General features: G+C 40.6%; 18 protein-coding genes and 1 long non-coding RNA gene across 29 annotated transcripts in view; 13 read left to right on the plus strand and 6 right to left on the minus strand.

The window, feature by feature from the left end:
• Positions 1–3,474, plus strand: part of LOC104435030 (tyrosine-protein phosphatase DSP1) — a 3,793-nt gene extending 319 nt beyond the window's left edge. Inside the window, 5 exon segments of the mRNA XM_039299542.1 lie at positions 1–52; positions 201–294; positions 2,464–2,521; positions 2,620–2,663; positions 2,768–3,474. The exon segment at positions 1–52 is cut by the window's left edge and continues 121 nt beyond it. Coding sequence (XP_039155476.1) covers positions 1–52; positions 201–294; positions 2,464–2,521; positions 2,620–2,663; positions 2,768–2,968 — 449 coding nt within the window. The 3' untranslated portion in view covers positions 2,969–3,474.
• Positions 3,475–5,359: 1,885 nt separating this feature from the next.
• Positions 5,360–7,936, minus strand: LOC104435040 (glucan endo-1,3-beta-glucosidase 12). 2 transcript variants are annotated; one of them, XM_010047875.3, is made up of 4 exons: positions 7,729–7,936; positions 7,126–7,547; positions 6,099–7,008; positions 5,360–5,651 (listed from the first exon to the last, which is right to left on the minus strand). In XM_010047875.3, exons 1-4 carry the CDS (start codon positions 7,784–7,786, stop codon positions 5,617–5,619), a joined length of 1,425 nt encoding a protein of 474 aa, XP_010046177.2. In that variant the 5' UTR covers positions 7,787–7,936; the 3' UTR covers positions 5,360–5,616. The 2 variants fall into 2 exon arrangements, with proteins under 2 accessions (XP_010046177.2, XP_010046172.2); XM_010047870.3 differs by having other exon boundaries at positions 7,126–7,556.
• A 1,628-nt stretch (positions 7,937–9,564) lies between these two features.
• On the minus strand, positions 9,565–14,357 carry LOC104435075 (uncharacterized transporter jhp_1155). Its single transcript, XM_039312897.1, has 11 exons — positions 14,168–14,357; positions 14,025–14,130; positions 13,640–13,793; positions 12,983–13,157; positions 12,439–12,554; positions 12,260–12,319; positions 11,578–11,725; positions 11,110–11,176; positions 10,593–10,664; positions 10,373–10,438; positions 9,565–9,981 (listed from the first exon to the last, which is right to left on the minus strand). The coding sequence occupies exons 1-11, from the start codon at positions 14,239–14,241 to the stop codon at positions 9,847–9,849; spliced, it is 1,173 nt and encodes a 390-aa protein (XP_039168831.1). The 5' UTR covers positions 14,242–14,357; the 3' UTR covers positions 9,565–9,846.
• An 80-nt stretch (positions 14,358–14,437) lies between these two features.
• LOC104435058 (glycine-rich RNA-binding protein 4, mitochondrial) lies at positions 14,438–17,571 on the plus strand. Its single transcript, XM_039312894.1, has 6 exons — positions 14,438–14,736; positions 15,308–15,488; positions 15,588–15,656; positions 16,292–16,398; positions 16,524–16,646; positions 17,073–17,571. Exons 2-5 carry the CDS (start codon positions 15,353–15,355, stop codon positions 16,635–16,637), a joined length of 426 nt encoding a protein of 141 aa, XP_039168828.1. The 5' UTR covers positions 14,438–14,736; positions 15,308–15,352; the 3' UTR covers positions 16,638–16,646; positions 17,073–17,571.
• A 936-nt stretch (positions 17,572–18,507) lies between these two features.
• On the plus strand, positions 18,508–21,576 carry LOC104435092 (plant UBX domain-containing protein 4). The gene is given in 5 exon segments (XM_010047910.3): positions 18,508–18,906; positions 18,908–19,236; positions 20,224–20,500; positions 20,810–20,905; positions 20,994–21,576. Coding segments are annotated over 5 exon segments (1,302 nt in total). The 5' UTR covers positions 18,508–18,690; the 3' UTR covers positions 21,378–21,576.
• Positions 21,577–21,760: 184 nt separating this feature from the next.
• LOC104435116 (chromatin remodeling protein EBS) lies at positions 21,761–27,925 on the plus strand. Of its 5 annotated transcripts, none has more exons than XM_039312926.1 (6): positions 21,761–21,932; positions 22,007–22,098; positions 23,484–23,826; positions 24,288–24,356; positions 25,626–25,764; positions 26,635–27,128. In XM_039312926.1, exons 3-6 carry the CDS (start codon positions 23,501–23,503, stop codon positions 26,659–26,661), a joined length of 561 nt encoding a protein of 186 aa, XP_039168860.1. In that variant the 5' UTR covers positions 21,761–21,932; positions 22,007–22,098; positions 23,484–23,500; the 3' UTR covers positions 26,662–27,128. The 5 variants fall into 5 exon arrangements, 4 of the variants coding, with proteins under 4 accessions (XP_039168860.1, XP_018728427.1, XP_010046236.1 ...); XR_005551350.1 differs by lacking the exons at positions 21,761–21,932; positions 22,007–22,098 and adding exons at positions 22,742–23,089; positions 27,657–27,925 and having other exon boundaries at positions 26,635–26,757; XM_010047934.3 differs by lacking the exons at positions 21,761–21,932; positions 22,007–22,098 and adding exons at positions 22,742–23,089; positions 27,657–27,925 and having other exon boundaries at positions 26,635–26,704.
• A 620-nt stretch (positions 27,926–28,545) lies between these two features.
• LOC104435103 lies at positions 28,546–35,827 on the plus strand. The gene is made up of 18 exons (XM_010047917.3): positions 28,546–28,826; positions 29,219–29,336; positions 29,432–29,619; positions 29,730–29,837; positions 30,318–30,382; positions 30,981–31,086; positions 31,270–31,353; positions 31,690–31,836; positions 31,919–32,047; positions 32,742–32,809; positions 33,477–33,510; positions 33,596–33,680; positions 33,988–34,055; positions 34,139–34,252; positions 34,371–34,406; positions 34,507–34,593; positions 35,227–35,318; positions 35,504–35,827. The coding sequence occupies exons 1-18, from the start codon at positions 28,680–28,682 to the stop codon at positions 35,598–35,600; spliced, it is 1,773 nt and encodes a 590-aa protein (XP_010046219.2). The 5' UTR covers positions 28,546–28,679; the 3' UTR covers positions 35,601–35,827.
• A 649-nt stretch (positions 35,828–36,476) lies between these two features.
• Positions 36,477–39,406, minus strand: LOC104435133. Its single transcript, XM_010047945.3, is given in 5 exon segments — positions 36,477–36,835; positions 36,934–37,020; positions 37,292–37,383; positions 37,920–38,041; positions 38,850–39,406. Coding segments are annotated over 5 exon segments (798 nt in total). The 5' UTR covers positions 39,239–39,406; the 3' UTR covers positions 36,477–36,727.
• Positions 39,407–44,921: 5,515 nt separating this feature from the next.
• On the minus strand, positions 44,922–45,462 carry LOC108957623. The gene is made up of 2 exons (XR_001984528.2): positions 45,362–45,462; positions 44,922–45,281 (listed from the first exon to the last, which is right to left on the minus strand). It is a non-coding gene; the product is annotated as an uncharacterized LOC108957623 (long non-coding RNA).
• A 15,454-nt stretch (positions 45,463–60,916) lies between these two features.
• LOC104435189 (chitin elicitor receptor kinase 1) lies at positions 60,917–87,362 on the plus strand. Of its 3 annotated transcripts, none has more exons than XM_039312947.1 (13): positions 60,917–61,858; positions 62,640–62,673; positions 62,772–62,779; positions 62,890–63,048; positions 63,609–63,802; positions 64,109–64,198; positions 64,571–64,664; positions 64,757–64,908; positions 64,980–65,071; positions 65,573–65,711; positions 65,995–66,093; positions 66,180–66,379; positions 87,267–87,362. In XM_039312947.1, exons 1-12 carry the CDS (start codon positions 61,237–61,239, stop codon positions 66,342–66,344), a joined length of 1,848 nt encoding a protein of 615 aa, XP_039168881.1. In that variant the 5' UTR covers positions 60,917–61,236; the 3' UTR covers positions 66,345–66,379; positions 87,267–87,362. The 3 variants fall into 3 exon arrangements, with proteins under 3 accessions (XP_039168881.1, XP_039168883.1, XP_039168885.1); XM_039312949.1 differs by lacking the exon at positions 87,267–87,362 and adding an exon at positions 76,542–76,984; XM_039312951.1 differs by lacking the exon at positions 87,267–87,362 and adding an exon at positions 76,542–76,984 and having other exon boundaries at positions 62,772–62,776; positions 62,890–63,051.
• On the plus strand, positions 71,085–76,754 carry LOC104435173 (lysM domain receptor-like kinase 3). Of its 2 annotated transcripts, none has more exons than XM_010047979.3 (12): positions 71,085–71,964; positions 72,740–72,773; positions 72,872–72,876; positions 72,987–73,148; positions 73,711–73,913; positions 74,263–74,352; positions 74,674–74,767; positions 74,860–75,011; positions 75,083–75,174; positions 75,709–75,847; positions 76,150–76,248; positions 76,342–76,754. In XM_010047979.3, exons 1-12 carry the CDS (start codon positions 71,346–71,348, stop codon positions 76,504–76,506), a joined length of 1,854 nt encoding a protein of 617 aa, XP_010046281.2. In that variant the 5' UTR covers positions 71,085–71,345; the 3' UTR covers positions 76,507–76,754. The 2 variants fall into 2 exon arrangements, with proteins under 2 accessions (XP_010046281.2, XP_010046284.2); XM_010047982.3 differs by having other exon boundaries at positions 72,990–73,148.
• LOC104435165 (chitin elicitor receptor kinase 1) lies at positions 81,936–87,343 on the plus strand. The gene is made up of 12 exons (XM_010047971.3): positions 81,936–82,724; positions 83,488–83,521; positions 83,619–83,629; positions 83,751–83,912; positions 84,451–84,635; positions 84,983–85,072; positions 85,445–85,538; positions 85,607–85,758; positions 85,830–85,918; positions 86,443–86,581; positions 86,882–86,980; positions 87,072–87,343. The coding sequence occupies exons 1-12, from the start codon at positions 82,103–82,105 to the stop codon at positions 87,231–87,233; spliced, it is 1,839 nt and encodes a 612-aa protein (XP_010046273.2). The 5' UTR covers positions 81,936–82,102; the 3' UTR covers positions 87,234–87,343.
• Positions 87,363–94,539: 7,177 nt separating the features above from the next.
• On the plus strand, positions 94,540–100,239 carry LOC104435150 (lysM domain receptor-like kinase 3). Of its 2 annotated transcripts, none has more exons than XM_010047961.3 (12): positions 94,540–95,464; positions 96,228–96,261; positions 96,360–96,364; positions 96,485–96,646; positions 97,162–97,346; positions 97,694–97,783; positions 98,158–98,251; positions 98,343–98,494; positions 98,566–98,657; positions 99,181–99,319; positions 99,621–99,719; positions 99,813–100,239. In XM_010047961.3, exons 1-12 carry the CDS (start codon positions 94,843–94,845, stop codon positions 99,975–99,977), a joined length of 1,839 nt encoding a protein of 612 aa, XP_010046263.2. In that variant the 5' UTR covers positions 94,540–94,842; the 3' UTR covers positions 99,978–100,239. The 2 variants fall into 2 exon arrangements, with proteins under 2 accessions (XP_010046263.2, XP_010046268.2); XM_010047966.3 differs by having other exon boundaries at positions 96,488–96,646.
• Positions 100,240–103,496: 3,257 nt separating this feature from the next.
• LOC104435200 (hypothetical protein) lies at positions 103,497–108,547 on the plus strand. Its single transcript, XM_010047997.3, has 3 exons — positions 103,497–103,859; positions 106,228–107,526; positions 107,931–108,547. The coding sequence occupies exons 1-3, from the start codon at positions 103,677–103,679 to the stop codon at positions 108,156–108,158; spliced, it is 1,710 nt and encodes a 569-aa protein (XP_010046299.2). The 5' UTR covers positions 103,497–103,676; the 3' UTR covers positions 108,159–108,547.
• A 578-nt stretch (positions 108,548–109,125) lies between these two features.
• Positions 109,126–113,793, plus strand: LOC104435210 (condensin complex subunit 2). The gene is made up of 13 exons (XM_010048003.3): positions 109,126–109,523; positions 109,633–109,734; positions 110,063–110,180; positions 110,379–110,452; positions 110,546–110,606; positions 110,695–110,892; positions 111,005–111,291; positions 111,400–111,544; positions 111,627–111,883; positions 111,969–111,999; positions 112,080–112,216; positions 112,341–112,451; positions 113,291–113,793. Exons 1-13 carry the CDS (start codon positions 109,254–109,256, stop codon positions 113,510–113,512), a joined length of 2,013 nt encoding a protein of 670 aa, XP_010046305.2. The 5' UTR covers positions 109,126–109,253; the 3' UTR covers positions 113,513–113,793.
• Positions 113,794–114,275: 482 nt separating this feature from the next.
• LOC104435219 (hypothetical protein) lies at positions 114,276–118,308 on the minus strand. The gene is made up of 3 exons (XM_010048013.3): positions 117,718–118,308; positions 116,242–116,265; positions 114,276–115,117 (listed from the first exon to the last, which is right to left on the minus strand). The coding sequence occupies exons 1-3, from the start codon at positions 117,953–117,955 to the stop codon at positions 114,771–114,773; spliced, it is 609 nt and encodes a 202-aa protein (XP_010046315.2). The 5' UTR covers positions 117,956–118,308; the 3' UTR covers positions 114,276–114,770.
• A 933-nt stretch (positions 118,309–119,241) lies between these two features.
• Positions 119,242–123,799, minus strand: LOC120286524 (cell differentiation protein rcd1-like). Its single transcript, XM_039298799.1, has 9 exons — positions 123,623–123,799; positions 122,187–122,258; positions 121,978–122,067; positions 121,773–121,815; positions 121,187–121,293; positions 120,935–121,030; positions 119,884–120,074; positions 119,691–119,760; positions 119,242–119,379 (listed from the first exon to the last, which is right to left on the minus strand). The coding sequence occupies exons 1-9, from the start codon at positions 123,797–123,799 to the stop codon at positions 119,242–119,244; spliced, it is 984 nt and encodes a 327-aa protein (XP_039154733.1).
• A 4,232-nt stretch (positions 123,800–128,031) lies between these two features.
• Positions 128,032–133,226, plus strand: LOC104435229 (aspartic proteinase A1). 2 transcript variants are annotated; one of them, XM_010048019.3, is made up of 14 exons: positions 128,032–128,186; positions 128,880–129,258; positions 129,374–129,434; positions 129,689–129,783; positions 129,867–129,979; positions 130,233–130,401; positions 130,514–130,553; positions 130,646–130,710; positions 131,629–131,742; positions 131,844–131,908; positions 132,051–132,207; positions 132,292–132,411; positions 132,571–132,659; positions 132,898–133,226. In XM_010048019.3, the coding sequence occupies exons 2-14, from the start codon at positions 128,887–128,889 to the stop codon at positions 132,980–132,982; spliced, it is 1,545 nt and encodes a 514-aa protein (XP_010046321.2). In that variant the 5' UTR covers positions 128,032–128,186; positions 128,880–128,886; the 3' UTR covers positions 132,983–133,226. The 2 variants fall into 2 exon arrangements, with proteins under 2 accessions (XP_010046321.2, XP_010046325.2); XM_010048023.3 differs by lacking the exon at positions 128,032–128,186 and adding an exon at positions 128,246–128,318.
• A 3,568-nt stretch (positions 133,227–136,794) lies between these two features.
• LOC104435245 (mitogen-activated protein kinase kinase kinase 18) overlaps positions 136,795–137,130 on the plus strand; it is a 1,537-nt gene continuing 1,201 nt past the window's right edge. The window contains exon 1 of the mRNA XM_010048031.3: positions 136,795–137,130. This exon is cut by the window's right edge and continues 1,201 nt beyond it. Coding sequence (XP_010046333.2) covers positions 136,949–137,130 — 182 coding nt within the window. The 5' untranslated portion in view covers positions 136,795–136,948.

Below are 137,130 nucleotides of genomic sequence, written 5' to 3' on the forward strand. Positions count from 1 at the left end.
CCGACTGCGCCAACTTCGCCTTCCTCCAAACCCTAGGCCTCCGCTCCATCATGTGAGGGCGCCCCACGCGCGATTTTTTATTTTCCTTTTTGGCTTTGTTTTTCCATCCATTTCCGTCCGTTTACGTGACGTGCGTGCTGAATTTCGCCTTCCGTTTGTTTTGTCTTGCGGTCGGATCGGTTCGGCGGCGGACGGAGCAGTTGCCTGTGCCCGGAGCCGTATCCGGAGGCGAACATGGAGTTCCTCAAGTCCAGCGGGATCAAGCTTTTCCAATTCGGAATCGAGGGATATAAGGTGAATATTCTGTTCCTCGGGATTGAGCTCTTTCCGCTACTTTTGACGTCGCTGTACGCTTTTTTTTTTCCCTCATTTCTTTATTCTTCACCTCCCCGTCTTCTTTTCTTTGGGCACCGATTTTTCTCGTCCCTACTTTTAGTAAATGGGCATTCGTGGGGGAGCTTGGCTCCATCGGTAACCGGTCGATAAGCTACCTTCGACGAGTGATGTGATTATTTTTTAGCCATCGTACGAGTGGGTCGTTAGGTTTTTTTCCTCTTCTTCTTTTTTTTTTTTGAATTCGCATCTTCTCGACTTTATGGCCGTCTAATTTGGGCTTGCACCGGTCGTGTTTGCTCGGTGGCTTGAGTGGAAAGGGGGGCCCTTCATATTCCGATTATCCGGAAAGTAGGACAAATGGAGGATGGCAGCCACTGGGGCATTGAATTGCATTAACGATTGATGTACCGAATTGGTATCTTGTTAGTTGAATGGGCATCATGGGCATCGTTTTGATTGGGTTCCTCTATGTATATATTCAGAGAGGGGAGATAAGACCTAATTCTGGGAACATCCCAGAAGAGAGTGCTCATGAGTGTCACATGCATTCATTGTTTTTTTTTTTCAAGATAAGGAATCCGAAAAAGTTGGCCGATAATTTGATCCAACGACAGTGGCAGTGCTGTAATATCGTGTCAGTAGCCTGAGTCTTTTTTGAGACGATGAAGTCGGAGAGAATTGTCAGTAGATATCCTTGTTCAATATATGTGTTTAATCTGGCTGTTTGGTAGGGTTTAATTTTGCTGATGTTCTACTTGATTTTTGGGTGTCGCATGCATTGTAAAACTGATTTAGTTTCGATATCATGTGATGAGCACTTGGCGTATATTTGTCCCGTGCACCGGAAAGAAAAGGCAAAACCATGAAATCAGCGAAATTTATGGTAAAATTGTTTCGGAAATGATGATAATGACAACTGAATATTGTCCTTTAGAAATTTTCATGAAGGGACTACTCATTACTCGGTTGGTCCGCACCTTACTAGCTTTGACAAGTTGCATCTTTCGATAAGTTTCTAGATGACTTTTCTACTCATCCCGTGGATGCATTTTCTTCAGTATTTTTGCTTTCTCCTCCATAAAACGTTGGAGAGCCTCTTCCATTCATTTTTTTTTCTCTGGTCATTGGGCGTCATCTTTTGACATTCTGAAATTGAAACGTTTCTCCTTATTTAACTTTAAGTTTTCCAATCAAGTAACCCCAAGCAACTAAAGTCGAGAGCTCAGATTTTGAATACACTTTGGAATCTACAGTTTGGTTGTAAAGATTTGAATTTTCTTTGATGATAGTGATCCTTGCTCAATGAGCGATCTAATTGAGGGCCTTCCTCTTTCTGCTATTGCTATTTTCATGACACACGCGTGCACACACACACAGTTTACAAAACTAACTCAGAGAACACATAAACTTGTCCGTTGCCTATTTTTCTTAAATTTTCCATCGCTGTGGTATGTTGATTTGTGACGATTTCCAAGTGAAAGATACTAATACCGAATTTGCAATCCTAAGATGTTGACTCGAGTATGATGAGTGAAAGAATACAGATTACTAGATTTGCATCTAGAACATAGCATTTTGTGAGGACAAGTTGGCTACTTTTTTCAGCCTTCTTAGGACAAAATATGAAAATACAAGCTATGCATGAAATTAGACTATAGAAATTTCTGGCTGGTAGACTTTTCCTTATGGCTAAACAAAAATTGTAGAGATACATGTTCCTGGGAAAAAAAATTGGAATAAAGTCTTCATGTTTTACTAGGTTTAGAACCTCTCTCAATAAATTACAAGCAAATAAATCAACTAACCCCAACTTTGTTGCTATTGGTTTCTGTTGGTTGACAATACTAAGCAATTGGATTAAAAGATGAGAACTCCTCAGGCTTGTTTATATAATTTATTTTCTCTGGATTTATTTTCATATGTAGGCACTAACGACAGTGGTCCATTTGAGTGGTTCTGTCCAAGTAATTTATCTTTTCTGTGTTGCCTTTAGGGTTAAATATGTGCATTTCGTTATTGTTTAGTGGTTCATATCTTAATTTTTTGCAGACCTTATTTTATAACTAGCTACATTAGAGACTAGAGTAATTCCATATTCAAAAGCGATCATCTTGGTTGTGCTTTCAGGAACCCTTTGTATATATCCCGGAGGAGACAATTCGTGAGGCATTGAAGGTTCTACTTGGTACGACAATGATTCACTCTCATCCTATATTTACCTGGATGCAGTAATCAAATTTGGTTTGAGGGTCTTAATGTTTGTTCTTGCCATTTTTAATGCAGATGTAAGGAATCATCCTGTTCTAATTCACTGTAAGAGAGGAAAGGTATGTTGCTTCATCTATATAAGCTATTAGCTAATGCTGCAGTTTAAACCAAGCTTTGCTTAAAAATGGGTTTTGACTTTTGGGGTTTTCCCTCCTATGCGCAGCACCGTACGGGCTGTCTGGTGGGCTGCTTGAGGAAATTGCAGAGGTGGTGTCTTTCATCCATATTCGACGAGTATCAGCGCTTTGCAGCAGCGAAAGCAAGAGTTTCAGATCAAAGGTTCATGGAGTTATTTGATATTTCTAGCTTGAAGAATGCACCATTGACATTTTCATTCTCAAAGAGGATCTCCTCGCAGTCTTAAGCAGACATTTTGCTTTCCAGTGGTGGAGGCAGTTCGATCGTCTTGCTTTAAAATTAGTAGGAAAGGGTTGATGAGTTTCCTGACTGCTTTGCCGCGGCTAAGGAATAGTGCTTATTTGTTTTTCCTCTCGTGCAGCAATTAATAAGAAGGACACAGACTTCTATGGGGGCTCTTCAGATTCGTTCAACGGGTCCTCTAGTTCATTTAATTAGCAAGAAGAATAAGGTGCCAATTCGCATAAAACGTGTGTATGAATCAACGGCCAAAATAACTGTATCTGCTAACTGTAATCAGCTGTTTTTCGCCCATTGTTATATTAGAGGCCTGGCAGCTGGGGAGGGCAGCACTTTTTAGTGTTAGGATTTTGGTCAAATGAATTTTGCGGATTGTAAAGTTAATGGGATCTTACATGTCTAGCGCAATCTGAGGGGAATATCCTTTTGCGAATGTAATTCTCTCAAGTGCTCTAGCACTATGTTGAAATGGCAATTCGTTTCCATACTGCAGTCCTCTGGAATTTGGCTTTACATGTTTTCCGCGTGATACGCCCTGTCAACGCCATCAGACTAGATATTGAGTAGATGTTGAAGTGATTGAATACTGAGAGAGCAAACTACTGCTCTACCGTGAATTTCCGCCGCACTACACTGATTTGATTTCCACCACTTTAGCATGAAGGTTGGTTCCATGAACTTGATTTCGATACGTTCACATACTGATTTAAGGGGGAGCGATAGAGGGGACAGATTTACTTCGGCGCTTGAAATGCGAAAGAGAAGAACGATCAGTGAATCTCGAGCTCGTCGATGATTAGGATTATTTTCGAGACGTCGCTCCAACTGTCCGGAGAATGTATCTTTTCACTTCACCTAAAAAGCATAAAACCGGGTGAATCTCTTGCCCCTGGAGGGATCAATAATGAAGGGTAGGTTAACGACTCGCAAGCTGCTTAGGCCCAGAAATCAGCAATGAGCTAACGCAAGCTTAGGCTGTCAAAGCATTTGGCCAAAAGGGCTTTGATGTCCAAAGGGCCTCGCAATGACCATCGGACAATCCACTGCATGCCCTCTGCCACTGTACATAATTATTGTCGGATCGTGAGCCATTCTCAAAACGCGCCCCCCCCTTCTCTCTCTTTTTTTATACTTCTCTTTTTGTAATGTAATACGAGCACAGGATATGATGCTACGGGTCCAGATACGCAGGGGGCGGGGGCGGCGCACGGAACGAGTGGGAAGGCATGCATTTCTTTCTTTTTTGCTAATAGGGTCAAAAAGGATGCGGACGAGAGTCTCTCTCTCTCTCTCTCTCTCTCTCTCTCTGTTTTTTTTTTTTTTTTTTTTTTGGGTCTGGCACAAGAGTCTTGCAGAGTAATGATTTAGCAAAGACTCCCCCCAGTTCACCATGTGATGCGAGAGTATAATGGCAGTAAGAGGCCAATTAAGGGAGGCAGGACGAATCTCTCTCTGTCTCTCTCTCTATCTGTGGATCCATGGTGGAGGACCACCTCTTCACGTCTCTCTCCCAGCCTAGGGCAGCGTGCGTGCGTGAGCAGTGTCGCCTGCTCTTTCATTTCATCTTTTCTGGCCGACCCCTATATTTTTCGACCCTTCATTAATGTTAAGGGGTCATTCCCGTTTCATACCAACTTGCATCCCGGTGGTGGTCGGCGACGACAAGCTCGTTTTGCTGGGATCGATGATGTGAGTACATCGTCTACTGCCGGATCGAGTGACACATAATTTTCCACTCGAGATTGATTAAAAATTTGAGGGTCATTGTTAAACTTAAGGCTCAAATTAGTTCACATTGCATATAAATGCAGTGTGAGCAAAAGTGTGGAAAGGAGAAAGGAGAAGGGCGGGAAGGCACATGGGCCACAACATGGACGCAACTTTCCTCCTCGTGTTCAGCATATATAAACAAAAGGACGAAAGAAAAGGACGGAGAACACCCGTGGTTACTGAGCGGTCGTCCTGTCGCGGCTGCTGCCATTGCCAGCCCGAGTGTGTAGCGTCCCCGCCCTACCTAATTCTGTGACCTTCACATGAGCCCCCTACCTAATTCTGTGACCTTCACATGAGCCGCAGAAGCAATATCACTCGGTCATTATCAAACTTATTGTAATCTTATTGTGTACCACATTCACTGTGTCATAAAAGGGCTGGACCAGATTCCACATTGACATTTATTTAAAGCGAAAGTCTGCTTCCTTCATTTTTCGACCCCTTATGCGATATCTTCTTCTTCTGTAGTCGGGTATTGGGTATTCGGGTCACGGCCCTACCACGATAAAACGAATCGAATGTGGGCACAAACGGGTCATGAATCAGAAGCCGGAAAGGGTCAGGAAGAACGTGCACCCAAGCAGGAGGAGCAGTGAAAGCAATGTAGAAGAGGGGAAAAACATAAGTGTCATATCTCTCAAATATGGACAACGCTTGCTACAAGTAGTGGAAGAAGATTAGCTTTTCTCATGACCCCCCTACGACAACTCTGGAATTAGATACAATCAGCAACAGGGACCCCCAACCCCCCAAAAAAATGTAGAATTCTACATTTAAAACCCACCCGCCCAAATGCTAAAAATAATAATTTTAATCCCTAATTTCCCCCAGTCTCGTCATCATCGTCCATCATATCACCTTTCAGTATCCCGTTGGGAAGTCGCATTTTCCATACTCTGCACAGGGAAAAAAAAGGAGAAAAGAACAGTGGGGGGCATCATCATTAGTAACTCATCTCATCAAGTATGAAAAAACGGGTTTAGCTAAATAAATAAATAAATTACGTTATGATGTACAGTTAATTAAAAATTGCAAGTTAGTGGAGAAACTGGAAAAGCACGGAGCAAGCATGGAAGTCAAAGACCGGTCAAAAGTCAGATCAGTGGTAGGAAAAGGACAAGGGAACGATTAATTTTCCCAGCTACCACCACCAATTCACGTGGCTGCTCCCTCCGCGGGACCCATTTTTTTGACCTTTGTTACTCGTATGACCTGGACTCCACCTTCGGATTTTTCACACCACCATGATGTTCTCTCAATCATTATCGACCTCACGGAGGAGGTCCGGATACGGTGCAAAAATACGTATACGGTGGGGTTCAGAGGGGGGGAGGAATACGTACTGGGAGGCTGGGATACGATGGAGGCGGCCCCGCCGAAGTCGCAGGTCCAGAAGGCCCGCCCCTTCATCTGGTAGTAGCTGTTGAAGGCGTACGACGCGTGCGCCTCCAGGGTGTTCGGGTCGTAGCACGTGGATCCCCGCTGGATCGGGCGGCAGTCCGCCCCGCCCTCCCCGCACGCGAAGTCCAGCGCCGCCTGCAGCTTCTCCTTCCCGGCCTCGCCTTTGGCCACGCACCAGGTGTTCGCCGACGAGCTCTTCGACACTCCGCCGCGCCCGCCCTTCACCGGCGCCGCGACTCCCCTCTGCCCGCCGCCGGCCGGCGCCGACTTCCCGGTGTCGTGGTAGTTCTTGAGACCCTCCACCGTCAAGGGTACGTCGTAGACCTTGTCCTGGTTCGGGTAGAAGAGGCCGTAGTTCTGCTCCGACGAGGGGCCGGGCTTCTTGTTCTCGTTGAAGAGCGCGAAGAGGTAGACGGTGAGGTCGGCCTGCCGCCTCAGAGGGGTGCCGCCGCCGGTGAGGATCCGGCGGACGAGGTTGCCGTTGTAGGCGGCGGCATTGTCCTTGCTGGCGCCGACCTCGTTCTCGTCGCCCTTGGAGGGCCAGCCCGTCTCGGTGACGACCATCTTGATGTCGTCGTACTTGAGGGCCGACATGGCGGCGAAGACGGCGTCGATCTGGGCGTCGAAGAGGCTGAAGTAGCGGAGCCCGTTGCCGGCGTCGACGACGCCCGGGTTCTCCCGGAAGAGGGCGTAGTCCAGGGAGATGACGTCGGAGTTGGACTCGTAGGCGAAGAAGGGGTAGGCGTTAACCATGAGGTAGGAACCGGTCTGGCGGAGGAACTCGAGCATGGGCTTGAACACCGGTTCGATGAGCTCGGGCCGGAACGAACCAGCCGACGAAGGGTACGAGGCCTACAAAACAGATAAAAATGGGTGTCGAATCGTCGACTCTCCTTACACTAACAGAAGAAAGAACGCGGAACATGATTGAAAATGTCTTGATACGACACGAATGGACAGCCTGCGTACCTGCAAGGCGCTGAGGGCGATGGGCGAGGAGATCTTGATGGCGTTGTGGAGGTTGTGCTTGACGAGGGCGGTGTGGATGTTCTTCATGGCGGGGACGAGGAACCTGGTGGTGTTGTGGGTGTCGACGAAGACCTCGTTGCCGACGGCGATGGCCTCGATCTGGGTGGTCGGGTAGTCGGCGACGTTTTGCTGGACCCAGTCGAGGGAGAAGGACAGGCTGCGGGCCGCGGCGAAGAGTTTCTCGTTGGGGAGGTCGACGGTGAGCCGGATCCCCGTGCCGGCGAAGGCGTGGAGGACGGCGGGGTCGGCGTCGTAGATCTTCACCTTCTGGACGCCCTGCGACTTGAGGAGCTGCACCACCTTGGTGGCCGGCGGCAGGTTGTCGGCCACCCGCCCGTAGTTCACTCCGATGGAACCGCCGTCTGTCCACACTAAACGACGACACCCATTACGAGAGAGAAAAGCAGAGGAAAAAGGACGCGACATTCTGCCCCTTGCGAGCCGGAAATCTTTCGACATGAGCTGCATTTGAAAGTTTCCAGAAAAAAAAAAAGGGAAAGAAAACATGGCGAACGAGGAAAGAAGAGAGCTTCCAAAACTTACCAGCAAGAGAGAGAACAGAGAGAAGTAAGAAGAAGAAGGCAAGAGGAAGATGCTCCATAATAATGCCGGTGGTGGTTCTCCTCCGGAGAAACAGAGGAAGAGAAGCTTAGAGTGGAGGAGCGAAACGCCTCTCCTCTCCTCTGTTCTCTTCTTCTCGTCTGCAACTGCGGGCGAGGGGGCGGCAGTGAGTGGAGTGAGTGGAGTGAGCGAGTGAGTGATAAAGAGGTGAAGGGGAGTGCCGTTGAGAGGCCATCGTGGGGACAAAACTCGTGGGCCCACGTCACTCTCTCTCTCTCTCACGTGTCCCCACGCACGTACTGTTCACGGAAACTCGACCGTTGGATTGGATGCTGGGCCAGATTTGCGCACCCCCCTTGGATCCCCGCTTCGCTCATTGCAAGCGCATCGCAGCGTCGCCCCCACCCGAGTATTTTATCTTTATTTCTTTTTTTGCTGCGAAAGGGTATTTGAGCGATGACGGTAAGAAAAAAAGAAGTGCGCCTTTACTTGCCCTTTCTCTGTTATCCATACCTATACTTTGACACTAGAGAGATATTCGAAGAGCGATCTCTCGCTTTTTGCCACGACTTTTTATCCGCAATGTACAGATTCCTTGTTGTTTAGACTCGATGAGCTTAGTATAAAAGAGATTTTATTTTATTTATCGACCTTATCGACGTGACCGTATGAGAGATGCTAAATCATGCGCAGGTAACCCGCATTGAGATTTCCCGGTGAAATTAGATGCCGAAGTAGCGATGAGCTTGCCGACCTTTTAGTTCCACGGCATTGCCGACGCCTTGAAATCAAGGCTTGGAATAGATATAGATCCGTTGCGTGGAATGTGAAATTTTCCGTGGAAATGCCCGCCGGAATTGATGCCGAGCACTTACTCTTTTTGTCCTGCCGCAAACAGGAAAAAGAGAAACCTCGAGACATTCTGATGCCATCTCGTCCGTAATTTGCACACGTTCCACCCTAGTCGCTGATTGAACTGGTGATTATGCTTCTTGGTGGCATATAACTCGAAAGTACAATGAATTTAGGCTCTTGGATCCATTCTACCACGAGCCTTGTGATGCCATGATTATTGATCTGTACAGCATTTCACCACCCGATCTCTCGCTCCGAATTTCGAACGTTAACCAGCAGTACGGCACCGACAGATCCTTGTCCTGATCCGGGGAGGGGGAAAACAAGGGCTGTCGCCGTTTGCTGGAAGATGGTTCAGGAGCTCGGCTTCGCCCTCGGAGAAAACGACGGTGCAAGGTACGAGAGGTAGACCTCGGTTTGATCGCAGAATTGATGATCTCTGCAACATGGAGAAGAGACGAGCGGGGGAGATCCTATCGCCCGGACCGTCTGGTCCTCTGTTTTGTCCTATCGTCCTTGTTTCAAGGATTTTCATTTGCCTATGGCCGACAAAACAATTCCCAAATAACAGCGCGGCCCTCGTAAATCTAAAGACGCATTCCTCGAGAAATATGTTATTCTCGTGCACGAGAGCCCATACACACCCGCAAAGGGCCGAGAGTCTTAATGGGACACATTGAGTTTGTCTACATGCCACTCGGTACAGTTGTACGTATGCCGACATCACATATGCACAGGGCCGAGAGTCTTAATGGGACACATTGAGTTTGTCTACATGCCACTCGGTACAGTTGTACGTATGCCGACATCACATATGCACGGTGCAGTGCAAGAAAATACTGCGAATCATCAAGAAGAGCAAAATACGAGGCCACGGAACTTTAAACTCTAGTCAACGCGTTGCGAAGTGAAAGTTTACTCCAGAACCCCCCCATTCATCATCCTTTGTTTTTCCAAGAAGACTTTCAGAGTAATGATCTGTAAGCAGTTGCTCCAAAGAGTGAGCGTGTATATTTCTTTTCATGACCTTCTCTAGTTACAAAAAGTCGACGGCCTCTTGCCATCAAAATACTGTTGAGTTTGCAAATGCCAAGAGTTAAAAACCAGTTAGGGGCAATAATAGACCCGGTTCATTTCTGTGCAACATTTTTCCGACAGCTACAAAGAATGAGTGCACCTGGTGGCGACTGGCGAATGTTTGCTTGTGAAATGGAACTAAAAGAATGCCTTTGCTATCGTTTCACCTTAGGTAGTCTCTTTATCGGGTCCATTGTACATGGTGCTGCACGCTGAAATTAGGATGAGAAAACACCCAACAAGCCGCCCAAAAGATGGAGATAGCCTTCGTGCGCCAATTCCCCATAACTGTGATAGCGCAACCTAATAAGAAATGGAAGTAAGGACGTGGATAAGTTATTGATGTATGATCATAGCATGTTAAACGACAGAAATGATAGTAAAGGATTGTGAGTAAGTCATTGTCATTGATGCAAAAACTTCAATCCAAAATCAACATATCCTTCATCAATAATGAAGTAAGAAAAACTGATCAAAACCAGCTGAAATCATAGTGGATACACTGAGGGAAACACATCAAGCATTGTTGAAATTACTTGTGCAATTGGGTATAAGATGCATATGCTCCTCTAATCGGAATACTATGACTAATTAGAACCCTGCAGCTAGTAATAGAAGAAATAAAAATTTAATGTGGCCTATATACGCTCAGCCATTGACAAGGACAGAGCAATAATTGAAGCAAAAAGAGTACCTCAATGAACTGGATGTTTGAAACTTTGCTAGTCTTTTCAAGCTGAAGAGCACGCGCCAACAGCAGCTGCAATTCAACACCGGAGTCAAGACCCCAGAAAAATGCTATAGCAAGTCAGGAGACCCGACAGAGAGAGAGGTTTAGGGGAGGACTATTTAGTGACTGTAATCAAAGCTTGGTAACAGTGGAGATAAATAAGCACAACAAATGCTAGGATCACCTCTGCCAGAAAGGCCAGCACTCCAAATACCGCCATCAGGAAAACTGTGTAAACGCTAGGCAGCACAAAATCCTGCATCATAAAGATAGAAATAAATGTGAAATTGCAGTGGCTGAGGCAAGTGTAAACTGATGTCGATAGTGGCATGTGTAAACTGATGTCCACATCAGCATGAGGAAATAATCTGATGTACTTGGTCAGTACATAAAATAATAAAAATGCAGATTTTGGTATGGGCACACGTCTGATACAAGCTCGTGCCCTGTGCTGGATTGTACAGTATCTAGCCATCCAACCAACATATTCAACAAGTAAATAGCCTGAGTCCATATAAAAACACTTGAAGACATATAGGTATCAAAGATTAAGGTCAATATTTCCTGATCCTAAACAAAAACTTACAGAATTAGGTCAAATCTATAGTAAGTTTTACACACATAGCCAAAAGCCTGCTATTTTAACCTGAGTGATCCAAGAATTTTCTTCAAAGGAAACACACCAAGTTCCATGAACCTACCTCAAAGGAAAATGCACAGATTCCAGCAGCAGGGCTAGCCAGCAAGGCAAATGAAAACACAGTCGCCCTGAAAAGTAGATGCAACAGAAGCAATAAGTCATATACACAATTTCCAGAGAAGTAAGACTATCTTCATCATGATATTTTCAAGGTTACACTTATCCACTTCCACAAAAGAGTAAGGAGCCAATTTACATCACGATCTGAGAGGACTAAAATATATCATACTGAATGCAATAATTTTCCCAAGGTTTCTTTAGCATGAGAGAGAGAGGAAAGACTTTTGTATCATTGTATTAGATATGTTTTAATGCATTTCAAGATTCAACCTATGATCAATTTTATTTTATTTCAAAAAAAAAAAAAAAAAAAAAACTGCATCTATGATCCAGTTCATTCATGGAAAGGCCTGCAAATGACAGATTATGTCGATCTATAGTATAAGCATGCTCGTGTAAAAAATTGTACATAGGTTGATCTGTTTCTTTGGCTCCTGCTCGAATAAGACAATAGCTGATTCCACCAGTTATTGCTGAAAATAAGCCACCTAGCACTGCCAATATATGGTGACTTCCCTTAGCATAAGCTTGTACTTTGCCCGCTTTATTTAACCCCCCTGGAAAAATCAATAATCAGTTTGAAGTAAGTTAACTTTCTAATCTTTCAGATACAGGTGGTTCTTACAGGGTAAAATACTAACAAAAAAATTTCACGTTTAATTGATATAAAAATAACCCAACTGCCATACCCTGTACAACAGGCTCATTCCCAGGTTAGAGCATAAACTTTTTCACTAGAAGGAAAATCTACAATAATTGTTCAAAGAACTGAACCATGACACCATTGATGCTCATGCCATACTCTCTAGCTCACAAACTTATAAGCTCACACTCTTCTCCAAACACAAATAATCAGGGAAACTGAGAGGAACCAGTTAAAAAGAAGATGAATCAATGGAGCAATCAAGCCTAAAATTGCAGATGCTTTTCTTTTGTTTTCCTTTTTTGGTTTGGCATGCCTGTATTATCATGAAATCAGGACATATTAGCGCAACTGAAATCAAATGAGGCGTGCTCCATGTCATTAACATTCTTAAAGCAATTGACATCCGGCATCTACTTTAAAAGGTTCTGCAAACTCACTTGTATACCTTGTGTGATAAGCATCTGCTGGAAGATAAAAAGCACACCAAAGTAACTGCAAGCAAGACCTAAGACAAGATAAGATCAAGAAAAGCAGTCATGCACTAGTTGATAATATATAGCAGATATGGCTATATAAGAAGAGATTTTCATAGTGAATAAAATTCCAACTAAAAAACGGACACACCTCCTATATCCCCAATTCTCAACTTCTCCCGCAATATGACTCTTGCTGCTATTGAAGCCATAATTGGAGTTGTGAAGCTCAAAACAATGGCCTGAGACAAAGGTAATCTTTGAATGCTGAAATGAAAAAGAAGGAAGGTTCAACTCAATTTAGAATGAATGGTACTTGAAATTCTTCAACACAATACAAGCATGGAAATGTAGGAAAGAGGATAGCCAGAATATTTGAAATTAAATATGCAAGTGAAGAAATTAAGCGTCAGCTGATTTGAAATGTCATATCATGTCTATGATAGAGGCCAGCTTTTGAGACAGCAGCCCATCATGCATATCTAATGGATGCACAACTGAGAAAATAGAGGTGAGTCCTATCGACGTTGCTGATGATTCCAACATGTACCAATGGGGATGCATTGTTCTTTCAAGTACAAGAAGATACTCGAGATGGACTTAGAAAAGAGAACATGAGCACCTCTAAAGCAAAAAGGCACATAAGCATGAGGATAAGACAAATTAAGGAACAAAGCAGATCTAACGTCACTTACCAATAGATAAAACTCATTAGTGAGAGATATCCAAGTACAGCTCTTGAAAATAAAAGCTTTCTAGCAGGTTTGGGCTCAAATAATGGCTGTCCACCCTTCCTTAACCACAGATATGATGATATCAAAATTAGTGTACATCGAGCAAATGCGGTCTCAAACAATGGAATCGACTGAGCTGTCACAACAGAAATAAAGGGAAAAAATCAGTCTGCATCCAAAACAAATGACATCTCAATTCTCATCTGAAAAGAATTATATCAAATGGAGGTTGAAAAGTTTAAGAATGATGATCAAAGACACTGTATTATGATGCCCTGGATTTGATAAGATAAAGGACAAAATCATTCAAGAAGTAATCAATAGAACAAATATAGAGCAAATAGTTCCAATCTGAGTTACCAAGTTCTCACTATCCTATAAGGGTTAGAAGGCAGTACATTAAGTAAATGGGGAAGTAGCTTTTTTTCTGAGCTACACATGATGTAAGGCTCTTCTCCATGGTTTGCTAAGGCAATACATTAGGCAACTGTGATTCTTTGGTAATGTTATATATACAAAATTCCAGCAGCTACATTTGGACTAAGACGTACTTATATACAGTGAGTTTCAAAACAATTAGGCACCGAGACTCGACACTGGTGAAGAGCAAATACTAACCAGCGAAAGCATCAGAAACAGCTTCCATCAAGAAGTAGATCATCGACGAGGCGGCCATGCATAGCAGACCAGAGTATCTGGATCCACTCCACACCCACAGAGCACACTGAACCGCAGGAGACACCTCGGCATCGTGTGATCTGATTACTTGCTCCTGCTAACGCATACAAAAATGATCAAAGGTTACTTCTCTAATCGCGGCTTCATCTGCAAAATCGCAATTACGAAGAAAGGAGAGACGCAACACGCAACAGAAACTCAAACAACACTATCAATGAAACATTCACGAGCGTCGACAACAGAAACCGAACGCCGATGAACGCACACGCTCAACCGGCCATCCGATTACACTACGTCGGAGCTGAATCGCGGTCGAATTCGTTACCCTAGGGTTTCGTCGGGGATAGGAGACGGCGAATATGTTGATCTTAGGCTTCTCGGACTGATTCAACAGAGGCGTTATCTCCGGCGCGTCATCACCATTGACATCGGCGGCGGCGGCGGCGGCGGCGGCGGGGCGGGGCGGCTTCGGGCGGCGAAGAAGCGACGCTCACGATCAGCTCCACCGCGCGATCTCCTTCGTTCGCCTCCGCCGATGCCATTCGCGCATCGAAGCTCTCCTCCTCAGCAATGGATCGCGAGCGGAGGCGATTTGAGCGACGGTAGGTCAATGGTCATTCGTCGTTACCGTTCCAATTTTGGCTATTGGCGCATTCTTTTTTTTTTTCTCTTTTCTTTTTCCAGAAGCTATCCATAGAGAGCGACGCGAGAACGGTCAAAAATGAGCGAATCGGTGCTTACTGGACCGGGTTGACCGGTCGAACCGGGAGACGAGCACCGACTGTCGGCTCGGTGTCCAGAAGAGGGCCCCCCTCGGGCTTCCACTTCGCCTCTCTCGTCTCTCCACCTTCGCGCCTCTCCGCTCGGCCGACCAACCACCGCGCCGCCGCCGCCTCCTCCTTCTCCGCCGCCTGCGGCTCCGGCTACGGCGAGGACGCCACCCCGCACGCGGCCAATCGGAACGGACGCCGCTCCAGTTCACAGCTGAGGAACCTCTGGGAGAGATTTGGGGGGACCTTGGCTTTCATCGCGGCAAGGTAGGCAGGCCGTCTCAGGAAGATAGACTGGTTGAGCGAATTTGTTCACTACCTAGTTAGTTTCTTCACTCGGTAGCCAGGAGCGAAAGCCGACGTTAGAGAAACTGAACCGTCGGGTTCGGTTTTTGCTCGAGCACGAAGGATGAGCAATTCGTCGTGTTCGTCATCCGAACGGAAAGAAGTCCTTCAATGAGAATCTCATGATGTCGTTCAGTTGCTTCTCCGGTCAGACTGAATTTAGTGATCTAGAACATCGAAATGCTGCAGCTTGCGTGATTGATTTTGAGAAAATCGAATTGTCTTTTCCGTCGTTGGTGGTGTTACGTGAGATTGAGGAACATAGGGCATCTTAATCAAATACTAAAATTCCTATTGCATTTGAATGATGATAATGTCTTTGTGTTTTTCTGCACAGTGTGGGATTAGATCCCTGTGATGTTGTCCTAGATTATATATGACTCACACTTGACAAACTTCTATTGAATGTCCTGCTTCTGCATGCTGAAATTCTTCAACTTTTAAGGAGCAATAGGTTTGTTGCCCTCATTTGTGCATACCTCTTGAAGTATAGAGAGAAGAGAGTGAATTCTGGTTCCTTTTGGTACCAGTGCTCGGTATGGACAGGGGTTTGATGTTCCTGGTGCGAAGAGCTTTGACGGTTCGAAACCCGAACCAGACCTTTAGCTTGCGCTGCTTTTGTTCTCCCCCTATGTCCCTTTCCCCTCCCTCCAATGGTAAACTCTTTGTTGGTGGTGCGTTCTGTTCTCTCACCTTCAGTCAATTATCATATGAGATTATGTTGTCACGTGAAACACTTGGATGTCTAATTTTTATCGATCTTGGTGTGATAGGACTGTCGTGGTCGGTTGATGAGAAGTCCTTGCAAGATGCTTTCTCTTCGTTTGGGGAGGTCACTGAAGGTAAAGCAATCTCCAAAAGCCTAATATTGATGCAAATTCTGTACTGGTTTGCTAATTTATGTTCTAGATCATCCAAGCGTCTCCTGTGAACAAAGTGAGACTCTGACTGTGAATGAAAATTGTTTTAATTTCCCATTTGGTCAATAGAAGTGGACAAAAGGAACAATGCAAGTGTGGACTGCCGACTGGCAAACTATTGATCTATTTGATAGGCCCACTTAAGGATCTTCTCAGTAACTAGATCTGATATTTTTGGAGATGGCTATACTCCACACCTATGTTCTGTGGGTTTGTATGCAGTCATGTGTCGCACATGATGGCAGCAAAAAAAGCTATATAATTGCCGCTCATTTGTATTCGTCAAATTTGCAGTATTGTTTAATTCTGCAACTTCTTGTGTTGATTCTTTTAAAGTTATTTTCTTCTAAAACTTCATCTATTAAAACATCGTCACTCAAAGGAAGACATTTACCAACACGAGTACCAGTCATGTCTCTCCTTTCTCATGGTTAGTGATAATTAACGTGCTCAGGATTAGATCATAGAAAGACGATGGGGAAACATGTCTTACTTTCTGACAGCATACAACTGTGTCTGAAGCTTTCTTTTGCTAACTGCCTCGAATTTTGTTTCAGTTAAGATTTTGTACGACAAAGACAGTGGCAGATCAAGAGGCTTTGGTTTTGTTTGTTTTACAAACCAAGCTGATGCTACATGCGCAAAAGATGCCATGGATGGGAAGGTGAATAACTATGAGATTTCCTTATTTCAATTTTTTTTTTTTGGGGCATTGTATTAAGTTCAAGTTCTGCTCATGTTTCTCAAAATTCGAGAACTACATTCCAACTATGGCACTTTTGATTGTAGGCATTGCTAGGCCGGCCCTTAAGGATAAGCTATGCTCTTGAAAAGGTTCGTGGTGCTCCAGTTGTCGTCCCTCGCCTCTCAAGTAATGGTGATGCCACCAGTCTGAAGCGGTGATCTTTTCTGGTATTTTCTTTGTCTTAGCATTTACTAACTACGAAAGGAGTAGCTAAGACACCTAAATTGTCCGTGATAGCCCCATATCCTTTCAGTGCTCTGTATCATTGAATTCACCTTGCGAAAGAAAAGGGCTTTCTTGCTTGTACCTAATATTAATAGGAATTAGAACTCACAGATAGCTTATCAATATGGAATTTGTTAATGCAATTAACGCCATTCTAGGCTGAAAGATCAATGTGAGGTCTGAGCCTCTTTGTTTTTCAGTCGAAATCCACCCTTTGCTGCTTATAGCATTCTGACTCATATGAAGAGTGGCAAGTAGTTCTGCTCTCATATGCAGAAAAAGATGTGTAATTAGCACTATTAACTACCAGTGGTAGTAGTGGTGATCTTTTTGATAGCTTTACCTTTCGACCCTTCTACTCCACGCAGCTTGAGATCAAGACTGGTCTTGGCCAAGGAAGTGGATCAACTTGCCCGGTGAAAAGGGAAATGGCTGTAATCCATATTTATGAAGCTTGATCTTGCTGGAGGGTCAAATACTGATGAAGCTTGGTTTTCAATTACCTGGAGGATCTATTAGTGAGATCTAATCATCAGCTATTTTGGTAACTGTGCCAATTCGCCTTTTTACCTCGCGGTAATTATGGTGATAGGCTGTGGAGGGCCATGAGTCATGCTAGTCGCTGGAAGCCATAAGCATGCCTTAGTGGGTACTCATTGATAACCTGTGCTGGTGGGGATTGATGCTCTCATTGAGAAACTTGATTATTGTTCGATGAACGATTGGCCCCTACTGCTTATGAGGCTGCAAGTGTTATTCTCTCTTTCTAGTCTTCCATCTGTTCGCCGTGATATTTTCTTTATTGCTGTAGGAATGCTTGATCAGCTACGTTCTAAAATTTGTTCATGCTACTCTTTTGTTCTCCAACTCGTTTATTTCTTCAACTTTATTTTCTTGAGATGGCGGTAAAAGACGATCAGTTGAAGGGGTGAATCAAGAACTTTAGCAGTCTACACTTACCAAGGTCATGTTTGCACCGCTTTAGCCTTCAGGGAACGTTAGACCGGGGCATGTGGATCGGTCAATCTACACTGTCGGATCGTTGAAATGGATCTACGAATGATAAGCGTTGTAGAACAGCTAAAAGTACTACACCGCATTTTACTTGAGATATTTGGTATGTATGACGGAATGGTATCTCAACTATCATTCCCCGTAGTGGTAAAAAAAAATGATGTGGGAATTCAAAAAGGAATAGAGTGAAATATCGAATAAATCTCTTGAAAATAAGTATGGTGGTGATGAAAATTAAAACACGCTTGTAAGGGTGACCAAAAATATTTTTAAAAAAAAAATATATATATACACACGCACACATATTGCACTTCTAAGAATGATTATATAAGTCAACATTGGAGATGAATGTGACGAGCAAGCGGGTGGATGTTACAAATACATTAAGATTAGACCCTTATGGGCCCGAGGCCTAATGGGCCGGATCAGGAATGGGTGGGCTTGGTCTAATCCCTTCACACTTGTTGGCGGGCTCGGGGAATTTGTTTGGACCCTCGGTCTGCCCACCATCTTCAATCCTAGCAAGTATTACTTTTGAAAAGATAACTTTGGAACCTCACAATTTTCCATCTCTTACGCTATTTATTTATCATGCTCACATTGCTTTATACACTTTTTCAGGGTCTAACCCATTTGAACTTTCTGCCCATGTTTCTTTTTTTGAAAAAATCCACATGTGGCCCATGTAGGCAGGCCTCGACAAGCCCATACATCCATGTGGGCCAGGCCCGCCGCCCGTCGAGGTCCATCAATCGAGCGAATTCAATCCCGAGAGAGGAGGGCATCTTCGACGGAATTGCCGATCTACTCCAACGAAGCGGTGCCGTAGCGGCAAAGACAGGAGGGCATATGGATCCCCAGCGGTCACTCCATCGATATTCGAATCGCAGCAGGTGACCGAGAACGAACGAAGCAGCACGAAAGCGAAGCGGCTCCATCGGAAGAGCCTTCCCCCAACACCACCGATCGCCCATGGACAACGAGCCCATGGAATCGGCGGCGCTCAAGGGCGGCGGCGAGGACAACTCCGCCGCCGCCGCCACCGCCACCGCTGCCACCATCGACTCCTTCCGCGAGATCACCTCCGCCACCCGCGAGGAGGCCGTCTTCTTCCTCGAGAGCCACAATTGGGACCTCGACGCCGCCGTCTCGACGTTCCTCGACAGCAACGCCCTCGCTGACGCCGACGCCGCCGCCCCCGCTCCCCGTCCCGGACCCCGCCCCGGCTTCCCCCAACTCGCCCTCCCGGTCGCCCTCGGCGTCGCCGGCGCAGTCCCCGTCGCTGTCGTACTCCCCGTCGCGGTCCCCGTCGAGGTCCCGATCGGCCTCGCCGGCCAGGCCCCCTTACGAGCTCCGCTCGCGCCGGGCCGCCGAGGCGAAGAAGAAGCCGGACAAGCCGTCCGGCAGCAGGGGGGCGCGCGGCGTCCGCACGCTTGCGGATCTGAACCGGCCGGTCGATCACGACTCTGACAGCGACTCCGATGAACCGCGGGAGTACTATACTGGCGGCGAAAAAAGGTCTCTCTTTTATCTGTCTCTGACATTCGCTTTACTTAGACACACTATCAGCTATGCTGGCGGCGGCGGCGGCGGCGGCGGCTTGCATCTGTTTCAATAATTTATGCGTGGAATCGAGGTACACGAAATAAGTGACCCGCGAGTAGTTGCCCCGTCTCTCTGGAATTGAGAAGTTGAGGTTGTTTGTTTCTTTGATAATTGCGATTTAGGCATAATTGAAGATCGATCTAAAGCTGTCGTTGTTTGATCTGTTAGTGAGTGGTGAGTTGCTAGAGTGGAACTTCCGTTCAATTTTTCCTAATCTGGAACTAGCAGCAAAAGCTAAATTCATGCTCAGCCAATGGCTTCCAGCATCTCTCCATGGAATCCTTTGGAAGATAAACACTTGAGCTTTCTCATAAGATTCTTGTGATGAGGGTCTGCATTCGCTTATTCAACTTACCTCGTATTTTAGCCTTTCAAATTATACCGGTGTAGTTGGTAGAGTAGAAGTAAGCTGGACGTTTTGTCAGCACCAGGTGATTTTAATCATTCTTGTAACTGTTCCTTGAGCAGCGGTAGGGAGGATATTAGCCGGAGAGAAGAATCCTGCCTGTTCTTCTGGTATTGTGTGCCAGAGCGAGTGTTATGTGGTTTTGATGAATTAAGTCTAAGACCAAACTTAAGTAGGTGATTTTGCAATAAGCAGACAACCTCTTGGTGTGGTGTAGCATTGGAAGGCTTTTGAAAATGAAACCATGAACTTTTTTTTTCACCGAACTAATGTGTGGGTGATTTTACGATGACTGGAAAACCTCCACCATTTCCATCTTCCTCCTTGAAAACTCAAAGGGAAGAAGAAATAATAGAACATCTGTCCTGTATTCAGTGCTGAAATTTTCACTGGGCAATGACAGTATTCATGCGATGTTCCTACTAGTATTGTCATATTAGATTTTGTTTGATTAGTGATTTAGTGCTTTCAAATTTTATGTTCTTCTGGAGCAGCGGAATGCTTGTCCAAGATCCCACCAAGGGGAATGATGTGGATTCAATTTTTAGTCAAGCGAGACAAAGGGGCGTGGAAAGACCTGCTGATAACCAGTCATCAAGATCAAGAAGCTTTACTGGACGAGGGAGGTTGCTTTCTGGGGATGTCGTCTCATCTACTCCTGAGCACCCTGAAGTGGTCACTCACACGATTACGTTTTGGCAGAATGGATTTACTGTTGATGATGGTCCTCTGAGGAGGTTGGATGATCCTGAAAATGCTCAATTCTTGGAGGTATGTCTCGTGATTACTGCAAGGCTTTTTCTTGTGGCTATTGACATCCATCTCTGTTACGTAAAAGGTATGTATTAGGCCTGTTGTTTGTGTTTAAGTTCAAGAAATTTGAGGTTCTTACTGCTCAGGCAAGATTGTCTGATCCATTTCTATAGCTATTTAAGTTCTCAGCTCTGTTTATATTGAGTCATGGCATAACCAGAAAATGGATGATATCACAATTCATAAGAATGGCTCAAAATATATGGTTGCTATTTTCAATAGTTGGCTAGTTTGTCGCATTACTGATTTTGTTAATGTTACATGCAGAGCATCAAGAATTCAGAGTGTCCTCAAGAAATTGCTCCAGCTGATCGGAGGACCGCAGTGCATGTTGATCTTGTGAGGCGCGAAGAACCCCACGCCGTAAGTCCTCTTTCCCTTCCCAAATTGCCTCTGCTAGTCCTGTCACTGCAGCAATGAGATTATGTGGTATCTGTTCTCTTCCCTGCAGGAACCAAAGAAGCGCCAACTTCCATTCCGTGGAACGGGAAGAACTCTAGGCAGCACAAGTAGCTCTCCTGCTGCCTCTGAACCTGCTGCTGCTGCCTCTTCCCTTAATACTTCGCCAGCTCCATTCATGGGTCTAGTGGTGGATGATTCGTCACCGTCCACTTCAATTCAACTTAGGTTAGCCGATGGGACGCGCATGGTGTCCCGCTTCAACTATAGCCATACGATCCAGGATATTCGTGCTTTCATCGATGCGTCCAGGCCTGGCGGGGAAAGAAACTACCAGTTGCAGACTATGGGGTTCCCTCCCAAGCAACTCAATGATCTGGATCAGACAATAGAGCAAGCTGGAATAGCCAATTCGGTGGTTATCCAAAAGTTCTAAATGGCTTCTTGGGAGAAGTTGAAAACGCTACTCTCAGATTAAATTAAGCTCCATTGCATGTTTATTATTTACAAAACTTGCCCTTGAATGAGATCCAAACGACCCTAAGGAGCCATATTCTTGCTGCTAAGCAAGAGTTTTGCTTGTTAAGTGTGGATGTCAATCTTATTGAATTCCTCAGTTAAAACCCATTATATTCTGCATTGGTGCCACTGAATCATGTTATTATGCACATGCACAGGTACTCCTTGATTAACTGTGGCTGATCTGGAAAGGAAATGCTATCGAATCGATCTGCATAAAGAGCTGCCGTCTTGTTCGCGTGACAGATGATGATCTTGTAATCTTGATTTGATGCTTGTAGGGACATCATGAACCCTTGATGCAGGACAAAGAGGGTGTTTATCTTTTGCATATCATGAACTTGAGGCGATGTCTTCTCTGTGCATGGAGCTCCCTGGTCTTGGTGGTTGCATCGTTCTGAATGCTGGAAATGTACTGATTCCAAGGGGTGGTCAACGTCATTGTTTCATCCTTCACCTAACGACGATTCCGGTAGGAATTCTAGCTCTTTATATCATATGCCAAAGCACCAACATCATGATCGTGCTGAGTTGTGGACGAAGCAGAGATGATGGCCCAACCTATCATTCATATCTACAAGTGTGAGCTGAAGCGTACGAACGGACCAAACTTTTGTTGTGATCCTCATGAAAGCCAGGTATAAACCATCCCAGTGGGTCCGAACGTCGACGCATTAGTGCAAGTCTTCCACACGAAGTCGTACGACCTATTATAGCTTCTAGGTGCGGTCTATTTTACACACGAAATCAAGAGCGATAAGTACATACGAAATCCAGAGCGCGATGAATCAAAGCGGCGCTCTGTGAGCTTGATTCGACGTCTAGAGATTTGTCACGAGAGAGAAGAAAAGAAGAATCAGAAGGGTGGGTAATTCCGCAATCACAGCAGTAGACAAGGTTTGAATTTGCGCTAAAAAATGACTGAAGTCAACGTCGCTCCCGCTCCTTCGACAGTTCATTTTTTTCTTCTTTTGTTACGCGATTTAATAATCGAAATACCGATTAAGTCGGAAAAAAAAAAAACAACTTTCCTCCCCTCTCGTGTGTTTGCGCAATTAATATGTTTTCAAGAATTAAAAAAAAAAACTATTTATATCAAATAGGCCTTCAGTAAAGCCAAACCCAATTTCTCCCCCGGAGAGAAGATCAAAAAGATTAAAAAAAAAAAAAGGAAAAAGAGACGGGGCGCGGGGGACAAAAGGCGCTTGTGGGATTTATTACAGCGGATGACGTGGCGAGTCCTGAGTGACCAGCTTCAATCATCCTCGCACCCCGACATCGCGACACGAGAACCCGCTCCTCCCTCCTCTCTCTCTCTCTCTCTGCGCTGAAACGCCATCATCGCTTCTCCGCTTTAGGGCTTCCCCGAATCGCCCTGCCGAGCTTCCACCCCTCCCCCAAAAACCCTGCGCTCGCTCTCCGAGGAACGACCTCCGGTCGCGCGCCGGTTCGACTCGCCCCGTTCCCTCCGTCGATCGGCATTCTCAGGCCCCGGCGGCGCCGCGAATCCCGAGCTCCGCGAGCAAGCGCCGCGCGAAGCTCACACTCCTCGACCGATGGCGAAGACCAAGCCGGGAAGGAAGGACCTCGACTCCTACACCATCAAGGGCACCAACAAAGTCGTCCGAAGTAACCCTCCCTCTCCTCTCCGATTCCACCCCCTCTCCCCCCTCTCTCCCTCGCGACCCGCAGTTTCCTCTCTTCTCTCCTCGCGGCGTCGCGTCGCCTCGCCTCGACTCGCCTGTCGCCTCCGTCGATATAGATTCTCGCATTCGAGCGCAGTGCTCTGGAGTGTTCTCGTTACTAAAATTGCGCGCGCGCGTTGATGAAGTCGCTGGTGGTCTTCCGTTCTTTGTTTTTTGTTTTTTGCTTTTTTCTTGAGTGGGCGCATTTCGCTTGCGCGAGCGACATTGTCTCGAAGTTTCGAGGGTTTGAGCTGAATTTTTTTTCCCTTCAGTGCTCGGATGATTGGATATTTTCTTGGGAAGTTTGACGCGAGAATTCCTTTCTATTTGTGTTGCAGCCGGAGACTGCGTGCTCATGCGCTCGCCGGAGGCCGGCAAGCCGCCGTACGTGGCGCGCGTGGAGAAGATTGAGGCCGACCACCGCAACAACGTCAAGGTCCACGTCCGGTGGTACTACCGGCCGGAGGAGTCGATCGGCGGGCGCAGGCAGTTCCACGGGGTGAAGGAACTGTTCCTGTCGGATCACTTCGACGTGCAGAGCGCCCACACTATCGAAGGGAAGTGCACGGTGCACACTTTCAAGAACTACACCAAGCTCGAGAATGTTGGGGCGGAGGATTACTTCTGCCGGTTCGAATACAAGGCTGCCACTGGGGCTTTCACTCCGGACCGAGTAGCCGTGTGAGCTCCAGATTTTTTTGTCACTGGTCATTCATTTAAGTAATCTCATTTGGCTTGGCCATAGGAAATAGTATCGATCATAGAGGGTTGGCATCGTTTAGTGGATATTGATGGGCCTTCTAGTGTTACTGCAGATGCACATGTTTGCCTAATTCAAATTTTAGTTCCTGTTTGCTATTTGTTTGCCTTTTGACATGGATGTTGAGTTCTTTAAGGTCAAGTGGCAACTTGCATATCTGTTTTTCTTACCAATTTCTCTGTTTTCATTTTGGCGATTGGTTCTATATATTTTTCTAGTACGGGCCACTGAGTGTTCCTAGAGCTCTCTCATTTTGGAATTTGAATCGGTTTCTTGATACTGGTAGAAAGAGAAAGGTCTTTCATGGTTAAGTTTCTGTTTAATGTCTTCCTTTTCGCTTTTGGTATTTGACAGGCATTGATTTTGGGTTTGTATTTTGAAGGTATTGCAAGTGCGAGATGCCATATAACCCAGATGATCTCATGGTACAATGCGAAGGTTGCAAGGACTGGTAATAGATATAAGGCTGTTAGTTCAGTTTCTCTTAATGTAACCTCATACATTTGGTAGTGCATGCTTGCTTAATGTCGCTGTCAAGCAAATGCTTATGTCCGAGTGATTCAAGCAGGCAGCCCATTTGAGTGGCCTATGCTGTATCCATGTGCATAAGTTCTCTTTTAAGTTATGTTTATTTATTTGTTATATGTTTGATTTCCTTTTAACCTGTTTCTGCTTTAATTGTTGTGATACATCAATTTGGAGCATCACCTCTTCATAAGCTTCCGTCATCATTTGGATGTGCAATAGCTGTTGGGTGCCAGGTCTTTAGCATTGTTGCAGATGATGCCCATGCCTAAGCTAACTTTCTATATTCTGCACTTGTTGGAATTTAAATGAGCCTAGTCTTCTCTGTTGCTGAAAGCAAGGACTAACTATTCAGGTGTCTCTATTTGCTCTTATTTTCCATTGAGTGCACTTTTCTGAAGCTTGATCCTGCTATAGATGGTTGTATCTGCTTCAATGATTACTAAACTCTTGATAAGGTTTGACATCCATTGATGAACTTACAGCTAGGATGATTTTGTGGAAAATAAATGGTAAATAATTCAAGCACATTATATATCCTCCCAAAGGTGCATATGCATAAATAGTGAATGTCCAAGTGGCTACTTTTTCTCTTTTGAATTGAACCACTGTAAAAAATCTTCTTTGTTAAGTTCACCTGCAGCTCTCTGGTTACTTGGTCATTGCATTCTTTCTTTGAAGATTATACTTTGGAGCTTTAACACAGGTTGATTCCTTTCAGGATGCCCCTTCAACTAACATCTATAGGTGTTATGTCAAAAATCTAAAATCACAAGGATGTGGTTACAATTTGCTTTTTCCTTTCACACAAAAGGATGTCATATAAAGTTACTCGTCTCCATTGTGACTTGAACAATGTGGCATGCGGACCTTTTGATGTCTCTACCAAGCACTTCCTTATCATATGAAGACCATCATAAATTACAGAGGGAATTTGTAATTGTTGTTACTTTGTTTGCTTTGTTAAATGGTAGCATAGAGGCAAACCTTTGTCGCCACAGAGCAATTTCTTGTTGTATGAGGGACATGTCGGCCAATGGTTGCATTTTACTGGCCTTTCACGGCAGTTGGTTCTGCATGCATCTGTGTTAATTACCAAAGCTTGCGAAGCTGAATTTCCTGCTCTGTGATGTGGTCATTTCTTCAGTTTGTTTCTGTATTGAGCATTTTAATTGTCGGTGATTGAATGTCGTAGGTTCCATCCTTCTTGTATGGGTATGACAATTGAAGAAGCAAAGAAGTTAGAATACTTTTTATGTACCGACTGTTCTGCCGAAGATGATGCGAAAAGATCCATAAATCAGTTTCCTGTATCACCTTCAACTGAGACAAAGGTGAAAATGTGCCTTCCTTTCTCTCTGGTTTTAGTTTCAATGTGCGTTTGTGGGGTTCATGCTGCCATGCATCATTATTAAACGCAAATCATGCGGAAAGTTGCAACTTTTTGTAATCTTCTAATGCAGAGACAGTTGATTTTCTTTTTCATCATCATCAGCATCAGCATCTTCTTCTTCTTCTTTGTCTTCTTCTTTCTACTCTGTGATTCCACTGCTGGCTGGAGGACAGTGTCTAATTCTGAATTCAAAGTGGAATAAAGTGTGTGTGAAGGGAGAGCAGTGGACTATGAAATTTGTCTTCCATTTCTCGCAGTAAAGACAGAATAGATTCAGTTTCACAGGTGACCATCCACATTAATAAGCTGCCTGAGAATATTGGTTATGAAGGAAGCCTGAGGTTCATGTTGTGGGTTTGCCTTCTATGATCTCCCAGGGAACCATTCCACAGGCCATAATGCTCACTTTCTGTAAATGGCCTGGGTTTTCCCACTATTCAGCGCCCTTCCCCCCCCCCCCAAAAAAAAAAAACACCTCGCCGCTACACACTTTTTATCCTAATTCAATGTGGGGCAGATGAGTGCATCTGGTTTAGGTTCATTTTGTTGTAACTGAATTGGAAGTGTTGTAAATCACTAATACTTTTGTCACCGAAAAGCAAAATTATGAGTATATGTGTGTGGCTACAATGTGTTACACTAGGGCACCACAGACTCATCCTGTTGTCAAATAGCAGCGAAACTTTCATTCATCATGAGGTTCAAGTGGACTAACTCTGATGTGCTTAGATTAAATTCTAGTGTTTGTGTTGTGGCTTTGTCACATTTTCTAAAGCATTTCCTCTTAATGTCCTCATGCATTGTCTTTTAGGTGGAGACGAAGCGTCGGAAGAGGTGACTTGTAGACTATGATGCAGAGAGGGCTGGTGCTTATTTTCCTGGTATCAGCTCTGGTGTTGTTACCCTGTTCTTGAACTGTACAGCAAAAAACACTGTGAGCATCCATTAGGGATATTTAATTTTTCTTTTTCTTTCTATGGTAGACTAGAGTGAGTAGAGGACACTATCTTTTGCGTTGCCACATGCATTCAATCTGCTTGGAAAAAAGTGCATGGCCCACGCTTCAGCACTACGAGCGAGGGAACTCAGACTAAACTCATGCCATACGTCGCTTTATTGGGACAGACACAGTGAAATCATTCAGTCTTTTTTCCATAGTTTTTGCATGTGGTTGAATTGAGTGACTGCCAGCGGATTTTTCACTTCTTTTTCCTCAAATTGTTGGTTTCGCTTGTGTTTTTGTTCATCTCTTTGTATCATGTGCAAACGTGTTGAATTTTTGGTGAATACCAAGTTGCAGGCTCATTCTTGTTGCTTTTTGTTATGCCTGTAAATTATGAGCTCAAATTAGCAGCAACTGGGTAGGATAGAGTTATTATAGGGTACATATAGAGAGAACGAGAATAAGGAGAGTGGAAAGGAGTATGTGAAGACATGGATACAGAAGAAACAAGAGGGAGGAGGAATTTAAGGGGGGAATGTTGTATTGATTCTTCACAATCTGAGTGCTTCCTTGGTATGTTGGCATATAAAGGTCCTTGCACAATGATTCGTTAAAAACAGAAAATGCTTGAAATAACCATAATTCAGAAAGCTACAATTGCCAGTTTGGTCTTTTAGCTCTGAATACGTAGGTAAGTTGTCTTGATACCTTAACCTGCACATGATACAGCTTCCTCCACACCTTTAGCGACTCCTGCCGAGGAGCGAATTCAAAGAAATGAACCCAAAGTGCACGGCAGCCTGCAAGTCATTTTCTTGTTTCTGTTTCCTTTGGTTTTCAGCTGATTGAAATTAATCATTCATGGGATGCTCTCTTTGACCCATTTTTAGGGCAAAGTCCGATGCAACCGGAGAACAAAAGGGCACATTGATATTTCTACTCCGAAATGCCTAAACTAGGCACCAAGAGCAGTGGTCTTGCTTCTGCCTTGCTTGTCTTTCCGCTGATTCTAACAATTATGAAGGGATGCGATTCAGATGTTCCGGATGTCCCGTGGACACGGGAGGTTTGTTTGCGGTTCTTCATTTTTCATGTCCTTCCAGGAAAGGCGACTTGAAACTTTTATAGAAGATTGTCAGAACAAGTTATACTTTCGAATTCCATCGAGATTTGACCCAAAAAAAAATTAAAAAAAAAAAAATTGTCGAGTGCTCGGACAAAGTATATCAAATCAAACGGATCCAATCGGCGGGACATGTTGATTTGTTTCGGAGGGATTATGTTGCCTTTTTGAGTCGCACGACTTCAGTTGTAGCTGTTTCTGTTTTGTGAGCTCTAGGGATATACGAAAGTAGACTTCCCCTCTATCGCAGTCCTTGCAATTCGATCGCGTGACCTGAACGTAAACAGTCGGAGCCTCGACCTTTCTACCACTGGGTCGAACGCGTAGCTGGGTGATCCGATTTTCGACCAAAGACCTTCAGGGAGAGTTGGAAAAATTGCCTCATCTACCTAACGAAATCGACCTTAATTAACTGGCTAAGAAAAACATCATACTAAATTCAATACTTCGGTTGAAACATGTCTTTTCTCGTCCGGGATTCCGGTTTGGTCTCCTTCTAGCCCCAGCGGTCCAATACGAAACCGAGACTCTCGACCGGATCGATTCCGGTCCCCCGACAGGACCGAACCGGCCCGGCCCGGCCCGGCCCGTCCTGGAGATATCCGACAGCGGGAAATGAACGAGTGAAGGTGGAGGCAAGGGCCGTTTTGGGCCTTTTGGCGGTGAACGTGTCGAGATGTGGGACGCATGTGACCCATCGACTCTCCGCGATCCTTTGCAGCTTCGAGAAATGGCGACGGCGTGAGAGACGAAACGAGCGAGCGAGCGAGCGAGATTGGAGGAACCAACAATGGCGGCGGCGGTGTTGGCCGAGTTCGGGCTCCTGAGCGGGTGCCACCGTCGCCTCAAAGCGAGCCCGTTGCTCCGGAACGAGACGAAGAAGAGGGCGGGAAGAGTCCAGTGCCTGCAGGCTCAGACGGTCCGCTCCAGAACTCAGGTTCGCGCACATTTTTCTCAGATATCTTTTTGGCGTTGGTTTATAAGATTCCAGTCACTTAAATTCTTGGAAAGTGGGAGTTTTTGGAATCTGGGTTGGAATTTGCTTTCGTCTAAGCAGTGGAAAATGCTGTTTACTGAAGAAGGCTGTGAGCAAGCGAGCAAAACTGTCGCTGTACCAGTGTCCTAAAATGAACTCCTCTAGTCAGCCATGTTCTTCAGGATGAGTCATTGTAGACATTGTGGTGCTGGGGATGAGAAGTTTTCAGTTCAACCACCGGTATTGAGTCCTGAGGAAAATATTGACTAAGTCGGCTAGGAAATATGGTAACTTGATGGTTTGAATTGCATCTCATGCTGATTAATTTGATTGCTACGGTTTCAACTGTGCAGAGGATAATGGAGGGCATCGCAGTGAGCGGGGAGGTCGGCGGTGCAGGCGGAGCATACTCTTATAATGCTTTAAAGAGGTTGGACCAAGTTTGGTCCAGTATCTGTTCTGATGAGACAGGTGGATTTTGCACTGCTGCTGCTTTCGACAACGATAGAGTATTTACAGTACATTGATCACATAGCGACCCTGCACCTGTTTTGCGTGTATTGCAGACAAGCAAGAGCCACAACAGGTGGTTTCAACAATACCTGGTCTCTTCAGCAAGTCTAATCTGGCTGGGAGAGCAGTAGACACATTTGATGTAATAGTTTGTGGAGGCACTTTGGGTATTTTCCTAGCCACGGCCTTGAGTTGCAAAGGCCTTAAAGTTGCAGTTGTGGAAAGGAATATTCTGAAAGGGGTATGCTTTTACTATATATTCATTACGGTTCAAATGACATGGGAAACTCTCGATTAGTTTTCTAAGGAACTATTTGATGCAGTTTCTTTTACTTTCTTTTTCATTATCAGAGAGAACAAGAGTGGAATATCTCAAAGAAGGAGCTCCTGGAGCTTGTTAAAGTTGGTATTCTTGAAGAAGATGACATAGACCAAGCTATAGCTGCAAAATTTAATCCTGTGAGTCTTAGACCTGCTACATGAGTACTATATCTACTCCCCCTCACTAATAAGGAAGTATGGCATGCACTGAGGGCTGAATTTGTCCAAAATCTGATCCGGGATAAACAATGGCAGTGGACAATTTGTAGTCCCCTAGTTGTTTGAGTTATGTTCATAGATGGGCATCATTGTTGGCACCAAACAAAACATTCTATGTTTATGTCCAAATAGTTTAATAGAGAAGGAATTTACTTAGTACTGTAGGTTTCAAGCATAATTGTGTGTCCATGGAATAATTGGCTGCTTCCAACTAGAGAGGGAAAGTATGGCTGAAGGACATGCTGACGTGTGATATCTCAAGAATGTTGTCCAGATCATATTTTAGTGTTAGATAACTTCCTGCCATGGTTGTAAATTAATGCATTTCCTATCCCTATTGTTCCTTCGTCTGATGAACCAACTAATTATAATTTTCATTGCATGTCTTGAGCTTCTCAGAATAGATGTGGATTCGAGGGAAAAGATGATATCTGGGTTGAAGATATTCTAAATCTTGGTATTTTGTGAGTTATCATTTGCTTTTCTTTGTTGAGTCTGTTTGAAAATTTTCTGAAATTTATCAATAACATCGCATGTTTTTTGTTGTATATAGTTTTACTCCAGAGTACATTTGTCCATGCCACGCTATTTCTTTAATATATCATTGAATTTTTAAAGTATCATCATGGACCTCACTATACACATGTCTCAACAGCCCCTGTATATAAGATGTCTGCTTGGTTCTTGAGAATGAAGTTAAGGTTCTCATATTCCCATATGCATCATAGAACAAATTTTGCAGGGATGAAAGGTCCTGGGTGGGCCATCTCAGTAATTTACACAACTTTATGGAATCTTCAGTTGTATTTTATAGGAAGTGCACATATGATGTTTCAGAACAGCCTCTCAGAATGATATTGTATTTTAGCAGTAGAGACTAGGATATATTTGTACATAACTTTATAGACGACATTGATCATGTCTTAGTTATTATATCTGATGTACTTGTGCTGTCCATTATTTTTGTGAAGCTCTCACTTCAACAAACTTTACTTTTATAGCTAGTGATACTTCTGCCAGCTGTTCTTTTCTTCATATTTTGCCACTTCATTGTCTCCACAGGCCTGTAAAGCTAATAGAAACTGTGAAGAAACGTTTTGAAGCACTTGGTGGAGTCATCTTCGAGGGTTGCAGTGTGTCCAAGTTCTCTGTATATGATGATGCAGTGGTGAGTATTTGTGTATTTAACTTGGGGTTTAATTAAGTCTTGCTTGCTCTGCTGTAACTCTCAAATTCAAGCTTCAGCATATCCCTACTAGATAAAATATCATTATCATAATTTGCTTTGCTTGGCAATGTCTGATTCCTTGTCTTTCATGGAACTTCTTACTTTTTAGTGCTTGTAATGCAGGTTCTGCAAACAACTGATGAAATCATTTTGCCATCACGTCTGATAATTGATGCAATGGGTAATTTCTCTCCCATATTGAAACAGGTACAGTTTCCTGTACACACATTTAAATTTTACATCATTGATAAGGGAAATGCTCTTCCAATTCAGTATAGCAAAGGCATAGAGCAATGCGAAATTCTTTTAAATGACAGTGCATTTATTTACAGTGGTGCTGATAGGGCTTAACTTCATCTTGGTTGACTCCTGTATGAGTGAACTGACAAGCTAACCTGAGAAAGAAATTTCTGAACGAAGTCATCTTCTTCTTCTTTTCCAAATTCTAACAATTAAAAATTAATCTTCACGATTAAACATCTCATATGATGTAGCTTCCTTTCAAGCATGCATTATGTGGTCTTAAACTTCCTTTTTTTACAGATAAGAAGGGAACGAAAGCCAGATGGTGTTTGCCTTGTTGTTGGATCTTGTGCTCGTGGTTTTAGGAACAACTCCACTAGTGATGTCATATACAGTAGCTCATCAGTGAAGCGAATTGGAGACTCAAAAGTACATCTTTTCTGGGAGGTGGGTTGAGTATATTACTAATAGAAACATATCTGAAGATAATTCCAAATTGTGTATTTAGCTTTCTCTAACCATCAAACAGGCATTTCCCTCTGGCTCAGGTCCCAAGGATCGTACCACTTATATGTTCACTTACGTCAATCCTCAGCCGGGTTGCCCAGCACTGGAAGAATTACTGGAAGAGTACTGGGATTTAATGCCCAAATATCAGGTTGATATTTGTCTTCCTACCGAGTAGCTTGTTTTGTTCAATGTCTTTGCGCTAATTCTGTATTCAATAGTTTTGTGCCTATTCTATGGTCACTATCTTATGTCAAATTATTTTTACACAGTGATTTGTGCAAATTTGACTGACTGAACTTTTGTCTGGCTCTTTCTCTAATTGCCATTATGTACCCTCTATTTATTATCTTTGAATTTCTTGCATAACTTGATTTCTCCTCATCAATCTGTCCTTGCGCGTGCACGCACGCACGCACGCGGTGAGAGAGAGAGATAGAGAGGGGGGGAGGGAGGGATTTGTTTTGATCTTGGTATTGGTGGAAGTAATTGTTCTTTTCAACTTATTAGATTTTTTCTAATGAAAGTTAAAGAAAGCTTTGTCAATCATCGATGATACTGTAGGAAACCCACAGATAGATTGCTTGTGCAAAATCCTCTTTTAATTGCATCTCATCGATTGGTCTAATTCTTGTACCAGATCTATCCAATGACATGAGTTTGTTTTCCAATCTCTCAGACGGTCCACACAATGCATTGCTTTGAGTTATGACAGATTTATTATCTCACTTATGTGCTACTTGAGCTTGACATGTGTCCTGCTTGATAATTCATCTGCAAGATGACTGATATTGCCAGCAGCCTAAGTAGAGAGACAAATGATTCCTCTCTGGTATTGTTTGCAGAAAGTCTCTTTGGATGACCTAGAAATATTGCGAGTTATTTATGGCATTTTCCCTACTTACCGTGGAAGGTAATGGTGGCACTTTTTAAGTAGAGCTTTTCTTCTAAATCGGAATTACTGAGTTTTTAAAGCAGTATCAATGCTGGTAAAATTGTGACTGGTGCTTTGCCATGAAGTCTCCAAAGCTTGAGAAGTTAGTATATCTGCTTTTTGGTCATGGAGGATGTGCCTAACAAAATCAAATGATTTTCTCGTCATGTTATTGGTGTTTAAATGGGTTGAAGTGCATTTACTAGCATTGTGAATTAAAACTAAGGTGGTTAGAGTTTCGGAATGTTTTTATGTAGAGAGGTCTTGTGTAATTTTGATTGAAGTGTATTGAGTAAAGATGTAGTTAGTTGGTTACTTCTCTCTTCCTCTCTCTTGTGGTCCTACAATGTTCACAAAATGAATGATCAAATTCTCCTAGATTTTCACATGCACGATTATTTGGCGGGTTGCATGTATAAGCAGGCTCTTTGGGAGCTTTGTATTTCTTTATGTATGAGTCAGTCGCTCATTACACTAAAGCCTTTTGCTAGAGTAACAAGCGAACTTGAGATTTGATGCTGACTCCAATTTCAGATTTATTTGTTTACTTTTTTATTGAAAAAGAAGTTTGCATTAAGTTCAAAGTGTTCTATGTGTTGATCTCACTCCTTTTTGTTCTCCTGAAATGGGATGATTAACCCGACAGTCCATTGCCAGCTTCTTTCAATCGCATCTTACAGGTCATTTGGATTATCAGATTAAAAATCTTCTCTTCTTTTGTTTACATGGAAAGCAAGTATCATGACAGTATCAGCTTGTCTGCAGTTTGGTGATGCTAGCGGCATACAATCACCAGTTTCATTTGGAGGCTTTGGAAGCTTGACTAGGCACCTTGGCAGATTGTCAGATGGTAGAGTTACAATAACATATTTTTCTCCTCCTCACTTCCAGTTCATAATATTAATAGCACTGGGGTCTTTTTGCTGGAAAACTTTTATGATATAACTTGCATCTTAGTAGCACAAGACTCTTTCTTGATTACTGATGGTGGGTGGAATAAGTTGATACTCAATAGCATCATATTCTCTTTCCTCTGCAGCGTAAACAACAGATGAAAACAAAATTAATTGCTCAAATACTATTAAGGAAAGAACATGATACAGATGACCTAACGATAACAACATGTTGAATATTGTTTCTTTTGGGGCTTGTTTAAGGAATATACGAAGCAATCAGTGGCAACTTCCTCAGCTCATATGAGTTGTCCCTGTTGAACCCATACATGGTAAGCAACTTGCTGTTCTTTTCAGCTACATGGTTATTACATCCTCTTGGAGATTATCTAAGGAAAAGATTTTTGTAGCACAGCCCAACCTCAGTGCTTCATGGTTGTTTCAAAGAGCTATGTCAGCTAAGCAACAGACGAATATTTCTCCGGAATTTATTAATGAGCTTCTTTACGTCAATTTCCAGAGTATGCAGGTATGCTTTAATTACTATGGTTCAAAGTGCAAGAGTATTCTTTCTGGCTGGACCTGTTGTCATGTTATGTCCTCCTGTGATTTTGTTGTGTATGAATAATCTTTTCTTTCTTTTACAGAGATTGGGAGATCCAGTGCTGAGACCATTCCTTCAGGTTTTTGTTTTTCTCCTAGCTTGTTTCTTTTGCCCATATTGCATCAGTTTATGTTTGCAAGCTACAGCTTACTAATATTTTGATATGCTCTAAATGACAGGATGTTGTACAATTTTGGCCTCTTGCCAAGACTTTAGGTCTTGTCATGGTAACTGAGCCACTTATAATTCCATCTATATTTCATCAGGTAATTAGTTCCAAGTTCCTTTAATCTTACCCTCTCTTATGGAGTAGTTCTTGAAGTCAGTACTTTTTGAACTTCACGCAAGCAGCAACAGGCAATTCAACCTCTCAAATGTATTATCATGATTGGCCATCTCGTGTAAGGTGTTGAGCTTATAGAATTTATCTAATCATGAATGAAAGGTTAGGCTGATAATGCATTTTCTTTCATATTGCTTTCCCATCATAAGCATCAAATATTGCAAATATCGTATGAAAAAAGATTATTGGAAGTGGGAATAAAGTAATCATACAGTTTGTAGTAGGCCATAATGCTTTTCCATGAGATAGTCTACCCAGGAGATAATTGACATCTTATTGTTGCAATACCCGCAACTCAGTTCTGCTGCTTCATTTATGGACATGTTGTATGCACATCAGGCATAGACAGTTGACAAGTGGCTTAGTGATGATTTTAGGCTTAGTGATGACAAGTGGCTAAGTGATGAATTTAGGGGAAACCAAATAGTTTCTGCTTCGTCATTTTGTTTGTTTTCATGGTTCAATCTAATTAAAATCCTGTCTTTTGGTAGAAAATGAGCTTTAAACATCGAGCAGTTCAGCTGATATTGGTAGAAATGCATTGACTCGCTGTCAGGTTGGAGTTCCCGAGCTTCTTGACTGGTTTGGACACTTCTCCATGCTGGGTCATTACACGTTCCTCTCTACATTTGTTGACCCTGCAATTAGGTAGGTCGCTTCTACCCAGACCGTGGTTAAGTTCCTCTTCAGAATGAACACAAAGCTAGAATTGGTTACCTGGCAAAAAATGTCTCTTGCCTTGTATGTCTATTATCTAGAAGCGTAGAAACGGCAGAACTTGCATTTTGTTTCATATTTTACATTTTGAGTTAACTAGTTTTGCAATTGTGAAGGCCTTTGATCGATACTTTTCCTGCTAAGATGAAGTACGAGTGGAAGCGGTATTTAGAGGCTTGGAGATACGGATCTGGTTTAGACTATGAACTGTGAGGACGGATAGCCGCAAGACAAGAGCTTGGTTAAATGGGTCGCTGAATATGCTGAATATAGTGCTGTAAAGAAACTTGGTGGCACTTTAATAATGTATCTTTCGCTCTGTAATTGCCCATTTTTAGTTGAATAATTGTTGGAAATGGAGAATGATCAAACAAGCAGCATATCCCATCTAAAACAAGCAGGAGGATTACCCTGCTACCATTCAACTCCATTATTTTCCACCATTTGTGCATAGTTCAACTGCACATCCACTTTTCCATTCAACTCCATTTTTTTCCACCATTTGTGCATAGATCAACCGCACATCCACTTTTCCACTGGCCGTGGAGAGCTCCATTGATTTTTGTCCAAAGGTGAAGAGTTCGAAAGCCAGTGAAAGCACTTGGTGTCTTAAGTGTAATGCCGAGGTGATTGGTCCTCCGCTAGTATTACTCCAGGTTTCTTGGCCGGCTGTACGAGGTTCCTGGGTCATCAAAAATATAAAAAAAAAAAAAAAAAAAAAACTGCATATCCACTTTTGTCCAAGTTAGTGGCTATAGATGGTGGTCACTCGCTAAAAGTCGCGATTGCTTGTTTACTTCGGGATAGTTGTTTAACATCATAGAAACTGTTAATGACCACATATATCTAAATAACCAGATATATATATATATATATATATATATATATATCTTATAACAATTCAATTAGAATTGGACTAAAGGCAAGTCAAACGAGCAAGCAGACAAAACTATTCAGATCCTTACAAAAAATATTCAGAAATAGAAACCTTAATCGCCTCCTAGTAATCTTGCCGTAGCAAATTTCTTGAAAATAAAACTGGTAAAGAGCTTCACCTGATAATGGATCGGCCATCTGTGTAAGTAATTAATACAAGTAAAAATTCACTGGAATTAACAAATGCATGACAATACTTAACGAAGTGTCATGCATACTCAGCAGCCATTTTATTATCCATACAGCACACTATTCAATACGAGGATCCAGTCGTATCTCAAACAATATGACAAAAATATCGGAACAAAATGAAAATCTGCACGATTTTTTTTATTCACCAGAGATGATGATCTCTGCTAGCAGCTTTTCTTATTTGCTATACAAGCAATCACACACTATGCAAGTCAATTTGAAGTCCTTCTCCCAAACGTTTTTGACAGCTCCTTCATCATCGGCTTTTGCTTTATGTCGTCCTCCCTTTCTATATGCCATTTTCTTGACATGTTCTCAGCCTACAACAGAACCAACAACAGCTTTCCAAGCATGTAAGAGACACAAGAACAGAACAAAATGGAGAACAGAACATCTATAGATTTCTGGTTAGGCATACCCAGGTCCTTAAAGGAGCCACTTGCTCTCTCACCGTCATATATGTTGGCTGAGCAAAGTCTCTCACCTTAGCATAAATATCTTCACCCTTTCAAGACATGGACCACAGGAATTAACAAAAATTAGATCCACGGCATAATTTCAGAAAAGAAAGTATGAAAATTATTAAACTAACAAGTAATCGGCATGTGAAAACCAATAGTACCATATTTGAGATTTTTTTCTCTTTGTTTCCATAACAATGTATCAAGAGTTCAAAGACAGCAAATAATTAATTTATCTGTCTTTACATCTATTAGAATTTTCAGAATGAACTTCATTTTCTAAAGGGGGAAATATGAAGACAGAAGAAGACGTACATTTTGAACCTGTAACTTGGAGGCTACTAGTCCAAATATTATGGATGCACCACCAAAGACAACGACAGTGGCTGCAGCAAATGCCTTCCCAACTACAAGGACAGGGAGACAGATGTAGTGTAAGAGCCAAGAAAAATTTCAGAACCCAAAACGAAGAAGTCATGCCATATATAATCTAGAGCTCAATTATAAAGCTCAGACTAATTTGGCACTAAACTCAACGCTTGAAAGAGTATTTTAATACAACTTACTCGACCATGCTGATCAAACGATGAAGTTTATCTTGAGAATGAACACTTTAACAGAATCCATATGTCCAAAGACAAATTGAAAATCTTCTATTTTGCTTATGTTAGCTGCACAAGTGGCAGACTGGAAGTGTGTGAAATCACTTTCACATAGACATTAGAGACATCTTTCCTTTCAAAAGTGCTACTTTAGCTTAGTTTGGCTAATGATTCTTCGGTAGAGTGGCTAAGTCAATATGTAAAGCATCCCAAAGTCAGCTTTTATAACTTCCTATCAACATCATAGAAACATCCACCATATTTAAGGTCAGGTAAAAGGGAAAATTGGATGCAAACACATTATTTCTCAGTGTGAGAGATCTAGGAAGCAATGGACCCACCATTTGCGAGGCCATCAGCTGCAGCCTTCAACTTTTCAGGGTTAGCATGTGTATATCTATCTTGTCACAACTCATTGGCTGTTGATGCTAAAACCGAGCTCCCTGCAGGAGGCAACTTCCACCTACAATCATTTAAATACCAACCTGTCAGCAACACATCATTGCAAAACTTTTCGCCACTGCCAACTGTGATGGACGAGTTTCTACTTCCTCACTTATTTTCATGCAGTGTTAATGCCACACCAATTCCTATCAAGGTTTGACATACACAACCGCCAATTCCTATCAATCCTCCAAGAGCTACAACCAACAATACCAATCCCCCAATGAAACATACAAGGGCAGACACAAGTACATTTGAGATAATCAAGCACGAGCAGCGGAAAATTAGCAGCCTTTCTGTGCCAATAACAACAATGGACAAGCTTCTACCACATTTTCATTTTAACCTTCTAAAGCACCAATTCGCGCTAAACTTTAGCAGTGGGTGTCTCCGACCAAACTGTGTGAATCAATGCCTCCATTGCAATGAACAGTCACGTTACAACTTCAGACAAAACGTCCAAATTTTTCTTTTTAACATGTAGAACACGAGGACATTCTGCCCCTCATCCATATTCAATGCATAAATCCATTAATTTGGCTTAAAAAGAAAAATTTTCAACGGAAAAAATTTCAACGGATTAACGCAGGTAAAAAAAAAAAAAAAAAAAAAAAAAAGTTCCCATGGATATCATCTCATTTAGCCATTTCCACTACCGGAATCTTCCGAAACTACTCTTAATTTCACACTTCACTCTGAATTAAGCTTAATCCAGAGGGGAAAAAAGAAGAGCAATGCAACGCACACCAACTCTTCCACCAAAATACATCATTCCATTTCCCAAAACATGCAAATCACCGAGGCAAGCCAAGAGAAAAGCAACGAACCTGTTTGGACCGAATGTGACCTGGGGCATAGCCAGGTGAGCCCTGAGAGGGTTCAGCGCGTCGGACGAAACGGCCGAGCCGGACTCGGGGTCCCACTGGAGAGCCCATTTCGAGGCCTTGGAGAGAGAGGACGAGGAGGAGGAGGAGGAAGAAGAAGGCTCGGAGCGCTGCGAGTACATCCTGGAGGGCAGCGAGTGCCTCAGGACCTCGGGCAACACGTCGGCCTCTGCCTCCCGCGAGATCGGATTGCCGCCGCTGGCGGCGGCGGCGGCGGCGTTGGTCTTGTTCGAGGGCTGGACTTTCCGGGCGAGGCGGTCGACGGCGTGCTTGGACTCCTCGAAGAAGTAGGCTCCCTCCTTCCCGGCCAATCTTGCCGCCAGAAAGCTCATCGCTTTTCGATGCTCTGCGCGCGTTGATGATGATGATGACGAGGATGATGATGAATTTTTGAGGTCGGGCCGTGTTTGTATACGAATGCAGCTGGGCTAGGCTTGCGCCATTTTCTTGCGCCACAAGAAGAGATTGCAGCTTAATCTCTCTCTCTCTCTCTCTCTCTCATTTCTTAATTCTTACAGGTTCCAAACACGGAAGGAGACATCCCTTTTTTTTTAATTATTGAATTAAAACCACCAAAATCCTCAAACTGTAAATTTATCGTAAACTAACTTTTTTTTTATTATCAAAAACTCCCAACCTAATGATCACCTATCATAAATTTACTATCATTAGTTTCTTTCAAATTTTTATAATTAAATTATTGAGTTGAATAATACGTGACAATATATAGGTGTACAAGTTTTGAGTTTTATCGTTTGTTTATCACATATATACTAATTTAAGGTTTTTCAATCCAATTTAATTGAAATTAATGAAGCGTAAATTTAACGTGAATACATTGGTTTGGAGTTTTTGATGGTATATATAATAGGTTAATTAAATTTCAATGATAAAAGTGCCTAGAACATTGTAAAAGAGGCAACAGCGTGTAATAATAATTCACAATGAATTGGGAAAATTCCAAAAAAGGCCCAAAATCCCTCTTTCTCTTAAATAATGGCCCAAAGTAGATCTTATTTTAAATAAAGGCATGAAGTGGCCTTAATTGTTTCAAATAAAAGTTTAAAGTAGCTATAATTGTTTCAAATAAGAGTTTGACTTGCCAATTGCCAGTTATCGGTTGCCGGCTGACTAAATTTTCCTACTAGTCAAGGGCATTTTTGTCCAATTTTTCCTTTTTTTTTTTTTTTTTCTTTTCTAGCATCTGTTGACGAGGGCTCGGCAACTCTTGATGGCTGCTAGGAAGGGCCAGTGAGGACTTGCGAGCACTTGTCGACAGCAGGCAAGGGCTGACTTCCCAAATGGCCACGAGAGGTGGCCTCCCCTGAGGCGAAGGTCGCTTCACCCAAGCGAGGCTGTCCCTCATCGACAGCCAACATCGATGGCCCCCATGACCCTTGCCCAGCCCTTTACGGGCATTGTTGATGGCCGACCAGCCACAACAAAGAGGAAGAAAAATAACCAAAAAAAAAAAGAAAGATGGTAAATGACAAATATATCCTTGATCGCCGAAAAATCAGGTTTTTATTTGAAATAGGCATAAATACTTGAAATCCTTATTTGAAATAAGATTCACCTCATGCCCTTATTTAAGAAAGTGATGCCATTTTAGACTATTTTTTGAAACAAAGTCCATTTCGGGCTCTTATTTGAAAAACTAAGGACACTTCGAACCATCTTTTAGAATTTTCCTCAATAAATTTGAACCATATTTATAAAACAAATTCAAGTGAGTTTTTATTGTCAAAAGGGCGCACACCACATAGGAAGGTCAAGGCCAAGCGAGCACGACACCTATTAGAGAGAGGGTGTTCCAGGCTTGCCTAATGATGCGAACTCCTCGAAACTTGTGCTCTAAAGGCACATATGATAATAATTCTATTTCTGTTCCATAACTATTTTTGTAATCCAGACTTGTTTATGAAACAAAAATCCATTTGATAAAATTATTTCATTTTTCTATTTCTAAAATAGATTTTTACGCTAGAATTAAGTTTAAAACATAAATCAAAAGTGAAAATTTTTACTTCTCTATTTCTAAAACATAAGTGAGAAATAAAAACTTTTTTTTATTATTCGTTCCCACTATTAGCTAGTCACCCATCACCACTGCCAACCATCATCTGCCGTCCACTGGCCACCACCGTCCACTGGCTACCGCCACCGGTCACAATTGTCATTTGCTGCCAATTGCCATCTGCTACCATTCAAGAGAGAAATTTTGTGTCATTTTCAAACGAAAATCTATTATGAGAATAGAAATATTGTCTCGTTATCAAACACATTTTTTGTTTAGAAACTCATCCAAAAGCAAGAATAGAAAATTTATTTCTCTTCTAGAAATCAATTTCTAGCGAGAATGTTATCATTTGGGCCCTAAGTCAAATTTATGCACATTGCCCCTCTCCTTACGCAAGTTTATTTTTCAAGGAAACACCATAAGAAATTGGATGAAATATCTGGTGAGGAACTTTGCCTGGATTATTTTTTGTCACTCTTTCCATAGTTTTTAATGATTTAATTTTTGTGGAAAGCAAAAAGAAATAAGTATGATAAAAAGAGAATCGTTTTAGATGGTCCCCGTGACTTCGATTGCGACTAAATTCTTGGACGAAATGATCAAAGAATTCCTAAAAACACATCTCTCCTATAGATATCCATATAGAGATCCATTGACTTTACATTTCATTTATAGTAGGAGTGCCATAACTTTGGTATGGCATTTAATTGAGTGCCATGATTTTTTATTTTTTTTGCTCACTTGAGTGACACTTATTTGAAAAATTAATTACTTAAGTGCCATCGTCAATTTGCCTCATTGGAAAATTTGATGTGGATGCCGGTCGTTCTACATAACTTTCCCGACATTGATGTGAACAATTCTTTAATATTTTAAATTATTTTATTATTATTTTGAATTCTTATTTTCCTTATTTTCCTTTTTTATTAGGGCTAGTGAGGGTCATCATGACCCTCACCGACCGTGAAACCCTCAACCTCAGCCATGAATGAAGGCCCTTCCCAGCTCTAAGCAACCATGGGCAATGCCGCCTTGCCCAAATCTGGCAAGGGCCTTCGCGATCGAGGGAGAGGCAACCCTTGTCTAGATTGGGTGAGGGTTTCATAGTTGGTGAGGGTCGTTAGTGACCCTGGCTAGCCCTAAAAAAAAAGCAAAAGAAAAATAAAATTCAAAAATTCAAAAAAATTAGAAGTATCCACGTAGGATGTTTTGTTGGAATTGGCACTCAAATTATTGATTTTATTCTAATGTGGTACTTAAGTGAGCAAAAAAAAAGTTATAGCATTCAAGGAATACCGTACGAAAGTTATGGCATTTATACTCTTCTTCTCCCACCTTGATTCCAATCTATTTAAAAATTGTTATAATTTATTTATCCATATATTCACACATATATAAGAGCTACATTTGGAGGAAGCTGCCATATTCTACTAAATAGATATCTATGTTATCTGTATCTAAGTCTTAAAAAGAAAAAAAAAAAAAAAAGATAAGATATGCACTAGTCAAATATAAAAAATATTGTCTAAATATATGATACATTTACAAGTTAAGTTGGAGGCCCTAATAAACAAATAAGAAAAAAAAAGGCTTAATTGGGCCTTACATCTTTCATTATTAGGTTGATATCATGGCAAACCCCAAACTAGTACACATGTGACAAATTTACCAAAAACTAATTTTTTAACCACCAAAAACGCTAAACTGGTACACATTTGACAAATTTACCTCAAACTGATACACTTGTAATAAATTTACCATCTGTTAGTTTTCGTTAAATTTTATTGTCAAATTATTAAGTTAAATGACACGCGACAGTTAACTGATATACCAATTTAGAATTTTACTCTCCATTTATCATAATTTATAATTTCTGTGATTTTTTTTATGGTATTAATCCACTTTAGCATGAGGTATATTTGTTATAAATGTATCAGTTTGGGACTTTTGGCAGTCGAATAAATTAGTTTGGGTAAATTTGTCATAAATATACAAATTCATGGCTTTTTATGGTCAATCGGGATCAATTTGCCACGGGTTTACCAGTTTGGAGTTTTTCATAACAAAAAAAAAAAAAGCTTATGATAAATTTGTCACATGTGTATCGGTTTGGGGTTTTTCAGGGTATTAACCCTTCATTATTTTAAGTGGTTATTCTATTCTAGGTAACAAAGGACTTGCTATTCTTTTTAACTCTTGGGTTCAAGAATGCTCATTCTGGATTGCATATATTCTGGGGCATGTTAAAAAAAAAAAAGATAAGATCTGCACTAGTCAAATATAAAAAATCTTGTGTGAATATATGATACATTTACAAGTTAAGTTGGAGGCCTAGTAAACAAATAAGAAAAAAAAGGCTTAATTGGGCCTCACATCTTTCATTATTTTAAGTGCTTATTCTATTCTAGGTAGCAAAGGACTTGCTATTCTTTTTAACTCTTGGGTTCGAGAATTCTCATTCCGGACCGCATATATTTCGGGGCATGTTAAAAAAAAATAGATAAGATCTGCACTAGTCAAATATAAAAAATCTTAATTACCGGGATTCGCTTTAGTGGCCACCCTTCAAACATGGAAGGATGATGGTGAGGGGTTCAAATCCCCACTTTCTTAGGGAGAGATGGGGTGGAGACGCGTAAGTTTTAGGAGTGGGTTTCGATTCCCACGCCTTGCAAGAAGCAAGGCAAAAAGAAATGAGAGTGAGTGTGAGAGTGAATAGTGTGAGTATATATAATATATATATATATATATATATATATATATATATATATATATAATATAAAAAATCTTGTCTGAATATATAATACATTTACAAGTTAAGTTGGAGGCCCTAATAAACAAATAAGAAAAAGAGGCTTAATTGGGCCTCACATCTTTCATTATTTTAAGTGGTTATTCTATTCTAAGTAACAAAGGACTTGCTATTCTTTTTAACTCTTGGGTTCGAGAATTCTCATTCTGGACCACATATATTCTGGGGCATGTTAGTCTTCTTTTTTGTTTAATGCATCCGCCAATCTCTTGGTTGCGGTGTTTTGCACAGTTCTATGGAGCTTTCACGTACGTCATTTGTATAGTTGAGGATTTTATGGATATCAATCAGCCTCTTCAAATGCAAGTGAAGATATTAGCTACTCATACAAGGAGAAAGCAATCTCGTTTCACCATGAAAAGGAGAAGATGACTTCTGGTTAGAGGTTTATCTAGTCGAATAATTGAATGGAAAAATAAGGCATTAAAAGCAGTCTATTCCAAAAGGAAAATGAAGAAGAATTTGGGTCTTTGTCAGGTTCACACCATCAAAAAAAAAAAAAAAAAAAATTCCACAATCACCTATGGATGAGTGATATATGTGTTTGAACTCAATTGTGTAATCAAATTAAGTTGTTGTGTATACCAGCAACAAACCTAAAAAAAGTTCAGAGAATTGTTGTTCACGCCCGGTGTAAAAGGATCTGAGAATGAAGGTTGCAACAACAAGGACAACGGGTCCTCGTAGTTTCATGCTATTTTATCTCCTAAATTGATTTAGATAAAAGAAAACAAAAGAATTAATGCCATTTTCGAGAAAAGAGAGAAAGGGAAACGAACGGAAATCGAAATACTAAATAAGTTTCGCCGGAGGTAGAAAAAAGAATTTCTCAAGAATTTCTCTTCAACTTTCCATTGATCTCCCTTTCTCTAATTTTTCCAAATGGAGCGCGAGAGAACATCAATTCCTCATGACAAAACACGAAGGGAACTGATACAAGAGCACAAACTGAAAATTGGATTGTCTGTGGAAACCTACGTAAACCCAATTACCAACATGCAATCTGACTCAACGTGATGAAACATGATCGGATCTAATCTTGTCTTTCCTTGTCGCTCGTTTTTACATATGAACATGCCATAAAAAACGCATCTTACACTGGAGCTCTTTTCACCATAAGCATTGCTTCAGCACAGCTGCATACACCCCTGCTCGTTCCAAACTACTTTACCAAGATACGAAGCCTTAAAAAATTTCAGAATAAGCATATCAGTAATCTTATACACATCCAGTATGGAGACGGTAACCGGAAGTAATAATCATCCAGGATAACATTTCAACAAAAAAATGAAGAGAAAAAGAAAAAAGGGTTTCTCCTCCAAAACCGTCTGTAACAGCTGGTTTTCACTCAAAGCAATCTCTTGTTGTGGAGTGGGTTCGATCCAGTCGGAACCCTTCGCTTCTCGGCCGTTGTGAAGTCTCCGGCTTGGCCTTCGTCGACTGGAGCGGCAACCACACCTGCCGTGTTCATGCTGGGTTCAAAAGGTTGCTCTTTCGACAGCGATGGCGATGATGAAGAAACGGACAAGCTCCTTCCGGCGGCCTGAGTCATTCTGGGAGCGATAAGGAAGAGCAGACAGAGAAGGAGGAGGAGGAGGAGAGGACAGAGGCGAAAGCGATTACTCATATCTGCAGAGAATGTTTTTGACAGCAACAGAAGATCCCTTTCTTCTTGGTTTTGAGGTATATGTGAATTTATATGCGAAGACATCGCTCGGTCCCTGTCATTGACTTGCCTATGTGCCCCGCAAGACTTTCATCATATTTCGGGCCTAATTCCAAATAAAATAAAAATAAAAAAATGCACCAATTTTAAGCGGAGCGACAACACTTAAATCTCAAATCTAACCTTCTTAGAATCATTAATTGTCCTCAGCTATTAATACAAATGGCTTGCTAGCTGGATTTAAAGCACTATTCTTTGAGCCACAACTTGGAGAATAACAGCAAAGCTGTTCATCACCTTCTACATTTCACCAGCAAATAAAAAAGGTCTCCAAATTGAATCTCTCACTTAGTTGTTATGTTGTAATTTGAAGTTGTAGATTGCCGCCCATCGAGAGATGCCATGGACAAGATCCGCCAAGCTCACGACTAGAACTTTTTATATTTTCAAATTTTGAAACAAGGTTGATCTCAAATAGAGAGTTAAGAAGTCAAATTTGGAATACAGGTAAAAGTTTATGACTTTTTACAAAATAAAAAAAGCCAGGGCCATAATTGTTACTCGACCTAAAATTTATACTTTTTTTGGGGATTAGCCCTCATATTACGGGAACTTTTGGAGTATTTATATATTTAATCTTTATAATGATTAAAAAAAACGGAGACTATCTTAGATAGGTGAACACTAAATCAATGGAAATACCCTAACGACCTCGTATACCAAGTAAGGCATGAGCAAAATTCCCGGTTTAGAATACTTATTTTATCTTAATATGTATAAGTCTATTTGACTTATATATAATGTCACACGGAGATATTTCTATCGTATTGAGCATCCACCCGACCAATGCATTAAGCATATTGACCTCACTTTATTCTCATCACGGAGGATCAAAATGGGTCAGAACTCACAAAAAAGCAAAGGAGAGATCATTCTAACACGTTCGAAATGCAATTCCACCCGCTCACTTTAGCAACGAAGGGTTTTTGCCGCCGGTCGAGACTCTCAAATTCCATGGCACATGATTTACCCACGGCATATACATAGCCGGCGAATCCGAACAATAGCATTGGACGTCAGGTAGATTGCTAATCGCGCATAACCCGACATACAAGCTGTCCAGAAATCACAACTAATCAAAATAGAACAATATCCACCCCCACCCCCTAAAATAACATAATAATCAGAAGAGATGCCGACCGTCTCGCTTCATGAACCTAATGGAAAACCGTCGTACATTGCCGTCCATGATGAAAAGGATGGGGAGAGGTGGCTGACCATTGGAATTGGGATTGGTGTAACACTGCATTATCTTAGTGATGGATCTGTGGCTCGTAAAAACGACGGTGCGTTTGGTGGGGGGACGCGTCACTTTTTCTATTGGGGGACGGTGCTGTGCGAGGGTCGCGACCGTGGACTTTGGGATTGGACAGGTCGTGTGGAGAGGCTCGATGCTTGACACGGATTAATGCAGTTTACCGACAAAATTTTGTGAAAGAGTTGATTTCGTAAACCAACCATTGGAAGTCAAAAAATAAACGCCGACGCACTCGATCTTTTCTTGTAGAAGAGGAGGGCAAGGGCATGATTATATTGACCTTATTTATTAAGAGATTAATACCACCAAAAAAATCCAAATTAGTGTACTTGTGATAAATTTACTATAAAAAAAAATTTTAACCATCAAAAACCTTAAATCGATATATCTGTAACATATTTACTCTCAATTAAATTAATACCACAAAAAATCATAAACAAATATATCTATGACAAGCAAAGGGTAAAACCTTAAATTGATACATCCACCAACTACATTGTGTCATCCAATTCAACAATCCGATAATAAAATTTAACAAAAATTAACATAGGGTAAATATATCATAAATGTGTCAATTTGGGGTTTTTGTGATCAAAAATTAAATTAAGATAAATTTATTATAGATGTATCAATTTAGATTTTTTCGTAGTATTAACCTAATTTATTATCGCATACAACATTTTGCCGTGCATTTGCCCTCTTCGAAGAAAGGTATATTATATGTAGTCAAATGGGGTCATGTGTCGACAATCGGAAGTAATATTCATGCGGCGCCGCATGTGTTGGTATGATCTCAAGGCGGCGTAGATATATTCACCACAGTCAAAATCTGTCTTTTTCACTTCTCACGTTGATTAAAATCGATCTTTGGTATCTCCAGCGTTAGTCAAAAGTTATGCGTTTTGTAGAAGACAATTGTGTGCAGGCAAGCCAATACCGAGACAGAACGCAACCGTCCAGTCATCGACAAAATCAATGATGTTTATGTATTATTTGTGGTTTAGCTGTTCCTTTCAAGATAAGGGAATTTATTCAAGCACTTGATTATCGCGGCACTAGAAAGGTGCGGCCTCAGGCCAATTCGTGAAGTGGACTTACTTTTCTCCTTCGAGGTTCTCTTTTGAGTAAAAAAATTAGGAGAACCGTGCTTTATTAAATTAATTCAAGTTACATCAAAGTGGATTTCCATGAGACATTTGCGATCTAGTGGGACTGTTTCTGTACAGTGATGGATTAGGTCCACAATTCATTTGTACAGTGATGACGGGCGATGTCTTAGACTCTTAGAGATTACAGTACACGCAAACACCCCATTGTGTTTAGTACGATCTTGCAAAGAAACCATTCCGTCGTCGACTATTTAGATCAAAACCCTTGGTATTGTCTCACATAAAAGAAAAAGTAATTCATGTCAATATGGAAATGAAAAGAGTTTATGCTAGGGAGAAAACCTTATTCCTATATTCAATGTATCTGAAAGGATATAATTAAGCACAAATTAGGGAGGGGAAGCGATTATCATTCGAAGATAAGACTCCCGCTTTACTTGATACGCTAGTATAGACAACAAAATCCAACTACGTTTCAAAAAGCTTGGCCAAATGGGAAGTGACATAAGGTTTGAATAGAGGCTTTGAATGGGTCAAAAATCAAGAACCGATGACCAAGGAACCCTTGGATCCGCGATGTCAAACTCATGAAAAAGCTGGGAAATCATATGGTTTGACAAAGGGAAGATCCGGAAGAATCAAAAGCAAGAGATTACACCCCCAAGAAAAAAAAATTAAAAAGCAAAGAGAGAGAGAGAGCAAATTAAATAGAACAATTGTTAGAGATATAGATATATTTAGGAAATATATTCCAATTCATCCTGATTTGATTCTTTTGATGTAATTGAAATTTCGTTACCTTAGATAGTTAAGCTCTTAAGTTTTTATATAGGCTTATGTATTCTTCATTAGAGATATTACATTTTTCTATCAATACATTTCTCAACTTGGTATCAGAGCCTCATTTCCTGAGGCAACCGAGGTGCGCCCATCGAGTCTGTTACAAGGTGGCCACCACGACACTAGTGGCACTAGCCGCGTCTATACTGATTATTCATCAAGACCGAAACTTTGAGTTGCTGTTCAGCATACATTGTTGATTTAAAAAAAAAAGGTCATGACCATCAAACTTGCCACCCTCAGATGAGAGAAATACTGATATTTGGTAGCCAACTACCATCAGACACCGCCACACGCCCCACCAGGCGCTGTTGTGTCTCGAACACAGGAAAACCTCCACTACTTCATTGTGATTTGGATGCCTTTCAACGAGTTTATCTAAACACGAAGCTTATCATGTGACTCGCCTTTGGCAAAAGAGGCCGCCGATGAAATTTGCCGCCAACCACCACCGCACGCGCCTCTATGCGCCGTCGGAAGTCTGTGCGTGTGAGATCCACGCGCATTGTCATTGACACGCCTGTGTGTACTGTCATGCCTCCGCTCAACTGATGTAATAGCCACGTCATCCTTTGACCATTGACCGATCGGATTGGCCGTTGACCAAGTCAGATCGGATCATTGACCGATTAGACTGGGCCGTTAACCAATTCATACCAGACCGATCGAATCGGTTCCATTGCTTTTCTGACGGTTCATGTCTTTTTAGACCGGTTCTTGGCCATCCCAAACTGGTTCCCAAGGTATTTTGACGTTCTTAGTACATTTTTGGCTTTATTTCCTCCAGATAAGCTCTCCAAGTACTAATCTTTGCACATTTTTTTTGGTCCAATCTATTGTATTGACGCTGGTTTAGTGCTATTATAGATAAATTAGAAGTTTTGATGTCCAATTACCATCAAGTACGACCTACACAACTTACAGGGACAGCTAATCAATCCAAAAATCAAGGTCTACATGCAAGTTCATCTGCCACTACTGCTATCATAAAGACTTCTCTTAATAGATCGTTTGTTACTTTTTCATTAGAGGATCTTCATTGCATTATTCAAGAGTTTGGTACTTCTAGCTTCTTTGTTCCCTGTTATCGCTTCAGGTACTTTTGATTCATGGTATTTTGACTCTGCCTGCTGCAATCATATGACCTCCAATTCTGATTTATTTCAATCCAAATCATTCAATTCACATGTTCCTACTATTCACACCATAGATAATTCTCAAATGAGAGTTAGCGATACAAGAAACATTTCAACATCTACATTATCCTTACCTAATACATTCATGGTTCCCAAATTGTCCCGAAATCTTATTTCAGTAGGACAATTGTATGAACTTGGCTTTGATGTCCACTTCTCTTCCCATGGTTGTCATATGTAGGATCCACTCTACCATTGCTTCCCTTTTTTAACCTTGTACATATAGAGAAGCCAGCACTAATCCTCTATGTCAACAAGTAATGGCAGATGAGTTGCAAGCCTTAGATAAGTCTCGTACATGAGATTTGGTTGATTTGCCTCTCGATAAGTCTGTTGTAGGTTGTAAACGGGTATATAAGATTAAAACAAAGGTAGATGGTACTATGGATCGTTATAAGCTCGGCTAGTGGTGGAAGGCTTTACTCAAGAATATGTTGTTGACTACGAAGACACTTTCGCTCCTATTGCACATCTTACTTCTGTCCGTAGTCTTCTTACCATCACTGCAGTTAAGCACTAGTTTCTATTCCAGATGAATGTTAAAAATGCATTCTTGAATGCTAATCTTACTGAAAAAGTCTATCTGGTGCCTCCTCTTGGATATACTCATTCTTCCAACAAAGTGTGTCGATTACGCAGAGTATTATATGGTTTGAAACAAGCTCCTCGTGCATGGTATTCCAAATTCAGCTCTACCAAGGAATCTCTCGGCTTCAAATCTAGTCCTTATGATCATGCTTTTTTTTGTTTGACACACATCTCGTGGGTATATTATGTTGCTTTTATATGTGGATGACATGGTTATTCCTATCGATGATTATATTGTCATTTCAAAGCTCAAGCAATATCTCAGTCAACAATTTGATATGAAAGATCTTGGGCAACTCATTTACTTTTCAGGCTTGGAGGTTCATTCAGATTCCTCTGGTTATTATCTTTCACAAGTCAAATATTCCATCACTACCACTCCTATTGAGACTAATGCCAAATTTGATGCCAAAGATGGGGCTTCTCTTTCGAATCCTACACTTTATCGACAGCTTGTTGGCAATCTTATCTACTTACTATCACTCAACTTGACACTGCCTGTGTTGTCCATATTGTTAGTCAGTACATGATCGCACCTTGCACGACACATTTTGCTGTCATACTTCGAATTCTTCGCTACATCAAGGTTACGTTATTTCATGGCCTTCACTATTCTTCTCAATCTAGCTTGGAATTGAAGGCTTATTCTAATGCTAATTGGGCTGGTAACCCTCAAGATCATCGCTCCACTACAAGCTACTATTTCTTTTTGGGCACTTCACTTATCTATTGGCATAGCAAGAAACAGACTACCATTGCTTGATCTAGTATAAAAGCAGAATATTGAGCTCTTGCTGATACAACATCAGAGTTACTATGGTTGCGCTGGCTACTAGAAGACATATGAGTGCATCAATAGAGTGGAATAGTAATTCATTGCGACAACCGAAGTACTATCTAGATAGCACATAATAATGTTTTCCATTAACAAACCAAGCATATTGAGATAGACTGTCATTTTATTTGATCTCATGTTCTTCATGGCACTGTTCGACTAGTATCTACTTCATCCGCCGAACAGGCTGCTGATGTCTTTACCAAGACACATCCACCGGGGTGTTTTTTAGATCTCTTCAATGTTAGAGATATAGATGTATTTATGAGATGAAATTTAATTTTTTTTATGTAATTGATATTTCATTACCTTAAATAGTTAAGCTCTAAAGTCTTATATATAAGCTCATGTATTCTTCAGTAGAGATGTACATAATATTACATTTTTCTATCAATACATTTCTCAACTACAATGTCAAGAAAAGAAAAAAAAAAAGACCAAAGCCGAACAAGGGAAATTGTTGGAAATCGAGAAGCGCTCACTTTTGGAATCGGACATTATTGGAAGGAATAATTAAAAAATCAGTCTTGTACGGCAACATGTGCACTGAACAGCGACGAATAAAGGGCTTCTTTTTCCTTATCTTGGGGGGGCACAGAATTTCCCACCACCTTAGAAAATTCGAAGCTCCAAGCTCCATTTTTGTCAAATCATGAATCATTACTGAAGGAAAGAGAGAGATGGAGAGCGAGAGCGAATCGGAGGAGGTGCTCGTTCCCCTTTCGACCGACTTGTTACAGGAACAACGAGGGTGGGTTCTAACAGTGTCGCCTCTTGGTGGAACTAGAAGAACGTGTGGACCAGGCCGACACCCATTCCTTTTTCCCCATTTGTTTCGAAATTAGAAGGGTATTGCGCAAGTTGAGTTAGAGACGAATGTTTCCATTCTCAACATGTTTAAACTTGACATCACACCAACTAGCACCGAGCATTTCAACCTATGACACGTTACAAAGCTCTTCTCCTTCAACAACATACTCATGTTTATCCTGGCGGCAAAAGTTGTACCACGAAATTTGGCAAGATTTTTCTTATATGTTAATTGGATCACTGAGTGAGTGATTCAAGAGTACTTTCACAATGGTTAGTTTTGACAAATTCAATTACGTTTGCCCTCAAGGAAACTTGCCAAGAAAACGGGGGAAAAAGAGGAGAGATAGATAGTCTACCATAACTCGAACACTTATCATGTTTGTAAGATCATTTTTTTTCCGTTCATTAGTGTAATCACAATTCATATATAAGTGGAGACCAAATCACATGCATATCTCAAGACCTACTAAAAATTATCTGAATAAACGAATTATTCGAATACAGTAGCAATTGCAAATATGATTGTGGCAGAGAAACATTATCACACTTCATATTGCACAAATGTGTCAAACGAATCAACCATACCGCTTTTGTCAATTACACGTGGTGTAACAAGTTAATTGATATTTATCTGATTTTACAATGGACAAAAATTTTCACATTAGATAAAAAGAAAAGGGATTAGATTTGAAGTATTCCATGGTAAGCAATACAATCATGACATAAAATAGTGGTTGGTCGAAGGGCGACGGAACAGAAGACGGGAGAAGAGGACGAGGATTGGCCACGGCAAGCCAATGATTCGATCATATAAGTCCATTCCCAACTACACAAGATCCTAAAAAAATTCCCCGACGTGACGTTAAAAGCTTTTTGACATTCTCTGCCTATCTTTCTCTCTTTTGTAACCCACCACGCGAGCAAAACCAAGCAATTATTTCCTCCCCACCTTTTTTCTTCCCAACGCGTCAAATCCCCTCGAACACTCCCAATCGTGGTGACGTTCACGGGAGATCTCGATCGTGTTATTGGAATTTCAATTTTATTCATTCAAGGAACCATCATTAATCACCCATCTATAGAAAAATTAAACTCGCGCACTATGAAAAGAATAGACATCACTTAATTATTTGTGCTTTCACATCCGAATATATTACAATTATAGGTATCAAAATGGATTGAAAACCCATTTATGACCCTTAACCCACACATGATGAGTTGGGTCATAAATGAGTTGATTAAAATTTGCTAAATGAGTTGATACGAGTTTGAGTAATATAATGTAATAAAATATGGGTTTCTAATGGATCTAAAGCTCACCTCACCTTCAATCCCTCTGTACTTGTCTTCAAGCTCAAGTTTGGGGTTTTCGAGTGGAGCAACTTATTTTCTAATTTTATCATCTTCTACTTACAATTTACTTTATTTTTATTTTTCGAAATTGATAATTAGTAAAAGATCTATCTTCCAAGTTTTAGAAAATTATGGAAATTAGTATAAGATTTTGCATATAAATATTTATTGCCTTATTGAGTTTAAGAGATGTCGGATATTTCATTGTGAAACTTGAATAATTTGCAATAAAAAAAAAGTTGCAAACAAGTCGAAAATCTTATTGAGAACCTTATAAAACTATCATAAATTTTATTGTTTACACACTATGCGCTTAGCATAAAAGTTCATGTTTTTAAATATCTATGTATATCTGTGATATGGGTCAAGTCAATAATGAGTATAGGTTATTGAATTTATATTGCATATAAGTCAGTCAAAATGGGTTAATTGGGTTGATTAGAGTATAACCATTTTTCGACCCGATCCAAACACGACGCGCCAATTTGATAGCCCTACTCAAAGTTAAATGTAGTCTCATCTATCATGATTGAGGGGGGTTGATTAGGTTCTTTTTTCTAGTGAATTAAGTGTACATTAGAAGTATATGGAGTCTTAATTTTGGCGAAGACCGCCTAATTTTTCACTGATGTTAAAGGCATCCGATTCTTAATAAAATATCTCACGAAAAGCAAATACAATAGAGAAATCGATGCTTCGGAACTGCCTTTCTCTCCTCTAATTTTGTAGCGTACACGGGGAATTTCCATGAACTGTAACCAAAATATGCATCTTTCCAAACTTGCGTTAAAGGCTACCGGTCTCGATTCAAACCTCGCTCGGTTTCATTAGGTGTGGATGGAGAAATGGGCTTTGATTTCCCATGAGAACGTTGGCGTCAAGCGGATTATATATATATATATATATATATATATATATATATATATATATATATATATATATATATATATATATTGTCGAAAAGAAATTTCATCCATTTACCATAATCAATATGAAAGGAACATTAAAAACTTTCAAGAAAAACAAATCCTAAAAAGACTTTACAACAAAACAAAACTTAGAAACCAAAATGGTACAGTTTGTAGTTATAAACAAGCTCTCATCCCAAAAAGTCTGATCTGTCACAATATCAAATAACAACCAGTGGCTAATTACCAGAACCGTCAGTAATAGGTATACACCGAGATCTTTCCCTTTAGAAATAATAGCTTGTGTTGCGCACCTAAATTCAACGTCCTCAACATCATCATCATCTTACGAAAACAATGAGAACAACATGTTAAATCATAACAGATCGAACGTGTTTAGGAAACTCCTAAATCTAGATTTAAATTGAAAGAGAAAAGCTCTCAAATTCATATCTCCACCTAAATCGGGATAGAAGAGCCTTCGCCAAATCTCAGAAAAGTCATAGAATCATGTCTCGAAAATCCTACTGGCTTGATTGGTGACGAAGTTCTCACAAAATTTTCAACTGTAAGCAAATTTATTCCCCATGACGAGCGGAGAAAAGCAACAACAACGAGTGAAAGAAGATGTTAAACAAGCCAAAAAAAGACACTGAAATTAGGTCAGAAGAGAAGAGAAAAGAAAAAAAGAAAAAGAAAGAAATCAAGGCCTAGAAAAAGAAAAGCATAGCAAAGCAGGCTCTAGAGCTTCCGGGTGAAGTTTCTTCGAAGGAGTTTTTTTTATGGAAGAGAGAGGGCTGCTGACAGGGTGATAAGGAATTTACGACCTATAAGTAGATTAGATCTAAATGGCATCTCATCATGCTCGATTTGTCTACAAAGTTAATCGAGTGAGAACTTGACGTGCTCGATAGACATGGACGTATTATGTCCCATTTAAGTAGAAATTAGCACCTTTGTTTAATCCAATATTCAGAGATTAGAATCGGTCAAGCCACTAGCATAAAGCTGTTCCTCTCCCCTTTTTTTTCTGACGTGGGGATGGGATATTCTCTATTGGGACTATACGCATTACCAAAATACGATGCTCGTTGCCAACTCTGTGTCCGTAATTTGTATTCTTTGTTACCGTATCCTCTGGATTTTATATATGGAATGACATCCTTGTGAGTGGTGACTAATGTGGATTTTTCCTTTTTGAGATGTTCAAAAGGTCCTGTTATTTCTATCTCGGATACAAAACATTGGGTTTGTTTTGCCTGTGCGTGGAGATATTTTTTTCATGCAACGCATGTAGCATGTGACGTGCTAATTGGTGTAGTACACGCATAAATCAAATACTATTGAGGCATTTGCCTTAGTAATTACACATTTTCAATGTGGGCTATGCATACTAACACGGGTCTAGTAACTTTAATATTATTGACGAGTGACATCGTAAGGAAACTGCGACTGGTTTTTTTAAGCAACCGGATCATCATGATTAGCATCTGAATCCGACACTATTCATCTAGTTAGTTTTGGTCACTTATTGGGCCTGGGCTTTTAGCCCATTTATCCTTCAAGCACGTCCTTTTTTATGTGTCTTCCCCCATTTTTTTGTAGTTTAAAATAGGACAAATGATCCATAAACTTGGCCCCAATGTATAATGTGATGTAGTTCCTAAACTTTAGCTCAATGCGTGATATAGTCCCTAAAATTTTAAATTATTCAATGTAATTTTTTAACTTTTAGTATATGTTCAATTTAATCTTTGAATTATATAGGAATATTAGATGTGGTCCTTGAATTTAAATTAATGGAAAAATAACATCGAACATTTTCATATTGCTTAAGAACAATATTGAATATGTATAAAAAATTCGGGAATCACATTGAATAAATTAAAAGTTCAGAGCCCGTACTAAATATTGGGCTAAAGTTCAAGAATCACATTGAACAAATTAGAAGTTTAGGCATTGTATTGTACATTAGGTTTGTGTTATTATTCTTTTAAAATATATCTAACGAGAATGAGAACTTATTATATGTATTATTTACTCTTTTGAGGATCTTACGAAAGGATTGCTCACGATGCGACTTTTAATCCTAGAGAAGATTCAATTAATACGATTGCTAAGGGCGCGTTTGGTAACATTTCTGTTTAAAAATTGTTTCAGGGAACAGAAATATAAAACAATGTTTCTGTTCCAGGGGACAATTTTTGAATAAAAAAACGCGTTTGATAAACTTGTTCCAGGAATAAAAGATTAACGAAACACGTTTGGTAAATTTGTGTTCTTTTTTTTTTTCTTTTAATTTTTTAATATTTTTATTTTATTTTTCTTCTTTTTCTTCTTTTGGCCAGTTGCCGGCCTCGGCCATGGCCGGCCGACGAGGGCCGGCAGCCTCGCCCAGCCACGGCAAGGCTTGCTGGCCCCTGGCGAGCCCGAGCTCGCCTAGCCTTGCCCCGCACCGGTGAGGCTCGGCCTCGCCTTGGTTGGGCGAGCTTGGGCTTGGCCTCGCCAAGGGGCGGTGACGCTCCGACAAGGTCACCGGCCCTCGACGGCCAGTCACCAGCCATGGTCGAGGCCGGCGACCGGCCAAAGAAAAAAGAAAAAGAAAAGAAGAAAAAAAGAGAAGAAAAAGAGAGGAAAGAGAAAATTTGTTCTTAAAAATTGTTCTAGAAACAATTGTTTCTGTTCCAAATATGTTCCTGGGAATAAAAAAAATAGATTTGGAATAAAAACACAAGCAAATACTTTTTGTTCTTTTTTTTATTTCCTGAAAAAAAAAATAGAAATTTTGTTTATAAATAAAAATAAAGAACATTAACAAACAGGTCATAACTACCTTCTTCCCATCGAGTCAAGGGTACAGTTCAAAGCCAAAATGGACCGCTGCTACGTTCCGTGCCCGTCAAGTTGGGCAGGTGAGCATATGGTGCCAGAAAGAGTCCCAAATCAATGCCTGGGACATCGGCCATTGCTGCTATCGGGAATCATTGACCTTGTCCAAACGCCCCTAAGAAGATCAGTTTTGTCTTCCATTTTGCTCGGTCTGATGACCATATTGATAATGATATTTTCAAATTTTCTTTTATACAGGGGTGGAAGTATCATACATCGCGAGCACTCGATTAATTCACGTTTGGAATGAGCGATTAAGAGTGCAAATGGTAACACTTCTTGGCTGGGGAATAATATTTTTTCAAAAATGTTTCTTTTCTATTTCTATTATAGGAAACAATTTCTGTGTAAAAAAACTCGTTTGATAACTACACAAAATTTTTACTCTAGAAATAGAAAAAGAATATAAATGCGTTTGGTAAAAAACAGTTTCTTTTTTATATATTTTTATTTTTTATTTTTGTTGGCCGATCGCTGCCGGATGCCGTTGCTGGACGTCGCCGCCGCGGCCTTTGCCGTCCGGTTGGCGGCGGCGACAGCAGCGACTGGTGGCGGCGGGGGACAGTGGTCGGCGGCTACAGCAAGAGATGAATAAAAGAAAAAAAAATTCACTTAATTCTGAAACTTATTCCTAGGAACAAGAATCAACTTTTTTTAACTTCTCATTTCTATTCCAAAACCATTCCCGGGCTAGTTTTTTATTCCCAGGAACAAAAAACTAACTTGCCATTATCAAACAGGTTTCTATTCTTTTCTGGGGAAGAAAAGAATAGAAATTCTTGGGCTGGGGAATGTTACCATGCACAGCCTAAGTATCCTTTCTCTTATAACGTATAAGGAGTGATCATCGAAATTTGCGCATGAATGATTATGCTGCGAGGTTACTTGTTCCATCTTGTACGAGCAAACATCATCAATAAGTATCTTGAGCGGATGAAAAGATCCATATATTAAGAGTGTGTTTATTCTGTAGAAAATATTACATTTTTATAAAATATTTCTTAAAAAAGAGGTTTTCAAGAAAAATGATAATATTTTTCGATTTTTGGTTGAAATATGAAAAAGAACTTGAGAATTCCGTCGTTTGGAAATAAAAATTTGATTTGATTTTCCTATGTACATATATACAATTTAGGCGCTAGTGAGTTATGCATGGGCACCATGATCCCAAGTCCAACTTGGATGGACCTTGACCCGGGTACTAGGGACTAAAGCAAGGCCACTTGAGTGCAGGCTCCGATCTCGCATCCACATAAGCTAAAATCGAGAACCTGGTGCCCTTCCACGACTTCTTGGTGCCCTTACATGGGTCCATAGAGTCGTGCTTGAGCCCTAATGCCCATGCTTGACTCCCTTGCACTCGAGCATGGGTTTACAATGGTTGAGCATGGGTACTCAACACTCAAGCCATAATCTATTAGCCCAAGGTTGCAGATGCTTTTGCCTGAGTCTCCGACGATTGGGCTTAGGTCCTTAGCACCCAAGCTCGGGTCTGTCGAGGTTGGGCCTAGAAGCCTTGATCATCGATACTTGGGCCTGGCATCAAGGGACATCGACATAGGCTTGGGTGCCAGGGACCCGGGTATAGGCATTGAGGTCCTAGGCCTTGGCCATGATGGACCCAACTCAGGCATGAGGGATCCTAGCATAGGCACTAAGGACCAAAGCATTGCATTTGGGGGTCTAGGCCTAGGCATGGAGGGTATTTGGGCATGGGCATGGGTATCGCGGTCTTGCACTTGGCCTTTATGGACCTAGCCCTAGTGCCAAGGCATTGTGCATGGGTGTTGATGCCTTAAGCCCAGTCTCTATGGATATAGGCCTAAGCGTTGGAGACACGAGCATCAGCATAGAGGTCTCAAGCTTGGCCTTGATGAACTCGGCCTTAATGACCCGATCCTAGATGCTAGGGACCTAGAAATGAGCATTAGTGTTCTCGTGCCCAAATGTAGAGTTTCCAATCTAAGTGCATATATCTAGTAATATTTTAGGAAATAACTTTCAATTTTTTAAAATGGAAATCATTTTTCCAAATTTAAATATGGGTTTTTCGTTAAATAGAAAAAAAAATCGTTGACTCATTAAGTAATTCAATTGCCGAAAAATAAGGAAAATATCTTCTGCGAATAAAAGGGAGACTTAGACAATTCTTTGTGACCCATCAAATAAGTTACGGTCAAGGGAATCGGAACTGGACCTTGACCCTCGGGGTCCTGGGTCAGGTTTAACTTTCTATGCATGCCAACTTGCACATATGAGAACGAAAGACGCAATTTGTAACTAAAATGGTCAGTGTGGAGTGGAGACTGGTTTCATTTTGTACGAAGTTGCTGGCCTGCTTCTCTAGAAGATTGAGAATAATAATGATGATGATAATGGATACACCTGGCTGAATCGGTACCTCCAATAACGCCATGAAACTTTTCACATCTCTCACCTAAATATATTTATAAAAAAAAAAAAAAAACGGGGTCAAGCTACTAAAATGCTCTCCCCTTTTTCCAAGGATTCGTTTCTATCGTTGCCCCATTTGAGTAGGCCTCAGTAGGCCTCGGGAGTTACTATCCAATTTAAACCTATTATACAAATGTTTTCAATTTTAAACTCTACACTATTATACAAAATTTTAATATAATCCTTCTTATTCATCTTTGTTGGAAATTGTTGAAATGATGGTGTGTAGCTTAGTAAGGAATTATTGCCATGAAATTTCTGCAAAGATTTAAAATTATTAAATTGGCAAAATTGGAATGTTCATAATTGAATTGACCTTTCTTGCTATAGGTTTATGATTGATTGGGTAATTTGCTAGATGTTAAGAATGCCCAAAGAAGAAACAATTGCACTTGTTTCTCCTTTTGCCATAGGAGGAAGCTTCAAGAAAGACAAAAGCATCAAATTATACTTGCTCAATACAAGTCTCGAGAACTCTCGTACAATTTAGATTGTTTTTATGAATCATGAGCAAACAACCTTTTTTCTCATTAAACACAATGCATGAACATTCGAAAATTGGGTAAATGCCCATTTTAACTAACAAGGTGACTTAACCAATTTAACAACACTTCAAATCTCCTTATTCCATTCCTTTAATTGAATCCAATAGGTTAAAAAAGAGTGTAAAATTCTATTGAGCCCTCCTATTAGGGAATGTGTAAAGGAACTGAGACTTGCACGAATTATTTAGAACTAGACCGGACTGCTAAAAAACCAATGGTTCCTAAAGGAATTTGGCCGGTTTTCAGTTCCAATAACTGGTAGGTGGTTCTAGGTGTGGAACCACCCAACTCTAGAACCACCCACCTAAGCTGGACTGAACCGATATGATATATTTAATTTTTGATTAAAAAATAAATAAAAAAATCTTAAATATTTAGGCTACTTACAAGTTTATATGTGCATTTTCCCACTTATAATAAGTATGGTGAGTGTGCTCTCTTGCTAACACACTTCCTAACATACTAATAGCGTTGGTTCATTGACTCCAATTAGGGGTGTTTTTAATTAGGCGATTCCGTTGTGTAATTCTTTATTACATATTATAATACTTACGCACTAAGCTTGATGGGATCATTCTACGAACCTATCCAAGGATCCGACGATCTGATTCTTGAATTGAATTTTGAAATCAACGGGGGATTTCTGGTTTCAATTTTTTTGAATGAGTTTCTGGTGAATGGTTCCCGAAGTTAGGGTGAGAACCGCCTCATCTCTATCTCCGACCATTGATGACCCAGCAAGGCCAATCTCGTCAAAGAGCTTCGGCCAACGAGCGGGCGCATAGACTCGCGTCCTCAAACCGCGGGAAATTATTACCGTTGGGTCGGATTCAGCGCAGACCGAGAGTACGACAAATCGAAGCTTTGTTTCATGCTTCTAAAGCTCCAACAATGGCCGTACCAACGACACCCTCGTCTTCGGAGAGCCTTTTTTCCAACTTCGCCAGCTGATCCGAGCTCCGTCCTGGCCGTTCCCTCGATCAGATGAAGCCGCGGTTATGGACGGTCGGCTTGTTGGCGACGGTGATGATCTCGGCCTGCTGCAGAGTCGAAGCGAAGTGTAGCAAAGGCTGTGACTTAGCCCTGGCCTCGTACTACCTCGGGCCCAGATCGGATTTGACCTTCATAAGCGAGGTCTTGTCGGCATCGATGGCGGATATCCTCAGCTACAACAAGGATAAGGTCCCGAACGAGGACACCTACCAGACGGGGATCAGGGTCAACGTCCCCTTCAGCTGCGGCTGCATCGACGGCAAGTTCCTCGGGCACGCGTTCAATTACTCGTCGGGCCACGGCGACCTCTACGATACGGTCGCGATGAAGTACTTCTCGAACTTGACGACCGTGGAGTGGTTGCAGGCGTTCAACCCTTATCCCCCGACCAAGATACCGGACTCCGCCGTTTTGGATGTGGTCGTTAATTGTTCGTGCGGGAACCGCGCTGTCTCGAAGGAGTATGGATTGTTCATCACGTATCCACTGAGGCCGGAGGACACTCTCGATAACATCGCGGCGGAGGTGAATTTGACGACCACTTTGCTGCAGAGCTATAATCCTGGTGTGAATTTTAGCCGAGGGAGTGGTCTGGTGTATATTCCGGGGAAAGGTGAGTTTTTTTTTTTTTTTAAACTTCCCTTGAGGACATGCTTATCTGGTTTCGCAAATTTTCCGTCGGAGCAATAAAATTCTCAGCGACCAGATGATTACGAAGGAGTCTTAACGTTTAAAATGACTGTCTAGACTGGCTTTAGATGCATCTCCCCCTGTGTTTGAATGAGTTCGTGGACCTGTGTCTCGTCCCAATTACGTCTGATGTTTCCGAAGAACAAATGAGGTGGGACTGTTCTTCATCAGATGTGAGAGTTATTTAAGAAAGCTAGCTTGGTTATTCTGCATGAAGTGCGGCTCGTCTGTCCAATCCAGATGGTGATTATTCAACATAATATCGATCTAATTGTGTCTAGTACGACCAGATTAATGTGGCGTATGGAGCAAAGTAGCAGCAGATGCAATTGCCCCATTTAGATGTTGCCGACCATTTAGAAGCTATTATGCTATGTTTTACTGATTAGGCATTTTGTTTTAGTTCTCATTGTAGCACGGATGAGTTGCTTCTTTATGATTAGGTTTCTCCAGGTGTTTATTTGCTTTGGCTAGCCAAACATGTTTCTTTGGAGTGCATGGTCTCTAAATAGAATCTGCTGATATGGTCAATGTAAAAATAGTCATGTTTGTGACATTGCCCATCATTCCTTTGTCTAGATATCATAGCGGTGGTGAAGTATCGGGTACTAGAAATCTTGTACCTGGCCTAAGTATTGAGCTTTGACTACACGATGACAGAAGTTGCAATAGCGGTTTTGACTTAAATCTCCCTTTTCATACAGATGCAAATGGAAACTACCTACCTCTGAAGTCAAGGTAGCTTATAGCAGTCTGCTCATCAGAATGAAGTTTGCTTAGCATTCCATCCGTGTTTCAATTATCTAACTTATCCTTTCGATTTTTCCTCTTTCCAGAACAGGTGGGATGTCCCTCTCCGCATGATCGGAACTTCATTTCGATATCCTAATGGGTGATGGCGGGCCATGACTATACTTAAGGAATTCAGGCTTATCTTTGACTTTTTCATAGCAGGACTATCAGTTGGAGCAATTGTTGGCATATCTATCGCAGCAATAGCAGTGTTGTCGTTTTTAGCATTTTGTATATACCATGGAATATACCGAAAGGAGAAAGTGAAGGAGGCAACCTTGCTCTCAGGATCTCATAAATTATCTGCTCAAGCAGGGAATGGTAGTTTTGTTGCTGATACTAATCCCTCACTTTTCATCTGTTTGTCCACATCACACACACACACACACACACACACACACACACACACACACACACACATGTATGTATGTATGAACTAAGGATTTACTGGTTTGTACATTCTTGAATACAGTGACTGTAGCAAAAAAACTCATTCCAAATGAGGCACGAGCAGATATAATTTACACTTCTAGATATTTCCATGGACTATCTTGATGAAATCATTCCAATCTATATGTCTTTGGTGCATGCACATTATGTCAGTCACACTGCGTACGAGAATTGGTGCTGCTTACAATACTTATTTAGCCAGCGTTCTAGATATGGAGTTACTGGAGAATACGGTGTCTCGACAGGGGATATGTGGTCCATATGTTTTTTTTATTCATCGTACCTTCCTAAATTTTATTGGTGTCACGGTGTTCCCTCTTTGGCAAGCAGTTATAGTTCTTGTCTACTGAAGAAAGAAGATTTGTTTGTCTCCCTAACTTTTCTAGAGAGTAGAGAGTACCCTGACTGGTGTTTTCCCCATCTTGGTCTAGTTCCGGGAAGTGACCCAGCTAAACCTTCAGAATCAACTGGCCCAGTTGATGGTGCTTCAACAGGAATCACTATGGACAAGTCAGTGGAGTTTTCATATGAAGAATTGGCCAAGGCTACAGAGAATTTTAGCCTGGCTAATAAAATTGGGGAAGGTGGCTCTGGAGCTGTCTATTATGCTGAATTGAGAGGCGAGGTTCGTTGACAAATAGCTTTTGCACTTAATGTATGGCTAATATTGTTGGTTAAGGCAGTGTAAGTTCATGAGAAGGTTGATAATGAGGGAGAACTCATTGAAATTCAATCTGGACAGCACCGCCACATCTGATTCTACCAGACTCTAGAGCTGAATCCAGTTGCTTACATGCTGCTTAGCTCACTAGGATGAAGGAATTCTGTATTCAGTTGAAAACCGCTGTTATGCTCTACCATGCTACAAATATTTGTGAGAACAATTTTCTATTATTACTCTCACAGAACTTTCTTCTTGGATGCAATGCAGAAGGCTGCAATTAAGAAGATGGATATGCAAGCTTCAAAAGAATTTCTCGCTGAATTGAAGGTTCTAACGCATGTTAATCACCTTAACCTGGTAAATCCATAATTTCCAGCCTATAGAAGTTTGTTCTTTATGAAGGGAACACCTTTCCATGTTCAGTCAATCCTATGCATTTCCAACAGTTCATGTGGGGATGTGGAAATTTTGGATCGCGTGTGGTAGTGACTTCGTGTGTCCAGATGTAGTGCTTTCATGTGCTGTTTGTTCATGATTAATATTTGGTGCGTCTGTTTCCATTTCTCTGACTTACCAAATTTAGAATGCGGATCATCTGGATATGTCCACTATAAAATCTGTCGTTGAGAAGCTGCCCTTATTGCTGCAAAAATCCTGAACTGCAGCTAAATTCATGTCGTTACTTTTTTCTGGTCATCATATAAAGACATATCTCAATGGTTTATTCAGGTGCGTCTGATTGGATACTGTGTTGAGGGTTCTCTTTTCCTTGTCTATGAGTATATTGAGAATGGAAACTTAAGTCAACATTTGCGTCGCTCGGGTGAGCTTGGGCACATTTTGAGGATATTATTTGGCGAGTTTTGGACATTAGTCTCTGACCGGTGATGATTTGTACATTCCATCAATTTTCAGATAGGGAACCACTCCTATGGTCTACCAGGGTTCAGATTGCCCTTGATTCTGCAAGAGGTCTTGAATATATCCATGAGCATACGGTACCAGTATACATCCATCGAGACATTAAATCGGCAAATATATTGATAGACAAGAACTTCCATGGAAAGGTTATTCTCTGTTGAATCTTGCACCATGATGGACCGTTCGGTTCTTGGGCTAACAACCTAGTGTACGACAGGTGGCAGATTTTGGTTTGACAAAATTGACTAAGGTTGAAGGCGCATGCCTCCAGACACGACTTGTAGGGACATTTGGATACATGCCACCCGAGTATGATCCTCTCTCTCTCTCTCTCTCTCTCTCTCTCTGTGATATCTATGTAGAAGGGCATTGACACTTGTCACACTGAGGGGGGATAGAATAAATACAGGCAATTGTTTATTCATTTACAGTTCTTAAATAAATCCTATGATTGGAAGAAGTTAGGAAGCCTTGCGCTTTGTAATGTGATCATGGCTGCCGCCACTGATTTGAGATTGTGAGCATTTTTTGCGATTGTGATAAGTAGTATCCTTCAAGTAATATGGAAAGGGCTATTCCAAGTAATTCATGAATTATAATATCATTTGCTATGCAGAATCTAATCAATCCAGAATGACAAGGTATGATCATTATGACTGGACAAACAACACTACCTCAACCATCCATCACCGCTCTTGCTCAGTTGGAACTCAAAATTAGTGTGGAAGTGTTTATTCTCTTTCATTTGCAAGTTCACTTAAACATTAATGCAAATCATTGAGAGTAATGATTCATTCTGGCTTCGTGTAGATATGCCCGGTGTGGCGATGTCTCTCCTAAAGTCGATGTGTATGCTTTCGGTGTGGTCCTTTATGAACTTATTTCTGCCAAGGAGGCTGTAGTCAAGGCAAATGGTTCTATTGCTGAATTAAAGGGCCTCGTCGCTTTGGTTATTCTCTTTCCCTTGTTCTATTTATAGCTAGTTAATAGTAATTAGAAACTTCGAGTTTGCCCCAAAATTTTCAATATAGGTTTAGCACTTTATCTCTAGCTTGAACGAGCAAATTATATACGGGATCTACCATTTTAACTTTTTCTTTGCTGCCGGTTTCTCGTGAGTTAGCGAGGAGCTTCTTCTAGATTGTGTCGTGCCTCCTTGTATGCTTTTGCAACTCATAGACTGTTTCTGACAAAATTATCTTAACTCTTTGCTGTAATCTCATCATCTGCAGTTTGAAGAGGTTCTTAACCAACCCGATCCCAGAGAGGACCTTCGCAAGCTTGTTGACCCTAGGCTTGGAGATGATTATCCGCTTGATTCCGTCTGGAAGGTGGGGGGGTTCCTAAGAGAATCATTCTGCCATTTACGTTTTCTTTTCTCGGTAAATTATAACTGCCTAGTTTTCTACGTGCACAGGTGGCCCAGCTAGCGAAAGCTTGCACACAAGAGAATCCTCAACTGCGCCCCAGCATGAGATCTATTGCGGTGGCCCTGATGACGCTTTCATCTTCGACAGAGGATTGGGATGTTGGCTCCTTCTACGAGAACCACGCTCTGGTGAATCTAATGTCCGGAAGGTAGAAAATCCCCCCTTTTTGCCGGAATCAGGCAATCACATTTTTCGAGCTTTTATTGAGTTGTCAATGTGGATGTAGAAGTTGTCGATAGTCCCCACCCAAGGGGTTGGGGTGGGGACAAATTAGTTTTTGGAGTACGTTTTGACTCCCATGCCCTGAAGGAAACATAACCAAAAGTCTGAGAGTGAGAGTTAGAATAGAAGTAGAGTATGACCGACCAAAAAAAAAAAAAAAAAAAGTCCAGAATTGATATCAATGATTGTTCGGTGCACCAGTTAAATGTAATCTTTATTGCAGCATTGCTTTTGAGAAGACTGCTCATATTTATATGTTGTGACTGTTCATGTTTTTAGGTGTTATGTCATGTTTTTAGATGTAATTAATGTTTTGTAAGTTCCTAAGATTTTATCTCCTCCAAACACTAACTATATTTATGAGTCATTAAGTGTAAGAGTCATGTGTCAAGCCTATAAAAGGCGTGTCTTGTAATTGTTTCTATGCGGGCAATAAGGTGAAATAAACAAAAAGCCTATCTATCTCCTTCTCTTCTTTGTGGGAGTTGTGAGTGTTATTAATCAGAGTGTTTAACCTTTAAATTATCCCATCAAATTGGTACCAGAGCTGCGCCTCTAACATTCAACATATCCATGTAGTTGATCATGGACGATTTGTAAATTACTCTTGGGTCTTCTTTTTTCCCTAGAAAGAGAATTCTCGTGGAGTTGTTTCAATGCGCATTAGTTTTATGTACGTTATATACTACAAACTAAGACCCTGTCGTGCCACAACAAACAGCATGATCGGATGATTTAATAGAAAACCTCCGAAGTAGCGAAACCCGTGACCTGCAGTGTCCATGGCATTGATTTGCTATTGCTCACCCCCATAATTTTCCACGTTAGAGGGATAAAAGGTAAGGGGAAAAAAGGAAAAGACGGAAGTTCGATAACTACTGACTGACCCGGAGAATGATCCTTATTACTATCGATGGCGCTAACAATTGTCTTCTCGATCCATCTTCTTGGACCTATTGACTGTGCTCGAAAAACTTATATGTCAAAGCTATTCTGTCATGTCTTCATCATCAATCAGATAAAACTGGTAAAGAGTAATCTAGTCTTGCATATGTTAAGTTTCGAGGCTCTTGTTAACACCTATGTTATATCCAATATTACAAATTCCAATCCTGAAATTGTTTCGATAAAATATATAGCTATATTGAACGGTTATAAACTTATTGCATATATGTCGTTTCAGTCCTAAGCAAAGCTGACCTGCGCCCAAGCCAGGGCGGCCTCGCCTGGCCTCGCCAAATCTAGCGAGGCGAGCCCCGACGAGGGCTCCCCTCATTTGGCGTCACCGTCGGCCGACCAACGCTCGGCAAGGCCTCCTTGGCCTGGGCAAGGGCTAACCTTGCCAGATCTGGTCTAAGCGAGGGCAAGCCTCAGCGAGGACTCTCCTTGCCAAATCTGGCGAGGTCGGCCCTCACCTAAGTCAGGACGACCTTGCCCAGCATTGCCGTCGCTCGGTAGATGCTTGGCGAGGCCTTCCTGGCCTAGGTGCAAGTTGGCCTCGCCTAGGCGACCTTCGCTCAGTTGCGTTTGGGTAAGGGCTCTCCTCACCGAGGCTAGCCCTCGCCCCACCGAGCATCACCTATGGCAGGCGAGGCCAACCGACTAGCTATGGTCGATGGCCGACCGTCGCCTATGGCCGGTCGGCCACCGGAAAAGGCAAAGAAGAAAGCCAAAAAGAAAAGAAAGAAAAAAAGAAAAAAGAAAAAGAAAATGATAATAATTCAAAAAATATTAAAATATTGTTAAAAATTGTCCACGTCAGCGCCAATGATCTTACGTGGTACCACCGGTGTCCACGTCAGCATTTTCTGGCAAAAATTGACCGGATGGACTCAATTGTCAAGAAGTGAAAAGATTTATAACTGAATTGGCAAAATTAAAATGTTTATAACTGAATTAGCAAAAGTGCAATAGATTTAAGACTTTTTGGACAATTTTCCCAATTTTTAGCTATAAGAAAATTTATTTATCATAACAAGCGAAGAAAAGCAACAACAGCGAGTGAAAGAAGATGTTAAACGAGGCGAAAAAAGACCCCTAATTTAGGTTAGTAGAGAAGAGGAAAAAAAGAAAAAGAAAAAAGAAATCAAGGCCTATAAAAGAAAAGCATAGCAAAGCAGGCTCTAGAGCTTCCGGGTGAAATTTCTTTGTGAGGAGATTTTCTCTGGAACAGAGAGGGTTGCTGACAGAGTGAAAAGGAATTGACGACCTACAAGCAGATTAGATCTGAATGGTATCTCATCATGCTCGATTTGTCTACAACGTTGATCGAGTGAGAACTTGACGTGCTCGATAGACATGGACGTATTGTGTCCTATAAGTAGAAATTAGCACCTCTGCTCAATCCAATTTTCAGAGATTAAAACCGGTCAAGCCACTATAGCAAAATGCTGTTCCCCTCCCCCTTTTTTCCTGATGTGGGGGATGGGATGTGCTCTATTGGGACCGTACGCATTACAAAAATACGACATTCGTTGCCGACTCTATGTCCGTAATTTGTATTCTTTGTTATCGTATCCTCTGGATTTTGCATATGACTAATGTTTGATTTTTTCTTTTTGAGATATTCAAAAGGTCCTGTTATTTCTATCTTGGATACAAAACACTAGGTTTGTTCGGCCCGTGACCGGTCGCACCTGAGAGTATAGACGTGGAGATATTCTTTCATGCAACGCATGCACCAATACCATGCAATGTGCTAATTGGTGTAGTACACGCATAAATTAGATAACTATTGAGGCATTTTCCTTAGTAATTTCACATTTTCGATGTGGGCTATGCATACTAACACGGGTCTAGTAACGTTGATGAGGGACATTGTAAGGAAACTGCAACCGGGTTTTGTTAAGTAAGTGGATCATCGTGATCAGTATCTAAATCCGACACTATTCATCTGGTTAGTTTTGGTCACTTATTGGGCCTGGGCTTTTAGCCCATTTATCCTTCAAGCACATCCTTTTTTATGTGTCTCTTCTCTTTTTTTGTGTAATTTAAAATATAGAGAATAACACAAATGATCCATAAATTTTGTCCCAATGTATAATGTGATGTAATTCTTTAATCTCAATGCGTGATATTATCCCTAAACTTTGAAATTATGAACTATTGATATATGTTCAATTTAATCTCTAAACTATATGGGAATGTTAATTGTGGTCCTTGAATTTAAATTGATAGAAAAATAACATCGAACATTTTCATATTGCTTAAGGATTATATTAAATATGTATCAAAAATTGAAGACCATATTGAACGAATTAAAAAATTAAAAACCCTACTGCATATTGGGCTAAAACTCAAAAATCACATTGAACAAATTAAAAGTTCAAGCATTATATTGTACATTAGGGTAAAGGTTAGAGACTATTTATGCTATTATTCTTTCAAAAATATATATAACGAGAATGAGAACTTATTATATGTATTATTTACTCTTTCGGAGATGCTTACAAAAAGGATTGCTCACGCCTCACGGTGCGACTTTTAATCCCGGAGAAGATTCGATTAATACGATCGTGAACTTACCTTCTTCCCACGGGGTCAAAGGTACAGTTCAAAGCCGAAATGGACCGCCGCTACGTTCCGTGCCCGTGAAGTTGGGCAGGTCAGCATATGGTGCCAAAAAGCGTCCCAATTCAATGCCTGGGACATCGGCCATTGCTGCTATGGGAATCACTAACCTAGTCCAAACGCGCATAAGAAGATCAGTTGCGTCGTGATCAATTATTTCGTCGGAGATTGTTGAAATGATGGTCCGTAGCTTAGAAAGCAATGATTGCGTTGAAATTCTCGCAAAGATTTGAGATTACTAAATTGACAAAATTGGAAAGTTTAGAATTGAATTAGTCTTTTTTGCTATAAGTTTATGATTGATTAGAGAATTTTTTTAGATGTTAAGAATGCCCGAAGAAAAAACAACCGCACTTGCTTCTCCTTTTGCCATAGGAGGTAGCTTCAAGGAAGACAAAAGCATCAAATTATACTTGCTCAATACAAGTCTCGAGAACTCTCGGACAATTTAGGTCATTTTTATGAATCATGAGCGAACAACCTTTTTTCTCATTAAATGAAATGCATGAATAAGTTTAAAAAGGTTGTAAAATTTTATCGAGCCCTCCGATTAGGGATATGCAAAGGAACCGAGAACTATCCAAACCATTCTGAGCTAGATCGGACTGCTCAAGAACTCGTGGTTCCTAGAGGAATTGGGCCGATTCTCAATTCCAATAACCGGTGGGTGGTTCTAGGTGTGGAACTGCCCACTCGAGTTGGACTAAACTAATAATATATATTTAATTTTTGATTAAAAAATAAAAAATCTTAAATGTTTAGGCTACTTACAAGTTTTTTTTTTGGGTAAGATACTTACAAGTTTGTATGTGCTTTTGTCCACTTATAATAAGTTTGGTGAATGTGCTCTCTTGCTTAACACTTCCTAACATATCGATATTATTGGTTCATCGACTCTAATTGGGAGTGTCTTTGACAAGGTGATTCCGTCATGTAATTCTTTCATAAAACTTGATGGAATCGGTTCTATGAATCTACTCAGGAATCGGACCGGACTAACAATTCGATTCTCGAATGGATCTTTGAAATCAATGGGTGATTCCCGATTTCAATTTGCTTTTTAAATGGGTGGTTCCTAAAGATAGGGTGGGAACGAGCGTGCGCGTAGACTCCCGTCCTCCAAGCGCACTTCCTTCCTCGCGCCAGCTTCGATGGGGACCGCCAACTCAAACCGCGGGAAATTATTACCGTTTGGTCGGATTCAGCTCAGACCCGAGAGTACGGCAAATCGAAGCTTCGTTTCACGCTCTTAAAGCTCCAACAATGGCCGCACCAACGACACCCTCGTCTTCGGAGAGCCTTTTTTTTATTCCAACTTCGCCGGCTGATCCGAGCTCCGTCCTTGCCGTTCCCTCGATCAGATGAAGCCGCGGTTATGGACGATCGGCTTGTTGGCGACGGTGATGATGTCGGCCCGCTGCAGAGTCGAAGCGAAGTGTAGAGGCTGCGACTTAGCCCTGGCCTCGTACTACGTCTGGGACAAATCGAATTTGACCTTCATAAGCAAGGTCTTGTCGGCGTCGGTCGCGGATATCCTCAGGTACAACAAGGATAAGATCCCGAACCAGGACAGCGTCCATTCGGGGATCAGGGTCAACGTCCCCTTCAGCTGCGGCTGCGTCCGCGGCAAGTTCCCAGGGCACGCGTTCAATTACTCGTTGGGCCACGGCGACCTCTATGATACGGTCGCGATGAAGTACTTCTCGAACTTGACGACCGTGGAGTGGTTGCAGGCGTTCAACCTTTATCCCCCGACCAGAATACCGGACACCGCCGTTTTGGATGTGGTCGTTAATTGTTCGTGCGGGAACCGCGCTGTCTCGAAGGAGTATGGATTGTTCATCACGTATCCGCTGAGGCCGGAGGACACTCTTCAGTCGGTCGCGACGGAGGTGAATTTGACGGCTGAGCTGCTGCAGCGCTATAATCCTGGTGTGAATTTTAGCCAAGGGAGTGGTCTGGTGTATATTCCGGGGAAAGGTGAGTTTCCTTTTTTTACTTCCCTTGAGGACATGCTTATCTGGTTTCGCTAATTTTCCATCGGAGCAATAATTTTCTCAGCGACCAGACGATTACGAAGGAGTCTTAACGTTTAAAATGACTGTCTAGACTGGGTTTAGATGCATCTCCCCCAGTGTTTGAATGAGTTTGCAGACCTCTGTATCGTTCCAATTACGTCTGATGTTTCCGAAGAGAAATGGGGTGGAACTTTTCTTCATCAGATGTGAGAGTTATTTAAGAAAGCAAGTTTGGTTATTCTGCATAAGGTGCGGCTCGTCTGTCCAATCCAGATGGTGATTATTCAACATAATATCGATCTAATTGTGTCTAGTACGACCAGATCAATGTGGCGTATGGACCAAAGTAGCAGCAGATGCAATTGCCCCATTTAGATGTTGCCGACTATTTAGAAGCTATTATGCTATGTTTTACTGATTAGGCATTTTGTTTTAGTTCTCATTGTAGCATGGATGAGTTGCTTCTTTATGATTAGGTTTCTCCAGGTGTTTATTTGCTTTGGGTAGCCAAACATGTTTTTTTGGAGTGCATAGTCTCTAAATAGAATCTGCTGATATGGTCAATGTAAAAATAGTCATGTTTGTGACATTGCCCATCATTCCTTTGTCTAGATATCATAGCGGTGGTGAAGTATCGAGTACTAGAAACTTTGTACCTGGCCTAAGTATTGAGCTTTGACTACACGATGACAGAAGTTGCAATAGCGGTTTTGACTTAAATCTCCCTTTTCTTACAGATGCAAATGGAAACTATCTACCTCTGAAGTCAAGGTAGCTTGTAGCAGTCAGCTCATCAGAATGACATTTGCTTAGCATTCCATCCTTGTTTCAATTGTCTAACTTATCCTTTTGATTTTTCCTCATTCCAGCACAGGTGGGATGTCCCTCTCCACATGATCGCAACTTCATTTCGATATCCTAATGGATGATGGTGGGCCATAACTATACTAAAGGAATTCAGGCTTATCTTTGAATTTTTCATAGCAGGACTATCAGTTGGGGCAATCGTTGGCATATCTATCACAGCAATAGCAGTGTTGTCCTTTTTGGCATTTTGTATATACTTTTGGATATACCGAAAGAAGAAAGTGAAGGAGGCGATCTTGCTCTCAGGATCTCATAAATTATCAGCTCAAGCAGGGAATGGTAGTTTTGTTGCTGATACCAATCCCTCACTTTTCATCTGTTTGTCCACATTACACACCCACACACACACACACACACACACATGTATGTATGTATGTATGTATGTATGTATGAACTAAGGATTTACTAGTTTGTACGTTCTTGAACACAGTGACTGTAGCAATTAAACTCATTCCAAATGAAGCACAAGCAGATATAAATTACACTTCTACATATTTCCATTGACTATCTTGATGAAATCATTCCAATCTATATGCCTTTGGTATATGCACATTATGTCAGTCACACTGCGGATGAGACTTGATGCTGCTTAAGATACTTGTTTAGCCAGTGTTCTAGATATGGAATTACTGGAGAATACTTTGTGTCTCAACAGGGGATATGTGGTCCATATGTTTTTTTATTCATCGTACCTTCCTAGATTTTATTGGTGTCACAGTGTTCTCTCTTTGGCAAGCAGTTATAGTTCTTGTCTACTGAAGAAAGAAGATTTGTTTTGTCTCCCTAACTTTTCTAGAGAGTAGAGAGTACCCTGACTGGTGTTTTCCCCATCTTGGTCTAGTTCCGGGAAGTGACCCAGCTCAACCTTCAGAATCAACTGGCCCAGTTGATGGTGCTTCAACAGGTCTTACAGGAATCACTGTGGGCAAGTCAGTGGAGTTTTCATATGAAGAATTGGCCAAGGCTACGGAGAATTTTAGCCTTGCTAATAAAATTGGGGAAGGTGGCTTTGGAGCTGTCTATTATGCTGAATTGAGAGGCGAGGTTCGTTGAAAAATAGCTTTTGCACTTAATGTATGGCTAATATTGTTGGTTAAGGCAGTGTAAGTTCATGAGAAGGTTGATAATGAGGGAGAACTCATCGAAATTCAATCTGGACAGCACCACCACATTTGATTCTACCAGACTCTAGAGCTGACTCCAGTTGCTTACATGCTGCTTAGCTCACTATAATTCTCCAGTAGTATTCTATCAGATTCAGTAATTAAAAATAGGATGAAGGAATTCTGTATTCAGTTGAAAACCGCTGTTATGGTCTACTATACTACAATTATTTGTGAGAACAATTTTGTATTATTACTCTCACAGAACTTTCTTCTTGGAAACCATGCAGAAGGCTGCAATTAAGAAGATGGATATGCAAGCTTCAAAAGAATTTCTCGCTGAATTGAAGGTTCTAACGCGTGTTAATCACCTTAACCTGGTAAATCCATACACCTTTCCATGTTCAGTCAATCCTATGCATTTGGATGTGGAAATTTTGGATCGCGTGTGGTAGTGACTTCGTGTGTCCAGATGTAGTGCTTTAATGTGCTGTTTGTTCATGATTAATATATGGTGCATCTGTTTCCATTTCTCTTTGACTTACCAAATTTAGAATGCGGATCATCTGGATATGTCCACTATAAAATCTGTCGTTGAGAAGCTGCCCTTATTGCTGCAAAAATCATGAACTGCAGCTAAATTCATGTCGTTACTTTTTTTCTGGTCATCATATAAAGACATATCTCAATGGTTTATTCAGGTGCGTCTGATTGGATACTGTGTTGAGGGTTCTCTTTTCCTTGTCTATGAGTATATCGAGAATGGAAACTTAAGTCAACATTTGCGTTGCTCGGGTGAGATTGGGCACATTTTGAGGATATCATTTGGCAAGTTTTGTACATTAATCTCTGACCGGTGATGATTTGTACATTCCATCAATTTTCAGATAGGGAACCACTTCCGTGGTCTACCAGGGTTCAGATTGCCCTTGATTCTGCAAGAGGTCTTGAATATATCCATGAGCATACGGTACCAGTATACATCCATCGAGACATTAAATCGGCAAATATATTGATAGACAAGAACTTCCATGGAAAGGTTATTCTCTGTTAAATTTTGCACCAGGATGGACCCTTCAGTTCTTGGACTAACGACATAGTGTACGACAGGTGGCAGATTTTGGTTTGACAAAATTGACTGAGGTTGGAGGTGCGTCTCTCACGACACGACTTGTAGGGACATTTGGATACATGCCACCCGAGTATGATTCTCTCTCTCTCTCTCTCTCTCTCTCTCTCTCTCTCTCTCTCTCCCTCTCCCTCTCTCTCTCTTATATCTATGTAGAAGGGCATTGACACTGGTCACACCGAGGGGTGATAGAATAAATACAGGCAATTGTTTATTCATTTACAGTTCTTAAATAAATCCTCTGATTGGAAGAAGTTAGGAAGCCTTGTGCTTTGTAATGTAATCATGGCAACCGTCACTGATTTGAGATTGTGAGCATTTTTGGGATTGTGATAAGTAGTATCCAGGTTTCAAGTAATATGGAAAGGGCTATTCCAAGTAATTCATGAAGTAGAATATCATTTGCTATGCAGAATCTAATCAATCCAGAATGACAAGGTATGATCATTATGACTGGACAAACAACACTACCTCAACCATCCATCACCGCTCTTGCTCACTTGGAACTCATAATTAGTGTGGAAGTGTTTATTCTCTTTCATTTGCAAGTTAACTTAAACATTAATGCAGATCATTGAGAGTAATTATTCATTCTGGCTTTGTGCAGATATGCCCAGTGCGGCGATGTCTCTCCTAAAGTCGATGTGTACGCTTTCGGTGTGGTCCTTTATGAACTTATTTCTGCCAAGGAGGCTATACTCAAGGCAAACGGTTCTATTGCTGAATCAAAGGGCCTCGTTGCTTTGGTTATTCTCTTTCCCTTGTTCTATTTATAGCTACTTAATAGTAATTACAAACCCGGAGTTTGCCCCAAAATGTTCAATGTAGGTTTAGAACTTATCGCTAGCTTGAACAGGCAAATTATATGTGGGATCTATTATTTTGACTTTTTCTTTGCTGCCGGTTTCATGTGAATTAGCGAGGAGCTTTTTCTATACTTGTGGACACATATCATGATTGTGATTTGCCTCCTTGTATGCTTTTGCAACTCATGGACTGCTTCTGGCAAAATTATCATAATTGATTACTGTAATCTCATCATCTGCAGTTTGAAGAGGTTCTTAACCAACCCGATCCCAGAGAGAACCTTCGCAAGCTTGTTGACCCTAGGCTTGGAGATGATTATCCGCTTGATTCTGTCTGGAAGGTGGGGGAGTGTCCTGAGAGAATCATTCTGCCGTTTACGTTTTCCTTTCTCGGTAGACCAACATTATAACTGCCGAGTTTTCTACGTGCACAGGTGGCCATGCTAGCGAAAGCTTGCACACAAGAGAATCCTCAACCGCGCCCCAGCATGAGATCTATTGCGGTGGCCCTGATGACGCTTTCATCTTCGACAGAGGATTGGGATGTTGGCCATTTCTACGAAAACCACTCTCTGGTGAATCTCATGTCCGGAAGGTAGAAAATCCCCCCTTTTGGCCGGAATCAGGCAATCACATTTTTCGAGCTTTTCCTTCCTATGTTGTATATGGATATTCTATGAGAAATTGAACCAAATTCAAAATGCCGTCGATGTCGAGACTAACAATCAACTACTGAGTTGTCAATGTCAATGGAGAAGTTGACGATGTTAATGGTTGTCGATATTCAAGAATTGATGTCGATGACTGTTCGGTGCACAAGTTAAATGTAATCTTTATTGCAGCATTGCTTTTGAGAAGATTGTCCATATTTCTATGTTGTGACTGTTCATGTTTTTAGGTGTTATATCGTGACTGTTCATGTTCTTAGATGTAATTAATGTTTTGTAAGTTCCTAAGATTTTATCTCCTCCAACACTAACTATATTTATGAGTCATTATTAAGTGTAAGAGTCAAGTGTCAGGCCTATGAAAGGGATCTTGTAATTGTTTCCGATAAACAGAAAGCCTATCTCTTTCCATCTCTTCTTTTTTGTGTGAGTCGTGAGTGTTATTAATCAGAGTGTTTAACTTTCAAATTATCCCATCAAATTGGTATCAGAGCTGCGCCTCTGACATTCAACATATCCATGTAGTTGGTCATGCACGATTTGTAAATTACTCTTGAGTCTTCTCTTTTCCCTAGAAAGAAAATTCCCGTGTAGCTGTTTCAATGCGCATTAGTTTTATGTACGTTATATACTACAAACTAAGACCCTGTCGTGCCACAGCAAACAGCATGATCGGATGATTTAAGAGAAAACCTCCATAGTAGCGAAACCCGTGATCTGCAGTGTCCATGGCATTGATTTGCTATTGCTCACCCCCATAATTTTCCACGTTAGAGGGATAAAAGATAAGGGAAAAAGGGAAAAGACAGTGAAGTTCGATAACTACTGAATGACCCGGAGAATGATCCTTATTACTATCGATGGCGCTAGTAATTGTCTTCTTGATCCATCTTATTGGACCTGTTTACTGTGCTCGAAAAACTTATATGTCGAAGCTATTCTGTCACGTTTTCATCATCAATCAGATGAAACTGGTAAAGAGTAATCTAGTCTTACATATGTTGAGTCTTGAGGCTCTTGTTAACACCTGTGTCGTATCCAATGTTACATATTCCAATCCTAAAATTGTTTCGATAAAATAAAAAAAACTATATTGAATGGTTATGAACTTATTGCACATATGCCATTTCAACTCTAAACTTTTTTTAATTTTGCTAATTTAATTCTAAACCCTTTGCACATAATTCTAATATAGTTATTTTAGTCAATTTTTGTCAGAAATCACCAAAGCGACAATGTAGTCATTGGCTTCCGTCCTACGTGGCGCATTCAACGATTTCAAATGAAAATTGGTCAGAATGACTGCATTAGAAATTTATGTAAAATTTTAGGACTAAATTGCCAAAATTAAAAAGTTTATTACTAAATTAGCATCTATATAATAGGTTTAGAATTGATTGGGTAGTTTTTCCTTGAATAACTGTATTAAGTCTTGTTAATCTCCTACAAATCACTATTTGGTTGGATTGATTAACAAGTGCGAGTTGCCACATCACGTGCTACTCTCCTTGAAACTTTGGAATAATGACATTATAAGTGTTATAACTTTTTTATTTTGGTAGAAAAAGTGTCATAACTTTTGTATGACGCTAATTTCATTCTCATAATTATTATTATTTTTTTATTACTTGAGTGTCATAATTTATGTACACGTCAATTGATCGCTATAATTTATTTGCGATCACTTGTGAATGCTATATAACTTATCAATCAATTACTTGAGTACCGTAACTTTTAACAACGTTCATCACAAGTGCTCTACCACATCAGAATTTCGGCACTTGAATGAATATTTTTTAAAATGTAATGACAATTAAGTGATTAATTATAGGTTATAACACTCAAACAAACGTTTCTTTAGAAGTTGTAGTGTTCAACTAATTGAAAAAATAAATAAAGGTTATGTCATTAAAATGAAAAGTCGTAACACTCATAATGTTTTTCTAGAAACTTTCATATGACAAAAAATAGATAGTCTTTTTCCCAAATTGAACGGCAAAGTTACTTTACGCGGCCAATTACAATATTAGCCGTAGACTTCAGACACTTTTCTACCGAATGCATCATTTCAAATAGTCTTTCATCTCCTGTCTATTCTCGAACGTCTCGAAAGAGGATGCTTGCCATTTGAAATGAGATAGTCACAGATTACATGTTGATTGCCTTTACATTCTAATATGAGAAGTAAATGACGAAATATGTCATTTCGAGGATCTTAACAATTCAAAGGAGAATACAATATACAATTAAGCTCGCACTTGCCAAGTTGATCGATCCTTCATATATACCCTTCAGATTAACCTTTTATTAATATCTACTTCTATATTCAAAATTATCTTTGTTGAATAGATCGGCATGTTTCTTCCTCGAATTGTTAAGCTCACTAGCTTTTTTTGTTCGCCGGATATCTTTGTTATGTCCCCGTCTTTGATCTTGATCCTTGGATGCACCTTGATTGAAGTGAACAAAAAAGAGAAAGAAAAAATGATGCAATTTCAATTGCCGTCCCAATTTTTTTTAGAAAATAATAAATCGGAAAGCCGGGAGGATCACTAAAATATATCTTTCCATTTCATGATACGAAAGCATGCGCACCGTTATTTTAAGGTTTGTGTGAAATCACTTTGACTTTCTTTTGGTGATTCTTTTTTCTTTTGTTTGTTGTTGGAAACTCTTTAATTATTCGATCAATTATTACAAATGTGTCGATCTTCCCGTTACATGAATAATTTCCTGGAACTTCCCATATGTCCTCAAGCCCCTCAAATTGTTCCATGCTCTAAATTAATCTCTTCTATCTCCTAGAGTTGTTCTATGCTATAAAGCATCGAAATTTTTTGAGTCTTTATATCGTATCGGACACTCCGACATGTGTCTGATACTTTTCGACACTCGGTCAATACGTGTCTGAAAATCTAACACCTAGTCAACACTCGAGGCCAAAATTCTGATAAGCGAGTTCAGAACTATAATATGTGATTTGGACATGCATAGGATTAATATAAAAAAATTTTAATAAACAAAAAAATAATAACTTGAGAAAAAAAAAAAAAAAACATACTCTTCTCTTCTCTTCTGACTTCCTAAAGTGACACAATTTATCTTCCAAGTTTGTTTTTTTTCTCTTATCTTCCTACATGCTTTTAACATGCGAGTCTAAAATATAGATTGCTAGTTCTTTTTTATCCAAGTTTTATGGATTATTGAAATGGAATTGAGCTTGTCAAATTGAAATAATGAATGATATTAATAAATGATGAATTAATATTTTTAGTGTAAATTCATTTTAGGCTCTTTTTTATTATTTATTTATTTATGAATTTGAATCAAATTAATTTGATTGAAATAATTATAAAAAAAATAATTTATCATGTATGTATAATGAGTCCCAACATATCGGAATTCTTTATTTTTTTAGAAATAACATGTCAGCGAATCGTGTTGTGTCGTGTATCGCATTGTGTCATGTGTTGCATGTTAGTGTCAGTATTAGTGCTACTTAGATTATCTATCCCTACATATGAGAGAAGAAAAGGTACATCATTTAAATCACCAAACCACTTTATTCTTTTTCTTCAACTTTTTCCAAATGACTCAAGGGAAAATTGCATGTTGCCCTCGAGAATCTTGGAATTATAGCAAGCCTTTGCATTTCAATTTTTACAATTTGCCCCTCGATATTTTGGAGTATTGTGGTGATGTGCTCCCTAACCGTTGACTCCATCAAAATTTTCTCACATATTTGATCGCACAACTAGTTATGGAATGTGATTTGGTCATATGCAATGTGCATATGTGAGGAAAAAAATAGGGACTATTAAAAGATGCATTTCAAAATTGTATATCGATGTGCATCTAGCGTTGACTCCAATCAAACTCTCGTCAGAACTTTTAGTCGGATGCTCTCACACATATTATATTTCCAAATTCTCCTTGTACTATTTTTATGTGTATACATTTATATGACGAATTTCTCTGTTGGTAATAAGTCACAGAGGTTCGAGCAAATTTGGGTTAGAGTCGATGCCGACGGACATAGTGCAACCAATTCCCAAAGTCCGTGGGACAAATTGTGAAGAAGATTAAAATGTTGGGAGGCAATTTGCAACAACCCTTAAAATTGCCAGGAAGCAGAGGGAGGCTATCGAGGCAGTCCAGCGATCACCTGGAAGTGCTGGAAAAGGTACCTTCATTTTTTTTTTTGTCAAGAAAAGGTACCTTCGTTCGCTCGTTGCTTCTTCTGCCATAAGAGGTAGCTTCAAGAAAGGAAAGGCATTGAAGTATGCTCGCTCAGTACGAGTCTAAAGAACTCTCAAATAAAATCTAGATCGCTCTTATGTCTCGCGAGCAAGCAACCGTTTTGCCCACTGAACGCAATGCATGAACATTAAAAAATCGGCTAAATGCCCATTTTAACTAATGAGGTTACTTAACGAATTTAATGACCGACACTTCAAATCTTTGAATTCGATTCGATTTGACCCAAATGCACACGGAGAAGTTGAAGTTTGTCAGACTAAAAGTCTGTTTTCCTTTTTTTTTTTTTTTGGAGACTGAGTCCAACAGGTGAAAGGCAGAAACAAAGCCGTAAAAACTTTACTGGGTCCTCCGACCAATGTCGACCCGGCGAGGGCAATATCGTCAAATAGCTTCGGCCAATGAACGGTCGCGTGTAGACTCGCGCCCTCGAAGCGCGCTTCTCCCCACGCGCCGCCTCTTTCACTGCAGGACCGCCGCCGGGAACCGCGGGAAATTACCGTTATGTTGATTTGGCGTCGACGGAGAACACGACAAATCCAAGATTTGTTTAATGCTTTTAAAGCTGCCAACGATGGCCGAACAATGGCCGTCCTCATCTCTCCCCAGCAAAGCAATCCCAGTTCTTCCCTCGTATTTTTAGGGCTTCAAAAATATTTTTTAGAAGTTATTTTTCAGAAAAATGATAATATTTTCTAATATTCGATAAAAAAAATACTTTTTGCTTATCAAATTAGCGAGGTGAGTATCAAACTTGAGAATCGCCAAATCGATGAGTGCGAATTTGAAATCGACGAGCTTGAGTGTACTTAGTCGAAGAAAGAAGAAGATGGAAAATAAAGAAAAGAAAAATGAAAAATGAAATTAAAAATAATTTGAATTAAAAAGAAAAAAAGAAAATTAAAAAATATTTCGAATAAAAAAAAAGAAAATAAGAAAAAAATGAAAGAAGGAAGTGAGATTTATAAATGTGTAGGATAAAAGAGATCAATTAAAAAAAATATTTTTTTAAATTATTTTTCGCGAAATGAACGGACTCCGTACGGAAAGCGCCAAAAAATCGCCGGTCAACGCCAACAACCGACGACGAAGAAGTAGAAGAAGAAGCAGAAGAAGAAGCAGCCGCAAAGGAGGAAAAATCGAACTCGCGTTCGACTAATCAAAGTCCCCCGGAACCGCAGCCTCGTCATCGGAGAGTTATTTTCGGGTCTCTTTTTCCAACTTCCTCCGGCCGATCCGAGCTCCGTCCTCGCCGTTCCCTGCGATCCAGATGAAGCCGCGGTTATGGGCGATCGGCTTGCTGGCGACGGTGCTGATCACGGCCTGCAGCAGAGTCCAATCGAAGTGCAGCAGCGGCTGCGACTTGGCCCTGGCCTCGTACTACGTCCGGCAGAGCACCACCCTGTCGTTCATATCCCAGGTCCTGTCGGCGTCGGTCGCGGACATCGTCAGCTACAACAAGGACAAAATCTCGAACCCGAACAGCGTCCAGACGGGGTTCAGGATCAACGTCCCCTTCAGCTGCGGCTGCATCAACGACTCGTTCCTCGGGCACGAGTTCAGTTACACGGTGACCCAGGGCGACACCTACGATGAGGTCGCGACGCAGTACTACTCGAACTTGACGACCGTGGGATGGTTGCAGGCGTTCAACTCTTATCCCGCGACCAATATACCGCTCAACTCCGTTTTGAAAGTGGTTGTTAATTGTTCGTGCGGGAACGGCACTGTTTCCAAGGATTATGGATTGTTCATCACGTATCCGCTGAGGCCGGTGGACACTCTTGGGTCGGTCGAGGCGGAGGTGAATTTGCCGCGTACTTTGCTGCAGAGCTATAATCCTGGTGTGGATTTTAGCCAAGGGAGTGGTCTGGTGTATATTCCAGGGAAAGGTAAGTTTTTTTTCAAGTTTCCCTTGAGGACATGCTTATTTGGTTTTGCTAATTTTCCATCCGAGCAAAGAAATTCTCAGCAACCGGATGATTAAGAAGGAGTCTTAACGTTTAAAATGACTGTCTAACTGGGTTTGGATGTATCTCCCCAAGGGTTTGAATGAATTTGTGGATCTCGGAATCGTTCCAATTACGTCTGATGTTTCTGAAGAGACAAGTGATGTGTGGATTGTTCTTTGTGAAATGCGAGAGTTACTTAAGGAAGCTAGCTTGATTATTCTGCATGAAGTGCTGACTCGTCTGTCTAATCCCGATGGTGATTATTCAACATAATATCGATCTAATTGTGTCTATTATGACCAGATTTATATGGCATATGGAGCAAAGTAGCAGCTGATGCAATGGCACTTTTTAAATGATTCCAATCATTTAGAAGCTATTATGCTATCTTTAACTGATTAGGCATTTTGTTTTAGTTCTTGTTGTAGCACAGATGAGGTGCTTCTTTATGATTAGGTTTCTCCAGGTGTTCTAGCCAAACATGTTTTTTTGGAGTGCATAAACTCTAAATAGAATCTGCTAACGGCCAATATAAAAGTGGTCATGTTGGGGACATCGCCTATCATTCCGTTGTCCTGATATCATAGTGGTAGTGAAGTATCGGGCTCTTGAAATCTTGTACCTGGCCTAAGTAGTGAGATTTAACTACATGATGACAGAAGTTGCAATAGCGGTATTGACCTAAATCTCCCTTTTCTTACAGATGCAAATGGAAACTATCCAGCTCTGAGCCCAAGGTAGCTTGCAGTAGTCTGCTCATCAAATGGAAGTTGGCTTAGCATTCCATCCTTGTTTCAGTTGTCTAACTTATCCTTCTGTTTTTCCTCTTTCCAGCACAGGCACAGGTGGGACGTCCCTCTCCGCATGTTGATTTTCTGATCACAACTTCATTTCGATATCCTAATGGGTGATGGCAGGCCATAAATATACTTAAGGAGTTCACACTTGTCTTTGACATTTTCATAGCAGGACTATCAGTTGGAGCAATTGTCGGCATATCTATCGCAGCAATAGCAGTGTTGTCGTTTTTAGCATTTTGTATATACGCTGGAATATACCGAAAGAAGAAAGCGAAGGAGGCAATCTTGCTCTCAGGAGCTCATGAATTATCAGATCGAGCAGGGAATGGTAGTGTTGTTGCTGATATTAATCCCTCGCTTTTTCATCTGTTTTATATGTCTGAACTAAGGATTTACTAGTTTGTACATTCTTGAATACTGTGGACGTGGCAAAAGAACTGATGCCAAATGAAAAGCACCAGCAGATAAAATTTATGCTTCTAGATATATCAATTCACTATCTTGATGAAATCATTCCAATCTATACGTCTTTGGTTACCAACAGTGCATGCATGTTTTGCGGTCACACTGCAGATGAGACTTGGTGCTGCTTAAGATACTTATTTAGCCAGTGTTCTAGATATACTAGAGAATACTTTGCGTCTCAACAGGGATATGTGGTTCATATGTTTTTCTTATAAATCATACCTTCCTTAATTTTATTGGTTAATTTTATTGGTTAATTTTATTGGTCAGTGTTCTCTCTTTGGCAAGCAGTTTTAGCTCTTGTCTACAGAATAAAGAAGATTTGTTAGTCTCCCTAACTTTCCTAGATAGTAAAGAGTACCCTGACTGATATTTCCCCCATCTTCTTGGTCTATTTGCAGGAAGTGACCCAGCAAAACCTTCTGAATCAACTGGCCCAGCAGCAGGTATTATAGGAATCACTGTGGACAAGTCATTGGAGTTTTCATATGAAGAATTGGCCGAGGCTACAGAAAATTTTAGCCTGGCTAATAAAATTGGGGAAGGTGGCTTCGGAGCTGTCTATTATGCTGTATTGAGAGGCGAGGTTTGTCAAAAAATAGCTTTTGCACTTAATGTATGGCTAATATCATTAGTTAAGGTGGTGTGAGTTCATGAGAAGCATGGTAATGAGGGAGAACTTATTGAAATTCAATCTGGGCAGCACCGTCGAATTTGATTCTACAGACTCTAGAGTTGACTCCAGTTGCTTACATGCTGCTTAGCTCGCAATAATTCTCCAGTAGTATTCTATCTGGTTCAATAATAGAAAATAAGATGAGGGGATTCTGTATTCAGTTGAAACCGCTGTTATGCTCTACCATGCTGCAATTACTTGTGGGTACAATTTCGTATTATTACACTCACAGAACTTTCTTCTTGGAAACCATGCAGAAGGCTGCAATTAAGAAGATGGATATGCAAGCTTCAAAAGAATTTCTTGCTGAATTGAAGGTTCTAACGCATGTTCATCACCTTAACCTGGTAAATCCATAATTTCCAGCCTATAGTAGTTTGTTCTTTATGAAGGAAACACCTTTCTACGTCAGTCAATCTTATGCGTTTCCTACAGTTTATGTGGGGATGTATAAATTTTGGACCATGTGTGGCTGTGATATTCGTGCACCCAGACGTAGTGCTTTCACGTGCTGTTTGTTCATGATTAATATTCATTGCATCTGTTCCGATTTCTCTGAATTTCGAAATTCAGTGATGCGTATCATCTGGATATGTCCACTATAAAAATCTGTTGTTGAGAAGCTCCCCTTGTTGCTGCAAAAATCCTGAACTGCATCTAAATTCATGTCATTACTCTACTAGTTATCAAATAAAGACTTGTCTTATTGGTTGATTCAGGTTCGTTTGATTGGATACTGTGTCAAGGGTTCTCTTTTCCTTGTCTACGAGTATATCGAGAATGGAAACTTAAGCGAACATTTGCGTCGCTCAGGTGAGATTGGGCACATTTTGAGGACATTATTTGTTGAGTGCCAATTTCTACATTCCATCGATTTTCAGATAAGGAGCCGCTTCCATGGTCTACCAGGGTTCAGATTGCCCTGGATTCTGCAAGAGGTCTTGAATATATCCATGAGCATACAGTACCAGTGTATATCCATCGAGACATTAAATCGGCAAATATATTGATAGACAAGAACTTCCATGGAAAGGTTATTCCTTGTTGAATCTTGCACCAGGATGGACCCTTCAGTTCTTGGATTAACAAGGTAGTGTATGACAGGTGGCAGATTTTGGTTTGACAAAGTTGACTGAGGTTGGCACATCTATCCCCACATTACTTGTAGGGACATTTGGATACATGCCGCCCGAGTATGATTCTCTCTCTTTCTCAATGTGATATCTATGCAGGAGGGCATTGACACTGGTCACGCTGACGGGATAGAATAAACACAAGCAATTGTTTTGTCATTTACAGTGTTAAAGAAATCCTCTGTTTGGAAGAAATTAGGAAGCCAAGTTCTTTGTAATGCAATTTCTGCCATCGCTGATTTGAGATTGTGAGGATTTTTGGGATCGTGATAGGTAGCATCCAGGTTTCAAGTTAAAAGGAGAGGGGCTATTCCAAGAAAAACTGTTATTCATGAAGTACAATATCATTTGCTGTGCAGAATCTAATCAAATTATGACAAGATATGATCATTATGACTAAAGAAACAACACTACTCAACTATCTATCACCGCTGTTGCTCAGTTGAGCTCAAAACAAGTGGAAGAGTTATGCTTTTTCCTTTGCAAGTTAACCCAAACATTAACGCAAATCATTGAGATTAATGATTCACTCTGGCTTTGGATAATACACAAACAACGTAATTAACTTTCCCTTGTCTGTGCAGATATGCCCGGTATGGCAATGTCTCTCCTAAAGTTGATGTGTACGCTTTCGGTGTGGTCCTTTATGAACTTATTTCTGCCAAGGGGGCTATAGTCAAGGCAAATGGTTCTATTGCTGAGTCAAGGGGCCTCGTTGCTTTGGTTATTCTCTTTCCCTTGTTCTATTTTACAGCTAGTTAATAGTAATCAGAAACTTTTGCTCCAAAATGTTCAATATAGGTTTAGAACTTTATCTTTAGCCTGAACAAGCAAATTATATCTGGAATCTATTATTTAACTTTTACTTTTCTGCCAGTTTCATGTGAATTAGCGAGGAGCTTTTTCTACACTTCTGTGGACACATATCATGATTGTGATTTGCCTCCTTGTATGCTTTTGCAATTCATGGACTGCTTCTGGCAATATTATCATAATTGATTGCTGTAATCTCATCATCTGCAGTTTGAAGAGGTTCTTAAGCTACCCGATCCCAGAGAGGACCTTTGCAAACTTGTTGACCCTAGGCTTGGAGATAATTATCCGCTTGATTCCATCTGGAAGGTGGGGGCGTCTTGAGAGAATCATTCTGCCATTTATGTTTTCCTTTCTGGGTAAATTGACATTATAACTGCTGAGTTTTCTACGTGCACAGATGGCCCAGCTTGCGAAAGCTTGCACACAAGAGAATCCTCAACTGCGCCCCAGCATGAGATCTATTGTGGTGGGCCTGATGACGCTTTCATCTTCGACGGAGGATTGGGATGTTGGCTCCTACGAGAACCACGCTCTGGTGAATCTAATGTCTGGAAGGTAGAAATCCCCCTTTTTGCCGGAATCAGGCAATCACATTTTTCGAGCTTTTCCTTCCTATGTTGCATGTGTATATTATGTGAGTAATTAAACCAAATTCATAAATGCTGTCAATGTCAAGACTAACAATCAACTACTGAGTTGTTGATGTCGATGGAGAAGTTGTCGATGTTAATATATTCCAAAATTGATGTCAATGACTGTTCGGTGCACAAGTTAAATATAATCTTTATTGGAGCATTGCTTTTGAGAAGACTGCTCATATTTCTATGTTGTGACTGTTCATGTTTTTAGGTGTTATGTGTGACTGTTCATATTTTTAGATGTAATTAATATTTTGTAAGTTCCTAAGATTTTATCTCCTCCAAACACTAACTATATTTATGAGTCATTTAGGGCGCGTTTGGTAACGATTTGTTCCCGAGAACAAATTCTAATCAGAAATATTCTTTTTTATTTTGTTCCCGAGAATAATTTCTAAGTATTTTAAGTTATTTGGTAACTATCCAAAATTTCTTATTTTAGAATAGAATTGCATTTGGTACCGTGCTCATGGATTATGTTCCAAATCAATTTCTTTTAATTTTTAAATAATTTTTTTTCTTTTTCTTTTCTTTTTCTTTTCTTTTTTTCCTTTCTCTCTCCCGTTCTTCTTCATCAAGTGGCCGATCGCCGGTCCAACGACCTCACCAGAGTGTTGCTGGCCCTCGACGAGGCCCTCGCGAGGCCGCCCTCGTCGACCAAGCCTCGCCGGTGGCCAGGCGGGCCTTACCGGTGGCCGGGCTTGCCTCCGCGAGCTCACCGAACCGGTTGTCGGCAATCGGCGACGACGGCAACAGATGGCGCGGGCGACGAACAACGGCGGACGGCAATCACGGGATGGTGATAGATGAAGAAGAAAAATAATAAGAGAAATATGATTTTAATTCTTAAATTTGTTCCTAGGAATAAGAATCAACTTTTTTTTTTTATTCTTGATTCTTTTCCAAATCTACTTTCGGGAACAAAAAAATAGAAATTTGTTCCTAGGAACAAAATTTTACCAAATATGATTTTGTTCATAAACTACTCCTAGGAACAAAAAAATCATAATTGAACACTATTTGGTTGGTTACCAAACAGGCCCTTAGTGTAAGAGTCATGTGTCAAGCCTATAAAAGGCGTGCTTTGTAATTGTTTCCGATGCGGGCGATTAGGTGAAATAAACAAAAAGTCTATCACCATCGGCCGTAGTGGCTCCACTGGATAAGTGTCAATCCTCGCCTCGGCTGAGGTGAAGGTTGCCAAAAGGCGTGGTGTATTAAGTATGACTCGGGGTGGTGGGTCCTCCCGCTTAAGTATCACTTGGGGTTTACGACGGGCAACTAAGGTGAAAAAAAAAAAAAACAAAAAACAAAACAAAAAGCCTATCTATCTCCTTCTCTTCTTTGTGGGAGTTGAGTGTTTAACCTTCAAATTATCCCATCAAATTGGTATCAAAACTGGCCTCTGACATTCAACATATCCATGTAGTTAGTCATGGACGATTTGTAAATTACTCTTGGGTCTTCTTTTTTTTCCCTAGAAAGAGAATTCCCGTGGAGTTGTTTCAATGCGCATTAGTTTTATGTACATTATATACTACAAACTAAGACCCTGTCGTGCCACAACAAACAGCATGATCGAATGATTTAATAGAAAACCTCCGAAGTAGCCGAAACCCGTGATCTGCAGTGTCCGTGGCATTGATTTGCTATTGCTCATCCCCATAATTTTCCACGTTAGAGGGATAAAAGATAAGGGGAAGAAGGAAAAGACAGTGAAGTTCGATAACTACTGAATGACCCGGAGAATGATCCTTATTACTGTCGATGGCGCTAATAATTGTCTTCTCGATCCATCTTCTTGGACGTCGAAGCTATTCTATCACGTTTTCATGATCATTTAGATAAAACTGGTAAAGAGTAATCCAGTCTTACATATGTTGAGTTTTGAGGCTCATGTTAACACCTGTGTTATATCCAATGTTACAGATTCTAATCCTAAAATTGTTTCGATAAAATAAATAGCTATATTTAACGGTTATACACTTATTGCACAGATATCATTTCAGTCCTAAATTTTTCAATTTTGCTAATTTAATTCTAAACCTTTGCACAAAATTTCAATATAGTTATTTTAGTCAATTTTCGCTTCCAAAGCGACAATGTAGTCATTGCCTTCCGTCCTACGTACCATATTCAACGATTTCAAATGAAAATTGGTCCGAATGACCGCATTAAAAATTTATGCAAAAATTTAGGACTAAATTGCTAATCAAAAAATTTATTACTGAATTAGCATATGTATAATAGGTTTAGAATTGATTGGGTAATTTTTCCTTAAATAAATGTATTAAGTCTTGTTAATCTCCTACAAATCACTATTTGGTTGGATTGATTAACAAGTGCAAGTTGCCACATCACGTGCCACTCTCCTTGAAACTTTAGAATAATGACATGACAAGTGTCATAACTTTTGTACGACACTAATTTGATTCTCATAATTATTATTTTTATTATTATTTGAGTGTCATAACTTATATATACGTCAATTGAGCGCTATAACATTTTTGCGATCATGCTATATAACTTATCAATCAATTACTTGAGTGCCATAACTTTTAACAACATTCATCACAAGTGCTTTACCACATCAGAATTTCAGCACTTGAATGAATATTTTTTAAAATGTAATGACAATTAAGTGATTAATTGTAGGTTATAACACTCAAACAAACATCTTTTAGAAGTTAAAGTGCTCAAATGATTGAATAAAAAAAGTTATGTCGCTCAAATGAGCGTCATATGAAAGTTATAAAACTCATAATGTTTTCCTAGAAACTTTCGTATGACAAAAAATAGATAGTCTTTTTGCCAAATTAAACGACAAATTACATTCCTAGCTGTAGACTTCAGACACTTTTCTTCCGAATGCATCAATTCCAAATAGTCTTTCGTTTCCTATCTATTCTTGACCTTCTTGAAAGAGGGTAGGGGTGTAAATGATTCGGTTCAATTCGGTTTTTTTCTAAAAACCGAACCGAACCGAATCGACAAGAAAATTTATTAAACTAAATCGAAATTCAATCCAAACCGAAAGACTATTAGGAATTGATTCGGTTTGGTTCGGTTTTTTGGTGTTTACTTTTGTTTTGTTTTTTTTTCCCTCCATGCATCCCTTTCAATCAATTTTTTATTTTTTAAAAATTGATTTTTTGTTATTTTTTATTAATTTTCTTTTCTTTTTTTCCTTTTTCCTTTTCTTCTTCTTCTTCATTGGCCGATCGCCAACCACGGTGGCAGTTGGCAATCGGCCAAAGGCGAGTTGGAGCTTCACCACAAGCAAATGAGGCTCCACCTCGCCTAATCTTGGGAGCTTGAGCTCGCCAGATCTAACGAGCTAGGCGAGGCTCGGAGCCTCATTGGAGGTCGCAAAGCCTCCTTGACGTCTAGTGACCTTCGACGAGGCTCAAGCCCCACCCAAGTGGCCGGATTTGGCGGGGCTTGAGCTCGCCGGCGTCGGCGAGCTCGGCCTCGCCACAAGCTAGCAAGGCTCAACTTCACTAGAATCGGGCGAGCTCAAGCCTCGCTAGCCTATGACGAGGCTCCGCTCGCCTCGGCCAATTGCCGGCTACTAGCATGGTCGACAACGGCCAGTGAAGAAGAAGAAGAAGAAGAAGAAGAAGAAAAAGACAGAAAGAAAAGGAAAAAATCACAAAAAGATTTTTAAAAATAAAATAAAAATAAAATGAAAAAAATTAGATTTTATCGATTTGGATTGGCTAATCAAATTGATAGAAATCGAACTAGTTTAAAAAGTTTCGATTTTTAATGAAAACCGAACAAAAAAAAGTCGAACTTTTCGGTTCACTTTTGGCAAGGGGTGCTTGCCATTTGAAATGAGATTGTCATAGATTACATGTTGATTGCCTTTACATTCTAATATGAATAATAAATGATGAAATATGTCATTTCGAGGATCCTAACAATTCAAAGGAGAATACGATATACAATTAAGGACTTGCCAAGTTGATTGATCCTTCATATATACCCTTCAGATTAACCTTTTCTTAATATCTACTTCTATATTCAAAACTATCTTTGTTGAATAGATCGGCATGTTTCTTCCTCGAATTGTAATGCTCATTAGCTTTTCTTGTTCACCGGATATCTTTGTTATGTCCCCGTCTTTGATCCTAATCCTTGGATGGACCTTGATTGAAGTGAACGAATAAAAAATGATGCAATTTCAATTGCCGTCGCAATTTTTTTTTCGAAAATAATAAATTGGAAAGCCGGGAGGATCACTAAAATATATCTTTCCATTCCATGATACGAAAGCATGCGCACCGTTATTTTAAGGTTTGTGTGAAATCACCTTAACTTTCCTTTGGTGATTCCTTTTTCATTTGTTTGTTGTTGGAAACTCTTTAATTATTCGATCAATTATTACAAATGTGTCAACCTTCCCATTACATGAATAATTTCCCGGAACTTCCCATATGCCCTCAAGCTCCTCAGGCCGCGTTTGGCAGTCGAGATAAAATTCGGGATAGGATATGATTTATCTTATTCTACGTTTGGTGCTCGCTTAGAACATGATAAAGTTGGATATAAGAGGGATATAGACAAGATAAAATTATCCTATGGGGGAGGTGGGATAAAGGTGGATAGGATTTATAATGTTCATAATAGGAAAGCTATTTTTCTTGAATAACAAACTTATTAAATTAACAAAATTGAAATTATATTTCAATATAAATAATATTTGAATTCTAATTTAAGAAATTAAAAATTAAAAAAATATTTTTAATTAATCTTATTTAATTTATATATCCAACTTTAATTCTATCTTATTATAAACATTCAATCTATAAATTAAATATTTATATTTATTATATATATTAGGTATTTTTGTATTTTAGGTATGTTAGTACAATTTACTATTTGATAAAATTGTATTAAAGAATGATGAAAGGGGAAAAAAGAAATAATAATTAAAATAATATAAAAAAGAGGAAAAGTAAAATAAAAATAAATTAAGGAATAGTGTTACAAGAGATTTTCACCATCTCCATTTATGAATATTTAGGTTAATTTATAATGATATACCGTTTATATAAAAAAAAAAAATGTACATGATATAATGTGAACATATCCGATTTTAATACTTTGAATTCACTAAACAATGGACAAAATATAAACAAATCTCATGATTTCATATCCTATCATATCTAGTTATCTCGATTAGAAATCAGACGACCAAACGTAGCCTCAAGCCTCTCAAATTATTACATGCTCTAAATTAATCTCTTATATATCCTAGAATTGATCTCTGTTATGAAGCACCTGAAAGCCTTCATATCATATCAAACACTCTGACACATATCCTACACTTTTTGACACTCGATCAACAAGTGTCTGAAAATTTAATACTTAGTCAACACTCGAGTCTGAAATTCCGATAAGCGAGTTTAGAACGCTAACACATGATTCTAACATGCACAAGATTAATTTTAAAAATTTCAATAAATGAAAAAATAATAACTTAAGAAAGAAAAAAAAATCTAGTTTTTCTTTTCTTCTGACTCTCACTTTCCAAAGTGACACACAATTTATCTCCAAAGTTTGTTTTTTTCTCTTCTCTTCCTTCATGCTTTGACATGCAAGTTTAAAATGTGGATTGCTAGTTTTTTTCATCCAAGTTTGATGGACTATTAGAATGGAATTGAACTTGTCAAATTGAAATAATTAATGATATTAATAAATGATGAATTAATGTTTTAGTGTAAATTCATTTTAGACTCTTTTATTATTTATTTATTTATGAATTTGAATCAAATTAATTTGATTGAAATAATTATAAAAATAATAATTTATCATATATATAATGAATCCCAACGTGTCGAAATTCTTTATTTTTTAAAAAATAACATGTCGACGAGTCGTGTTGTGTTATAGATCGCGTGTTAATGTCGATGTCGGTGCTACTTAGATTCTTTATCCTTACATATAGGAGAAGGAAAGGCACATCATTGAAATCACCAAACCACTTTCTTCCTTTTATTTTACTTTTTGCTAATGATCCAAGGGAAAATTGCATTTTGCCCTCAAAGATTTTGGAATTATAGCAAGCCTCTGCATTTCAATTTTTACAATTTGCCCCTCGATATTTTGGAGTATTGGGGTGATGTGCTCCCTAACTGTTGACTCCATCAAAATTTTTCTCACATATTTGATCACACGGCTAGTTATGTAATGCAACTTGGTCATATACAATGTGCCTATGTGAGGAAAAAATTAGGGACTATTAAAAAACGCATTTTAAAATTGCATATCGATATGCATCTAGCGTTGACTCCAATCAAATTCTTGTCAGAACTTTTAGTCACATGCTCTCACACATATTATATTTCCAAATTCTCCTTGTACTATTTTTATGTGTATACATTTATATGACGAATTTCTCTGTTGGTAATAGGTCGCAGAGGTTCGAGCAAATTTGGGTTAGAGTTGATGCCGACAGACATATTGCAACCAATTCCCAAAGTCCGTGGGACATATTGTGAAGAAGATTAAAATGTTGGGAGGCAATTTGCAACAACCCTTAAAATTGCCAGGGAGGCCATCGAGGCAGTCCGGCGATCTCCTGGAAGTGCGGGAAAAGGTACCTTCATTCGCTTGTTGCTTCTTCTGCCATAACAGGTAGCTTCAAGAAAGGAAAGGCATTGAAGTATACTCACTCAATACGAGTCTAAAGAACTCTCAAATAAAATCTAGATCGCTCTTATGTTTCGTGAGCAAGCAGCCTTTTTGCTCATTGAAACGCAATGCATGAACATTAAAAAATCGGCTAAATGCCCATTTTAACTAATGAGGTTACTTAACGAATTTAACGACCGACACTTCAAATCTTTGAATTCGATTCGATCTGACCCAAATGCACATGGAGAAGTTGAAGTTTGCCAGACTAAAAGTCTTTTTTTTTTTTTTTTTTTTTTTTTTTTTGAGACTGAGTCCAACAGGTGACAGGTGAAAGGCAAAAACGAAGCCGTAAAAATTTTACTGGGTCCTCCGACCAACATCGACCCGGCGAGGGCAATATCGTCAAATAGCTTCGGCCAATGAGCGGTCGCGTGTAGACTCGCGCCCTCGGAGCGCGCTTCTCCCCACGCGCCGCCTCTTTCACTGCGGGACGGCCGCCGGCAACCGCGGGAAATTACCGTTATGTCGATTCGGCGCCGACGTAGAACACGACAAATCCAAAATTTGTTTAATGCTCTTAAAGCTGCCAACAATGGCCGAACCGACGGCCGTCGTCATCGCTCCCCAGCAAAGCAAGCCCGGTCCTTCCCTCGAATTCTTAATTCCGAAAGCGCCCAAAAACCGCCGGTCAACGCCAACGACCGACGACGAAGCAGAAGAAGAAGCAGCAGAAGAAGAAGCAGCAGAGGAAAAGTCAAACTCGCGTTCGACCATTCAAAGTCCCCCGGAACCGCAGCCTCGTCATTGGAGAGTTTTTTTTCGGGTCTCTGTTTTCCAACTTCCTCCGGGCCGATCCGAGCTCCGTCCTCGCCGTTCCCTGCGATCCAGATGAAGCCGCGGTTATGGGCGATCGGCTTGCTGGCGACGGTGCTGATCTCGGCCTGCAGCAGAGTCCAATCGAAGTGCAGCGGCGGCTGCGACTTGGCCCTGGCCTCGTACTACGTCTGGCAGGGCACCAACCTGACGTTCACATCCCAGGTCCTGTCGGCGCCGATCACGGACATCGTCAGCTACAACAAGGACAGCATCTCGAACCAGGACAGCGTCCTGTGGGGGATCAGGATCAACGTCCCCTTCAGCTGCGGCTGCATCAACGACTCGTTCCTCGGGCACGAGTTCAGTTACACGGTGATCCAGGGCGACACCTACGATAAGGTCGCGACGCAGTACTACTCGAACTTGACGACCGTGGCATGGTTGCAGGCGTTCAACACTTATCCCGCGACCAATATACCGCTCAACTCCGTTTTGAAAGTGGTTGTTAATTGTTCGTGCGGGAACAGCACTGTTTCCAAGGATTATGGATTGTTCATCACGTATCCGCTGAGGCCGGAGGACACGCTCGAATCAGTCGCGGCGGGGGTGAATTTGCCGACTACTTTGCTGCAGAGCTATAATCCTGGTGTGAATTTTAGCCAAGGGAGTGGTCTGGTGTATATTCCAGGGAAAGGTGAGTTTGTTTGAAGTTTCCCTTGAGGACATGCTTATTTGGTTTCGCTGATTTTCCATCCGAGCAATGAAATTCTCAGCGACCAGATGATTACGAAGGATTCTTAACGTTTAAAGTGACTGTCTAGACTGGGTTTGGATGTATCTCCCCAAGGGTTTGAATGAATTTGTGGATCTCAGTATCGTTCCAATTACGTCTGATGTTTCTGAAGAGACCAATGATGTGTGGATTGTTCTTTGTGAAATGTGAGAGTTACTTAAGGAAGCTAGCTTGGTTATTCTGCATGAAGTGCTGACTCATCTGTCTAATCCCAATGGTGATTATTCAACATAATATCGATCTAATTGTGTCTATTATGACCAGATTAATATGGCATATGGAGCAAAGTAGCAGCAGATGCAATTGCACTATTTAGATGATGCCAATCATTTAGAAGCTATTAAGCTATCTTTAACTGATTAGGCATTTTGTTTTAGTTCTTGTTGTAGCACGGATGAGGAGCTTCTTTATGATTAGGTTTCTCCAGGTGTTCTAGCCAAACATGTTTTTTTGGAGTGCATAAACTCTACATAGAATCTGCTAATGGCCAATATAAAAATAGTCATGTTTGGGACATCGCCTATCATTCCTTTGTCCCGATATCATAGCAGTGGTGAAGTATCGGGTTCTAGAAATCTTGTACCTGGCCTAAGTATTGCGCTTTAATTACATGATGACAGAAGTTGCAATAGTGGTATTGATTTAAATCTCCCTTTTCTTACAGATGCAAATGGAAACTATCCACCTCTGAACCCAAGGTAGCTTGTAGTAGTCTGCTCATCAAATGGAAGTTGGCTTAGTATTCCATCCTTGTTTCAGTTGTCTAACTTATCCTTTTGTTTTTTCCTCTTTCCAGCACAGGTGGATGTCCCTCTCCGCATGTTGATTTTCTGATCACAACTTCATTTCAATATCCTAATGGGTGATGGCAGGCCATAAATATATTAGAGGAATTCAGACTTATCTTTGACATTTTCATAGCAGGACTATCAGTTGGAGCAATTGTCGGCATATCTATCGCAGCAATAGCAGTTTTGTCGTTTTTAGCATTTTGTATATATGCTGGAATATACCGAAAGAAGAAAGCGAAGGAGGCAATCTTGCTCTCAGGAGCTCATGAATTATCAGATCGAGCAGGGAATGGTAGTGTTGTTGCTGATATTAATCCCTTGTTTTTTCATCTGTTTTATATGTCTGAACTAAGGATTTACTAGTTTGTACGTTCTTTAATACTGTGACTGGCAAAAGAACTGATGCCAAATGAAAAGCACGAGCAGATAAAATTTATGCTTCTAGATATATCCATTTACTATCTTGATGAAATCATTCCAATCTATATGTCTTTGGTTACCAACAGTGCATGCACGTTATGTTGGTCACACTGCAGATGAGACTTGGTGCTGCTTAAGATACTTATTTAGCCAGTGTTCTAGATATACTAGAGAATACTTTGCGTCTCAACAGGGATATGTGGTTCATATGTTTTTCTTATTCATCATATCTTCCTTAATTTTATTGGTGTCATGGTGTTCTCTCTTTGGCAAGCAGTTTTAGCTCTTATCTACAGAATAAAGAAGATTTGTTAATCTCCCTAACTTTCCTAGAGAGTAAAGAGTACCCTGACTGATATTTCCCCCATCTTCTTGGTCTATTTGCAGGAAGTGACCCAGCAAAACCTTCTGAATCAACTGGCCCAGCAGCAGGTTTTACAGGAATCACTGTGGACAAGTCATTGGTGTTTTCATATGAAGAATTGGCTGAGGCTACGGAAAATTTTAGCCTGGCTAATAAAATTGGGGCAGGTGGCTTTGGAGCTGTCTATTATGCTGAATTGAGAGGCGAGGTTTGTCAAAAAATAGCTTTTGCACTTAATGTATGGCTACTATCGTTAGTTAAGGTGGTGTGCGTTCATGAGAAGCATGGTAATGAGGGAGAACTTATTGAAATTTAATCTGGGCAGCGGCGTTGTATTTGATTCTACAGACTCCAGAGTTGACTCCAGTCGCTTACATGCTGCTTAGCTCGCAATAATTCTCCAGTAGTATTCCATCTGGTTCAATAATAGAAATTAAGATGAGGGGATTCTGTATTCAGTTGAAACCGCTGTTATGCTCTACCATGCTGCAATTACTTGTCGGTACAACTTCGTATTATTACACTCACAGAACTTTCTTCTTGGAAACCATGCAGAAGGCTGCAATTAAGAAGATGGATATGCAAGCTTCAAAAGAATTTATTGCTGAATTGCAGGTTCTAACGCGAGTTCATCACCTTAACCTGGTAAATCCATAATTTCCAGCCCATAGTAGTTTGTTCTTTATGAAGGAAACACCTTTCCACGTCAGTCAATCTTATGCGTTTCCTACAGTTTATGTGGGGATGTATAAATTTTGGACCATGTGTGGCTGTGATATTCGTGCACCCAGACGTAGAGCTTTCACGTGCTGTTTGTTCATGATTAATATTTGGTGCATCTGTTTCCATTTCTCTGAATTTCGAAATTCAGTGATGCGTATCATCTGGATATGTCCACTATAAAAATCTGTTGTTGAGAAGCTCCCCTTGTTGCTGCAAAAATCCTGAACTGCATCTAAATTCATGTCATTACTCTCTACTAGTTATCAAATAAAGACTTATCTTAATGGTTGATTCAGGTGCGTTTGATTGGATACTGTGTTGAGGGTTCTCTTTGCGTTGTCTACGAGTACATCGAGAATGGAAACTTAAGCGAACATTTGCGTCGCTCGGGTGAGATTGGGCACCTTTTGAGTACATTATTTGTTGAGTATTTTATATGTTCTCTGACCAGTGACGATTTCTACGTTCCATCGATTTTCAGATAAGGAGCCGCTTCCATGGTCTACCAGGGTTCAGATTGCCCTGGATTCTGCAAGAGGTCTTGAATATATCCATGAGCATACAGTACCAGCATATATCCATCGAGACATTAAATCGGCAAATATATTGATAGACAAGGACTTCCATGGAAAGGTTATTCTCTGTTGAATTTTGCACCAGGATGGACCCTTCAGTTCTTGGACTAACAAGGTAGTGTATGACAGGTGGCAGATTTTGGTTTGACAAAGTTGACTGAGGTCGGAAGCACATCTATCCCCACACGACTTGTAGGGACATTTGGATACATGCCGCCTGAGTATGATTCTCTCTCTTTCTCAATGTGATATCTATGTAGGAGGGCATTGACACTGGTCACGCTGACGGGATAGAATAAACACAAGCAATTGTTTAGTCATTTACAGTGTTAAAGAAATCCTCTGTTTGGAAGAAGTTAGGAAGCCAAGTTCTTTGTAATGCAATTTCTGCCATCGCTGATTTGAGATTGTGAGCATTTTTGGGATCGTGATAGGTAGCATCCAGGTTTCAAGTTAAAAATAAAGGGGCTATTCCAAGAGAAACTGTTATTCATGAAGTACAATATCATTTGCTGTGCAGAATCTAATCAAATTATGACAAGATATGATCATTATGACTAAAGAAACAACTCTACTTAACTATCCATCACCGCTGTTGCTTAGTTGAGCTCAAAACAAGTGGAAGAGTTATGCTTTTTCCTTTGCAAGTTAACCCAAACATTAACGCAAATCATTGAGATTAATGATTTATTCTGGCTTTGGATAATGCACGAACAGCGTAATTAATTTTTCTTGTCTGTGCAGATATGCCCAGTATGGCGATGTCTCTCCTAAAGTTGATGTGTACGCTTTCGGTGTGGTCCTTTATGAACTTATTTCTGCCAAGGAGGCTATAGTCAAGGCAAATGGTTCTGTTGCTGACTCAAGGGGCCTCGTTGCTTTGGTTATTCTCTTTCCCTTGTTCTATTTTACAGCTGGTTAATAGTAATCAGAAACTTTTGCTCCAAAATGTTCAATATAGGTTTAGAACTTTATCTTTAGCTTGAACAAGCAAATTATATCTGGAATCTATTATTTTAACTTTTACTTTGCTGCCAGTTTCATGTGAATTAGCGAGGAGCTTTTTCTACACTTTTGTGGACACATATAATGATAGTGATTTGCCTCCTTGTATGCTTTTGCAATTCATGGATTGCTTCTGGCAAAATTATCATAATTGATTGCTTTAATCTCATCGTCTGCAGTTTGAAGAGGTTCTTGACCAACCCGATCCCAGAGCGGACCTTCGCAAGCTTGTTGACCCTAAGCTTGGAGATAATTATCCGCTTGATTCCGTCTGGAAGGTGAGGGGGTGTCCTGAGAGAATCATTCTGCCATTTATGTTTTCCTTTCTGGGTAAATCGACATTATAACTGCTGAGTTTTCTACGTGCACAGATTGCCCAGCTTGCGAGAGGTTGCACAAAAGAGAATCCTCAACTGCGCCCCAGCATGAGAGCTATTGTGGTGGCCCTGATGACGCTTTCATCTTCCACGGAGGATTGGGATGTTGGCTCCTTCTACGAGAACCACGCTCTGGTGAATCTAATGTCTGGAAGGTAGAAATCCCCCTTTTCTGCCAGTCATGCAATCGCATTTTTCAAGCTTTCCTTCCTATGTTGTATGTGTATATTCGTGTAGTTGGTCATGAACAACTAATAAATTACTGAGTATCTTCTGTACCCTAGAAAGAAAATTCTTGCGGAGCTATTTTGACGCGCATTAGTTTTCTGTACATTCTATAGTGTACATACATACTGAGACCCTGTCATGCTACAACAAACAGCATGATCGGATGATCTAAAAGAAAACCTTTGAAGTAGCAGAAACCTGTGATCTCCTTTGTCGGTTTGACCTGGCCCAGCATAATTTGGACACGGTAACTCACATTGGAGATGCATAATTAGCAGAAAAAAGGGGATGGTTAATCGAGAGAATCAAATGCCAAATGCTTTCCATGGTAGAGTTCTAGCGATGGGCCTCATGTCATCAGATGCAGATGTACCAGGAAAATGTAGGGTACTTCTTGTTAATGTCACTGTCATTAAAAACTGAATTTGAGGTATGATGTTTGCGACCGAAAGAACAAGCTGAATGAACCTGGGAAGAGGCAGGTGCATGTGTCATCTGGCAAACCGAGAGTTCGTTCCGGACCAGGAGACCTTGTTTCCTAGATCTGTGTCCAGTTTTCGCAGAATCTTGCAACGTTTGCCACTTGGAATATAGATGCGACAGCCATGAGATCCAATTTAGAAGGGCGAGGTCTCAAGTGCACGCAGGTCACTCAGCATGAGAAGGTACGGATCAGGAAAGTTTGCAGTGTCGATGGCATTGATTTTGCTATTGCTCATCCCCAGAATTTTCCACGTTACAGAGATAAAATATGAGGGGCAAAGAGAAAAGGACAATGAACTTCGATAACTACTAAACGACCCGGAGAATGATCGTCAACACTATCCACGGCGCTAATAGTTGTCTCCTTGGTCCATCCACCCTGTTAGCTGTGCTCGAAAAACTTATGTGTCAAAGCTGTTCTATCACGTTTTCATGATCAATTAAATAAAACTGGTAAAGAGTATTCTAGTCCTACATATGTCGATTTAGTTTTGAGGCTCTTGTTAAAACGGGTGTTACATGCAATGTTACAGATTCCTATTCTGAAACTGTTTCAACGGAATAAATAGCTACATTAAACTAATGAAGACGTTGTCCAATGACTTATAAACTTATTATACGGATGTCATTTCAATTCCAAACTTTTTAATTTTGCCAATTTAGTGTGCGAAATTCTAATATGGTCATTTTAGTTGATTTTCGCTAGAAATTGCTTAAGCAACAATCTAGTCATTGCCTCCCATCCCATGTGATGCACCATCATATTAACAAATTTAGGTGAAAATTGACCAGAATGATTATGTTGAAAATTGACTAAATTGCCCAAATAAAAAAATTTAGAATTGAATTGGCGGGTACAATAGGTTTAGGATTGACCTTGAATAGCTATATTGAGTTTCATTAATCTCCTAGAAATCATTATTTGGTTGCCACATCATGTGGCACTCCTTGAAAAATTCGAAAAATGACATTATAAGTGTCATAACAAAATACTCATTTAAGGTCCATAATTTTTTTTTCCGATTACTTAAATGTGATAACTTATGTATGAGCGCCATAACCTTTTCTACTATTACTTAAGTGTTATATAATTTGTCAATCGATTACTTGAGTATTATAAATTTTTAAAAACGTTTATCACGAGTGCTATACTAGATCAAGTTTTGGATGAATATTCATAAAATGTGTGATTAATTTAAAATTATGATGCTCAAATAAATGTTTTTTAAAATTTATATCACTCAAGTAATTGAAAAAAAAAGTTATAACTCTTAAGTGAGTATTATACAAAAGTTATGATAATTATAATGTTTTTATTTTGTAAATTTTTTATATGATAGAAAATAGATAGTCTTTTTACCAAATTAAAGGATAAAGTTACTTTACTGGGCACTTTTCTGACACTTTTCTATTGTGCATGTCAAATCCAAATGGTTTTTCATGTCATATCCATTTTCAATCATTTTGAAAGAAGGTGCTTGACATTTAGTTACGGGTTATATACCGATAATTTTTACATTCTAATCCAAGAAATAAATGACGAAATATATCATTTAGAGGATCCAAACAATTTAAAGGAGAATATGATATACGATTAAACTTGCCAAGTTGATTAATCCTTCGTGTATACCCTTTAGATTAACTTTTTCTTAATATCTCCTTCTAAATTCAACACCATTTTTGTTGAATAAATTGGAATGTTTCTTCCTCGAATTGTTATGCTCATTAGCTTTTTCTCGTTCACCGGATATCTTTGTTATGTCCCCATCTTTGATCTTGATCCATGGACCTTGATTGAAGTGAACAAAAAAAAAATGAAGCGATTTCAATTGCCGTGCCAATTTTTCTTTAGGAAATAACAAATCGGAAAGCCTGGAGAATCGCAAAGATACCCCTTTCCATTTCATGATATGGAATTTTTTGGTGATTTCTTTTTATTTTGTTCGGTGTTGGAAACTCTTAAAATATTCTATCAATTCTTACTAATGTGTCGATCTTCCAGTTGCACAAATGCCGGGATGCACAAGCCATTTCCCTTGCACACCCATGCTCTCAAACCCCTTAAATTGTTCCATGCTCTAAATTAATCTCTTTTATCTCCTAAAGTTGTTCTCTGTCCGTACATATAGGAGAAGAAAAGGTATATCATTGAAATTATCAAACCACTTTCTTCCTTTTCTTTTACCTTTTCCAAAATACACGACGGAAATTTGCATTTTGCCCTCAAACATTTTGGAATTATGACAAGTTACCTCTCTTTGTTTCAATTTTTACAATTTGCCCCTCGATATTCTAGACTATTGTAGTCATGTGCTCCCTAACTATTGACTCCATCCAAAATTTTCTCACATATTTGACCACATGGCTAGTTATGGAGCGCGACTTGATCATAAATAGTGCATACATGTGAGGAAAAAGACATGGAGACTATTCAACAAAGTATTTTAGAATTGTATATCGATGTGTAATGAGCGTTGACTTTGAAAAAATTCTCCCCAAAACTTCTACTCACATGCTCACATGCTACCACTTATACATGTATGAATCCATATGACGGATTTTTCCCTTGATAATTAGTCATATGCCATCACATGGCCAGAGCTCCAAACAGATTTAAATCAGGGTCAATGCCAGGGGACATATCGCAACCAATTCCCAAATCCCATGGGACAAAGTGCGAAAGCTGAAACGCTGGGGAGGCAATTTGCAACAACCCTGAGCCGAGGGGGGGGGCACTATCTTAATTTGCCCAAATGTTATTTTGGGTCGAATCTAATTTTGCCCGTATAGACAACCGTGTTATCGGACCTTGCTTCACGTTCAAATTTTAATTGGGCCTATTTTGACAAGAAAAGGATCCAAGTGGGCCGAAAACGAGAAGACATCAGCCCAAAGACAGTGTGAGATCCGGAAAGGCCCAGATTGTTCCGGAGTCTCTTCTGTTCGATTTCCCACGGAAGAAGAGAAGACGAAAGCAAACAGAGCAGGAGCACGAATCCAACTCTCTCTCCATCTCCCTCCTTTCTTTCTCGGCAAGGAAGGAAAATCGACTTGCAATTCCCATTCGATCATTCATCGCCTCGATAAAATTCAGTCCAGATCATTCAATCGCGTCGTCGTCGCGGAGAAGAAGAGGGCCTCGGGGAGATGGATTTCGAGCTGAGGAGGGCGCGGGAGAAGCTGGAGAAGGAGCAGAAGGAGCGGAAAGCCCTGGCCAAGGCGAGGCTGGAGAGGGAGAGGAAGGCGAAGGGGGAGGCCAGGAAGCAGCGGGAGGCCATCGAGGCGGTCCAGCGATCCCGGAGGCTGGACGCTCTCGAAGCGCAGGAAAAGGTACCTTCATTCGCTTCCTCCTCAGGTGATCGGAAATTCCGGTCGGCCGTTGCGATTCCTAGTCTTGAGTAAATTCCTTTTTATCGAATTCGAATCGCTTTGGTTGCTCGACGCATGACTTGAGTTCGAATCCGGCTGTCGGGTTAGGAAAGCTCGATTCTTTGGTGGGGTGGATATTTAGGTGCTTTGATGTAGGCACAATTTGTGGCCTTTAGAAGTGGGTGGTTCCTTATGAACGTGCTCAAGTAGTCTCCCAACTCAAATTTTGCTATCAGTGAAAATGTCAATGGGTGGTTCATTGCTTATCAAAGCAAAATACCCATTGTGGAATTAGTGTTTGTAGCTCTAGTTTTAGATCATTCTGCACAAAACTTCCACTTGAGGCCATTGGCTTAAAGCTTGATATATTTGTAGTCCATTGTGGATCGAAGAAAATATTGCCCTTGACCTTATCTTATTGCAGCTGCCACTAATGCCGTGCGTGTTCCGTATAGCCTTGATCGAAGTTCTTGCATGGACTGATGTTGCCATTGTTATGAGACCTCTGGTTGTGTTCTATAATTTTCCTCCTAATGAACCATGCTGGATATGTAGGTTGTGCAGTTTTCGGACTTGTGGTAATCCCTGTGGCTTGCTATTTTTCTACCCTTCTGCTTAGTGCTTATTAATATTAGCAGTTAAATGGATAGGGCTATTGTTAGAAAAGATCTGGAACATGTAAATAGGATCTCGCTTTGAATGATATGCAATGTAGAGCTGAGTCCCAAGTCGATTATGTTCAGGTAACTAATTGAGTGAGGGGTGCAGATGTAGCCATTTTTGCTTTAAGATGTCCCTTCTCATCTTAGGCAACTACTGATTATTACGCTGAATCTGGGTAAAGCAACTTTCAACTAGCCAGAACCATATTTAAGTTTATATTCTCATGTGAATGGTGTTATGGTGGTGATATCATGCATAGGAATTCCTGAGGTTTAAAGTTATGTATTTAATCAATCTAGTTGCTGGAAAACTTAAAAGGAAAAGACATCAAATTTTACACGCTTTGTTCCTGACTAACATATGACACCCTGTATGTCAAGGTCAGGGCATGCTAGTAATGCTCAATTTAGATTTCAGATGATTGTCTGTACTACCTAGTTTTACCTCCGGCCATTTTGGAATTTCTTTCAGGAGTAGAACATATATCTTATGCTTTCGTTTAAGTGCATGAGCCACGCAAAGTGTTTAGCATTTGATGAAGTATGGAACTCTTTGAAAACTTTCAAGAGGTCTTCATGAACAACCTCCCAATTTCGTGAATTTTTTTTTGATAATCACCATAAATCCATCCAAACCTGGTGCCTTATCTCCATTGCAATACGAGAATGTCCTTCTAATCTCCTCCTCCTCGAAAGGTATTTGCCATTTCAGCCATATCAGGATCAAGAAGTAAAAGTCATCCCCTCCAATTCTGATCTCACGACACATCTCTCCCTATATAAACCAGCATGAATTCAGATAGTTGCATACTCATGGCATCCAATTTTCAACAACCTCTGCCAAAGAGTTCCAACTTATTGAGGAAGTTATATCTTGTACGAGCATTGGACATCTTATGAAAAAATTTGGTGTTTCTGTCACCCTCATCAAGCCAAATCTCCCGAGACTTCTGTCTCAGGAGGTTTCTTCCATTTTTAAATCAACAAGGCGAGTTCTTTTTCCCATTCTATTCTCCTAAAGCTTTTCTCCAATAGAGTCACCTGGATCTCCCTATCATCAAGCTCATCAACTTGTTGAATTGTCTCACTAATTTTATTTCCCAGGTTTTCTACCTTCTTGTGACTCCATTGTTTCAGAACGTATTTTAGCTTCTTGAGCATCGAAGCAAAATCAAAACTGGCATACCCTCCAAAAGAACTATTCTTCCATTAATTAATAACTGCCTCTTTAAAATCTTCTGTTTTGAGCCAATTATTCACACAACGCAAAGGAGTGGGGCCCATCTAATACCTTTCAACTCTAACAGAAAAGATGGTGGTATGAGGTCACACAAGGTAGCATTCAAAAAACAATTGCCAAATTGGTTGAGTTTATTGCGTGTTATTTCTCCTCGAGATGGTGACTATTAAAATCTTTGATGTGCATTGTAATCAAGCTGCACTTGTGTGATTAGAGTTCTCTGAACTTCCTTCTTGTAGACTCAGGTCCTGTGGTTTTTTGAATAAGTTTCAAAGAAAGTGTATCTCTCAGGTTGGAGTCAGTTAAAGTAATGCTAATGCTCTGGCTCATTATATATGTTCTCTGATCTTTTAGTGGTATGTTCTTTCTCATTTATGTGATTAGGAGATGCTCCCTTTAGCTTAACTCTATATTTCCCTAACTGCAGGTGGAGCAGCAAATGAGTGAGAGTTTGCTGACTGGGAAAGGAATTTCATTCTACTGCCTGCTGGAGGCAGTGCCATTTCAGGGCAGTGGCGATAAGATCAAATTGCCTCCTTCCTGCTTCACTGAATTGTCTGATCAAGGTGCCTTTGATAAGGGGCCTATGTACTTTCGGCTGGCAGTGGTTCAACAGGGTAATCCTGTGGATATGAAAACTGACAATGAGGAGAATGGGGCTTCCCATTGTGGTGTGTTAGAGTTTACTGCAGAGGAAGGTTCTGTTGGACTTCCCCCTCATGTATGGAGTAACATTTTCCAGTCAGATTTGCCAGCGACTCCATTGGTTGAAGTCCGTTATGTCTGGCTCCCAAAAGGAACTTATGCAAAACTTCAGCCTGATGGGATGGGCTTCTCCGACTTGCCCAATCACAAGGCTATTCTTGAAACAAGCCTGCGGCAGCATGCGACTCTTTCTCAAAATGAGATTGTGACTGTAAATTATGGTGACGTTATATACAGGTTACGTGTACTTGATTTGAAACCTGCTTCAAGTGTGTCAGTTTTAGAAACTGACATTGAGGTTGATATAGTTGGCCCTGATTCTAATCTGGAGGGGACAGATCAGCGCAGGCTCATACCCCTGACACCAGGAAAGTCTGAGTCTGGAATGGTTGACGAAGGCAACTATGTTTATTACAAGTTTTCCATTGAAAATGATGTCTGGGAGAAGATATCTTCTCAAAATGCCATGGTGGAGGTGAAGATAGAAGCAGAAACAGATGAGGGAGACACTGATCTTTACATATCCAGGCATCCCCTTATATTCCCGAACCGACATCAGCATGAATGGTCTTCACATGATGTGGGTTCAAAGACACTGATTCTTAGCTTCAAGGATAAGGGTCTTGGAGCAGGCACTTATAGCGTTGGTGTCTATGGCTTCAAGGGAACAAGTAAATTCCTGGTATCAGTTACTATTAATGATAATATCCAGAGGACAGTGGGTCAACAGGCTGCATCCTCATCTTCACCTGCAGAGATGGATACTGTGGAGTGTAGAAACTGCAAGCGTTTCATACCCAGTAGAACTGTAGCACTGCATGAAGCATATTGCAGCAGACATAACGTAGTTTGTCAGCATGTGGGTTGTGGAATAGTTCTAAGAGTTGAGGAGGCTAAGAACCATGTGCATTGTGACAAATGTGGACAAGCGTTTCAGCAAGTAGAAATGGAGAAGCATATGAAAGTGTTCCATGAGCCAATCCAATGTCCTTGTGGAGTTATCCTGGAAAAGGTGCAAATGGTAAGCTAAGTGTTCTTGTATTTCTGCTGTTTAAGATATAAACAGCTTTTACTTCTGCTAAAAATTGCTAAAAACATCTTTCACATTAATGTCTTAGATTATTTCCAAGGGCTCTTGTGATTTTTGCTTTCTTCAGTACGTCATCTTGAATCATTGACTGTCATGAATTGGTCAGTGTGTCTGGATGTCCAACATGAATGCATGTCTCGAACATGTTGTCGAGATGTGCATATGCTGAGTGTACCCTAACGATAGGTTTGGGCTGCACATTGTGGCAAATATGCAGTTAGATATTAGACATGACATTACATCTCTGGGATACCGAGCATTTTGAGGAGAGAAAATATCAAGGCTAGAATACGTCTACTCTATTATTGTACTTATGTTATGTCTTTGTTTGGCAGGTGGAGCACCAAACTTCAGTTTGCCCCTTACGCTTGATCGCGTGTCGTTTCTGCGGGGACATGGTCCATGCAGGAGACACTGCAGCGGACCTGAGAGACAAATTAAGAGGTCTGTGTGAGCATGAGAGCATCTGTGGATCAAGAACTACCCCTTGTGATTCATGCGGCCGTTCTGTCATGTTGAAGGACATGGACATACACCAAATAGCCGTTCACCAAAAGAACTAGATGAAGAACCTTCTCAATCTTATCTGATCGCCACACTGTATGAATCGATCTATCTGGGTGTATCAGCATACTGCTTTCCCAGAATTCCTGTGGTTGAGACTGGTGTGAGACGGTGAATGTGTATCATGTGAGAATGGTTGTGCCTGCAGTGTCGCTCTTTGTACTTGCATGTGGTATGCTGCTGCCTGGAAATGCTTCTCTCGAAAATTGCAGGGCCGTCTTCATCCTGATCATTGGTGTATAGTATGTTTCCCGGGTCATACGAGAAGGATTACTCGGAGAGATCTTATCTATTGTATCTTCTTTCGATTTCTCATTGGTTTGGACCGACTGTGTGGAAGGCCTTCAAGTCTAATTATTAAATCTTCTTGTTTAGTCTGATCTTCAAATCTATGTGAGTATCTGTATGCATATGCGTATGTGTTGGGGAAATTTAATTAATTTATCTCGTACGACCGTGATCAAAATACTAGTGCATCTACAAGGAAAATACGCACTAGGAGCAAATTTCTTTTTATCTTCTCTGATGAATTTCCTTTAAAATACATTTTTCACCTTTTTTGGTTTTGGTAAAAAAAGGTTTAAAATATCTAGATTCTATTTGTTGTGTGAAAATGAATGGTGCGGAAATTATTATTTTAAGAATTATTACTTATATCTCTTATAAAATAAACGAATTAAAAAAAAATTCATCATTTACAGAATTATTCAGGTATAAATTATTATAAAGTGATGTTAATAAGTACTTCGTCGATGTAACTCCAGCCGGGTTCGCACGATCAGACCGCGCAATCTGCTAAAGGCAAAGGGAGATGGCACGCGTGTCGCCAATCCATCGCTGACTCGACCGTAACGACAGGTACACCCGACCACAGCAAATCGCTCTCCCGTCGTCCCCGCAAGAATTCAAACGCCACCGGACGGAGGGAAAAGAGGGAAAAACCGAAACCGGATCTATCCGTTCTCTCCTTCTCCTTTCCTCCGACGCTCCGTGCTTCCTCCTTCTCTCAACTGCAAACTCCTCCCGAATCTCGACGCTCCGGCACCCTAAGGCCCGCCCGCCTCCGCCGCCGCAGGCTCCGCCGCGGGGCTTCCATGGCCGAAATCCTCAGCCCTAGGCACCGGCCCATCGCCAACCGGATCCAGTCCCCGACGAGCCCCTTCTTCCTCGGCTCCAACGACGACGACCTCGAGCGGGCCCAGGCCCGCGCCGCCCGCGCCGCCGCCGTCCGCCGGAAGCTCGCCGCCGCCGCCGCCGCCCCCGCCCAGCGCGCCCCGCCTGCAGGCGGCGACGCCGACCCCGGCCTCGGGAAGCAGCAGATTTTCGAGCTGTTCCACAATTGCATCAAGCTCGCGAGCGAGAACGTATGCTCGTTTTTCATTTTTTTTTTTTGGCTTCCTGATTTGACCTCGGTCGAGTGTGATTGGCCGTGCTCTCGACTCGTCTGGTTACTTTTGAGTGTTGTTGGTGCAGAAAATCAACCAGAAGAACACGTGGGAGCTGGGATTGATAGACCATCTCTATGAGATTATTAAGGTCGAGGAAGAAAATGACACGGAGACGAATTTTCAAAAGGTGAGCTCTTGTGCCCGTTGAGGAACAGTTCTCCATGGGCTCACATTTTGAACTTCATTTGTCGGGGGAATTGTGAAAGTTTTGAAAGCAGCTAATCGGTTTAAGGTAGTGTAACTGTCTGGATGCAGTAAAAACAAGTTCCTGGTCAATTTTTCATAAGCAACTCTTCTAGGAATTTAGACGAAGGGTTGGAGTGGTCACTGGTTGCGGATCTTTCTAGCGAAATTTTGATGCCCAAATCTCTATGTTGTACTTCTATTGCAAATCTTTCCATGGGAAATTTTGATGCCTAAATCTGTATGTTGTACCTTTGCATTTCTCTGTTCAGGCAAGTTGCACGTTGGAAGCTGGAGTTAAGATATACTCCATGAGAGTTGATTCTGTGCATTCAGAGGCCTACAAAGTCCTTGGGGGAATGAACAGAGCAGGTCAAGACAACGAACAAGGTCAGTGGCATCGGTCCTGTTTGCCTATCAATGATAGATACAACATCTTCTGTTAACCTGCAAATGGATTTGTGTGCTAGGGTATAATTCTCTTACATACAGATGATTCTGGTTTTAAATATACTATAGCTTTCTTGAATTTGCTTCATGTCAATAATCTGATGTAACTGTGGCGTTTTCTTTATAAATCTGTTGCAGATGGTGTCGTGGAGGATCCTAATGGTGATGGTGGACAAGAAGAGTGTCGTTCAAAGAAAGATACAGACAAGAAGGTTTTGGTTTTGTGTAATGAAAATGAACAAATTTATTAGAATTCCAAGTAATCAAATTTCAATCTTTAAGCAAACAGAAGTCTTTGCCTGCAGATATCACCGTTATCAACACTTGAACCGTCCTTTGAGGCTCTCAATGTGAAGAAATTTGATGGTGACTGCTCATTCAGCCTCATCTTTGTATGATTTTGAGATTTAGTGGTCAATGTTTCTGACAATTAGCTTTATCTCTTCCATTCTAGTTGCATTTTTGGTGGATCCTCTTTACCATCAGACGTCAGCACAATTTGATGAAGGTGGAGCAAAGGGCTTGTTGTTGAATAATCTTGGAGTATATGGTGGGTGCCGGGTGCTATTTGACTCTTTGGAAGTACCTGGAAAGTGCGTGTCAGACATTCAAAATGATAAATTAGAGACAGTCGATCTTTCATTTGCAAAAGGTTTGTTGCCTTTCTGTTGCTATCAATACAACAGATATTATTTTGTGTCTACTTGCTCTTGTACTCAAGGCTTTGTAAAAAATTACTGACATTTCACTGGCCTACTTTACAGAATATATTGAACAAATGGTACTGGACATGCAAATGAAGGATGAAATTACACCAACCTTAAGGATTATAGTTGATCAATTTGATGAAGACAATAGAAGGCCAATGGATCCTGTCTTTCAGAAGCCAGAAGAGCAAACTGATGCTACATGTAGCAGCAGCAATGTGTTTGATGCTCCTGACACATTTGAAAACTCTAGTACCTGGGATCAGGATGATGATTATGGTGATTCGAGTGTGGTTGTGGAAGACTTAAATTGTGTGGATCCAACAGTTACCATGCATGCTGAGGTATTTATTGCACATATTCTTATGGTTTTTGCAACCAAATAGAGATTATTATGATTTTCTATTTCTTTCTAGTGGATTTGATGAAGTTGTTTCTCATAACATCTGCAGGACAATGAATTATTTTCTCATCATGACCCTGATTCAGAAGAAAAGGTAGAGGAAGTCGAAAGCTATCTATTCCTTGGTTTGGGTTTTAACACACAGCACAATGCTTGGGCAGGTCCTGACCATTGGAAGTTTCGGAAACCTAAAGGTTTGGTGAACTTGTTGTTGCAGAAGGCATGATCATTCCTGTCACTTTGTGGATAGATAATGTAGTTTGAACCTTGATGTAGGAAAGGAAGAGAAGCATGCTGTGGAAAATGGTTCACCAACTACTGCTAAAAAAACTAGATATAAGAAACAAGCAGAAGTTGACATCAATTTCACAAGCTTTCTGGACAAGGATATGCCAGATATATTTGCTCCTCCCAAGAATCCGAAGTCACTGCTGTTGCCTGCAAATAGAGCTCCATGTAACATCAGATTGCCGGAAGATTGCCATTACCAACCAGAGAGTCTTGTGAAATTATTTCTCCTCCCGGATGTAATGGTAAGCTTTTACAAGTGGTGGATATATTTTTTCTTCTTTAATCCTGCCAAACTATGCCAATGATATATGCTTCACTTTGCTGCAGTGCCTTGGTAGGAAACAGAAAAAACGGTCAGGTATAGCTATTTCCTATGAATGCATGTTCAGGTATATTTGGCGATTTTGGTAATGTTGAAAAGCCTTCCTTCAATCTCAGATGAGCCGAGAGAATCTGACGGTTATGGACCCTCAACCTCTTGGGACCACGAGAGTGTATTTGACCCACAATTCGATGATGGAAATATCCATAGTGATGTGGAAGATGTTGACACACTTGTTTCTCAGCCCCGCCAGGTCATTTTTCAATTTTTCAACGTTCGTTGTGTTAGTTTACCTCTTTAGTCTGTTCATCAAGGTGCAGAGTGCGCTAGGTGCATCTTTTCATATTTACTTATCATTATAATGGCTTCCTTTTCAGGTAAATAAAATTGAAGTTCAGTATGACAAAACTTCTAAGCAAGTTGATGTCCAAGCACTGAAAGAGACTCTTTGGGACCATATTCTTAAACCTCCCGAAATGTCTATTCAGGTATGCTGAGCTTCTTCCCTTAAATGGCCAACTCTAATTGAAAGGTCTGCTAGTGCATCCTGTCCCAAAATCCAAGATGGTGGACTGTGTCATGCTTTCTTAAAAGTCATAGTCACCACCAGAAAAGCCAATTGTTATTGTTATTTCTAGCTGAACTATGGCTTTACTGTCGATATAAGAATTTTATTTATCTAAAGATGCTGATGATAAATCTATGCTTGAACTTGATGTCCTTGGTGAGCACATTCTTGCACAGTCGTGTAATTAGTTCTTCAACTTGTCAAATAAATTAAGTGGAAGCACTACTCATCAAAATTTCCAGGACTGTAGTTTCCAAATCATCCATATGGGGAGCTTCTATGGATCCCTGAGTAACAGATCTGTCATCATCGCTCTATCGTAATCACGTTCATCTTGTTGTAATACCTCTACAGAGTGTAGTAACACCCAAATGCTTAAAGGATTTGCCCCAAACGTGAGATAGACTCACATTTTCACTCTAACGGCCAAGACATCCTAGAGGATTTTGATGCTTGAGGATTTGTAGAAACCCTCCATCCATACGTGTGTAGGTCTGAGCATTCTCAATTTCCGTCGTGAACGGCTCTAGGAAGATTTGAATTATGGTTTTGCATGCATAGGCAGGGACAAGTATTATGTCCAAAACTGCACTCAAGGCCTTTGGACTACCCTTCTCTCTCGATTTCCTTTAATGACTCGCGCAATAGTCCTGTACTTGTCAATTGTCTTGTGGTGTATTCTTTATTTTGGATATTAAAATCTTATTCATTTCTTTAAAAATAAAAAAGAAGGTGATATAATCGATTTGCTTTGATTAGAACGATCCAGAAGAAGCCGTATCTTTCAAGCAGATCTTGGCCAGTATTCCAGCCGACTGTAGAGCTGCTGCGAGCATCCGCGAGATCTCCCCTCATTTATGCTTCATATGCTTGTTGCACTTGGCAAATGAACACGGGTTGAGCATCCAAGGCTCTATCAACATGGACGACCTCAGCATTCGTGTTCCTGTTCATGACGTGCGTAGAGAAGATGGTGCCTAGAGTCTTATCGTGCCATGTGCAGATATGTCCTCGTAATATAAATTTAGAGGTCTAGTTGTGTTTCTCTTGTTGGTGTGGCTATGTTTTGCTCCCCGTCCCAGGGGGGCAATGAAATCACTGTAGATCTTTTTTCTAGTCGTAAAGATCATTGTAACAATGGAGGGTTTTCTCCCCTCACGGCGACTGACATGTGAGAATGTAACTTCTCAAATCATTTCTGTACTTCAAACTCTCAATTCTGTTCCAATCATAGTGGCACATGCACTAATTGCCAGTCACTACCCTTTGGATAGAACTGAGTCGTGCTTTTGTCCACGGTGGTGATCTAACACTCATGCTCACAGGTGCAGCCACCGGGGCACGCAATCGAAGACTTACTGATTTAGCCCATGATATTAAGTGAAGGCTTCTGCGTTACATTCCAGATGCACCCTTCCAAACTGTTGGAGCACAAATCTCCGTAAAAGCACCGTCGAATTGATGTTCTCGCCAACTCACTATTGACCATGGCGTTGGTCCTGTCTTCCCGTATGCTGATACTGACAACGTGCGGAGATCCTGAGCCTAACATATGAGAGGAAATTGCGTGCACAAAGTCCTAGACTCCAGCCAGATCAATACAAAGGAGACCAGGTTATGAGAGAATATCATCAACTACCAGCCACAGAAGATTACTACTCATGGAACCATGTTCCTTGCACGTGTTTTCTTGAAGTGTCCATCATTGTGGAAGATATATTACCTGACATACGCCATTGAGTCGTAATAGAAACAGAACCCCTACATAATAATTTATTATCCTGTCTGTCAATGACAGAAAATATTCAGAAAAGGACATACAGAAGATATGATGCAATAAAATACAGCAATCAGCCATAGTTTTCCAAATTGATTCAGGACTTCATGGTTCCCCAAATTCCATCCGTATCCCTATATAATGTGTCCTAATTACTTATCCCAGCAAAATGGACTTTCATTGTTCACTCTCAAGATCGACAGGGTTCACACAGTAACCTAATAGCCTAAGGTATTTAAGGGTCTTTTATCTTGCAGGAACCGGGGTCATCTGATCTGCTTTGCTTTCTCAGATAGCTCCATAATGCAATGAACTTCTCACTCGGTAAAAAATGGCGACAGATATTGATGGTGGCCAGAGATTGAGATCAGATTGAACCAAACGCCAATCCTGGAAACGAAGAGCACAATTTCCTCCGGTGCCTTTTCAACCGAACATGAGCATTTTGCAACTCCTGATATTCTAAGCCGACTGGACATTTCCCTGAGACTGGGAACGAGTTTTGGCAACTCCTTCCCTCCATCCTCTTTGACGAGCCCTCATTTCCCACATAGCTGTCAATTTCTTTTGCGTTACCAGTACTGCTTCAGCCTTTTCCCTTGCTCCTTCACATGTTTCCATTCCTGAATTGCATTTGTCTGCCTCTTTTTGATACTGTGATGTCAACTTCTTGGCTTCGAGCAGAGCCATGTTGGCATGTTGTTGACTTTCCAAAGCTTCAGTTTCACGCAGCTTCAGTTCCTCTGAAAGAAGTTCTGCAAAATTCTTTTCTGTATCCTCACCGACCTCCGGATCACGTTTTGCACAATCTGCGAGGTACATAATAGTTAAAGATAAATATGTCGTTATGAGAATCAACCATTCGAAGGTTAACGATGCCAAGAGAAAAAGGGTAAGAACTGAAAGGCAAAACACCACATCATTCAAAAACTTGTGCTGGATCAAGTGAAAAAAATATGGAATTGAAATTTCGTTATGAATGGACCTGGGTAAGCAGGAACCAATAATTTAACTAGACTGAACTAGTGACATTCATACTCTACTGGAACTGCTACAATTTTCTCCATTTCCAAGCTTCCTACATCTGTCTTTTTAGGAGCAGTGACCATTTCCAAGCTTCCTACATCAGCTGATGGAGTTCTCAATAGCAATGTTCATTTCAGAGGAAGGGCTCGAGAGGAACAAAAATGGGAGGAAAATAAGATTGATTGATGGAGGTGGAAAATAACTAGAAAATTCCTTTTCTATAAGGAAAATAGCCACAATATTCATGACCATTTCCTTTTCTTTTTTTTTTTTAATAAGGACCCAATTAAAGTGGGCAAATAACTACAAAATTCTTATGCTAGTCTCCTCACCAACAATTGAAAAGGAAAAACTATACGTAGCTTTCTAGAGATAAAATGCCAATGTCATTCTGGTAGTTTACATTTTAGAATAATCTCTTAACATTCTCAGCATTTTCAGTCTCCTTACTTTGGTCACATAAAGAAAAGGGATGAGAATTTTGTTTCTCCCATAATCATTCTCTTGACATCTCCCCAAACTTTTTCTTTCCAAACAAGCCCATAGTGCTTTCTTCAATGAACATAGAACATTTGCATTCTCACTTTCTCATTCCATTCTACTTATGACGGAATTTCTCATTTTGAACTCCATGTCAATGAAGAGTTGACGTCGAATTGTCCATATTGGACGTATGCACTTAACCCGAACTTATGTAGTAGCCACTGAAAGGATTGCATTAGATACCATTGCAAACAGAGAATGCAATGAAGTGGATAGGTAGACTTAAAAGAGACAATTTGACCATTGCCTGCCAATTGTCAACTAGCTCCATGCACATGAGGGAGACATGCCAACTTTATGAAAAAATGAAAAAATTTCACATTAGAGGATCATTATACAGTTCTATAACAAAGAAGAGACTAACCTGCAAAGGAGCCATTGCTGAGTCCTGCAGCCGAACGGGAAAATAAGAAAAGTAAAAGTTAGCCATCAATTAACTGTTCAAAAGTAGAGTCAGAGGATAAATCAACAGATGCACCAGTGAAGAACCAAAAAATTAAGGTACCAGGGAACAGAAACTTAATAAAAGCAGGCCAGATATATCAAAAGTGTCAGCAGAATATGAAAGTTTCACATTTACAAGGAGAGCCAAAAACATTATGCCTACAAGAAATTGTCCAGTCCCAGATACTCCAAGAGTCAACAGAATATGGAATTTCAAACAAGGCTTTATCCAGTGGGACAAGAATAGTCCATCAATGGTAGCATGCATCGCACATTGGATGTCAAGAAGAAGACAATTGATTTGCTACACATAAGCCAAGCTAGCTTCATCATCGATTATTCAAGTTTTCAATGCTCAAGTCCACTCTCAGAGTTTTCAGGATACCTAATGGAAGCAACAATGGTGAAACAGATAAATCACACTCAGCTACTACTATGAATTTTGAGAACATAGTGTTGCTCAAAAACAAAATAAGTGCTATCAAATTCTTGAGGATATTTGCATTTAATTCCCTCAAAATACGCAGCCTAGATGCTAGGTTATTGCTATCATGGAAGCCAAAGATCTGATAAAGATCCTACTTGATGAATCCTGATTGTTTTCAAAGGAGTATCAAACTCTGCATATGTCCTGCCAAATACCATAGATCTCATTATGATGCCTAACTAAACATGGAACAGGCAAGTAGCAGTTGCATTTATGCCAGGAAGGTTATTTTTCAATAAGCATAGGTCACCAAATTCAGAAAGCCAGGGCTCATAATCAGAAATTCTAGCATCAATAATCATCAAGCACAACGCGACATGATCAAGACTATGCCAGAGCACAGTAGACATTCCACATGAGGGTGAATTCAACAAGAAAAGCAGGACAGAAAAGAAATCTGATGCGGTTGCAAAGCTCAAATGCAACTTCAAACCAACTCAAAAAGAGAAGTAATTCAGCAGAAAGTAAGGAGTTAAAGGATATGGCTCACGAAAGGCCATAGATTTAGATTAGAACCATGATGAGTTCATTAATTTAAGGCACAAAATGATATTTTTCAGAGGGAAGCAACACATAACTGTCCTTTTACGGCAGACTCAACAAGCTATCCAGTAGCTATTACTATCAAATCTGGTTTCGACAGACTCAATAAACTATTCAATTATTGATTAACCTGTTCGAAACAAAGCGGGTAAGAACTCATTCCAAATTTGCTCAAAACAATCGCTGTTTCTAAATGTGGACGCACTTCCGCAAGCATCAGCAGAAGAGAAGGCAGAGAAACGACTTCGCAAGATCGACAACACGAAAACCAGAACAAACACGAACAGATCCGAACAGATCCGTCAAACTAGAACGGATCCAAGAAGACTACCGATCACCAGATCCATCGGCGCCGCGGAGCATTACCTTCGGGAATAGAGAGGAGAGGCTGAGAGGAGCAGTCGCAGTCGCAGGCGGGACAGGCGGCGGCGGAGGAGGAGGAGGAGGAGGAGGAGGAGGAGGAGCGGCTGACGGCGGCCAGTCCCTCCACGAAATGCCAGTACAGAGGCGGGCCTAGAATGTAACCGGCGATGCACAGGGCCATGATCCCCAGCCCCAGCTTCAGCAGCGCCGGCGAGCAGGCGCGCGTCTGGTTCAGCGCCATCGGGGCTCGAGTGGAGGGGAGGAACGGCGGCGGCGGCGGGGGCGGCGCTTCGTCCGCCGGCGACGGCGGAGGAGGCGGCGGATGGATCGGGGGGAGGAGGGACTAACGCGAGGCCGCGAGCCGGAGGAGAAGCAGCAGGAGACGCGACTGGAGATCTGCGGAGGAGACGAGATCGAGCCTTTCTCCGTTCACAGCGACGACGGCGACGACGGCGACGACGAAGAAGCCGATCTCATCGTGGTCGCTTTATATATGACTTCGCACCTAAATCTGACCACCGTTTTCTCCGACATCTTTACTGATTCACTCCCCCCGTTTGTTTCCAGTTTCGGGTAAAATTGTACGGCCCGACCACAGCTGCAAAGGCAAAAATTACACCGCGTCGGATGGGCCAGCCTGTTCTGCGGCAATTTTAATTGGAGGAAAAGTCAAATTGCAAAGCGGCATGACTGTTTTTTTTTTTTTTTTTAAAGCCAAGTATTAAAGCAAGTCCTGAAAATATCTCATTTCAGTCTTAATCCGAACCGTAGGATACCTAAATGCAAAACAAATTCGGCACAATTTTATATGGAGGGAGGATCTAATTGCAAAGCGGCTTAATTTTTTTTTTTCTAAGCTGAGTGTTGCTTTGATTTATCTCGCTACTCGATTTGATCTTTACTGTGGACGGACCAAAAGTACGATTATGGTAGACTAGCAAGTCAAAAAAAAAAAAAAATGCCGAACTTCAGGCCCCACTGCGTAAATCCAGACTTTTGCGGGCACCGACACGCAAACACTCTAATTCCTACAGTTTCATCTTTAGTCCTCCGTTCCCATCCTCTTCTTTTCCATCACTGCTTTGCCAAAGGGTCGCTCCGAGAACCGTATCAAAGGAGCTCCCAAGGCCCGAGCCGGCCGAGCTCCCTACGACATGTCCAAGGAGGAGAGGCCGCGGGTGGCGGAGTAGCACGATGTCGATGGATCGTGGACGGTAGCCGGTTCGCACATTGGGGCACATGATAAATTATTAATGCCTCGAAGGGACTCTCAAGTACGGTCATGCAAACTCGAAACTGTCTTACAACAACAGATCAGATGCCAGGCAAGAAAATATGCCAATGTCACTGGCCAAGGGTTTATAGAGCCAAAGTAAAACACAAGCCAACCAACTGTCCAGCCTGCTTCTTCTAAGCTCAAGGACCCTGCTTTTATATTGTCGACCTCTACAGGCGAAACCTTGAGGATGCACGAACGGGAATTTCACCCTGCAAACTCCACTTGCTCAGCTGGTGGCGCATAATCACTCAGTTCACCCACGTTCCAGGCGGTTTACCTATTGGCCCAAATCGCAGAACTCGCGGTTCCACATGGCGATGTCCACGTCTGCCACCGGTGAGATTGGCAGCTGCCTCTCTTAATATTTCCCAGGCTATTGGTTCTGCCTGCAAAGGGGAAACAGCATGAAAAAAGTCATTGGCTTTTAGTGCACGGAAATAACCCATGTACTTGTCTGGCAAAGTCACGGAAGTGTTCCTTCTTTGATGGTTATCGATGTACATTTCCGAGTAATGAATGGATTGTGAATGTGGATCCGGATCAACAAACTCGCCTACCACAATTCTCATTAGGTTGAAACTCTTTCAAGACATAATCAGAGCTGAAAACCAGATCACTAGTATGATGGTTCGGCTGAGCTATTTAAGCCACCCTTGTCCAATTAAGTTCCTCAAAACGCAGCTAGAAGACAACTTACTTGAATAAGGTTGGATATATAGGGATCTCCTAGTCTCATGGGAAGACAATCATGTAGAACCTCCAGTGCCCTGAGATGATATGGAGGAAGAAAGATTTTAAGGATGTTCCTGCGGCACTTGGTCATCAAGGTGTACATCAAGATTCATCATCTAAACTACAGTTGAAGAAACTATGAGCAATGTTACGCAAACCTTGGGTGCTTCGAGAGGCACAAGAAACAAGCGGCAATGCGTCTTAGCAGCTGTCTAGAAAGCACAATACTACGCTCTTCAACTGTGAACGTCAGAGCACGGGCTATCATTATGAATTGGCAAATAGGCCTACAACAGCACTTCATCCCCGATTCATTCATCAAGATCCTTTGGAGAACGAGAGCAGCGACCTGGTTGTCAAATTATGTTTTATGTCATTTGAGAGAAGCACAACCCTGGAGTATTGATATCCATACCCTAGAAAAGCAGAAGTTTTGATGTAGAGAAGTTCTTCACTGATCGAATGTCGTTGTTGAACATGTTTAAGGCCTTAGGGTTACATGGGACACGGTAAGAAATCAGTCTCTGTTTTCCTTATTAACTTGTGGAAGTTGGTGTATAAACGAACCGACACTGATCGAATGTCATTCTTAAACATGTTTAAGGCCATAGGGTTACATGGGACATGGTAAAATTGATCATCAGACAATCTTTATGTTTTCTATTGAATTGTTGATCCAATTTCTAGAAACTTCAAGATTGATTTTAGCTAGAAAAGACAAAAAAAAATCCTTAAAAAAGAAAATCTAGCTTAGGTGGCAAAGAAAAGTGTAGAAGCACAAATGTATAAGTCTCTAAAAGAATAGTGTCTAAACTACAATCGAGAATGAGCCTAGATAGCATTCTATAAAAGTTTTGTGTACTTAGTTGATTGGGCATCCTATAAATAGGAAAGTCGGGGAAGCGTAGCAAACTAACAAATGTGAGCAAGTTCCTCCCCTTCCCTTTGTACTACAATAAATAATAAAAAATTTTTTTCCCTTGTACTTTTTTGCTACCACTCTCTATTATCACTTTGCCCAATTATTTTCTTACCCACATTCTTCTTAGTTCTTTTGCTCTCTTGATAGTTCACACATAAAACACACTTGCACACGCATTAAACACACGCTTCCGCAAACACCAATAGTCCTTTGTCCTTATCAACTTGTGGAAGTCGGCATAAAAACAAACTAAATGACAAAGTTAGTGGAAAAGTCCGAGCTCTGACCTCCTTTGCAGATATGGGGCTCGCCAGGATGGCACGAAGACAGTACAGCACCATGCGAGCTTCAGCAAGCGCCAGAACAGTCTCTTCATCCCCCTCCTGCTAAGTGAAGGGAAAGAAAAATTGATGGGGGAGAGAAATCATAACTCTCTATTGGCTATAGTGGAAGGAGACTAGATTCTGTGGATGTTAACTTAATGCGACAATAATGCAATAATAATATAGGAACGTCCTGCACAGAGAAGACGGGAGTACCTCTAACAACTTATTGATGACCTCCAAGCTTCGCAGCTTCAGTCTATCATGAGGCTCATCCCTGTGTGTGGTTTTCAATATAGCATACAGATACTCTTGGATTTCAGCTGCAGTGAATGGCGAGTGACATAAGATTCTCAGAGCTGTGGAATCATCTCATCCAAGTTTTTAATATTGACTAAATGCATCCTCGATTGCATATGCAGCAGGTCAGATAAAATGCTACATAGATTGACTTCAACAGTGAGGTCTCGTACAAGAAATGCGGAAGCATGTTGATGGTGGAACCAACCTCAAACAACTTAGAGCAGTATCAACTGTCAAGTGTCAAACTCTTGACTCACAAAAGCAATCACTTTCACGAGGAAACACAAGTATGCAGGAAATTCAATAAGTACGTGTATTGATGAACTGGATTACTAAAGAAAATGGAGGGAAAAATGGGCCTTCAGCATTTAGGATGCCCCGAAGCAAGTGCAATACCTTAGCTATCTCTGTACTGTACGCATGGATTTCAGAATCAAATCACCTTTAATATCGGACACCAGAAGTTACGCAATGCACGTGGCAGAAGTTTTCGACTTACCATTGACCAGCAACCTTTTGGCATCACGATGAGAAGCTGCGCACTGTACAAGGAAAAATAAAAGAGAAATCAAAACATGCATTCATTGGGGTGAGATGCGTAACACATGCAACTCCGCCAATCATTTCAATATGCAAAGGTTCAGATCTCTGATAAGTTAAAACAGATATGAGGAAGCAATGAGAGCCATGATGATCATGATAACCTTTATAAGGATGAGAGCATTGGAAGCTCGCTCCGCGGCCGCCATGGTGACAGACTGCACTTTCAGCATGGGAAATGCAGAAAAGACTTCCTGCGGAAGTGAAGGAAAATTAGAGGGTAGGAAGGAGAAGATAGTTGCTGTCAAGTACGAACTGCTCGATCCTTGTGCACATGATGACCTAGAGAAGAGGAGCATGAGCATCGATGTACCTGAAGAAGCACGAACACGGTATTGCAGGTGTTCCACAGCATCGGCCCCAATTTCGGGTGATATTCTTGGTGCTGCCGAGCAGACAAGAGGAATGCTAGATATATCAAGATGGCGTTGAAATCTATTCCACAAAGTGCAGCTTTTGTGTGTGATCTTGGCCCATTGGGTGGGTCATCACTTCAGTTGCTAACGCAACCATCCATACAAAAATAAGCTCGCAGTCTAAGCTCGACCTAATCTTTCTTTTTTCAGATTTTATTTTCGACTTTAAGTGAACTGCCGAAGTGATAGAACACTGAATGAAGTCAATTGGACTTTCCTAGCTGGTATAAAAACTGAGAGACTTCAGTTAAATACAACAAAAAGATAATAATAAGAAGAAGAAAGAGAAAGAAACATTGGATTCGCCCTGCTCCACCGTATACAAAACCCACCCCATTTTCATTGTTTAACTACTGAATAATTCTTCAAAAAAAAAAAAAAAAAAAACTGAATAATTCTTGGGCCAAAAAAAAAAAAAAAAAATGTGCCAAATAATTCGCATGCCAAATTGGGCCAACTGTCAACAAATAAATAACAGTGACATTGTATTATATGTCTAGGATAAAGAAAAGAACATAAGACAATTAGGAAAAATTAGGAGTGACCATATATAGATCCATGATAAATGTTTGGTCTTTTTATCCTCGTAATGATCACAATTATTTGATCCTTCCGTGCACAAATACACACCAGCGCATGTAGCAACATGATAAAAAGCATAACCCACCCGATTTAACTTGAATGTCTAAGAACAAGATAAATGATGTGTCAACATCTATTCCTTAATATGTGAGATATGGTGAATGCTAAATTTTTTCACATCTAATTGAAAAAAGTATGAATTTTAAAACAGGACAGTGACTGTGAGAAAATTAGGGAAATATGGCTCTATTTATTTTCCATAAAATAAATTATTTAAAAATATTTTACAAAAAAAATGATTGTTTATATTGCTTCAAATAATTAACTAATGAATAATATTTTTATAATTGACAAAAATTTATATCTAAACAATTTTGTGGAAAATAAAAATATTTGTCATTCATTGATTTTTGTAATAATCCAAATATTCGTTTTTTTTTTTTTTGAATATTTTCTGAATCATTCAATCAATTTTTGGCAAAATTTGTTAGAAATAGATAATCGATTAGAAAAAAAATTGCAACCGCCGTCCATCAAAACTCAAACGGATATGCAATGCATGAAGGTGATGGTCAAGATGATAATCCACTCCAAACGATCAAAAGCAAAACAGAAAATAAAAATTTGAACGCTTACGGTCGTCGTGTCCACTGCAATAACGCGATACAAGACAAGCACGAACGGGAAAATACAAGTCAACTTCAAAACCGTCGTCAAAGAGAAGGATCAAAGAGAAGGGTAAATTCCGTACCGCGACAAGGAAACGAAGAGCGTCTCGTCGCGTTTCCCTCCGGTGAAGGGCGAGAATCTGAAGTTCCATTCGGAATCTCATGCCCTGGCCTTCTGCAAAGAAGGCTGCCGCCCTCGACAAGCACGAGCCAGTCAGGTTCGAGGACTCGCCGAAGAACCACTTGCCAAAGTCTTCCATCTCGCTTCAACCCTCGATAGAGTCTGCACCAAGCGATGGCAAACAGCGTTAACAGCGTGGATGACGAAGCTAAACAGGAAGGATGCTTTGCGCGATAATGCTTGTACAATGATACGACTGAGAATCTTAATGATGAGAAGAGAAGGGCTTTGATTTCTTTCTGCAGAGGTTTAGGAGGCACTAACTTGGGTTTTCCTTTCAGCAACGAAGCGCAGCGAGACCCTCACTGCAACGAGAGACTGAATTCAACCTAATTTCACGAGAAAACTCGCTTGGAATTCAAGTTCTTCACGATTCTGTATCTAGTGAAAAATTTATGCAGCACTTGCTGCTCTATAAAACCGGGGGCACAAGCGGAAAGGCCGCGCTGAAAGAGGAAAAAAAAATCCAACCAAGTAGCCGCGTGATCTCACTCGACTAACATCGCGTTCTTTGAATGCCGTCCAATCGTATGGTGAAGGTGAAACTGGAAATGCCTCCGTCACGAAATCAATGGCGAGGAGCGTATGCAGAAATGGAAAGATACCGCGCGCATGGCTAGAGAATTTGCAGCATAATAATTGTACAGTGACACCAGATGAGCAAAAATGGTATTTGCTTAATCACAGAACCAAACTGTGGACATTATGCACATTAGGATTTGCCAACATACATGCGACTGTGGCGTTGCAATGCAGGTGTGCATGGTTTATCCTGACAAAAATGAAGACAATCCTTTGGCAGGCGATGGTGTGAAGAAAACGATCACGTTTTGTCCAAATGAGCAGGATCTCGAGCGACAACGAGACTTCTTCGTAGTCCTGAAATACACTATTTGCAGTATTAAAAAAAACATACATGTCAGCATCGGATTTCATCCTTAAACCGTGCGACATATATCTTTCTTTTGCCCATTGGACAAGGTTCTAATTTCGTTTAAACCGTATGTATGTATGTCTGTCATTAATGCAGTACAGATTATCTGCTAAAGAACATGGCATTTGGTAAACCTTTGGTAGAAAAAGCACCATTCCAGTTAGTTTCTAGTTAGTTTCTTAATGGTTTTCCATATATGCAACAATGACCAAAACTAGGCAAATAGAGTACTTGTTTTCAATAGTTGTCATATATGGGTAACTTCTCTTATAAAGGAAGCTGATGTTCTTGACCAAAACTGAACTCCCTTTTGGGTATTTTTCCATATGAGAATACTTACTCTCGATGGAAGCAATCAATTTCATGCCAAAACAAATTTGGTCCACTTTAACTATTTCACAAGATTTTCCTGATTTATTGATTTATAAGAAATAAGGATACTATTTCTTCAAATGTTGCCTTGTATAATAATACCTTTCTAAACATTTCTGTTCATTTTTCCATAAAAGGATTAGCATTTTAAAGAAAGAGAATCTGGTTGCTCTGTTTGATCCGATTGTCCACATAGTTGATTTTTGGGGAAAATTCCAAATCAACCTTTTTGTTTTCAAGGAATGGGGAATATCTTGTTTGACTTGACTGACTTGGAATAGCTAGGGAAAGAAAGGGAAACTCATTTATTAGACAAATATCAATTTAGTCATAAACTTTTCAATTATGCTAATATAATCCTAAAATACCGTGCGGAACTCCAATATAATCTTTCCGGCCAATTGTTGCTAAAAATCATGTTGTGGGAATCCAAAAATTTTTAAGATCAATATGCCACGTAAAATAGATGATGATGATTGGATATTTCGTTAGCAATTTTTAGTTACAATTGGCCAAAACGACTACATTGAAATTATCATGCAAATGTTTAGCATTATACTGACAAAATAAAAATGTTTAGGACTAAATTGACATCCATGCAAAAGATTTAGGATTGATTTGGTGACTATCCCTTGATTTTTGGATAGCTGGAGAGCTTAATTTATATGGCATTTTGTTTTGGTTGAGGAGCAAGTATAGCATTTATATCTATTCCTCTTCAAAGGGCAGGTGAGGGAGATTTCTTACTCGAAATTGTGGATATCCTAATAAATTTGTCCGGGTAAAAAATACCATTTTCTCTAAGTAGCAATCTGTCCCACTACTGACCAGGTGACAATCATCGGTTACCTCTCTTTTCACGAATATGTCAACCTTGCCCAAAAACATTGAGCAAAAATAAAAGAAAACTTACCAAAAAAACACATATTACAATTGACATAAGTTGAAAGTCGTTTGAAAAAGGATAATCCCATATTTTTATCCTCTACTTTATGTCAATTGTGCTTGGCTTTGACTGGATTTGCATTCCATCGTTTGCAGCTCGGACTGAGGCCTTGGGTTTGAAGGAAACTTTAAAATTCCGCGGGTCACGCTTACGTACTCATTTTGAACTGAACTCATATTGGTTTGATGTTAATATATGGTTCATCCGCAAAAAAAAAAAAAAAAAAAAAATGCTTCTTGGGAGGCGAGTCTCTTATCAAGGAAGCCTAGGCCCAACTTAGCTTTTATTCGAAGTTTAAAGCACACATTACAACCTAGAAGCAAATAAGGTAGTGGACTAAGTTGTCAAAGCCCAACTAAAAAAAGCCTTCTTCTAACTGGACCTTTTATCTCCCTCAAGCCCTTTGAGCTCGGATTTGTTCAAATTCTACATCTATACTCATCCTATCTTAGTGAATGAGAACTATATTTTCTTTTCCGAGTTGTGAAATAGGATCCTTTTGAAATATTAGCATACTCAATCACGTCAAATGTGGAAAATGAGAAAGCAATTTTTGCTTTTTCAAAAAAGAGGAAGCATATAAAATGTTTAAGAAATTAAGATTAAATTTCGAATTAATTAAAGGACGGTCAAACTTCTTGTGAATTGCCACATAGGTACTTGATGGGAAGGATTGTATTGGAATTTAATATAAATAGTTATGATTTATTAGTTAAATTTAAAATTTTAAAATTAAATTGATAATCATATAATAAATTTAGAATTGAATTAATAACCCAATAATAAATTTAGCAAGTAACCTCTGGTAAGTTGCTTAACCGGGAAGTAATATGGAAACGAGTCTTTCGTCCTCGTCCTCACGCAACCGTCAGATCTTTTCCAAGTCAAACTCCTCCCCGTTCGATCTTTCGGAAATTCGGAGGACAAACTTTGGAATCTGGACACCTAGGCTACGTTTGGTCGTCCGTTTTCTAATCGGGATAGACGGATAGGATAGGATATGAAATCCTGGATTTTTTTATATCCCGTCCATCGTTTGGTGAATCGCATTATTAAAGTCGGATATGCTCACATCATATCACGTGTGTATATATATATATATATATTTATATAAACGGCATATCATTATAAATGAACCTAAATGATCATAAATGGAGATGGTGAAAATCTATCGTAACACTATTCCTTAATTTATTTTTATTTTTATTTTATTTTAATAAAATTTTATCAAATAGTAAACCTGTACTAACATACCTAAAATACAAAAATACCTAAAATATATAATAAATATAAATATTTAATTTATAGATTGAATGTTTATTATAAGATAGAATAAAAGTTGAATATATAAATTAAAATAAGATTAATTAAAAATAAATTTTTATTTTTTTTATTTTTTAATTTCTTAAATTGTAATTCAAATATTATTTATATTGAAATATAATTTCAATTTTGTTAGTTTAATAAGTTTGTTATTCAATAAAAATAACTTTCCTATTTTGGACATTAAAAATCCTATCCACCTTTATCCCACCTCGATGATAATTTTATCCCGTCTATATCCCTCTTATATCCGCCTTTATCCCGTCCCGAGCCGAAGACTAAACGTGGATAGGATAAATTATATCCTATCCCGAATTTTATCCCGACCGCCAAACGCAGCCCTAAGAGTCACCATCGGCGACGAAACCGAAAGGTATTGAATTGAAATAAACCATAAAAAAGAGAGAGAAGGAGATGAGTATATTCAACTAATCGGAAAGCAGATTCCTCGGGGGATCTTTTCATCTCGTCCGTTCATCGTGCCTCGCCTCGACGCCAATCCGACGGCCCACTTTCCCAATCTCTCTCCAATTTTTTTTTTGTAATTTTCTTTTAATGGACGATATTTCTGATGCTGTTTGCAGGTGGGGACTGGTAGTTGAGAGGCGTGCCACCTGGGGTAATCCACTCCCCCGCTTTCTTACACATGGGCGTGACGGTCTGACCAGCATGCAGCCACTGGCGTTCCGACACGTCAGGACCGGCGAGGTCGCTTCTCGAGCCCGGCCCGCCGTCGGATGCGGCATCGACGGCTGATGATCCGCGAGGCGCACGGTAAGAGTTTACGCCTTCGCCTCGGGTCTCCGTCGCTTCTTCTGGTTTCTATATATTATCTTGTCTGGTTTTTCCAAAGGCCGCTTCCTTCGGCCGGTGACTCGAATCAATTCTCAGGTACGACGCAACCTCTCTCTCTCTCTCTCTCTCTCTCTCTCTAGGTGACTGCGTATTTGCGTGAATTTGGTTTGGAGGATCGGGTGATGGTGGAGGAGTAGTTTTGCGAAGCGAATTCCTTGCTCCGTTGTGGTACGTCTCTTCAGCGTTGGAGGGATTTTCGGCTCTGAATTTCGTCCTTTCTTTCTGCCTTTTCCTTCTTTGAGGTTGAAATTAAGCCGAGTCTGTACTTGGATACTTGCTTTTGTCGAACCGATCGGAGCGAAAACGGCGAATTAGACGCGCGAGTTTTCCGAAGTTGCGGAAACCACCTGGTCCGGAGCGGAAATTCTTGATTTATTCCATTTGATTTTTGCATGTAGCGATGAGTTTTGGATTGCGAGGGTTCTGGTGCTGGGCCTGATATGCTGTAACCCGTCGGTCTCGAAAGCTTATCGGTTGTAGCGTAACTGAGAGACTGAAGTCGATTCTGAAACTTAGGTTTTGTGTTTTTGGTTGCCCAGTGAAAGTATATACTACTTCGGAAGTCAAGCGACTAATAAAGTCTTAGGCTTTCTGCCTCGCGACTTTATCAGACTGAAACGAACGTGTTTTCTTTTTCATGTTGTGTTTCAAACAGACATGATCGTTTTGGAGCTTGCATGCTTCCGTTGGTAATTAATTTTCGCGTTGTGGGGTCGTGGAATTTCGCAGTTTCACTATGGCTGCCAAATCTGGAGCTGTTCTGGGTGCTGCCTTCCTTTTGTTGCTACTATCGCCCGCTGTGTTTTCTTCGTCCGACAATGGGCTGATCAGGGTTGGACTGAAGAAGAGGAAGCTGGACCAACTCAACCGCGTTGCGGCACAGAGATATTCCAAGGAAAGAGAGACTCTGGGGGGTCTTGGGAGGAAGTACAAGTTCCACGGTTATAACGGCGAGGATGACGACACTGATATTGTATCGCTGAAGAATTACATGGATGCTCAGTACTATGGCGAGATTGGGATTGGAACCCCAGCCCAAAAGTTCACTGTGGTATTTGACACAGGGAGCTCTAATCTTTGGGTGCCCTCTTCAAAGTGTTACTTCTCGGTTAGTCTCCTAGTTTTACATCATCTGTCTGGAGAGAGCTTAAGTGGGCTATAGGTTTTGTTTGATTATGTTACTAATCCGTCTTGTACCATCTATTTGAAAACTTTTATTGCAGATTGCATGCTATTTGCATTCTAAATACAAGTCAAGTGAATCAAGTTCCTACAAGAAGAACGGTATTTGTTCTCATCCCTAAAATCTGTTTGCTTTGTCTAGAGTGCTAATTTGGCTGTTTTTACTGAAATTCATCAACTTGAAAGTAATGTTATTTGTGGCCTCTTAATCTCTCTCCTCTTATACTTTTCAATAGTACGCCTGTGACCCACTCATAGACGTAGTTCTAACAGTTCTAGATAAGCACTTCCTATCATTTCATATATAGGCAGTTCATATAGTACTGCAGAATGAGGATTTTTTTTTAATATTTCAGGGAAATCTGCTGATATCCATTATGGATCTGGGGCGATTGCGGGATTCTTTAGCCAGGATAATGTGAAAGTTGGCGATCTTGTCATCAAGAAGCAGGTATTAATCTCCACATTTTTTTTGTCTTAAATGTAATGTCAAATGGATTGTACCGTGATGCTTTTTCTACTACCACCTTATAGGAATTTATTGAGGCAACCAAAGAGCCCGGCCTCACATTTGTGGCTGCAAAGTTTGATGGCATACTGGGTCTTGGCTTTCAAGAGATATCAGTTGGGAATGCAGTTCCAGTCTGGTAAGTCAGCACTTTACAACATTGGGGAAATACACTTGCAAGCTTATTTTACATTACAGTATTGTATGAAATTTCCTAAGCTTTTGGAGGGAGTATAACACTTACAAGTTATAAGCTTATCTTACATCAGAGTTTTATTCTTGATGTCTTTAAAATTCTAACCCTTGTGATGCTAAGCTTTCAGAGAGGTTAATAAATTCCACCTTTCTCAGTGCAATATGCTGGATTAAATATATTATTTTCAAATTTGCAGGTATAATATGGTCAATCAGGGTCTTGTTCCGGAGCCTGTTTTCTCATTTTGGTTAAACCGAAACACTAAAGGGGATGAAGGTGGCGAGCTTGTGTTTGGTGGGGTTGATTCTAGTCACTACAAGGGTGAGCATACATATGTTCCCGTGACACAGAAGGGCTACTGGCAGGTAGATATTTAGAAGTCCAACTAATCCTTGTGACAGTTTGCACCCCTTTCTTCTATTGCTTTCTTATAAAGTGCTACATTTAAATTCATTCATGTTTGCTTTCTCTTGGCAGTTTGACATGGGGGATGTGCTGATTGATGGTGAAACGACTGGTATTTCCTAGTTGTTTTGCTCACGTCTCCTTTATATTACTTTCTTGTTCTCCTCCTTTTAGGGTATTGAGATCGGGGTACTTCCTTTTCAGGATTTTGTGGCAGTGGTTGTTCAGCAATTGCTGATTCAGGAACATCCTTGTTGGCAGGCCCTACAGTATGTACTTCTAACAGCAGAACTTCATATTCCCTCTCTCTCCTAATACCCTTATTGAAATGTTAAGCATCTGAAGAGCTGGTAATCATGGTGAATGAAACTGTGTTTCTTGTGGATTTTCTGCAATATTTTCATTTTTCAGTTGGTTTTGTTTGTTTGAGAAAAGAAATGGTTATAACCTAAGACTGTCAACAAATTTTTTTTGTCACCCCTGCGTTTGTGCGGCAATCCCACTGCAAAGCACTTTTGGTTTGGATTAATCAATTATATAAGCTTTATATCATAGAGAACTTCTGTTTCTAGAATTAGTACGTCTCAATAAGTTTTTTGAGTGGTTCGTGCCTAGCACAGAGCTATAGCACTACTATAATCAAGTTTTTTGGTTAATCTTCGTTAGTACTACGTGGGAGCAGTTTAGTTCTTGGTTTCTAGGTGCTTTTTTATCTTGTTCTAATAAAAAGTATTACTACAATACTAAAGATGCAAATGAACAGGATTCACTGATTTTCTCACTTATCCTATACTGTACTTGATAATATTCAGAAGGTGTACTGTCGAGGGGTTGTAGAACTTTTAAACTTGTCAATAACATTATACTTTGACAAATTAAAAATATTTATTAATACTTGATTTTTTAGGGGCCTGTTAAATCAAATTTACAATGCAAAAAGTTTTGCTCCTTTTCATCGATGAAACACAATATATAATCAGGAATAAAGTTTAGGATCTTCTTTTTATCTGTGAATGATGGAGGCCCTCCATGTTATGCTATTCTATTTTTCTTGTTGAGGCGTGTCTTCAACCTATGGTACCTATTATTGAGCATGGCTTTCTTGTCTTTGCTTGTCATTTTTTTAATATATTAAAGCTGTGTACTTCTGGAAGCACTTCTCTGTTCTGACATTGTGGGATTTTCAGACTGTGATAACCCAAATCAACCATGCCATAGGAGCATCTGGTGTGGTAAGCCAAGAATGCAAGATGGTGGTTGGCCAATATGGTAAAACCATACTGGAGATGTTGTTAGCCGAGGTAAAGCCCTTTGGAGTTCCCTTTAATCAAACTTTTGTTCTGTTTCTGCTTGATGTCCCTCACAGGGTATATTATATGTTGTTCTCGCTGTAATTTTATAGGCACAACCACAGAAAATCTGTTCTCAAGTGGGCTTCTGTACATTTGATGGTACTCATGGCGTTAGGTCAGTTTGCCTTTTTTTCCTCTGCTCCTTGTGGGAAACAACAGGATGAGAAAATAGGAACATACCTTTTTTGATGACTTAGAAAATAGTATTGTTATAGATTCTTTGAGCCACTGTCACCAGAATCACCATGTTTATGCAGGATGGGAATCGAGAGCGTGGTGGACAAGAATGAGCACAAGTCATCAGGTGGTCTGGGGGATGGAATGTGTACTGCTTGTGAAATGGCAGTTGTTTGGATGCAGAATCAGCTCAGGAAAAATCAAACGGAAGAACAAATCTTGGATTACGTCAACCAGGTAATCAGCTTCAACCATGACTATTCCTAGAGAAAGCTGCCCTCACATGAAACTCATCCTTTCAATGCCAATTCCGCTGTGCAGCTATGTGAGCGTTTGCCGAGTCCAATGGGAGAATCTGTGGTCGATTGTAGTGAGCTATCTTCTCTGCCCAGCGTTTCTTTGACGATAGGTGGAAAAGTATTTGATCTTGCCCCAGAGGAGGTACATTGTCAAAGCCGACTTTAAAAGCATTTCGTCGTGTATTTGTCCAATAGTTTGTAGATGTTGCATCTATAGCTTGTGATGTTCCATTTCCATACCTATGCAATTTACTTGATTTTTATTTGCTCATGTACTTTTGGATGGGTGTCATTGCACCAGTATGTGCTTCAAGTCGGGGAGGGTGTTGCCGCTCAGTGCGTCAGTGGATTCATCGCTCTAGATGTGGCGCCGCCTCGTGGACCTCTCTGGTATACTCTTATGCAACTTACGCATCTTTCAGACAGTTTTCATCTGATTTTTTACCCTAAATCTTTTAAGTGTCAAAAGTTTCAAACAGTCATTTCCCATCATGACCAACATTTGGGCCGCAAATTCGTTCATTTGGTGTTAAAAATCAGTTTTGTGGGTCACTGCTTATCACGAGCCCATCAAATATTTGCTGCAATTTAACAGGGACTAAACTAGCGTGTCGCTTTTGTGATGCAGGATCTTGGGAGATGTTTTCATGGGCCGGTATCACACGGTGTTCGACTATGGGAACATGCAAGTCGGGTTTGCCGAAGCAGCATGAATGGATTGATGCTTTTCCTTGCTGTGCTTCCGCGTCTTATCTCTATACTCGTGTATAAATAGTATATGGTCATGAAATGAGACATCTCCTGCGACTGTTTGGAAAACTGATAGCATGCTAGATTCTGGTCCTTGTATATATACGCATACCCTGAAAGTGATTCCTCTACTTTACTGGAAAAGTAAGAAAGGAGTCCATGTAAGTGGCTTGGATGAGTTTTATCAATATGTTTAGTAATTTGAAATTCCAAAAATTTAGCCACTCATCTGTCGGCTGGTTCTTGGCGGAAGGAGAGGACAAGCACTGACTAAGCCGGTGGAGTCGTTCTTCAGCAATGAAAAGCGGAAAGATTCCAGTGGGGGAACTTGGTCTTCAAGCATCATCATCAACTGATGCATGGCTTGAAGATCACGAGAGGTTCTCTTGCCTCCCACCCGAAAAGAAAACGTTTGGTGTTCATGCTAAAACGTTTCTAGAAGCGTTTTCCGACGACGGTGGGTGAAAAAAGCGGGAATGAATCTCTCGCAAACGAACTCCTCGCGATCATGAGATTCGATGCTTGAAACCCAATTGACATCGAAACATCGTCAACGTGCGGTCCAAGAGACAGCGACGTGCGCATGGTTCTAACCACGGTTTTGCTCCACGTTTTTCAGCTAGTAGTGAATGAACCGGAGAGAGGGAGAGGAAAGAGCTTAATTAAAAACTCGATAGGAACTCATTAAAGCGACATTTAAGATCGTTTCTACGGAGTGGTGAGACGGCCGTCGGCTCGAAGCATTGAGAGACGTCAGTGTTAGGAGCTCCACGTTTCGGACGCTTGTTAGGAGCTCCGCGTTTCGTACTCGCGTTATCAATCTGATCTTTTATCTTCAGGATCCTCCCGTCCAGCCAACATTTAATGTGATTTTGTCTGGTTCTATCCTCGCGCCGGCTAATTACATATCGCACGGTCGTCGGCTCGAAGCATTGAGAGACATCAGCGTCAGGAGCTCCACGTTTCGTACTCGCGTTTTTATCTTCACGGTCCTCCCGTCCAGCCCACATTCAATGCAATTTGTTTGGTTCTACCCCGCGCCAGCTAATTACATATCATGCGGTCAGTCCGCTTTATAAAGAATTAATATCTCAAAAAATCGACTGATATATTTATAAAATTTTTTCTTAAAATTAATTTTTTGATCATTAAAAAATCAAAACAAGTGTACATATAATAAATTTATCTTAATTTTTTGACTGAAAAAAAAATCATAAATTGATGCATTTATGATAAATTTATTCTCTTTTAATTTCCATTTAATTTAGATTACTATCACAAAAATCATAAACTTCAATACTTGTGGCAAATGGAGTATAAAATCTCAATTGTACGTTCATTAACTGTTACGTATCATTGAACTCGATAATTTGATGAAAATTAATAAATGATAAATTTATTACAGATATATTAATTTGAAGTTATTTTTAATATAAATGTGTCAATTTGAGATTTTTTGTGATATTAATTTAATAAAGAAAAATTAGAAAAAGAAAAGAAGAAAGAGAGAGTTTAATGCTTTGTATGTATGCAATAAGAACGTGCTTCACAGTGTTGGCTGTCGAAAGACTTCGTGATGCACGAGTGCCGTAGCCTGACAGGATTGGGTGGGTCGATCGTGGGCCCGACGAACCTTTTGCCTTTAAATGCGCGAAAAGGCCCAAATTAAACGAGAAGCGACGGGAGAGTCCACGTTAGATGCGTTCGGTGAAAGCTTTCCCTAATCAATTATCTGTCTTCCAAGGTACGCATCGTACTCAAAACCATCGCATCTAATTCTCGTCGCCCCTTTCGTCGGTGCAACTAACGGAACTTAAGATGTCATCCCCTGGTGATCGCTGCTGAAATATTGTCCAATATCTCGACAACAGATCTTATATACTTTTTATATACATATAATTTCTCTTTATTTATCAATTTCACCTTTTGATTATCTTTTTTATTTTTTCTTTTTCTTTTCACGTAGAATCTGAGGCAGTAGTATCTCTTGCGTGTATATGAATCCACCCTTTAACAGCCAAATTCCATGTGTCATATGCATGTAGTTTCTCTCTCTCTCTCTCTCTACATAAACATACAAACAAACAGATGAGTTAGGGGTGATCGATTCCCATCCTAGAACTGGAAATTACCCACTAAAAATTGGTTCAAAAAATTAGAACCGAGAATCGCTCGATAATTTGGTTTCCGAGTGGGCCTATGGAACTAGTTGAAATGTCCCCATTTTGGAATGGGCGTGAAACTTGAGAGTGAGCAACATGTCAAATACTGAAGGTGAGCTAGAGCTAGAGGGATAATGGGAGAAGAGGGTGCAAGTTGAGTGAGGCAAGAGACGGAAAGTGATGGAAATGAAATTAGGATTTTGATATGAAAAGTGGAAACATAAACATTTAAAAAATTAAATACATATGTACTTGTTTGGTTTGGGGGGATGGAGCACCACCTAGAACCGAAAATAAAATTGATGCTCACCAATTTCAATAAATTGGAATTGGGAACTAAATCGATCCTCATAAGATTTGCTAGTTTTGGTCTGTCTCTGAATGGCAAAATGATTTAATTGTGTGTACTAGAGAATTGATCAAGGTATAAAAGCTTCCACCTGTAAGTTGGGTTACAGAGATATGATTAGAAGATTAGAGGCTTGGTTTCAAAGTTTGGGGGAAGTTGAAAGCGATTGGGTACGTGCGTCTATGCACGGACGCGTGGAGGATCGCGATTGCTATGCGCCTCTCCAAGTGACGATGTCAAGTAATGTTATATTATATCCAGATGGAAGTGGGGAAAAGCGTCGAGCGTCCAATCACTTCGTACCTGGACTAATAACTAGGATCGGGACAACTCGATGCGGGGCGAAGGAGAAAATGGGGGTTGCAATTGCTTGGTGCGGAGGATTACTTCAGCCTCACTCGCAGGCAACCAGAAGCACCCGGTGCTCAAGCAACTGAAAACTCGCACGTAACACAAAAAGCAGCGCAGCAAACACTTGGCAAACAGCAGATCACTCGCAGATCCTAATCCGTCGCGTATGGCACTGTACTAACTAAGCTTTATACATAAGATACAGGTGGGCGATTATGGTTTTTCTTTTCCTCCAATCGGGTATTGCAATCTGCCAGCCGTTCCATGCCAGGTGGGCTATGAAACCGAACGCAAATGGTAGTACTACTAACTTCAGATAAACTTCGAGGACTTTATAATCCAAATGTCCGAAACAGCCACCGGATTCTTGTTATGAGGTAGACCTAACTTCCTGTCCAAGTGGCGGATCTGTATTAACCCCCCTCCTAATTGTGCTGACTTTTGACGGAATTCCGATATTCCCTTTTGCAGCCCCCTCTCCACAGCCCAAAGACTTCTGTATCGAGTTCTTTTGACTATTGTATTATCGCAAAGATGCTCTGAATCAACGCTATTGTTGTCTCTCTTTTTGGGGGTTTCAACCCATCTACTACTAACCCCCTTACACGCTACAAGTCTTGCTCTAAGACGATTCGAAGTATTTAAAGCGTGCATTATTCATCCCTTTCTCACTTGTTATATCGAACCTGTAATATATTTTATATACCAAATTAAATCTGATAAATTATATGATCATGTTAGTGTCACGCAGATCTCATCTCATCCAATGGTTTATATGAATTAAACTTTCGTTGTCTCGGGGCCACGCAATACCCGCTCCTCATAGAATTCCAACGCTCCCAACCATCTTACACGTGTTGCATACCCATTTCGCCATGCCACCGCCGTCCCAATCGGCCAAAACCTGTCAACCCAAAACTCGTTTCAACACGTTGAAAAAGCTTCGGTCTTTTCAAAGGCCTCCTATATATATGTATGAACACCACCGCTCTGTTCGCAATCACTCGACGCGGACCCGCTAAAACCTCCCAGCACGACTCTGTTTCTACCCTTTTTGGAAGCCCGCGATGGAGTGGACCAGAGGCCGCACCGTCGGCCGCGGCTCCACCGCCGTCGTTTCTCTCGCCACCTCGGCCGAGTCCGGCGAGGTCTTCGCCGTGAAGTCCGCCGAGCTGGGGGCGTCGGCGTCCCTCCAGAGGGAGCAGCAAATCCTCTCCTCTCTGGCCTCCCCTCGCGTAGTCGAGTACAG

Source organism: Eucalyptus grandis, chromosome 1 (assembly GCF_016545825.1).
Source record: "Eucalyptus grandis isolate ANBG69807.140 chromosome 1, ASM1654582v1, whole genome shotgun sequence".
NCBI classification, from domain to species: Eukaryota; Viridiplantae; Streptophyta; class Magnoliopsida; order Myrtales; family Myrtaceae; genus Eucalyptus; species Eucalyptus grandis.

Excerpts from the sequence above, each read along its gene's own strand:
- LOC104435103 (XM_010047917.3), top strand. The coding sequence starts at position 28,680 with ATGGCGGCGGCGGTGTTGGCCGAGTTCGGGCTCCTGAGCGGGTGCCAC. Across the intron at positions 34,056-34,138 it reads CCCTGTTGAACCCATACATG|CCCAACCTCAGTGCTTCATG; the intron begins GTAAGCAACTTG and ends TTTGTAGCACAG. Across the intron at positions 34,253-34,370 it reads TCAATTTCCAGAGTATGCAG|AGATTGGGAGATCCAGTGCT; the intron begins GTATGCTTTAAT and ends TTTCTTTTACAG.
- LOC104435116 (XM_010047934.3), top strand. The coding sequence starts at position 23,017 with ATGGCGAAGACCAAGCCGGGAAGGAAGGACCTCGACTCCTACACCATC. Across the intron at positions 24,357-25,625 it reads TGCGAAGGTTGCAAGGACTG|GTTCCATCCTTCTTGTATGG; the intron begins GTAATAGATATA and ends TGAATGTCGTAG. Across the intron at positions 25,765-26,634 it reads CACCTTCAACTGAGACAAAG|GTGGAGACGAAGCGTCGGAA; the intron begins GTGAAAATGTGC and ends ATTGTCTTTTAG.
- LOC104435075 (XM_039312897.1), bottom strand. The coding sequence starts at position 14,241 with ATGGCATCGGCGGAGGCGAACGAAGGAGATCGCGCGGTGGAGCTGATC. Across the intron at positions 11,177-11,577 it reads AAAGAAACAGATCAACCTAT|GGCGACTGTGTTTTCATTTG; the intron begins GTACAATTTTTT and ends TCTACTTTTCAG. Across the intron at positions 10,439-10,592 it reads TGCTGGCCTTTCTGGCAGAG|CTGCTGTTGGCGCGTGCTCT; the intron begins GTGATCCTAGCA and ends GTTGAATTGCAG.
- LOC104435150 (XM_010047961.3), top strand. The coding sequence starts at position 94,843 with ATGAAGCCGCGGTTATGGGCGATCGGCTTGCTGGCGACGGTGCTGATC. Across the intron at positions 96,647-97,161 it reads ATCAGATCGAGCAGGGAATG|GAAGTGACCCAGCAAAACCT; the intron begins GTAGTGTTGTTG and ends GTCTATTTGCAG. Across the intron at positions 99,320-99,620 it reads CAAGGGGCCTCGTTGCTTTG|TTTGAAGAGGTTCTTGACCA; the intron begins GTTATTCTCTTT and ends CATCGTCTGCAG.
- LOC104435173 (XM_010047979.3), top strand. The coding sequence starts at position 71,346 with ATGAAGCCGCGGTTATGGACGATCGGCTTGTTGGCGACGGTGATGATG. Across the intron at positions 73,149-73,710 it reads ATCAGCTCAAGCAGGGAATG|TTCCGGGAAGTGACCCAGCT; the intron begins GTAGTTTTGTTG and ends ATCTTGGTCTAG. Across the intron at positions 75,012-75,082 it reads ACAAGAACTTCCATGGAAAG|GTGGCAGATTTTGGTTTGAC; the intron begins GTTATTCTCTGT and ends AGTGTACGACAG.
- LOC104435229 (XM_010048019.3), top strand. The coding sequence starts at position 128,887 with ATGGCTGCCAAATCTGGAGCTGTTCTGGGTGCTGCCTTCCTTTTGTTG. Across the intron at positions 129,259-129,373 it reads CTTCAAAGTGTTACTTCTCG|ATTGCATGCTATTTGCATTC; the intron begins GTTAGTCTCCTA and ends CTTTTATTGCAG. Across the intron at positions 130,554-130,645 it reads GATTGATGGTGAAACGACTG|GATTTTGTGGCAGTGGTTGT; the intron begins GTATTTCCTAGT and ends CTTCCTTTTCAG.
- LOC104435200 (XM_010047997.3), top strand. The coding sequence starts at position 103,677 with ATGGATTTCGAGCTGAGGAGGGCGCGGGAGAAGCTGGAGAAGGAGCAG. Across the intron at positions 103,860-106,227 it reads CTCTCGAAGCGCAGGAAAAG|GTGGAGCAGCAAATGAGTGA; the intron begins GTACCTTCATTC and ends CCCTAACTGCAG. Across the intron at positions 107,527-107,930 it reads TCCTGGAAAAGGTGCAAATG|GTGGAGCACCAAACTTCAGT; the intron begins GTAAGCTAAGTG and ends TTTGTTTGGCAG.
- LOC104435040 (XM_010047870.3), bottom strand. The coding sequence starts at position 7,786 with ATGGAGCATCTTCCTCTTGCCTTCTTCTTCTTACTTCTCTCTGTTCTC. Across the intron at positions 7,009-7,125 it reads TCGCCCTCAGCGCCTTGCAG|GCCTCGTACCCTTCGTCGGC; the intron begins GTACGCAGGCTG and ends TCTGTTTTGTAG. Across the intron at positions 5,652-6,098 it reads CATCGTATCCCAGCCTCCCA|AGTATGGAAAATGCGACTTC; the intron begins GTACGTATTCCT and ends TTCCCTGTGCAG.
- LOC104435219 (XM_010048013.3), bottom strand. The coding sequence starts at position 117,955 with ATGGCGCTGAACCAGACGCGCGCCTGCTCGCCGGCGCTGCTGAAGCTG. Across the intron at positions 116,266-117,717 it reads TCTCCTCTCTATTCCCGAAG|GACTCAGCAATGGCTCCTTT; the intron begins GTAATGCTCCGC and ends GTTCGGCTGCAG. Across the intron at positions 115,118-116,241 it reads CAGCAATGGCTCCTTTGCAG|ATTGTGCAAAACGTGATCCG; the intron begins GTTAGTCTCTTC and ends TGTACCTCGCAG.
- LOC104435210 (XM_010048003.3), top strand. The coding sequence starts at position 109,254 with ATGGCCGAAATCCTCAGCCCTAGGCACCGGCCCATCGCCAACCGGATC. Across the intron at positions 110,453-110,545 it reads AGAAAGATACAGACAAGAAG|ATATCACCGTTATCAACACT; the intron begins GTTTTGGTTTTG and ends CTTTGCCTGCAG. Across the intron at positions 111,292-111,399 it reads CAGTTACCATGCATGCTGAG|GACAATGAATTATTTTCTCA; the intron begins GTATTTATTGCA and ends TAACATCTGCAG.
- LOC104435058 (XM_039312894.1), top strand. The coding sequence starts at position 15,353 with ATGGACAGGGGTTTGATGTTCCTGGTGCGAAGAGCTTTGACGGTTCGA. Across the intron at positions 15,489-15,587 it reads TGGTAAACTCTTTGTTGGTG|GACTGTCGTGGTCGGTTGAT; the intron begins GTGCGTTCTGTT and ends TTGGTGTGATAG. Across the intron at positions 15,657-16,291 it reads GTTTGGGGAGGTCACTGAAG|TTAAGATTTTGTACGACAAA; the intron begins GTAAAGCAATCT and ends ATTTTGTTTCAG.
- LOC120286524 (XM_039298799.1), bottom strand. The coding sequence starts at position 123,799 with ATGGAAGACTTTGGCAAGTGGTTCTTCGGCGAGTCCTCGAACCTGACT. Across the intron at positions 120,075-120,934 it reads GCCCCATATCTGCAAAGGAG|GTCGCTGCTCTCGTTCTCCA; the intron begins GTCAGAGCTCGG and ends TTTGACAACCAG. Across the intron at positions 119,380-119,690 it reads ATATATCCAACCTTATTCAA|GCAGAACCAATAGCCTGGGA; the intron begins GTAAGTTGTCTT and ends TCCCCTTTGCAG.
- LOC104435165 (XM_010047971.3), top strand. The coding sequence starts at position 82,103 with ATGAAGCCGCGGTTATGGGCGATCGGCTTGCTGGCGACGGTGCTGATC. Across the intron at positions 82,725-83,487 it reads GGTGTATATTCCAGGGAAAG|ATGCAAATGGAAACTATCCA; the intron begins GTAAGTTTTTTT and ends CTTTTCTTACAG. Across the intron at positions 84,636-84,982 it reads ATGCTGTATTGAGAGGCGAG|AAGGCTGCAATTAAGAAGAT; the intron begins GTTTGTCAAAAA and ends GAAACCATGCAG.
- LOC104435189 (XM_039312947.1), top strand. The coding sequence starts at position 61,237 with ATGAAGCCGCGGTTATGGACGGTCGGCTTGTTGGCGACGGTGATGATC. Across the intron at positions 64,665-64,756 it reads TCAACATTTGCGTCGCTCGG|ATAGGGAACCACTCCTATGG; the intron begins GTGAGCTTGGGC and ends ATCAATTTTCAG. Across the intron at positions 65,712-65,994 it reads TAAAGGGCCTCGTCGCTTTG|TTTGAAGAGGTTCTTAACCA; the intron begins GTTATTCTCTTT and ends CATCATCTGCAG.